This window comes from Chelonoidis abingdonii, chromosome 19, assembly GCF_003597395.2.
Source record: "Chelonoidis abingdonii isolate Lonesome George chromosome 19, CheloAbing_2.0, whole genome shotgun sequence".
Taxonomy (NCBI): domain Eukaryota; kingdom Metazoa; phylum Chordata; order Testudines; family Testudinidae; genus Chelonoidis; species Chelonoidis abingdonii.
Genome location: NC_133787.1, coordinates 15224768 through 15349703, shown reverse-complemented (window position 1 = coordinate 15349703; position 124936 = coordinate 15224768). Strand labels below are relative to the sequence as shown.

General features: G+C 40.3%; 2 protein-coding genes across 4 annotated transcripts; one reads left to right on the top strand and one right to left on the bottom strand.

The window, feature by feature from the left end:
- Positions 1-5339: 5339 nt before the first annotated feature.
- SNX20 (sorting nexin 20) lies at positions 5340-17397 on the bottom strand. The gene is made up of 4 exons (XM_032771485.2): positions 17271-17397; positions 12549-12721; positions 10864-11015; positions 5340-6411 (listed from the first exon to the last, which is right to left on the bottom strand). Exons 2-4 carry the CDS (start codon positions 12712-12714, stop codon positions 5743-5745), a joined length of 987 nt encoding a protein of 328 aa, XP_032627376.1. The 5' UTR covers positions 12715-12721; positions 17271-17397; the 3' UTR covers positions 5340-5742.
- Positions 17398-25116: 7719 nt separating this feature from the next.
- On the top strand, positions 25117-65812 carry CYLD (CYLD lysine 63 deubiquitinase). 3 transcript variants are annotated; one of them, XM_032771482.2, is made up of 17 exons: positions 25117-25337; positions 34543-35205; positions 35665-35967; positions 37636-37741; positions 40835-40933; positions 42049-42165; positions 44801-45180; positions 47261-47426; positions 48706-48847; positions 49297-49419; positions 51014-51105; positions 52072-52138; positions 55533-55665; positions 56367-56475; positions 61383-61501; positions 62679-62895; positions 64230-65812. In XM_032771482.2, exons 2-17 carry the CDS (start codon positions 34699-34701, stop codon positions 64412-64414), a joined length of 2865 nt encoding a protein of 954 aa, XP_032627373.1. In that variant the 5' UTR covers positions 25117-25337; positions 34543-34698; the 3' UTR covers positions 64415-65812. The 3 variants fall into 3 exon arrangements, with proteins under 3 accessions (XP_032627373.1, XP_032627375.1, XP_074929892.1); XM_032771484.2 differs by having other exon boundaries at positions 25168-25337; positions 35665-35832; XM_075073791.1 differs by having other exon boundaries at positions 25247-25455; positions 64230-65485.
- The last annotated feature ends 59124 nt before the right edge of the window (positions 65813-124936 follow it).

The window sequence follows — 124936 nt, the reverse complement described above, 5'->3', positions numbered from 1 at the left end:
TTTTTTTTTTTTTTTGGTTTTTTTTTTTAAGCATAGTAGGAACAAAAAAACTTCCTGACAATGTTACTGGTCCATTACCAGATGGAAATGATAGAATTGCCAATACTGGTGCAGAACAAGCAGAAGTGTTCAATAAATATTTCTGTTCTGTAATTAGGAGAAAAAAAACATGATGTAGTTATCATATAACAACACTCTTTCCATTCCACAATCATCTTAGGAGTATGTTAAACAGCTGCTATTAGACATTTTTAAATTCTGGATAACTTTCATCCAAGAGTTTTAAAAGAGCTGGTGAGGAAATTGCTGGACCATTCATGTTGATTTTTCAATAAGACTTGGAACATTGGGAAAGTTCCACAAGACTGGAAGTAGTTAATTTTTAAAATATTGGCACAAAAGGATAAACAAGATGGCCTAGGTAATTACAGGCCTGTGAGTCTGACGTTGATCCTGAGAAAAATAATGGAGCAGCTGATGCAGGACTTAACTGATCAAGAATTAAAGGAGGTAAACATAATTTAATGTCAATCAGCATGAGTTTATGGAAAATAGATCCTGTCAAATTAACTTGATATCTTTGTTTGAGATTACAAGTGTGGTTGATGAAGGTAATAGTGTTGATGTAATACACTTGGACTTCTGAGAGGTATTTGACTTGATACTTACTGCATGATGTTTTTTTAAAAAAAATAGAATGATGTAAAATTAACATGGCACACATTAAATGAATTAAAAAACGACTAACTGATATATCTAAAAATGTAATTGTAAATGGGAAATCATCATCAAGTGGATGTGTTTCTTAGGGGGGTCCTGCAGGGATCTGTTCTTGGTCCTACACTGGAAGAAAACATAAAATAATCACAGATAAAGTTTGTAGATGACTGAAAAACTGGGGGAACGGTAAATAATGAAGAAGATAGACCACTAATACACAGAGATTGTTAAACTGGGCACAAGGAAACAATGAATGTTTTAATATGGCTAAATGTAAATGCCTACATCTAGGGCCAAAGAATGTAGGCAATACTTACAGGCTGGAGGACACTATTCTGGGAAGCCATGACTCTGAAAAGGATTTGGGGGAGGGGGTGAATAATCAGCTGAACATGAGCTCCCAGTGTGACACTGTGGCCAAAAGGGTTAATGTGATCATTGGCTGCATAAACAGGGGAATCTTGAGAAGGCAAAGAAGGAGAGGTTATTTTTGCTCTTTATTTGGCACTTATATGACCGCCTGGAATATGGTCTCCAGTGCTGGTGTCAGCAATTGAATAAGGATGTTGATAAATTGCAGAAGTTCAGAGAAGAGTCATGAGAATGATTAAAGGATTTGAAAACATGCCTTATGGTAATAGACTCAAGAAGCTCAATCTGTTTAGCTTTACAAAGGAAAGGTAAAGGGTGACTTGATTAGTCTGTAGGTATCTACACGAGGGAACAAATATTTGATAACAGGCTCTTCAGACTACCAGAGAATATGACCAGTGCCTGGAAGTTGAAGCAAGACTAATTCAGACTGGAAATAAGATTTACATTTTTAGCAGTGAGGGTAATTAACCATTGCAACAATTTACCAATATCATGGTGGATTCTCCATCACTGGCAATTTTTAAATCAAACTGGTCTGTGTTTATACAATGGGTCAGAATAGGTGATCATAATAATCCCATCTAGCCTTGCTATCTATGACCCTGGGAGTACATAGCACTGAAATTAGGAAGAGCTTATTTTGTATAGGCCTGATTCAGCATCAGGGACTAATCCAGTCCAATGCCATAAATAAATAGTCTGTAACTTTTGTAAGTGTAGAAACAGAAATGTCCAGTTCTAAAATAAGACGGTACTGGTAATAAATTATTAATCATACAGTCAAGAATAGGCTTCTAGACTGGTGACTTACTGCCTGCGAATATCTTCTTTTCCTGTTTAAGAAAATACTAAAAGAAGTGAAAAAGGCCTGTACAGGTTTCAACTATCTTCTCCTTAACGCTCATTTCTAGATTAAAGGTTGGAGTTATTTTACTGTATATTTTATAAGCTTTGTATAGCATTCATTGCCATAATATCTCTCAACCCATTAATGAACTTAGCCTCATTTAAAAAAAACTATGAGATGAAATATTTTCCATTTTTTTTAACTAGTAGTACAGAGACACAGAGGTTGAGTAACTTGTGAAAAATTATGCACATAAAGTGTGTAATAGACCTGGAAATAGAATCCAGGTCCCTTGATTTCCCTCATCCAGTGCCCAAGCTGCAATAACTTCCTTTCTTTTTCAAGTATTTCTTTTTTAACATCCACCTTGAACTTGTTAATAAGCAACATCTGCTGTCCTCAGAGGTCTATAGTCTCAGCATTTCTGGAGAGGAAAGCTATTTGTATTTCTTTAGTTTGTGGGGAGTGGTTGGTTGCTTTGTTTGTGCTACTGGAAGTGAGATCGTAAACTGATCTGAAGCCTTATATGGGCTCATAACTGACCCTGTGCCAATTGTGCACAGTTGGTTTTGCCGATTCAATATGAGAAGCTCCTTGACTGCAAATGTCAAAGAAGCAGAAAATAAAATCAGTGCTTTAAATTAGACAGTTGATACATTCTCTCTGAATAGCACTCGAGATGAATGACTTTTGCTCTAGGGAATGATAAAAGTCCTGGCCAATCAGTTAGCACATAGGCAACATTAAAATGCCTTTCATGTAAAGCAGTTCGCAATGGGAGAGCTACACAAGGAACAGATTGCCCTTTCTTCTGCCTGTGCCCTGAATTCAGTTAGTAATTAGCTCACAGGTTTTCCATAAGGCAGGGAAACTGGTGTCTCTTTTGTAAGACACTTGATGATGGATGGGACCGGGTCTAGACCAGGAACACTTTGCTCCTACTACAAGTATCAGCAAAGCATTCCTAGTGTGAATGACCTTTGCCAGGATAGCTTATTCTCTCCTTTTCCCCTCAACCCCTAAGTGCAGGGGCTTCTGCCAGCATAGTTATCTTGGCCAGGGATCACACCCCGACTGACGTTCTTATACTGGTAAAAGTTTGCAATGTAGACCTGGCTTCTATCTGCATGATCAACTGTGCACCCTTTCAGGAGATGGAAGCTATGACATGACAACAGGGGTGTGGACAGAATAGCTGTTAATGGAGGTCTGTTCTTTCTTTTCTCCAGCAAGACATTTTTTTTTTTTTGCAATGTTCATTAGTATACAACATGTACTCCCACATATAGTCAATTGCGGGATTGGAGACAGAAGGGTCCATTATGCTAGGCAGGCACATCCCCAAGTTATCTCTGGGGAAGGTCGAGTGGGAGGGGGGTGGAATTCCACTGGACTCTGGAATATTCTAATGTGGGTTTTCCTCAGTCTCTCCTGTTGAAGATGTTCCATTCTATGTACCTAATTATGTATTGGGCCAGAGAGCCAGCGAGAGTGATTTTGTAGTCTAGTGGTTAGGGCACTCATCTGAGAGTGAAGAAACCCATCTTCAAATCCTTTCTCCCCATCAGATAGAGCAGAGAATTGAGAGGATGTTTCCAGTGTGCTGGGTGAGTTCCCTTATAACTGCCATACAGGTTGTAAGGGGAGAATCCACCTCCCTTCTGTGTGGAGTTAGATGTGCTCTGATAACACCTACCACAGCAGACATAAGCAAGGGAATGGCTTGAGGCTGGTGCGGGAGCTTGAGCATGAGATGGCGCTGAGGCATTGTGTGCATGCCCAGTGGCAGAAACATAGGCACCTGGCGGACTTTTATTGTGAAAATGTAGGCACCTCCAAAGTTAGGTGGCAGCTGAGCATGGGATTTTGGGGATCTCAGCGGTGCCTATGTTTTTTAATTTCTAATTTAGGCATCAAAGTGCTTTTGTGGATTTGAGACTCAGTGTCTAGAACTCAATATTCAGAAGTGCTGGGATGTGAACTCTTTATTGCTTGATTCCCCATTCTGTGTTCAGTGCAACAGACCACACCACTCCCACCCAATATTGATCTACGTGTTGTAAACATCCATGAACACATAGGAACTTCATGTATGCCATGATGATTCACAGAATGGTCACCATGTGGTTAAGGGAGACAGCAAGGATAGAGTTCAGTTCCTTCAGTTCCAAAAGTACAGGTCCCTCCCCAGAGTCTGCTCAAGATAATCTGTTACCTGAAGCAAGACTACAGTGTGCCACCTGCTCCTATTTGCTAGAACAGGGGTTCTCAACAGGGTGCATATCAGACTTTCTGGGCATCGGGGAGTGCATGGGGAGCCTTCTGATAGTTTGGTGGTCATGACAGAGGGGTGGCCAGGCCAAATTTGTATGAGTGCATTGTGCCCTTGCCACCCTAGACAGAATCTGCCTCTCTAGGCAGCTGCCTAGTTTGCCTATAGGTAGAACAGCCCCTGTCCCTCCCAAAAGAATCTGTCAGCAGCATAGGCGCTATGAGACACAGCTGAACAGTTCTGAGTGTGTTCAGTACACAGCAGTGGTTCACCCTGTTTGTCATAACATGAAGACCAATTGTTTACGTAATAAAATAATAGCATTTGTACTGGGGAAATAAATAAAGGAGTAGAACGGTGGGGGAATGCTCTGCTTTTTACATTTTCATCTATCCCAACCACTGTGCCACTTCCATTTGAGAAGCTTTCACAGAAACGCCAGGACCAGGGCGAACTCAACATCCTCCCCTGTGGGAAGGGCTCCTGAAAGAAAGAGCAATGTCATTTCAATGCCAGCATTGTTGTGTCAGTGCTAAGTCGTGACATTTCCCTAGGTCATACCAGGCTCTAAAATGAATCATTATAACTTTAAACAAAATCCTAACCATGTGTATTGCAGCTAGATCAGAATTAAAGGCTTCCATTGTATTAGCCAGATGTTACCTCTACAGCATTCTTTTGAGGTTCTTTTTCATTAGGTGTATGTTGCATGGGGCATGAATTTTCCTCTCAAGTAAGAGCTCTGTTAAAAATTGCCAATAACAGGAATGTGGTTTCAATGCAAGTCATGAAATCATATCAGCTTTAAAAAGGAAATTAAAAGTAAACCCCATCCCCAGTGAAATGATGACCACTGGTAGCTGCTGCTCCCATTGAAGTAAATTGTAAACTATCCATTGACTTCAATGGGAGCATACCCCATGGTATTAAAAGTCAAAAAATTATTGGGAATTTCTGAGCAGTTTTTGACAATGCTTTGATCATAGTTATAGAAAAAAATAACTAATTTCTGATAGTGTGTCCTTTAAATAATAGGTCCTGAAAATTTCTTTTTAAAACATTTTCTCCTTCCTTCTTTGTTCGTAAGGGTTTTTTTCAGTAACAATGTCCATGATCCTGTAAATATGTGAACACTTGCATAGCTTTATTTATATGAGTGGTTCCATTTTAACTGACTGTACAGATGAAACCATGAAACTGGCTATAAACAAAGTACTGTCAAAAATAAACAAACGGAAAAAAGAGGTTCCTCCCTCCCACAAATTACTTCCCATTTTAGTAAGCATAGATATTACTTGTAACTATGCAGTAAGTACAGCATTATCTTACAGATAGAGTCCCTTGTATATTTTATCATACTTTGTTAGATTGAAAACTCAGAATCTTAACTTTTGCTGTCTGTATTTGTAAGCTGCAGTCTCCATTCACAACTGCTTTAAAAACACATTTTGAAATCCATGTTCTTCAATGGGAGCATGATCACGTTTTTGCTATTCAGTGAAATATGATCAGTGATCTTTTCTTGCACTCATTGTATATACTCTCGAACTGCAAGTTCTTTTAGAGTAAACACTTTTATTTGGTTTCTTTTTGCCTTGCTCTCTTCCAGTTTCTCTTGCAAGGATAGAAAGTCTTTGCCAAGTTCATAGGCCAAAGTGATCATTGTTTCTAGCAATGGAACATAATACCTGTGCCCACCATGCATCTGTAGGTGAAGTAAAGCCTTTTCTCCATATTCATAGGCACTTGCTAGGTTCTCCAGGTCTTTGTGACACACAACTAAAGCACAGAGTGTAGGGACTATTAAAACGGGGCTGTGTTTGGTTAATTTTTCCTGCAGAGCGATGACTTGCACAAATATTTCCAAAGCTTTGGTATATTGGCCTCCTCTCAGACAGCCGTAAGCTTCCTCCATCTCTGGTCTTATTAAGAAGTCGATAAATTTTTTGGATCTCTGGACACATTTAATAGAATACAAAAATCCCAGATAGTCCCTGAAGGCTAATTTTCTCTCATTGATCATTTCCTCTGTGAAATTTCCAGTTAGGCACTTTTTGGGAAAGGTCAAATCTTCCATTTCTTCATCAAAGTCCTTCAAAAGATTTTTGTGCAGTTTTTCAAAATCTGAATATCGACGCTCAATTACAGTTTTTTTGCCATCAAAACTGCCTGTCTGGATGATGATGATTTTATACAACTAGAAGGAAAAAAAAAAACAAGTAGCAAGAAATATTCAGTCTTGTTACATAAAACTATAGGCTTGCTGAACGTTGACAAACATATTTTAAACTTTACTTTGGTTTTGTCTGCTTTGAGATTTTGCCCTGATAGGATTGACACTGGGGCAATGTAAACACAGAAAGCCACGATTTGCACCAATGGAGTTTGTCCCTGCTTGAAAAAGCCTCTCCCGCAAAAAACAATTTGTATCAATTTACATCTAATTGTGCTGATCTGCATTGTAGATGACTCTGTGCAACACTGGTTTTGCTACATCAGTGACTAGCCATCAGTTGCAAGAAATAGAGCATATTCCCAAGATAAACAAGGTCTTTGAGATAGGTGGCCATTGAGTCAGTAATTCCTAACCACTACTGTTTCAGACTGTTGTCACTAATACTCGGGGCTGGTCTACACTACAGGAGAAAATTGATCTTAGATACACAACTTCAGCTACGTGAATAACGTAGATGAAGTCGAAGTATCTAAGATCAAATTACTCACCGTCCTCACAGTGCGGGATCGAAGTCCGCAGCTCCCCCTGTCGATTCCGCAACTCCGTTCGGGTTGGGGGAGTTCCGGAGTCGATATAAGCGCGTTCGGGGATGGATATATCACGTCTAGATAAGATGCGATATATCGATCCCCGAGCAATCGATTGCTACCTGCTGATACGGTGGGTAGTGAAGACATAGCCTTAGTGTTTGCATGTATTTGTGCTTGTATATAGGGCACCTTAGGGGCTTCATTTCAATAAGAAGGCACTCAGCACCTGGAGTCCTTAATCTGGTAAATTAGCAAATTGCTTGTAAAGGTTTAGAAGGAGTGCTTTAAATAATTTATGGTTCATTCATGTAACTGTACTCCTTAATAACACATATGGTTACTACAAAAAATCATCCATAGCAAACTGAATGGATTTCCCAGAACTAATATTGAATTTAATATATTTTTCATTGGTTATAACTGTTAAAAATATTTCTATCAGATATTTCTGTGGATTTCTGGGCATTATTAATGCTCTGAAGGAGGAGGAGAGAGCTGGAGGGGACATTTGGTATATGCAAAAATGCTATGGAGCAACTTCAGAGAGATTTTTTTTCTAAATTCATTGTCCTATTATGCAAAGCCTACCACTTTATATAAATACTGAAAAAGTGAATGCCACATTTCTAAAACAATCTGTTTGCTATCGAAGTTCCTTCAGCAACCTCTAGCAGAAACATTTTAATACAATAATTCGCAATTTAACAATACTCAAGAATAAATTTCTCTGAATTTTGCACTGACCTTGATACCAAAACGAATTTAGTAAATGTGACATTAAAAGAAAAAAAAACTCACAAAGCTGCAAAACAGATTTTTGATGCTACATATTCTTCAAATAGATTTCCACCCAGGGCTTAATCCACAGCCCATTAAAGCTGAAGAAATCTCCAATTAGGCTAGATCCTTGCCCTGTATAAATCAATGTACTTCCACTGAAGTCAATTGGGCTATCTCAATTACACCAGCTGAGGAGACAGCCTGTGGACCTGGATGGGTTTTGGACTGGGTCAAGATGTTACTCACTTACAATCTCATCCTGTTCCCAGTGAATTAAATGGATTTAGGCCCACAGTTTGCTTAAGTCAAACTGCTTCTTTGTGGAAATGGGCATTAGGTGTTACAAACCAATACTAGCATAAGCAACTCCCTCATTCTGATATAAAAGACATTCTCTGTCCTTTGATTTTAAGCCTGATAAATCATCATTTTAGCAAGCTTCTCTCTAGCTGCCTAAAACTGAGATGCCACTGCTCTGATCTCTCCTCATTCATTAACACTGTGATGTTTCCTATACTCTGCCCTGCTGATAATAAAGTACCTACTGGTTATGCAGATTCATAACAACATTGCAAGAGAGCAAGAAAATTGCATAGAAGGTAAAACGATGATTTAAGAAATCTGACTACCAAGGGCAGCTGAGTCAATAATTCACAACAATCTGTTAGATGAATTTATCCCTTATCCCTTCATCCCCCTCCCCCCTGCCTTTTCCCTGGTTTGTGGAATGTTCATGAGCAAAAGAGGTGATTTCTTCTAAGACATTATTCAAATTTGCTCAGCATTTTTTTTAAGGTGAAACATCTTTAAGTCGTTATTGATTTTGGAGCTAAGTTCTACCACCCTCACACACACTACGTGGTACCTTTATTCCTTGAGCACTTTTAATGAAATCAGTGGGACTATTCAGGAAGTCAGATATTGTTCAACCTGTGCAAGGGTAACAGAATCTAACTAGAACATGTATAGCATGTGAATCTCCTTTGAAAATATAAGATCATACTAGGCCAGACTCTGAAACCTTTACTCACTTGCTAAATAGCACCTTATTCCAAGAGGAGTCCCACTGGGATCAATACACTAGTATGAATAATAATAATACCGTACATAGTTCTCAGCACTTTTCATCTGTTTACCTCACTTTACAGAGGAGGTAAATAGCATCATTCCAGTTTCACTGCTGGGGAAACTGAGGCACAGAGTAACTCACCCACAGTCATCCAGCAGGTCAGCAGCAGAGTTGGGAATAGAATCCAGGTCTCCTGAGGGCTCAGGACAGTGAGTAAGAATATCAGAATCTGGCCCATTGTGTTGGTTTTCCCCTTTTGACATTCCAATGTTAGATAAAAGAGCAAATTTTTTACACTAATTGGAAAAATGTGATTAAACCATGGGTTTTTTAGATATGATCAATAGGGGATTTTTTCCCCCTTAATGTTGATAAATAGATCTGAAATGTCACAACAGTGGAAATGTATAATCACAATTGCATAGTGTCAGGAAATGTCTAATCCTTTTCACTTACTATTTATTGTCCCTGTCCCTCTCCCTCAGGCTTTTTTGTTTGTTTTTTTAATGACTCTACTGCAGGACTATGTGTGCAAGAGGATACAGTCCAAAGTTGGTCTAGTTGTAAGACTGGAGCCTTAGGGTTTGTCTGCATATGGAAATGTGTACTTACACCAGTGCAGACTTCAAATTACAGGTATGTTATACTGCCACAATGTGGGGCTTACCCCAGTGTAGCTTTGATGTGCTTGCAGCAGTATGAATTTCCTACTGTCTGTCTTGTCTTACTCTTAAATTATAAACTCTTTGAGGGCAGGAACTGTCTCTTTGTTTTGTTTGTACAGTGCCTGGAGCGATGGAACCCTGGTCCATTACTAGGGCTGCTGCGTGCTACAATCATACAAATAACAATTAACACAGGGCCTACAAAATTAGCCCCGTTACTGTGTTTTTTCCCCCATTGGCACAGTCTTTATTATGAACTGTTTGTTGAAGGGCTTTTTTAGGGCAAGATTCTGCCACCCATGCTTGCTTTAAGTATTACCTTACTCTAAGAGTAGGTTCTACCCAATGTGAACAACGGTTGCAAACAGGGTTGCGAACTTTCTAGTCACACAAATCGAACACTGTAGCCCTGCCCCTTCCTTGAGGCCCCACCCCCCACTCACTACATTTCCCTTCCCTCGGTGGCTCACTCTCCCCCACCCTCACTCACTTTCACTGGGCTGGGGCAGTGGGTTGGGGTGTGGGAGGGGGTGAGGGCTCTGGGCTGGAGATGTTGGCTCTGGGGTGGGGCTGGAGATGAGGGGTTTGGGGTGCAGGAGCGGGATCCAGTCTGGGTGGTGGGGCCGATGGATTGGGAGTGTGTGAGGGGGCTGTGGGCTGAGGCGGTGGTTGGGGTGCAGGAGGGGGTGAGGGCTCTGCGGTAAGGCCAGGGATGAGGGTTTCAGGGTGTGGGAGGGAGCTCTGGGCTGGGGCAGGGTGTTGGGGTGTGGGGGGGTATGGGCTCTTGGGTGAGACTAGGGATGAGGGGTTTTCGGTGCAGGAGGGTGCTCTGGGTTTGGGGGGGGGCTCAGGGCTGGGGCAGGGGTTCGGGCTCAGGATAGGGGCATGGGTTTACCTCGGGTGGCTCCTGGGCAGTGGTGCAGTGTGGAGGCTAAGGCAGGCTGCCTGCCTGTCAGGAGGCTCCACACGCTGCTCTCACCTGCAGGGAACTGGCCAATGGGAGTGCGGAGCCAGTGGTCAGGGTGGAGGCAACAAGTGGAGCCCTATGCCCCTCCCCCCCCCCGCAGCCTCCCTGCCTAGGAGTTGGACCTGCTGGCCAATTCCGGGGTGCAGCACAGTGCCAGGACAGGTAGGGACTAGCCTGCCTGAGTGGCGCAGCACTGCCGACTGGATTTTTACAGTCCAGTTGGTGGTGCTGATTGGAGCCGCTAGGGTCCCTTTTTGACCTGGCGTTCCGGTCGAAAGCCGGACACCTAGTCACCCTAGTTGCAAAATCTGGTCCTGAGTGAGGTTTTCAGGTAACAATGCATGCTGTGCAGACATCTGCAGAGTGAATGAAATTATGTTACATATTCATTTGTTAGCTTACCACATATTTAGATAAGTACTGTTCTACAATTCTGGTTGATGGGATTTCAAAAAGGAGTTTGACTTGTCTACAGCGGCGTTTCTCATTCCTCCAGTAGTCCTGAAGCTGCTTAGTTGTCATTGATGAGCTGGGACTTGGGGAGTTACTGGTACCTAAAACAATATATTTAATATCTCAAGTTGTAGCCAGTGCATCTGGGAAGAAAATCCGTGTACATTCACCAGGAAAGTGGATAATTGAATTTCTGACACTATATTGCATGAATAATCTGTATATCACTACCTTTAAGACTGATAAAATAAGATCGTTCACAGCTAATAGGAACAGCTTTAGGTCATCTAATTGTGAACACTGTGTTGCTCTGAAATTTGAAAGAAAATAAACTGATTACACAAAATTAAACTCATCTAGTCCACTGTAAAATATGAAGGCTTGTTAGTAAAGCTTGCTAGTAAAATCCTGATGACAACAACTTTGCCCAGAAAAAACATGGTGAAAAAAGTATCCTACAAGCATATTGTAGAGCTAGGTTGTGAGTTCACTATAGGTGAACAGGATGCACTCTCCCAGAAGTAGCCACAGGGCGGTCATGATTCACTCATGCCTCTGAATTCACACTGTCCTTCTGTTTACATTTTGCTGGGGCAGTGGAGTGTCGGGGGTGGGGGGAGAAAGGTAAGGGGTAGTATATGCATGGCTCATATCTGCAGCAAATTCTGAAACCCCCTGCACATGCTCATGTGCTCTGAGTTGATGACTAGGGTGGGGTGAAGCCAAGACTCCATCCATACGCTACACTTTCTATTGGCTCCAGCTAGTTAGTGCAGGAGCAAAAAGGGAGTTACTGCTCCAACTCCTTTTTGTGTACACATGGTCCAGGCTACAATCCAGAGCACAGGTCATAACCAAAGCCAGAATATTATTTGTTGTAAATGTAAAAATGGGGTATAAGAGGCTGGGAAGTTAACTTACAGGGAAATTGGGACTAGATTTTAGCAATGAAGGATACTTCTCTGTCTTTGGAATCCAGTCCTGATAATTTTGTTCAGGTGAACTATGGCACAGCAATGTGGATAATGTGGCACATCACTACAATTGCTGTTTCATATGGGTATATCTGGACTTTGAATCACTGAAATTATTTGTCTAGACAACCTAAATCATTATGAGCAAATTATTCAGCATTGCAAACAATGTAAAAGCATGATCACAATGGATAAGAAGGAGATCACTAAACACTTATATTTTTCACATTCAAATTGTAGGTGCCCAGAAAGTCCCTTAAATAGCTGGATTTTTTTAACCTGCTGTTTAGGTTAAAATACCATTAAAATGAGTTTCTCTTCCTCAGGGTTTGACCCAGCCTTTCCTAAATGTATGGTTTTAAGAAAGGAGCGCTGTTCCTGACAGCATTACAGAAAGAAACATGAATCGACAGTTTTCTTTTAAATAAAATCCATACCTTTAAAAAATTACCAATAAATGTATTTGCACAGTTGACAGCATTGGAGTTCTTAGTCATTGTACAAGTTCAATGCAAACCTCCCCACAGCATGTCTTCACCCTGGCCTGAAGAAACTACCACTGGAGTGGAAGTGGTCATTCCTGTTCTCTGTTTGTAACTCATGAGACATGTAGCACTGATAGCGCCATGAAAAAAAGTAGAATAAATGGTGGGTCCTAACCTGAGAAAGCAGCAGTTTCTGGGTTGTCATTGTTCACTTGAAATGAAATTTCAGCTTCGGTTTCATTTTGTTCTTCATCTAACTGAGAGGCTGCACGACGCGTAGTTATGGCAGTTACAGGCTCCCACTGATCTCCTCCTGCTGTGTGGTGCTGGTCTCTGTCCATTGCAAAGCTGTTGCAGAAGGAATACAAAATCGTGCACTTCTCATCATCAGACACATTAAGAGCTTTAGAAGTCTTCCAAAGTCCATTCTAGGTAATTGTTTATTTTATTGAGTTAGGGCTTGATCTGACTCCCACTGAGATAAATGAAAAGATTCCCATTGATGTCAGTGGGCTGAAGTTTACAGAGCTGCTAATTCCTCAATACCTATGTGCTTAGATACAAAGTTAAACAAACAGACATTGTATACAAATATCCACAAGGGATAGCAGTAAAGGAATGCTGCACCTGCCAATAAGAGTGCTGGGACCTATATGGGCATTTTGTCAGCAAGAACTTATGCCAAATAATATGTGTATTTAAGGTGAAACCTTGAATCCACCGATGTCAATGGGATGTTTGCCGTTGCCTTCAGTGGGGCCAGGATTTCACCTCTTGCATTGTGCCTCAAAGTTTTCTGGACTTGGCCACAGATCAGTTGTTGAGGGGAACAAATTCTGGAAACCCTTAAGGAAAACAGCCAGACTGCTGGAGAGTTTACCCCCCAAGATTTAACCGTCTAGCTGTAGCAGCATACGCAGTAGCTCAGGCTAGCTGCCCGAGTACATTCAATCACATTTGAGATCCTAGGTATCTGGGCTGCCTGTGCCACCGCAGCAACACAGCTGTTTTTTAGTATGCTAGCTCAGTCAGTCTATGTGAATGTCTACCCAAACTGGAAGTTACACCTACTGCTGCATTGCAGATGAACCCCTGAATCTGTCAATGGCTAGGCAGGTGAATTACTAAATTTTCTATTTATTATGTAACAGCATGTTCCTCCTGTCCCCCTTGCTTGTCTGTTTCAGCTACTTGCTGTGTCTTGTCACAATCTAAATTTGTAAACACTCCGGGGCGGGGCTTGGTGGGGGTTTTTTTGTGCATGTGTGTGTGTATGTGTGTTTTAAACTATACATTTGTACAGAGCTTATTATAATAGGGACCTAGCACCTATATGGCAGTACTCAAATATAGCTCCCTAATAGGGACCAATAGGCACTACTATAATATAAATAACTATTTATAATATCATTGTGAGGAAAGGGTATTAAAAATGTGTAACAACTTTGTCAGTGATTTGTGTTTGATCAGTTATGTGAGATGAACTTTTTTACTCACAGTTTGGCTAAAAAAGAAGGAAAGACAAATAATATAGGTTACTTTAAAAAGTCACAGCTCCCATTCCTGCAGTAAAACAAAAGATTAGAGAAAGATGTTATTGAGAGTGAACTGCTGCGGTATGTTTAGCAAGTGGGAGCTAGTCAAGACTGCTTAGTTCTCATTTCTGCATAATTTAAGGATCTTTGTGTACAGTCATGCAGTGCTGTACTTAGAGCTGGGGGAATTCCTTCATGGACTCTCTTGCAGTCTATTGTATCAGTAGACATTTACAAGGTTGCAAAAGCACTCACTTTAATCCCTCCCTGACAGTAAGGTGGAGCAGAATTGAGGAGAATGCAGCTTCGCCAGCTCTACTGAAAGTGCTGAGGAAGCAGCATTCCACAAAACTCTCCCTTTCTCCTTGACAGGGACCTGATTCAAAGTCCTTTGGCTTCAAAAGGTTTTGGCTCAAGCCCCTGATGCAGTGAGAGGTGCAGTCACAGAAGTGAAATAGCTGCAAGCTGCATGGAAACACCATAACAGAGGCTCAAACTAAATGTATACCCCAATTTAAAAAACATAGTAAGAGGACCAAAAAAGTGCCAGCAGCACTAAATAACAAAGTATAAAAGAAGTGGTTAGAGGCAAAAAGGCATCTTTTAAAAACTGTAAGTAAAATCCTACTGAGAAAAAAAGAAAGGAAGCATAAACTCTGGCAAGTCAAGGGTAAAAGTATAATTAGACATGTCAAAAAGAATTTGAAGAGCAACTAGCCAACGACTCAAAAACTAACAGCAAATGTTTTTTAAGTACATCAGAAGCAGGAAGCCTTAAACAACCAGTGGGGCACTGGATGATTGAAGTGCTAAAGCAGCACCCAAGGAAGATAAGGCCATTGTGGAGAAGCTAAATTAATTCTTTGCATTGGTCTTCACAGCAGAGGGCGTAAGGAATATTCCCACAATGAAGCCATTCTTTTTAAGTGATAAATCTGAGGAACTGTCCCAGATTGAGATGTTAACAGAGGAGACTTTGGAACAAACTTATACATTAAACAGTAGTAAGTCACCAGCACCAGATGGTATTCACTCAAGAGTTCTAAAGTTTAAATATGAAATTGCAGAACTACTAACTGTAGTATGTAACCTATCATTTAAATCAGCTTCTGTACCAGATGACTGGAGGATAGCTAATGTGACACCAACTTTTTAAAAAGTGTCTAGAGGGGATACTGGCAATTAGAGGTTGGTAAGTCTGACTTCAGTATTGGGCAAAACTGTTTGGAAGTATAGTAAAGAATAGAATTATCAGACACATAGATGAACATGATTTGTTTGGGAACAGTCTACATGGCTTTTGTAAAGGGAAATCATGCCTCACCAATCTATTAGAATTCTTTGACGGGGTCAACAAACATGGACAAGGATGATCGAGGGATAGCATGCTTGGATTTTCAGAAAACTTTTGACAAGGTCCCTCACCAAAGGCTGTTAACCAAAGTAAGCAGATCAGAGGGAAGGTACTCTCATGGATCAGTAACTGGTTAAAACATAGAAAACAAAGGGAAGGAATAAATGGCCAGTTTTCAGAATGGAGAGAGGTAAATAGTGTTGTCCCTGTCCCCCAGGGTTCTGTATGAGGACCAGTGCTGTTCAAGATATTCATAAATGATTTGAAAAAAGGGATAAGCAGTGAGGTGACAAAATATGCAGATGACACAAAATTACTCATTATAGTCAAGTCCAAAGCAAACTGAGAAGAGTTACAAAGAGATCTCACAAAACTGGGTGACAGGGCAACAAAATGGCAGACGAAATTCAATGTTGATAAATGCAAAGTAACACACATTGGAAAACATAATCCCAACTGTACATACAAAATTATGGGGTCTAAATTAGCTGTTACCACTCAAGAAAGAGATCTTGGAGTCATTGTGGACAGTACACTGAAAACATCTGCTTAATGTACAGCAGCAATCAAAAAAGCTAATTGAATGTTAGAAACCAGTAGGAAAGGAAAGATAGAAATATCATAATGCCACTACATAAATCCATGGTATGTCCACACCTTGAACACTGAATTAAGTTCTCACCATCCTCTCTCAAAAAAGATATATTAGAATTGGAAAAGGGACAGAGAAGGGCAACAAAAATGATTAAGGGTGTGGAGCATCTTCCATATGAGGAGAGATTAAAAAGACTGCAACTTTTCAGCTTGGAAAAGATATGACTAAGAGGGGATATGATAGATGACTATAAAGTCATGAATGGTGTGGAGAAAGTGAATATAGAAAAATTATTTACCCCTTCACATAATACAAGAACCAGGACTCACCCAATTAAATCAATAGACAGCAGGTTTAAAACAAACAAAAGCAAGTTCTTCTTCATACAATGCACAATCAACCTGTGGAACTCCTTGCCAGGGGATGTTGTGAAGGCCAAAACTATGACAGAGTTCAAAAAATAACTAAATTCATGAAGTTGGCTATTACCCAAGATGGGCAGGGATGCAACCTCATGCTCTGAGTGTCCCTAGACTTTGATTGCCAAAAGTTGGGACTGGATGACAGGGGATGCATCACTTGATGTCTGCCTATTCTGCTCATTCCCTCTGAAGCACCTGGCATTGGCCACTGTTGGAAGACAGAATATTGGGCTAGGTGGATCAATGGTCTGATCAGTATGGCCATTCTTATGTTTCTATGAATGTTTTCACTGCTCCTTCAGTCTTTGCTCATTGCCCATTCAAAATAGTCAGTTGTTTAACGTTCAGTCAGTCAACCAGTTTGATTTATTACACTGAAATCCCAGAGAAACAAATTCATTTTATAGACTATATACTTGAAAAACCTTACTTTTTAAAATTGGGAATGTGACAATAAGAATCTCAAAAAAGCAGATTAAATGATAAAATTTACCTTAAACACCTGTAAACTAAAAATGGCTGACCACATTTAAACTAGATTTTCCTCCTGAGTTGCAAGTTTATATGATGAGATACATCGGAGTGATATTTATGTTCAAGACATAAACCTCTGAAAACAAAATTGTATAATGGAAATACTGACATGCCCATAAATACAACGGTTCTAAAGGTGCCATTATGGTGATGAAATAGGCCCAAACTTCATTGTTCATTGGGTTCAAAAATATAGTACTAATATATATATATGAATGAATATTCTGTCATTGTAACATACAAAAATTAATCTAAACTATTTAAACTAATCATTAAACTACTGTTTACCTTAACATCTAAAACCACAATAAAGTGAAATCTGCACTACTATTCACAAAGACAGTCTGTTGCTTTAAACAGGTTGTTTCATGGTAATATTTATACTGAAAAATACCATTCAAAGTTATTTAATTGAATGCTTATTAATATTACAAAATATAACACATAAAATGCTGACCTTTGAGCGTCTGAAGAGTTTTCAACGGTGACGAGATTGCAACGTGAGCCTTGCTTTTTATTTTCAAAACACAGAAAAACATGTCTGTTGTCTTGTAGCAGACAGGTTCTTTATTTTTGCAAAAAGGAAGGAGGAAGTTTTGCTTAAATCTGACTTCCTCATCCAGCTGGTTTGTTGCTTTAGTGGGTAGTTACTTCAAAATGAAAGTGGCTTTCTACCTTGAGTCATTTTTCATATAGTTTACAAGCAGGATAAACCTAATCCCGTCTCCATTGTTATACTTTTTTTTTTAAAAACAACACTGCAAGTTACAGACAATGCCAACTTTAACCTGGATTATCTTGGTTTCTGTCACAAGTCCACTTATTTTTAAAGTGAGATGTATGATTTGCTTACATTGTGAACAGACAATCATGGGTGAAATTCTTGACTTCAATGGAGACAGGATTTCACCCATGATGATAATGTATAGCTATATGAGAATTTCAGATTTTAAATCTGCCCGTTTATGTGTAGCCATATTATTTTACGGTTCTCAAGGGTCTGAATACTCTTTGGTCTTGCTAAAGGAAAGTGGCAAAGAATCTCTTTCAGTGTTTTAAGACCTATATACTCAGTTATTTCAAAAGAAGGAACTCCTAATTAAATACCCTGCAGAAATATAAACACGTTGTTATTACCAGCATTGTTCACTATCAAAATAATTTTTCAGACCTTGACTTGATTACTAAAACCTGTCAAAATGGTAATTAGCAATGTCAAAAATTAACAATAAAATAAGCATATCAATGAAATTCTGAATATCAACAGAATAAAAATGTGATAATATATGTCTCCTTATATCCCCAGTTTCATCAAATAATCAAATGAAGCATGAAAAATGGATTTAAGAGCACAAAAGTGTATTATACAGGTTCTGCCTGAATGTGTTTTTTTAAAGTTTAAGCAAAAAGTTTAGCTGTTTGGGAATACAAGGAGAGTGGGAGGGGAACCTTTTCTTATTGTTAAAAATATATATATATATTTGCAACCCGTAATGAACAGTATGTTTGAGTGTTCTGGTGAAAAATTGGTTTTGATTTTCACATGCACAACAGTAGTGCAATTTTAGTAGTGGTAGCACACATTCTGAGGGAAGAAAAGATTTTCTAAAAGGTTAATTTAGCTGACTACTTACAAATTATGGAAAGTTAGTAGTGATTGATGCCTGGATCCACATGCACTGGCTCATTCATTATGCATTTTGTATGAAATACTTCCATTCACTTCATTTGTCCGCCAGATTAGTGCACACTAGTAAAATACAGATTAGTGCACACTAGTAAAAGATGATACATGTGTACCTAGGGATATAGAAATAATCGTTATATTGTATTATTGGACAAATGGTATGTTTATAGTCCTATGTCCATATGATTTCACCACATAAAAATAGCATTCCTGGGAGATGTCAGGACTACATCACACAGGTCGGCTTGCTGGTAGGAATGTGGTATTCATTTTAGGGAGAAAAACCTGACAGTTCCAGTGAGGGAGGCTTGGAGGTATCAGCTGCTATGTTGGCTGCTGTATTCAAGGATGTGCACATCACAGATTGTATTAGTCATATATTAATAGATTATAAGGCCCAAAGGACCACTGCGGTCATGTAGTCTTGTGTAACACAGGCCACGGGACTTCCCTGAACTAATCCTGAACTAATCCTGTTTGAATTAAAGATTTAGAAAAAATCTAGTCTTGATTTAAACTTTCCAGTGACGGAGAATCCATCCCAACCCTTGGTAAGTTGTTTCAATTGAAAATTGCCTTCTCTGTTAAAACATCTGTTCCATATTTTGCTATTGCCCACTTGGGATAGTAATAACAAAAATTTTATTTGGCCATCTGACTACATTTGTCCATTCAGATTCAAACAGATAAAAATATTTAAATATAGAATACACAGCACAGTGGGTACCAGACAAGGAGCTTGTACATTTTGTGAACACACTAGTTTTCTGAAAACCTTATCTTCCTGTAATGAGCATAGCAAGTTAACATTATGCTAATATTTTGAGGATACCAACATGCTAATTATCCTGTTTACTGGAGCCACTCCCATGTCTCAGTCAATTTGTGGCTGTGATATTTGTATTACCAAATGGTACTCTATTTTCTTTCTTAACAAACATGACTTCGAGTGTCCTGATATGCCCATTGCTTTTTTCCCTTTTATGGCTCAAACTGTGCAACTAATCCTTGTATATCAACATCATGATTCATTAGACACTGAATGACAGAAGAATCAAGATGAGGCAGAAATGCCTAACACATTTATCTGAAGCCCTTTTTAAAATCACATTACTGATATCTAAATAGTGGGTACTGTCACCTTACATGTTTCCACCAGAAATCTGCCTTTTATTTTTATTTTTATTTTTTTTAATGCAGCGGGATATCTAATGAAACAGAAAAGTTCAGCTGCTGTACATTGATGAAATTGTGAAAAGTGTGTGTCAAACTACAGTGCCAGTACAGCAGATGGGCATTTTTCAGTTCATAACTTTTACCATAGTTATATTCAGGAGCCCTGATTCTGACTGCAGCTGAGCTTTTTGTTGCTTGTTTGCTAACTTCATATTCATTTGTATAATGTTTAAATGTATAATATTGTTTAATTTGACACAGATTTGTTTTGCCTCAGTCACTATTGTAAAAGAAACAGTGTAGTCGGCTTCCTTTGATCAAGAATGTAATTACTGAAATGTATTTACACACCTTAATGGAAAATGTTCTTGCGTTAAGGCCCTTCAGGTGGGATTAATTTAATAATTCACTCACTTTAAGGCCCACTTACACTGCTAGAGTGATATAAAGGGGCCTTAATGTTCTGTAAAATCACAGTCAGGCACTTTGTTCCTTCTGTGATTTTTTTTCATAAAAGTATAGCTAAAATTCATGATCTTTAAATCCGTGTGATAGAAGTAATTAAATTTAGCTTGAGTAGTGAGGCTATTCTATATACAGAAAGTAGATTTACTAAATGAAATAATGTAGTCATTTTCCTCCCGAAATACCTGAAAGAATCAGTCCATAATGTAGGTGCACTACAAATGTATTTTCAAAATATTCAATTTGTTTTTGAATTACTGAAGTACAGATAGGAGATGCAATCACTCCTAATGTTTTAGATGTTTCATTCTTATAACTTTAACAAACAATCCAGTTTTATTTTCAAATGTGATTAAGATATTCTCAGATTAAGATTTATATGCCAAATTCCCAGTATAATGTATTTATTGGCAAGTTATAAACCCCATGAAATTTGGGATAATAGGATTTATAATTGGACATATTGATGCATTCTATAGCATCACAAAGGGAGCCCTAATAATGAAGGAAAATGCTGCTGCTTTGTATAGATAGCCATCTTGAGCATTAACAGAGTATAACTTGGTGTTATTATGTGCTTTTAGCTTGCAAAATGAAGGAAATGTAGTGCACAAATCTTATTATTTTTTCAGCACTATTTTTGATAAAGTAAATATGAATTTAAAATGCAATTTTACTCTAAAAAGTGACTGTGTAAAATGATACTGTGCTGAGATTGCATATTCATTGTGTCTCACTAATTACATAACAAATGTAATCCATTTGTAAGGAAAACATATTTTTCCTTACAAGCAGTTAGGGTGACCAGACAGCAAGTGTAAAAAATCGGGATGGGCGTGGTGGGTAATAGGAGCCTATATAAGAAAAAGATCCAAAAATCGAGACTGTCCCTATAAAATCAGGACATCTGGTCACCCTACAAGCAGTCAACCCAACTCACCTTGGATTCTGATATTCAGACTGAATGGAGTCCATCTCACACATCATCACAATAACAGAGGGTCTTTATTTGTGACCTCTCTCCATTTTACCGAAAGGTGGGCATTTTTCAGTTCATAACTTTTACCATAGTTATATTCAGGAGCCCTGATTCTGGCTGCAGCTGAGCTTTTTGTTGCTTGTTTGCTAACTTTGCATCTTCGGGGTTCTGGAGATCTCTGGAGACCAGAACAGTAAATACCCCGTCTAAACCAGGACAGCCCCAAGGATTGTTTAAAATAATGCCGGGTTGCAACAATTACTAAATTACATTAAAAAAACCACATTAAAAGAACATTAAGGATGCAAAGTCAAGCTCTGAAAAATTAGGAAATACAAGATGTAAGGTTGCCTGTGAAATCTTAATTTGGACTCGTTCTGCATGTACATTATGATACAGTCTTTAATTACATGATCTCATACTATTTTTTCACAGCTTTCTATGCTTATTGGGAGCTCATTGCTGGAAGCACAAGCTTCAGAGAGGGCAAATGTTTTATATGATTTAAAATAAAACAATTTTTTAAGTCACCAGTTAAAAACAAACTTGTATGGCTAAAAGGATGAACCATAAATTTGCCTAAAAATAAATGCCATGGGCCAGAAACCCAAAATAAATAATGAACAAGAAAAAATATTTGCTTATACATATATACATAAATAAAAAGTTAAGCAGCTGCTAAGTTTGCATTTTAATACAGTCATATATATGGTAATCTTATTTTATAATATTACTTTGCACTTTCCTAAGAGTCTGAAGCATTTTTAAACTGGATATTAAGATTAGAGGACATTTAATATTCACACAAAGATGTGTGTAAGTATCTTTGCCATAAAGTCTTCATTACTGAGTATCCCGTGAAGCACTATTTAAAATAATTATCCTATGAGTTCTAACTGACAATGCTATAGATTGGGGAAAAGTTGATGCAGGAGTAGCTGTGAATTTACTTACTAGAGGAAAAAATTACAAGATATCAAGTGGATTTATTTAACTAATGTACAGGTGCCAAATAATGTATTGACCACACATATGCTGTATAATTAAAGTGTTATCCTGCCAAAATATTTTGTCAGGGCCAATTCAAAGCCCATTGAATTCAACAGGAGTCTTTCCAATGATTTCAATGATCTTCGATTCAGGCCCTTAAGTCCCCAGTTATGCTGACTGTAAGCAATCTAGCATACAATATTAATTGGATTCTTCACAAGGATAACAAATGATTTAACAATACACCCTTAGCTTTCTCCTATTACATAAAACTCATGTAGCAACTGATATTTTGTGCATTGCAACATATTGTCTAGTTAATTAATAAAAATAAACTTCCTTCCTCTTCTATCAAGGTGTAATTGAACATTTTTCATCTAAATGCGCACCATCCCCGATTTGGATGAATGCAGTGTAACGGGTCTGTGAATGTGCAAATAACGTAAGTGAATGTCTGATGCAGCAGCATTCATGGATATAAGGTAAGCATACAGAAATATATTAGATTTGCACTTACTGTTTCTTTTATGTGGAATTGGATGCTTTCACATTTAAAGAAGTGTGGTAATCAAATTGGGTATTTGCACATCTAACAGTTAATGATTGTATCTGCATCACTGATTGGGCCATATGTGCACTGCACACAAGTTCATTACACATTTAAGGTGTGGGGTGTCAGACTTTGGGCATGCTGAGTAAATGCACATCTGAGGAAGGGTGAATATATAAGCATGATGGGCTATTCCATATCTAATGGACCATGTTTTGGACAGACATGTCAGGTCATTATACATCTAAAGGGTATGTACTTGTACAAGAAAGGTCACTGCAGGTTATCTGCATAGCTACAGCTCACTGCATATCTATATTGCAATATTTGGTGTTTCTCTTCAATCCTCAGGTTCCTGTAATTTAGTGAGAATCTCTGAATTATAAAAAAAATCCAGAAATATAAAAAACCCAAAAATATAAAATAATCTCCAAACTATGTTGTGTTTAAAAAAAATCCAAACCAAAACAGCTATTATTGTTAAGCCAATCTCATGATTTTTATAACACTTAGTGTTGGCAATGCTGGTGGTATCATATTAAGTAAACTGGGGCTGGCCGTGCTTGGGGGCACATTATGTCATGCATATCTAAGGGAAGAGTGAGTTTGCGAGTGTCATGTTCGTTTAGGCATGAATGCAAGGGTACATCAGGTCATTGGATATCTGATGGATACGTCTCAAGTTATTAGCAGTGTGTACAGATGCATATGGGGTCCTTGTAGAGCTAAGCAGCCCTGTGTAGTGGTTTGTGGGTTGACATTGGGTTACTGCATGTTTCAGGGCCCCGGTGCAGAGGTTGCTGTTGCCAAGGGCACATAGGCTCAGTGTGCACATCTAGGGGACGTTGTGATAATTGGGCCTACAAATTTACCTATATTGTAAGCTCAACTGTGAAAAATGAATGACCGTTCATAAAGTGCCACAATAACCTATAACAATAATGATGATGGTAAAAGATGCGAAAGGGAGATAGATTGATTAGTACAAGCAAAAAGCCCTACTGATAAAATTCAAAGATTGTGCCTGATAAACAAGAAAAATGTGGTACCAAAATTTGTGTATTGGAAATTAGGTCTAAGCAATAGATAAAATAAGAGGATTGGCTATTTGTCCCATCACTCCCTTTTAGGGTCCTTAAAAGACTGTGGAAAGAAAGCCAGCATTTTCTATCCTTGCTGTACTTTTCATTCCTCTTTCATATGACAGGTTTTACCCATGGGTGGCAGGTATCATAGGCTGGGGGATGCTATGCCTCCCCAAACAGCCAATGGTGGTCCTACCCACACCCTCCCCCCTCGCTGGCGGCTCCAGTCCCCCTGTGCAGTGGCCCTGTCTCAGGCTGGAGCCATGCCACTTGTCCTCCCTGCACTCCAGGTAGGGTGACCAGATCCTGATTTTATAGGGACAGTCCCAATTTTTGGGTCTTTTCTTTTGTAGGATCCTATTATCCCCCACCTCCTGTCCTGATTTTTCACACTTGCTGTCTGGTCACCCTAGCTCTAGGGCTAGCCTACGGTGGGGGCTGGTGGCTGTGGCTCTGGTGGGGGGAGCCTTGAGTGGAAGGGGCAAAGCTGGAAACTAGCCTCCCCTAGCTGGTGGTTCATGGGCTGCCCATGGTTTTACCATCTAAGAGACTGTCCAAGAAGGGGATGGGTGTGTGTGTGTATGTTCTTTCTTCAAACAAACAAAAAGAAACCTCTCTAGCTACAAGGAAAGGGAACAAGGGTGTTAAAATGAAAGCCCTATTTGATACTTTACATTTCAAATGCTTTAACTGCCCCCCTCCCCCATCTTTAATACAAAATGTAAAGGTTTGCCATGGCGCTAAGTTGCCTGAGCCCTCTGTACACCAAACATTGTTCAACACTGGCAACTGTTACAGGGTCACATTAAATCCTGGGGGCTTGGGTGCCCATTTCTTTTGCCTGACTGAATGCAACAGGGACAGGTGCAGCCTCAGAGCCCAAGGAAGGGAGGTGCTACTGGGCGGGTGTCAGGGCAGACCCCAGGGTTGCCCTCACTGCATGAGGAGTACGGTTGGGTCTGAGCACCTGACCCCCTGCCCTCCCCACCCCACCCCACCTACTGCCACTGCACTTTCCCCTTAAGGCAGGGCCACAGCCTGCTCCTGATTTAACCTGCACCTGGTTAATCTCTACCAATCGCTAGATAGCGACTCAGGTGATTCAACCAATCAAACCGAAGCGTTCCTCTGCTCCTCTTATATTCCCTCCACCCCTCTCTGTAGCCAATCTGCAGGCCAGCCGGGATTAAAGGCTTTAGCCAATCAATCCCATCGGTTTGACTCCTCCCACACTTCAGTTCCCGCCTTCATCTGCGGCTCTGCCAAGCATGCTGGAGTGGAAATCCCCTAATAGGCGCAGGCTCTGCGTGTGTCGGACCAATAGGAGGGAGGGTGGCCGGCTCTGGGCCTTGTGGTTGGCTCCGACTGCTGGCAGGGGCGGTGCTGTTTGCATAGCAGGGTACGTTTCACGGGCCGGGCCACCTGCCTGCTGTACTGAATGTGAGAGAGCGAGGTACAGGCTGCGTCGCTCTGATGAGGCCCGCGGGGTTGTGAGCGGGCTGGGAAAGTCCCCTCGCTGGCGGCTCCGGGCCTGTCAGGAAGAGCTGCCTGGGCAGCAGCAACGCAGTGGCTCGCTGGGCCGAGGATGAGAAGTGAGTGAGGGGCCCGGGGCGGTGGCGCCGCCGCGTTTCGGGGCTGCCTCCGCTGCCCTGGCCGTGGGTCCGGGGCTGGCTCCCCGGTGGAGATCGGCGGCGGCTGCGGACCGTGCCGGTCTGTATGTGCAGTGACAATACGTGTGTGCCCCCCGTGGGGGGCCGCGCTCGGAGGGCTACCGACGGACCGGCACAGGGTGCGCGGTGTCAGCCCCCCTCGTCCCGGGCGCGTACAGCACGGTGCGGTTCAGTCGCCTCAGCTGGCCTAGCTACAGGTTGGCTATAGAGCAGCGTAGTGGGACTTGGGTTCTAGTTCTGCGCGTGTGTGTGCGAGACATTTCCTCTGTTAGGGCTTCTCACAGTGAGTTGCTTTGTTTCGTCTTTTTCACCAACGTGCAGCTTGAAGGTAGGTAGGCAGGCTGGGTTGTGTTGTGCTGTGCTGCATACCTGAGGTAGGCCCTTATCCTGCAGCTGGCACTGGTAGCTCATGCAGAACATTGAAGTCAGTTGGGTAAGAGGTTCACACTGTCAGATCTGATTGTAGACTTAAGGATTTAGCAATATAATGATCCCTGCATTTTGTCAGGTGCACACTGAAATAGGTAAGGGCTGTCTGTGCAGGCAGCACTGATTTTGGCCAGTGCAGCTCCCAGGTTTAATGTAATGATCTGGTCATTAGTCATCCCGTTTAAACTGTGTTTTCATTTACACATGTGCACAAAAAATAAGAAAAAAGTCTAGGCTAATGTAAAATAAAAATCTGTGTTAAAAAAAAAAGTAAGCGTTTAAAGCAAGGAAATGTTTAAGCATATTTTATGCTGCTCAGAAAATAAACATTTACAAGTATAAAGAAGTATATATTAACTTATAAAGCAAGAACATTAAATCTGACTGAAAATAGTGTTTTCATCTTTCATCTCAAAATATGAACAATTCCTCTGACTTAGAGACAAATGGCACATACTGACATACAAGAGTCATCCCCAAATCAAGTTCATGTACACGTTATACCAAACAGCTACAGTGTAGTGCTTTTTGTTTTAAAAAAAAGTTAAGTAGTAAAATCCAAATAGTAAAAATATGTTTAAAAGCTCCAGTAATCCATTGGTATGTGTTAAGTTGTATGTTTTCACTTAGCAACTAAGCATTCTTTAAAATGCACATTTTTTATTTTTATTTAGTATTGCAAATATGCAGCTTTGGCCTCCCTTGGATGCTATTACGTTTGCCCACTCAGCTACTGTGGGTTCTTCCACTTAAAACATTTTTCAGGCTGACAGTCTTCGTGGTTTGCCCTGTACATGGGGTTATTCAAAACATGACATTTAAACTCGGGAATTTACAAGAGACAATTTGAAACAGGTTAATCCAGTTTTCTCCACTTGTTCTATAGTCTGAATCAAGGCAATATACTTGTATATATTCATGCTGAAACCTGATAGGAGATACACTGCTTACTCCAAGTAATGCTATCCCAAGCCAGAAACAAAGTTCTCAAATTTCAGAACAAACCTTTTTCTCAGTGAGATGATTCTCTGTAACAGTATATGCTAGTGACTCAGAGGGTGAGGTGGGGGGAGAGGAATTTAGGGAACTTCTGACTGGCTGACTACAGTGGCTTAAACATGTGCAAAGTTTCACCCTCTTAGCTACACTTACAAAGTTTCAGTCACTTGCTCCTGTTAGGTCTTTGCTCCTGTTCAGAAGATGTTTTCTCTCTTACCCCTCAGCCCATTTTGGTACTAAGATAGGCTCAGATATCACAAAGATGGCCATGGCATGAGAACCTAGATGGATAGAAAAAGTTCCTAAGTATGTTACATACTGTCATACATGGGTTAATATTCATCACTGCACTGCTGTGCACTGTAGTAAATTACACATGCAAATAATCATGGGATGTGTGTGGAAGAGTGGATGGCAAAAGGGAGAGAGGGGGTTGTGCTTCAAGGAAGGGGAGGATCAATTATGGGGGTAGGTAGGAGAGGGGTTAGGTATGGGTCAGTGATAGGGAGTGGGAGGGGAGGAATGGGACAATGGGAAGGAACACACAGGAATAAGTTCCAGGCTGGAGGAGAATAGGGGCAGTGGCACCTGTCAGCCCTACATTTCCCTCTCATGTGATTGCTGGCATCTATGGGAGGCTGCCTATCTTAGGGGAGAGGAGGTCTAAGCCTCTTCCCCTACCTTTGTGTTTGTGCCAGATCTGAGCACCCCATCCTCGTGTACCCCTTCATGTGAGCCAGATATGGGGTACTCGCCCTTCTGGGGGTGTCTGAGTCCCTGCCTCCTATACAGGGTGACACCAGGCACCAGCGCACCAAGCACATGCCTGGGGCAGCAAGCTGCGGAGTGCAGCCTGCTGGTCGCTGTGAGGGCGACAGGCAGGCGCTCTTGGCGGCGTGCCTGTGGGAGGTCCACCTGCAGTTTTGGCATCAATTTGGCGGAGGATACGCCAAATCTGCATTACCAGTGGACCTCCCGGAGGCTCACTGCATAAAGCTGCCTGACTGCTGTGCTTGGGGCAGCAAAATACATAGAACCGCCCCTGCGTCTGTATGTGTGCCAGGGTCTGGGGGCGGGGGGGCCTCTCTGTGCTTCTGTGGGGATCTAATCCCCCCCTCCCAATCCCCATGTGATATCTAGAGTTCTGTGGCATTCTGAAAATGTCCGAGCCCCGCTCCTTACCCTTCTTTATATAATGTGGGATCTTAGAGGGCTTTGTCTCTCTAGGAGGATCTGAGCCCGCTTCCCTATTTTGCCCCCTGCATATGAGCCAAGATTTGGGGAAGCCTTGCCCCTCTGGTTCGGGAGCTTGGAACAGGTACGTTTAGCACATGCATTAAGAACACACTGCTGAGACAGGGTGAGAATTTGCATGCATGTATATTACAGGCTCTCTAGCACTAGGGAAGGGGGATGAGACACCCACTGACATGAATGGAACAGGTCACAAAGGAGTTATTGTTTCAGGCTATATTTATATCCGGGGGTATGGTCTTTCAGCTGAGAACATCTCATTGAGATGAATAGGTCATTTCATACCCCTCTAGGCCTGCCGTGTTGCAGATGGATATGTAGAGTCCTTTTCTTCTATCCTCCTTCTGATTTCATATAATTATAGTTGTGCATCAGCATGCTTACAGGGACTGTCTTGAAATTTGCATTGTTTCATGGGAGTGTAGGACAGGGTTTGTAATGCAAATACGGGTTAATTTGAGTAAAGGATTCCTGAGATACAGCCCCAACTCCCTGGAAAAAATTCACTATTTCATAAAGTTCACAGATTCTAGCAGCTTGTAAGTTTGAAACCCACGGATCCTTGTCAGAAATCTGAGAATGAGCTGTGTAAACATTGGGGTAAAACCACCTCTGTCAAGGTGTAGGTAGGGTTTGAGAGAGAGAATCGGAGTATGGAAGATAATTCAGAGAACGCTTCAACTGTGTTTGAAAAGAAAATAAATTTGAGGGAGGGTGATTGGGATGGAAGAGTGGATGGGGAGTCAGGGGAAGAGATTTGAATCTACTTTGGAGGATGGGAACGTAATGGAGAGAGGGATAAATGGCAATGGGTGGTAAGAAAAGGAAGAGAGGGTTGGGGCTTAAGTACAGAGGGGGAAATAGGGATTGGTGGGGTGAGAGGCGAGAGGATGGGAGGGTTTGTATAGAAAGTTGGAGGTATAGGGGTGGGTGAGCTTGTTAGCCCAAAATTCTACCCTACCATGGTTGTGCTGGGATCTGGGTCAGTCCTACCTGTGCTGTGTGGTCTGGGATCAGGGAGAGCTTGCTCCTCTTGGTCTGCTGAGCCCCTCTCCTTGCTCTGCCATGTGAGCTGCAAAATAGGGATGATAATGTAAAGTTCTTTGAGCACTACTGATGAAAAGCACTATATAAAAGCTAGGTACTTCAGTAGTACATCCACTGTAAAGATAGGTGAGAACCACAGCTGTTTCAGTGACCACAGTCTCCTACCAGCTAACATCTCTCTCTTTTTAGAAAAAAAACCAAACCAATAACCCAAAACAAACAAACAAACCACAGAAGGAAATTTAATGGCAAAAACTTTAACTTGGACTTAAGGTTGCCCAGAGATAACTCATGACCTTTCAAAATGTCAAGTTCAGCAAAATTTAAGCTCTTGGAAACAGAAATACAGGAAATAGAGAGTTACGGTAAATGTCTGCTTAGGCTTAATTCTGCCCTTCTCAAATGATGCCCCAAAACACCCATAACACACATGCTTGAAATCTGCCTTTTCATTGCAGTGCACAGGCACTACTGGCACCTGTCCTACACTGACAACACTGAGCGTACTCCCCTCATAGATTACAACTTCTCACAGTTTTCTAAACTCTTTTTCTTTGCACACAGGATATCACCTAAACTTATGCTTTCTCCTACCTATCATTAAATCCGCAGACTGCTTTCAGTACTGACAATACTCATAGCTAGGGCCCTACCAAATTCACGGCCATGAAAAATGCATCACGGAGTGTGAAATCTGGTCTCTCCCTGTGTAAAATCTGGCCTTTGGTGTGCTTTTACCCTATACTATTCAGATTTCATGGGGGGGACCAGTGTTTCTCAAATTAGGGGTCCTGACCCAAAAGAAAGTTGCAGGGGGTTTGCAAGGTTATTTTAGGGGGGGTCACAGTATTGCCACCCTTACTTCTGTGCTGCCTTTAGAGCTGGGTGGTCAGAGAGCGGCGGCTGTTGTCCGGGTGCCCAGCTCTAAAGACAGCAACCCATCAGCAACAGCACAGAAATAAGGGTGGAAATCTCATACCTTGCTACTCTTACCTCTACGCTGCTGCTTTTAGAGCTGGGCAGCCAGAGAGCAGCAGCTGCTGACTGAGGGCCCAGCTCTGCAGGCAGCAGCGCAGAAGTATGGGTGGCAATACCATACCATGCCATCCTTACTTCTGTGCTGCTGCTGGCAGTGGCTCTGCATTCAGAGCTGGGCTCCTGGCCAACAGCTGCTGCTCTGCAGCTGCCCAGCTCTGAATGCAGAAGTAAGGTAGAAGTATTGCAGCTCTCCTTCTCAATAACCTTACAACCCCTCACCCCAACTCCTTTTTGGGTCAGAATCTCTACCATGACAACACCATGAAATTTCAGATTTAAATAGCTGAAATCATGAAATTTGCAATTTTTAAAATCCTTGGACCATTAAATTGACCAAAATGGACCATGAATTTTGTAGGGCCCTACTCATAGCTAAGGCTAAGATTTTGTCATGGTGGTCACGGAAGTCACAGAATCTGTGATTTCCAGAGATCTCTGTGCCATTTTCCACTTCAGTCCCAGCTGCCGTGGCTCCCCCTACCCTCCGTGGCTCCAGGTTGCTGTGGGCAGTGCAAGGGGACCCTGTGAATTTTTGCTTACCGCTTGTGACCAGTCCCTGACTTTTTACTAAAAATAACTGTGACAAAATCTTAGCCTTTCTCATAGTAAGAAACCACCAGTGCTCTGCTGTTGACATAACCTACACAATTCTGTATTGAAATGATGCAGAGTGGAATCTCAGAGTACCCAGACATCTCTTTCCTTTGATCACAGCCATTGAGGGACTCAGACTGACATCTCCTCATATCACAGCCAGAGCTGTGATGTTTCTCATATCACAAACAGATCTACCAACCTGTCCCATCTACTGCCTCCATTCAGTATTGATATACCTAAAACACTGAATGCAACTGGAGTGCATGCAGACAAATCCCAGTGGCTCTTGCCAGCTCCAGTGGGACTGAGTTAAGGTTGAGCGGGTATTTAGCTTAACTCTGTATTTCCTGGTTTTCAGAAGTTTGAGATTTGCAGAACTCTGTTCTGGATAGGCACAAGTCATCAGTGGGTATAGTTATTTGAACTAATTATGTTTTTTTGCCATTTAATAATTTTAAAAAAAAATTGCTTGGTATAGTGAATAGAACTTTGTAAGGCTTTGTAAATGCTGAGTGACTGACCATAGATTGTATTAAGGATACCATTATATAATCTAATGAAAACTGTTACACATTTCCAGTTGAATTAAATGTTCTTGATTAAATCAGATTATAACATCATAGACCTTGCCCAGTTAGCAAGCTATAGTTCATGTAATAGTTACAAAGGAACCCTAATTAGAGATTCATCTTTCCTTCTGAACATTTGTGCAGACTGCTTTATAAATTTCTGTTTACACATTTTCTTTTTCATGTGTTTTCATATTTAAGTGAAGTATAAGTTTTAGATATATATTTGAAATGGTTAAGACCCCAATCCTACAACAACTGATGTTTGTGGTTAACTTTACACAATGTGGGTAGCTCACTGACTTCAGTGCAGTCACTCAGTTTGGAAAGTTAAGCATGCGCATTAGTCTTTGCAGGGTCAGAACATAAGATTGAATGATGAAGAATGGGGCTTCTGACTCTGAGTTGCAAATAAAAATTTTTGTGGCATCAGTGCATAGAAATAAGTTATGACATTAACTATGAATACATCAAAATTCAGATTTTCATGTCTGGGGTTACTTGTAGTAATTTGTACTTGATCTAATGTGTCACATGTACAAACTCTATGAGTGTATCCTGTCAGTTCTTGATCAGCTTCAGTAAAAAAGGTTACTGGTGTTTGGCAAGAAAAACAGCAAATAGACGTTTGATTCTTTTTTCCCATTGGCTAATTTAAAAAAAAAAAAAAAGTTGAAAACAGATTGACAGCCTCTACCAGACTTCAGCTCAATGAGATCTGAAACTGCCCAGATGTTGTACTTCAACTATGTGACTTATTCTGGAAATGCAAACAGACTTTGAAAATGCATTGGTGCTACCAGTTGCTGCAGTGATACAGAATGTTAATAACATTGATATTCATGTGCCCTATTAATAAAGATGAAACAAATAGTGTATTCAGTAGCTGAATGGCTGTATTATTGTAAAAGAGCATTGGAAGAAGGTATTGTTTTTAGTGCAGAAATCTGTGAAAGCCTTGTGATTAGAAAATGTTTGATTGCTTTAGATATTTCCATTAACCCTCTACTGCTATGTCATAGCATAACTTTTGGTTTGTTCTGAAGCATGCAAAAAGGTACCTTTGTGTTTGAGGTGGAGGGGAAATCAGCACGCGTGTTAGTTACAAATGAATAGCTATAGCCATTTCATTGGCTTCTGGATAGGTTCCAAATTTGGAATCAAACTGAATGACAGGAGTATTAATAGATTGGGGGAGAGCCTGGCTGAATGCAATAGGAGAAAAGATATGAACAACAACAAAATCACCAGAATAAGAAGGTAGATTAGTAAATCATCAGTGAAATATTCATCAACTAACTAAAATCCAGCAAAGTTATAGACATCAAAAATTTCAGCTGGAGAATATATATTTAGCCTATGTGGTAACTTTTACTTTCTGAATATAAATAAATTGTGATGTATTTCAGATGAGTGTTTTTTTTTTCTTTAAATAATCTAAGTAGTATAGTACAATTTGTAGATAGCTCTTTTACTTAATCTCCTGATAGATAATCTGCAGTTAAGTGTTTTGGAACATGACTTATTAAAGTTTAATTTTATACATCCTATGGATTCCAGTTTACTACAGTATTTAAATGAGATGACCTCTTCTTTCAAGCCTGCTCTCTCTGGCACTTCTGTATTGTTAAAATATAAGCAAAAAAGTTAAATGTTTTGTTACATTTACTACATTTTAAGGATAGCTTTTAAATAGAATGGATAGAATCAGATATTGCAATGAGTTCTGTCTGATGTGGTGTCTGTTATGGCAGATCCCATTATAAAACATCTGTGTCTCACATTTCATTAGCTATTCATTAGTGAGCTAGCTCAAATAACTTAACTAAACTTTCAGGTTCTTGCTTCTTGGAGAAGACCTGACCTTCTTTCCAGTGTAAGTCTTCATTGTTGTAAGACATCTTCTCTTCATTACTCCTACTTCTTTTGCGCATCCCAGGAAATTGAATCTTAAACCTTGTGTCTTGGAGACAGATTGAATTTGTTTCCTCATTCCCCTAAAATACTTTTTTGTGTGCCTAGTATGACAGTGAAACAGTTCTTCTAGCAAGTGCACCCCTTCTTATATGGGGACTGTACTATAGTAGGCTTCCCTAACTATAAGCAAGAAATAGGTCTCTTTCAGAGGATTGCTTTGCATCTAAATCAGCCACAACAAATGGATGAATTACTTCCATATTGCCTTTCCAACCCCCTGTATCTGAGAGGGATGCCTCTGTTCTGCTGGCATGGGAGATGAGATACCACCAAGATAAATATTTCATTCTGGATCACTAAACAGCAGTACAGTGCAATTTTGGGCTCCAGGATGGCCTTTTCTAGATATTTGTTGCGGAAAAGTACGATCTACCTGTTGGTTAGTCCTCATGATCCTCAGATTTGTTGTTCAAGTGTTGATCTTGAGAACCCCAAAACATGGTTATACAATAAAAAGTAAGGTATGTTTCTGTAACCTTTCTCTGTAGTCAGTTTCATTCCATCCCGTAGGGTGTTGAGTCTGATATATTTTAAATATAATGTTAAAAAAAAATAAGACAATACGCTGTTGAATACTAAATTGATCTAGTTCATAAACATTAGCTTGGATTAAAAAAAATTGGTATTAGACATAGTACCCTTCACAAATTGTACTTTTCAAATTCTGGTTTTGTTCATTTCATGAAAATACTACTTAGCTTTGTGTCTCGGAAATAGCATTACATAGTAATAAATACTTTACAAATTTCTAAACATAGTAGGTTCAGAAAAAGTTGCATACGTGTTCAGTAGCATACTTAATATAACACAAAAATACTTTTGCTGTATCAGAAATGGACAGTCACTAAAATGCATAAAGGATCATTTGTTGTGGAGAGAGTCTTCTCAGAAGCTCACTCACTATACGTTTGGTTTGGCCTTTATCTGGTCACTTAAAATTAAAGACTCCTTTTCCTTTTAACTTACGTGGTTGTTGCATGTCATTTGAATTTTAATTTTGTAGTTCCTTTATTCAAAACACTAGAGAAGGGTAACTGAAATAGAATCACAAGCTTGTTCTGCAAAAACATTTGTCTGTTTTAAGTTACCTTTAACATCACCCAGCTACTTTTGTTTTACTGTATATGAAAAATGTTTGCATTTTAAAATGAATTCCTATTGTGCTTAATTTTAACTGTGATTCTCTTAAACTTTGTGTTTATTTTTGTTTATCCTAGGCTTTCTGTTCTGGATTTAGCCCTTGACAGCGTTGACACAGAATCGTTAAACAAATGTTGGATCCTCTAGGAATTTTCCCTTGTAACTGCTGTACGACTATGTCACCAGATCATCTTTCTTGAATATAACTGCTTATTTATAAAGTTTTCATCACAATGAATTCAGGCTTATGGAGTCAAGAAAAAGCCAGTTCATCCTATTGGGAAGAGCGTATCTTTTATTTGCTTCTCCAGGAATGCAGTGTTTTAGACAAACAAAATCAAAAGCTTTTGAAAGTACCCAAGGGTAGCCTAAGCCAGTTTATTCAAGATCGTTCTTCTGTGGGACACGGCAGAAATATCCCTTCTAAAGGCAAGAAAATGCAGATTTGTTTAAAGGTTCTGGAACAGCCGCATCCAGTCCTGTTTGTGGATGAGAAAGATGTAATAGAAATAAATGAGAAACTAGCTGAGTTGCTTTTGGCTATTACCAACTGTGAGGAAAGATACAGCCTGTTTAAAAGCAAAAGCCGATTAAGTAAAGGCCTGCACATAGATGTTGGTTCCCCTGTGAGAGTACAGCTCAGGTCAGGAGATGATAAATTTCCTGGAGTTGTTCGCTTCCGGGGACCCTTGTTACAAGACAGACTATTATCCGGGATATTTTTTGGAGTAGAACTACTGGTAAGTTTTTTTGCATGCTTGATACATGAGCTCAAACAAACTTTGTCACATTGCCATTTTTTACAAATTGAACTTCTATCCAGAAGATCTGGATGCTCTGCAATTATTTCAAATTGAATACAGAATTATACAAAGCATATATTTTCAGCTTTGCTACTTTTAGTACATTAAAGTAAGATAGCAGCAAGGACAACTTATGGGTATTTTTTTATTATTTTTATTAAATGAGGCTCCAATTCAGCTAAGTATTTAAGCACATAGGTAACTTCTTTAAGCATGTGAATAGCCCTGGTGCTTAAGCCAATATGACTGCTCAGGTGCTTTTAGTTACTCACCTGTGAAAATATCTTGCTGAATCAGGTCCCAATTGTTTACTGGAATTTCTGTAAAATGATGCATTATAATCCCTGCAAAAATATTAGTATTTTTAATATTTTGGTTTCTCTTTCCAAAATCCAGGAAGAAGGTCGTGGCCAAGGCTTTACTGATGGACAGTACCAAGGAAAACAGTTTTTCAGATGTGATGAGGATTGTGGAGTTTTTGTTGCCTTGGACAAACTAGAGTTGGTGGAAGATGATGACAATGAACTGGAAAGTGATTATGCAGCTCCAGTTGACACGATGCAGGTAGAACTTCCGCCTTTGGAGATCAACTCCAGGGTTTCTCTGAAGATAGGAGAAGGTATAGAGTATGGGACAGTTATATTCTGTGATGTCTTACCAGGAAACGAAAGTTTAGGATACGTTGTTGGAGTGGACATGGTAAGAAAATCTGATTTTTTTAACAACTTTTGCATGCGTGTGTTAGTGAAAGTACATGCAATTAGAAGATAAACAGGTATCTATAAGTTACTTTGGTAGAGGCTGATGACATGAAAGTGAGAAATCAACACCGACATATAAAGATGGCATTCAGCAGCTAATTTGGCATGAGGTAACAATATAGTATTTGACTCAACAGTTTTTAGGCAGAATAGTCTGATTTAAGTTGCCTCCACTAGTTACTTGCTTTGGTAGAAATCACGTGAGGCTTGGTATTATTGAACTAATGGTTTGACTTGTGAGTATGATTTTTACATTTATTTTGCTTTTAGGAGAAATGCACTGAATTACTTTTTCCTCTTTTTGTTTTGGATTTTATTTTGGTAAACCAGTTTGTCTGCATCACAGTATTTTTTTTTTTTTTCATCTAAATTTGCAAGAACACTGAGGTTTTGAAGAATAATACTTTACCTACCTATAAAACACTAAATCTTTTCTCTAAATTTCGTTGTCATGTTCATCTTGTGTTTTTGGTATTTTTTAAACTTACTCTTAGCAATTTCTGAAAAGTTTACTTAAAATAAACAGTACCCGTGCTTTTGATGGAACCTGCAAAATGTTTTGGCCTATGCTTCCTTTCCTGATTGCAACAGCAGTTTGAACAGCCCCAGTGCTGGTTAGCTAACCTAATTATTAGTACAGAAACAGAGCTTAGCAGATAGCACATTCATGCAAACAGGAAATAATTGAGGTAGACTGGAAGAAGTAATTTTTTTTTATTTTAAGCCCATACATATAATAAATAAGTGGAATATTTTAACTCTTAATAAAAGAAGCATAAGAGTCTTCCATAGTACAAAAACCTATTATGCCACTGCATAAAGAATTGCGTTAATTGTGGCATTTCTATATTGATGACCACCAGTATTAAATCAAGAATGATAGTTTTTTAAAATTTTAATCATCTTTAGGGCACTTCTGTTAATTTTATTACTGATCACATGTCTTTTTTTCATGTTAAAATATTATAGCAGAACATTATCTATTGCCAACATTTATGGATTCTTAGAATGATGTATGTAATGAGGGCCTCCTTTTCACCATTGCTCTATGGGACTCCTGCATCCACAAATCAGCCAGAGACTTCTTCTGGGTGCAATCACCAAAGCCTTTTATTTACAGTGTCAGCTCCCATTGCCTTCTATTTACAGACCACTCCAAACCAGCAACCTGAGGGACAGCTAGCTTCTCCAGCAAGCAGGGACGCACATCCCTTGGCTCCTTCCTTTCCTTCCCCCTCCTCACTTCCTTCCTGCAAGCCTTATATCGCCCCTTGGCTAATAAGGCCGTCAGGTTCTTCCCTTCTGTCAGTTAGGCATGGCAGACCCAGCCAGCCCCAATTAATGCTTCTTAATTGGAGCTGGGCTAATGACTGGCTCAGGACCTCCTGGCCAGCACCCTGTTACAGTGTACTATGGATTTTTTAAAAAATTCTGTACTCAAAATTTTGTTGCTAAGCAAGAATTTATTTTTCAAACCTTGCATTTTTCCACTTGTGCCACATATGGCCAAACCTGCATCTAAACCCACAAAGGTGTATGGTTTTCTTAAAATTCTGTAAATACTTCTTTTGGATAATACTTTGAGATGTAAATTTTTTATTTTTAGGATAATCCTATAGGGAACTGGGATGGAAGATACAATGGAATACAACTCTGCAGTTTTGCAAGTGTAGAAAGTACACTTCTCTTGCATATCAATGATGTTATCCCAGGTATGTTTTGTGAATTTGAAAAACACTTGGCTAGTTAATATATAAATAGTGCAATGTATATAAATAATTGCAAAATAAGTTCATTAACATTTTTAAATATAGCCCACTGATTAGCTTTCCTGATATCTGCAACCCTTCTGTTTATGCAGTAAACATTCAAGTGGAGAGGAATTTTGATGGGAAACAGATAGTGTTATGAATACTTGTGGATAAATATTTGAGTTCTGGTGGTGGCAGTGCACTCATTCTTGAAAAGATTCTTATTAATCATCAGCTTGTGGTGAGCAATTTGTGAATATCTGGAACAAGAAAGTATTTCTTGTGTGACTGAAGCTTAGGTCATCCAGTAGAATGCAAATAATACTGTGTGATTTACCATTATCACACAAGGCAAATAACAGATACCCGTAGCAATCATTTCTGAAAAATACAAGTTAAAACTGTGTGGAATGCATGCAGTTTATTGTTCACATCAGTTCAACGAACTAACCTATAATAACTGCAACCCTTTTGTGTGGATACTTCACAAATGGTGTACTAAACCTCACTTTTCAAATTATGATTTTTTCTTGCTCTGGTCAAAATACTGTGCTCTGTGATGATCAAAATCCTGAGCTAGAATATGTAACCACCTAACGAAAATTTGTTACCGTTAGTAATATTTATAAAAAATATTTTTTGGGGATGGGGTCTAGCATAGTTGCGGAATTACCCACCTGTGGTCTGTAACTACAACCTTCTCCCCACACTAACTATTAACCTTTCTTCAAGAGTACATTCATACTGAGAAGTGGTGTGAAATGGCACATATACATAAATGCTTCCATGAGTGGCATTATGTGCATCTCCTACTCAGTTGTTTAGTTTGCAGTACATAGGGTGCATGAGATTCTGTTCTGTTTTTCCTCCAGAAAATAGGTTTCTTAATGACTCCCACATATTATCAGTAAAGAATGTTTATTGCAGCAATTTTTGATAAAATCATAAGTATTCAAAGTTGCTGGTCTGTCTTAGTTGTCCACTAGTGGCATTCCTATTTTATTCATTTGAATAGGAATTTTAATATAGCAAAATCTGAACTCAGTGAATCTAGTTTTTCTGCTTTTAAAATGTAGACTTCAAAGTACAGCAATAATTTGTGGTCTTTTACTTAATAAATACAACTGAGTATACCTTTTAGTCATCCAAAAGTTAGGTTTTGTGCTGCTCAGTTTTACTCAGTTGCTGGGTAATGCCCAAATACAGCAAGGTATTTAAGCATATGACCGCCTGTCTTTAAGCAGGTGTGTAGTCTAGTTTATTTTAATGAAGTTACTTGCATGCTTAAAGTTAAGCATATGTTTAAATGCCTTGGTGACTTGGGGGCTTAACAGTTCATGAGAATGACTATAGGCTTTTTATGTTTTAAATACAGTTTTATTGTCAACTGTCATGGTAAATTGATGGAACTTAAGAGGCACAATGCACTTTATCATGTTAAAATGGTAAATTTTCCCAAAAAAATCCCAAGTATCTTCAGGGGATGTTGTTTTGGATGGCTGGGCAGAGATAAGCTAATATACTCCAGCAGAAGTGACGGAAGTGTGTTAAATGTACTACTTCTAAGGGGTTATGCTGCTAAAATGCAAATAAACCACTATACTGATTCAGAAACATGAGGATTTTTTCATTTAAACTCTTCCAAAAGATACGTTGCATGTTCCAAATCTTCTGATGTTATGCAGAAGAAATAATTTTTCTGCTTGCATGATAACTTGTTGTTTTAAAAGAACTACGTTTAGCTTATTGTGCATAAAATAGGAGGAAATGCAACCAACATATTTAAATTGTTGCATGACCCGTGTTTTAAATTTCTTCACTTTTTGTCAATTCTTTCTGTAAAGTGGGGGAAAGATCATCTTATACGTGGTGGTGAGAGAAGGAAGAGTTCGTCATTGGCTTGCAATTAATAATTGTTTTTTTGACCACATGCAGAATATGAGATAAATTAAAGCAAAGCACAGCCTAACAAATGTAATAATTAATATAACTTTTTGGGGCAGCTAGATTGTGGCATAAGTTCATTTAAAGTTATGCCTGTTTTGGGGTCTTGTGTCTTCTATATTGCCTTCTTGCAAGATTCTATTATTGTTTCATTTTGCAGTGTACATTGTAGATTTTTCCAGTAGCAGTGAACTATTTCTTAAAATCTCATTCATAATCTCATGAAAAATCTCATGGATAGTTCTGAAATACATTTTGGTTCTTCATGCTTCAATTTCTTGCAGTAAAAATTAAATTGGCGTGTCACCAAATGCAAGTTTTTTTTTTTTTTTTATCGTGTTGCTTGACTGAAATGTTAAGGATGTCTCATGGAACAGTGCATAAAATATAGCTAATGAAATGGGGGGGGGGGAAAACCCCTCACAATGAAATTAAAGCGTTTCTTACACCTTCATCATAACATCAGACTTATTCCAAGATGTAGTCATTATGAAAGGCCTGATATTAAAAAACAAATAACCAAAAAAAATTATAGGTCTGCTTCCTCAGGACTCTATTTATGTGGAACATTTGTAAATGCCCTTTTTGAAAAGGTACCATTGACTTGAAATCTGGTCCACTTCAAAAACTAAGTGGGGAATACTTTCAGGTACCCGCCTCAAAATCCCTTCCAGGTTTTCTGAGAACTGATAGGCCAAAACTTTCAAATCTGGGTGCCTAAGTTTAGGCTAAAGTCATACTCAGGTAACTCATCATGAGAGCATTTTGATTTTCCCCTCACCTAACTCCCCCTTCTGTAAGGTGATGGTTACCCACAGATACTATTTAAATCAATAGGAGCTATATGTGCCAGTATTCTCAAAAATTGGGCCACCTGTTAAGACTCTGACCTTGTATACCCAGGCTTGAAATCTTTGGCCTTAGTTTTTTAATAAGAGAAATGTTGATGGAATATTTTATTTTACTGATTCTTTGTAGCGGTAGTAGAGGGACATTATTGTGCTTTATTGTACTATGGTTTTAAAGGTTTTATATTTACTTATTTTTTGCCTTTGTTATGCTTGCACCTATATGAAAAAACTAAAATTCTACCTCCTATACCTATTCTAGAGACTGCATCACAGGAGAGGAGAGTTCCCAAACTTACCTTTGCCTCAAGAGGTAGTGGTGACAAAAGCTTATTCAATCATAGTAAGCAAAAGGTCACAGGTACTTGAGAGTAGTTTTATTTCTTAAAAATATAGTCCATCTTACTTTATTTTTGGGGATGTTTGTATGAAAAGGGAGCTTTTTATTTGTATTTTTTTGTTCATCTGCTCTTCCTTGACACTTGAAGTCAGTCCTTTGTGAAATCATAATAAAGACTTCAGGTGAGGAATAGCAGCAAATCTGCTTCCATGAAAATGTCCATAGGAAAAAACACTTGCAGGGAAATGCAAAAAATATATTTCATGGAAGCAGAATACAAAGCTGAATGTGTTTTTCAGTTTTCCTTGCGGTTCAATTGGTTGGTTGTAAATAGGTTTGGAAAGTTTAGACTTTTCGGCAAATGTTGGTAAACAACAATTTCTCACCCCACCACCCCCACAACAAAAAATAGACCACCTATTGATAACTGGAGATTGCAGATAGGCAAAGCAAGAAAAATGCTATTTGAGAACTTATTAATTTGGTTAAGAATATTTACTATGTATATTTTGACACATTAACATTGTTAAAACACGATGTCTGCTTTCATTAAATAAATCTGAACCATCTCCATAATTTTGCACAACTGTAAAAATTCAAAGTGCCTAAAAACAAGCATTTATATTAGCCGTCAAAATTATAGTAGTTTTTTAATAAAATCAGTTTTTTTTTTGCTGATCGTAGTTGTAAATTACCATCCACAAAGTGAATATTTTGCAAAAAAATAACTCCACCCCCACTCCCCAGCTCCAGTCATACATTAAGTGGATGTCCATTGAGGTCAGTGTAACTCTGTGTTGGCACAGGGATCTTCCTGCGTGGAGTTCAGTGTGGAATTGAACCTTAGTTTGCTCTTCTGCTCTGAACTAGTTAATTGAATAGTTTTTATTTAAAGGGTAACCAGTTATATATAATATAATATAAAATTTCAGCTTGGACAATTAAAATAGTTTTAGGAGCTATGTTACTTCAGTGCAGGCTTTGAACTATGTTGTCTTTGCTGCAGGAGTGTTCGCTTCCCCTGGAAAGTGGGAGGCAGGATTGCCCTTGTACAAGATATGTAATGAAATGAGCACAAAGCAGGATTTTTATTAATAAAATTCTGTATTTTTAATAAAACATGCTATTTCTTCTAGGATCTACCTCCGAGCCTGGAAATAGAAACAGATCAGAATTTTTTTATACATTAAATGGCTCTTCAGTTGATTCTCAACCACAAACTAAATCAAAAAACACATGGTACATTGACGAAGGTAATGAGGGATAAGTTACCCTTTTATACAAATGCATGCTGTTTCACATAAGTCTATACTTTAAATATGATCATTAGCACAGTGGAAAGTGAGTGTTACGGGGGGGGAATTAAAATGTTTTGAAATAGATGTTCTGTGTTAATGAGTGTGTTGATCATGTCAAAACATTGGTGAGTGCCCCTTTAAACAGTGGTGGACAACCTGCGACTCATGGGCTGCACCCGGCCCATCAGGCTAATCCGCTGGTGGGCTGCAAAAGAGTTTTTAACATTGACGGTCCACAGGCACAGCTGCCCATAGCTCCCAGTGGCCGCAGTTTGCGATTTCCAGCCAATGGGAGCTGTGGGAAGCAACAGCAAGCATGTCCCTGCGGCCCGTGTTGCTTCCTGTAGCTCTCATTGGCTGGGAACAGCGAACTGTGGGTATGGGCAGCTGCAGACGGCCGTACAAATGTAAACAATCCGTCTGGCGGCCCGCCAGCAGATCACCCTGACAGACTGTAGGTTGCCCACTACTGCCTTGGAGGTATTATATACACTTGAAGATGGTAGCTCTTCAGCTCTGTTGTCGGTAGGTCTGTAACAAACTCATTGTATGTAAGTGGGGATGGGTTGTACACATAATATTGTTGAGGCACGTCTCTGAATGTGGATGATACTTTCAAACCTCCTTCTGGTACATAAAGGAGTTTAATCTGACTTCTTCTGAAGTTAAATTAACTCCTCCAGTTTTAAGTGGATCATAATATTTTTGTATATTCAGGACACCAGTTATTCAGATTTACAACAAAATCAGCTACTTGTTTGATAAAACAAAAATGCTTGTATCATTTTTGTTTTATCTTTTAAAGTTTTTATTCTTGAAACTGCACACTTGATTTTAAGGAAATACCTAAAACCTGTAGAATCAGGAAATATTGACTGTTTTTGCTCTTAGCTAATAGAAGATGGAGAGGTTTATACTATCCCCAGAAATTGTTTCTAGGGTCATAACAGATGTTTCATCTGGCAAGGAGTTCTTATGGCTGAAACTGGGGAGGGGGACTGCTGAAAACATGGGTTTACAATGAAAGCACATACAGCAGTAACAGGCACTGAAGTCCATAAACTGTTAAAAATGAAACTGAGTTACGATCATTCCTGGCTGCCTAGTAAATAATAAATGCATTATTTCAGTGTAAAATTGGTTTATTTGAGAGATGATTCGTCTGATTTAAAGTGAATAAGAACTAATTTCCTGGAAAGTAACAAGCATGAAGGAGTTAATTTTGTTTTTTGGAATTTTTAAATATTGTCACATAACAATTAGGCTGACAAGAAAAGGATAAGTTGCTACTTGGTCTATAAATGCCAACTGTGAATTGTAGACCAGCTAGGAAGTTGAGACAAGATGTAAGATGCTTATAAATAGTATCGTACTAGTACATCTGCTTGTGACTTCATTTATCTAGCACTGAATTGCTCATGATTTATTTACGTTTTTTCAGGTAGCAAGTCAGTTACTTTATCCTGTCTGAGCACTAGATGACAGATCCTATCTCTGCGTGAACCAAAATGTACTCTTATGCTATGCCCAGGGGATAAGTGATGTCCCAGAGCAGATATTTATAACCTATAGTTAATCACAAGCAAATGTGAAACATACTACACTAGTTACTAACTGCCAGCTATGAAGTCATTCCATGATTCCTGCTGAGGTGTGTATTAAGACAACTGGGGTTTTTTTGGCTTTGGCTATTCCCTGTAGCATATATCTTTAAATTTGTGATACTTGGACACAACTATAAAGATTGGCAGTGTAAGAAAATTATATTCTATATTTATCTTCAGGCTAAGCCTTCCTATAGTTGCCTGCTGGTGTACCGTACCCTGACCTAGAAAATCTGTGCTCTTTGTGCTGTGGAATCTCTTCAGCAAACACTGCAAATATTATGCCTAATTTAGGGTGATAACTTTGTGAAATGGATTATTGTCCATTAGGGAGAGATGTGAGGTTATAAACTAATTTTACATAGTTTGGCAAACTTACATATAAATACAGGAAAAATCAAGGGGCAAAAGGAACAATGTTTTGTGATGTCAGGAAATGTTGCTCTACAGGCATAATAGCATATTAGCTGTCCTTTTCATTTTAAATGCAGTAATTTAGGCCTTCAGCAAAGTATGTAACTTTGAGTACTAGCTCATACAGGCAGAAGGGGGATAGACACTCTTCCCCAGCAGAAGACATGCATCTGGGACTCACAATTCTTAGAGCTTTTTGGCATACTGGGGAAGTGCTCTTAAAGCACCATATACAGTAGTACAACATGGCATATTCCCTGCTCTATGCCCAGCCAGTTGTGTTGATTGCTGTGGAAGTGAGTACAGGTCTAGCCCTGCCTACTCACCTGGATGTCTCATACTTCCAGTAGTGTTTGAAGGCAGTGATTCCTGGTATATCTACAATTTGTGACTAGTTTCTGCTTGCAGTGGTAGGGAATACCTTCTGGTGCACCTGCAGAGTGACCAGTCATAACTAGGCTCAACATTTCCCATCCACAGCTACATTAAGACATTTGTTTTTGACCTATAAAGCTTTTCTTTGGGAAGGAAGAGCGAGCTACTTAATTTGTCCCTTGTTTCTTTCTTAACAGTTGCTGAAGACCCTGCAAAATCACTTGCCGACTCATCTTCTGGATTTGGTCATTCTTCACCACCACTACAGCCGCCTCCAACAAACTGTTTATCTAATGAAAATAGATTTCACTCTCTGCCTTTTAGCCTGACAAAAACATCTAATACTAATGGTACTATTGGACATAGTCCCCTCTCTCTGTCTGTTCAATCAGTTATTGGGGATTTGAACACTCCTGCCACCCAGGAAAGTCCATCAACAGTAATACCTGTCAATAACTTGCATGGTCTTGAAGCAGGTTCACTGGCTGAAGTTAAAGAGAATCCTCCTTTCTATGGAGTAATCCGCTGGATTGGTCAGCCACCAGGCGTAAATGACGTATTGGCTGGATTGGAACTGGTAAGTAATACAAACTGCACAATTTTACTGTTTACAGTTTTATTTGCTGTCTATCTTGCAATTTAAATATGTTTTGTAGTTGAAGACCAGAGCCTATGTACCCTACAAAAGTAATTTGGCTTGGCTGAAATATAGTTGTCACATGATCTGAGTGCAGTGTAGTTTAAATTTGTGAATAGGACTTAATCATTTTATAACTCCATTAAAGCCTTGTTTCATCACCAAGTTGTGAGATAGTTGGGGCCTGTTCTGTACTACAGATAAAACTGTTGTAGCCTGCTCAGTGAGCAACCGCTGTGTTTTTTTTAGTTAGACATTTCTGTAGTGTAGAAGAGTCTGGAATTCCTTTTATTTGTTTCTTAGTTTATATAGGCTGCTGCATCAGAACTTGTGAATTACTGGACATCCATCATTTTCTGTTTAAAAAGACAGGGAATACAACCTATATAAAATATTGTCTGTAATAGTCTTCAGAATGTGAAGGCTTTTATCAGATGGTAGAATATTAGCAGAATGATTGCCACCATAGTTCCACGGTAGCTATAGTTCTATTCAAAGACTTGAATTTGGCAGTGGATTTAAAAATCATACTTACAGGTGGAGCAGAGCAGGAAATGGCTTTCCGAGTCCTGTTCTGCTCTGGAACAAAACTGAGATTTTCCAAATATTTTTCTTGGTGGGAGGGAGTGGGGAGGAAGGGAGAGAAAAGAGAGACACCAACCCAAGAATAGCCCTAATCACCAGGTACTGGCATTCACCTGGTATATGGGAGACCCAAGATCAAATCCTTGCTCTGCCAAATGAAGAATGCTCTAACTACAAGGCAGCTGGCTGTTTTGGGGTGGGTTTCTCTCTCTGCTGAAGCGGCTTCACTTCATATGAAGAATAATTATTAGGCTAGAGAGAGAGAGACACTATAGCTAAGTGATTAGAACATTTGCTGGGATGTGGGAGCCCAGGTTCCAGTCCATGAGTCTTTCACGTCCCATTTGAGTGTCCCAAAAAATCTTTCATGACAAAAGTTCCTGAGAAAGGTGGTTTTGTTTTTGTTGTTTTGTTTTGTCATCCCCCCCAGCCCCTTATAATGCTGATTCATCAAAATTGACCTTGACAAACCATTTTGCCAGAAAATTCCCAACCAGTTCTACTTACAAGGCCAATTACACAAATTTCAAATAAAGCCACAGCTGCAGCAAAATTATGCAGATTTGTGTTACGTTTTTGATATTTTTATGGTATTCGTAGATCTGGTTGTGGCTGTGCAGCAACTAAATTATTTTCTGTGCATGTAATATGATGCCTCTCAAGAATAATTTTCTATTTTACACAAGTATACATCAAAATCATAGCAGTATACATATGGTAAGCATGTTTTCTCTTTGAGGCAGATGAGTACATGTGTGCATTTTGAGTTGTCATCAAAAAAACCAGTGCAGCTGATTAGCTTTGTCCTTTATCCTGTATTTTCAGTCACAGATGATCTGCAGGCTGTGTTTTATGACTCCATGGGCTAAACTTGGCCCTTGGACTTGCACATAGTACACTTCTGCGATAGGTCTAACCTCTGTTTAATATCCGTTAATACTTTTGACAGCATCCTTGAAATAGCTATCTTCCAATCTTAATCATTTTGTTCTCTGTTATAATTATACTGCAAACATTCGAACTTCCTTCATGCTCACACTATTACAGAGGCTGCACTGGTACATTTCCTCCCAGCCTACAATGAAAAAATTCAAATGATAATTATTTATGGTGGAGAAAAATACCGCATAGAGAATACCATAAATTTATCTGATTGCAGAGGGGTTAAAGGGCAGAGAAATGTAGCTTTGCTGCTCTTATCACTAAACTAAAAATCAATCACTCATGAACTGAAGCCATATATACCAACTTGTAGCCCTAAATCAATCTTGCATCGCAGAGTGGAAAACTTGAATAGAGGTGTCTTTATCATAGATATCTTGTCAAACACCTAAATCACCAGAATCCTAGGAACTGGAGTTCTAGGACAGTAGTTCTGCATGCACCTTTTTCAATTTAAAAAAAAAGTGGTAAACCCCCTCTGTTTCATTTTCAGGAAGATGAATGCGCAAGCTGTACAGATGGAACATTTAAAGGAACTAGATACTTCACCTGTGCCCCCAAAAAGGCTCTCTTTGTTAAACTCAAGAGCTGCAGGCCAGATTCTAGGTTTGCGTCACTGCAGCCTGTTCCCAACCAGATTGAACGCTGCAACTCTCTAGGTATTGAATGTGTCCTTTTCAATTATTTACTAATGTGGAAGTAATATTGTTTCTGAATTTGGTTCTTCATTCAGTAGTCAGCTAGAAATAGGTAGCATTTAAAAGTCTGTACAAGCATTATTTAATCTGATTAGTCAATGGTGAGAGCACTATGCATAGAACATAATTTAACATTTTTCTGTGAATTATTCTGTCAGTGACTTTAAAGCAAGAAAATGGTCAACTTTCTTAAAAGTAGAAGTTTTTTCTTATCATTGCAGTCTTGTATATCATGTGACAAAGATCAGTGTGTAAATTGTGAAATGTATTGGAAATTGAAGTTTTTAATTACACTTGGCATTTCTTACTTTACTGATGGCAGCAGCAATGTTGTTGAGAGTTTTATAGAAATGTAGAGTTGGAAGGGATGTCAAGTGGTTATTTAGTCCAGTCCCTTGTGCTGAGGCAGGACACCCTGACAAGTGTTTGTCTAATCTGTTCTTAAAAACCTTCAATTATGGGGATTCCATAACATCTGTTGGAAGCCTGTTTCGGTGCTTAATTCTCTCTATAGCTAGAACATTTTTCCTAAATCTCCCTTGGTGCAGGTTAAGCAAATTACATTTGCAACTCCAGCAATATATGATCTCAGTTTCAAATACTGTAAGCCCGCCTCCATTCTCCTTCGATATGGCTCATTTTGAGAGGGGGAAAAATCAGCATGTTAATACTAACAATTCATTAAAATGGAAAAGAGTGCTTGTTTACATATTGGAGGCATATTCTCTGGATGCAGAATATTCAGACTGTCTTGATCTTGTGCTAGATGTGTTTTGGCAAAGAGAAATAGAGTTTCTAAACATTTATACCTTTTAAGATGATTTAAATGAAACATGTAAAAATGAGGGAGAAATTCATTTATGCTCACTAGGTGAAACTCTATTCCAGTGTAGTGGCCCCAACCCGAGTGTGGTTATGGAACATCAGTGAGGCTTTAAGGACTTGTGCACCATCGCTGCAGAATGTGTTTCACTCACTGAGAGTAAATAGTAGAATAAATGCTGCGCTGCTTCCTTCCCAGACCTGAAGAGCAGCTCTATGTCGCTCGAAAGCTTTTTTCCTTCCACCAACACAAATTGATTCAGTAGAATGTTACATCACCAACCTTGTCTCCCTTTCTAGTATAGGGAAATAATGGTTTCAATGTAAGCAATATGTTGTCTACAAAACGCGTTAGGAAAATCTTGATGGAGGTGAAATTTTGAAGCTTTTAAGTGACTTGTAAAAAAAATATTTTCAGCCTTTGGAGGATACTTAAGTGAAGTGGTAGAAGAAAACACTCCTCCAAAAACAGGAAAAGAAGGTTTAGAGACCATGATTGGAAAGAAGAAAGGTATCCAGGGTCATTACAATTCCTGTTACTTAGACTCCACCCTATTCTGGTAAGTGTTTTTTTGTTTTGTTTTTTAATTTGTGCAACTGAATCCAAAGATGTGGGTGAGAGGGAGAAATGTTACAAATGGAATAGAGTAGCTGATTACTAATTTGTATTGAATGTTTTGCTTTCTTGCTGTGCAACTAACAGTGACATAGTGTACATGTAATGCCTACTGTGGGATAACATTATTTTCAATTGAATTGGTCCACCGGGACTGGATTGGCTCCTGAGTGTACATTGTGATTTTCACTGAGCGGGTTAAATAACTTCCTAACATGAAATGTTTAATTTGAATTCTTGACTGGTATCCAGTCATTATTCTTGTCTTCTACATTTATTTTTGCTTGATTTGTTCTTTACTTCCTCCTCTGGTCTTCATTGGTTTGTTCTGAGACTTAGCTATGCTCCTCAGCATTTTACAGAATGAAAATAATTTTTTTTTTCCTCTTTCAGCCTGTTTTCTTTTAGCTCTGTTTTGGACACTGTTTTACTTAGACCTAAAGAAAAGAATGATGTAGAATATTATAGTGAAACTCAAGAGCTGCTAAGGACAGAGATTGTAAACCCTCTGCGGATGTAAGTAGATGTGTAGAAAACATTGTACCAGAACTAGCCAATGAGTCTCCAGTCTAGTATAAATACCTAGCCGTCTGTGCAATACCATGTCACGGGAATGAAAAGTTCCTTCCTGAGGACCGCTGTTGTAAGGTGGTGAGGACAAACAGCTCTGGTGATTTTTTTTTTTTTTTAATTTAGTTGGTTTTAATCTAATCTGCAGATGATTTTACAGAAAATGTAAGAAGGCATAGTCATATCAGCATTTCCTCGAACTAGAAACAAATATGTCTCTAGCTTTAGATGAATCATGTATGTTGGCACAAACATAAGTGGTAATAAGCACCAGTGGTGACTTGGACAGACATGGATAGTTAGAACAACCTAACATCTGGATACTTATGGCATGAAAAACAGTTGTTGTGCCTCAGTTTCTCTTCTGTTTAGGATTATGGGATTCATTCTGACTCTTCCCTTTAGTCATTAGTAACAATCACAACTGCTTTTAAAAAGTTTCAGAAAATTCTGCTTTGTGGGCATATCGTACTCTGAAATCACTTAGCAAATTATATTAAGAGGCATTCAAAGGTAATGATGAGTAGAGACGAGAAATTTGAGGCTCACAGAACAAAGGAAATGTTACAGTATGACATATATAGCAATATGCAGTGGGGATTATAGATTATTCCTCTTTAATTCAAAAAAAGACCACTAGGGTCTATGAAAACATAATTAATTAGTAGTGGTTATAGTTCTAAAGCTGTACTTTGGTTTTACCATTAATAGCTTATTTGTAAAGATTTTAGCTTTCTTCCTTTGAAGAAAAATGCTGGATTTTGAACCTTTTAGAAGTGAGGACATGCACACCACTGGTTTATTCTGTGATTCCATGGCCACAGAATGGATTGCAGAATCTGTCTCCAGCCAAAGAAATACCAAATGATTGCTGGCACAGAAAATCAAAAGCTGTTTGTTTGTTTGTTTGGGGGTAGGAGGGAGACAAACAAACAAACAATGTTTCAAGGCTTTTCACTACACCTTCCCACAGTATAGAAAGAGGAGACACATCTCCTCTCTAATTCACAAAACTTCAACCACCTCCATGTGTCAAACACAGTTTTTAGCATTCAGGAAAAAGTGAAATGCTCTTAATTGGAACAATTTCTTCAATGCTGTTGTGTACTGTCATTATAAAATTTGAAAACTGAATGTGGTGGGATAGTTGTCAATTTAACTTGCACTATTCCAAAACTAAAATTTGGGTAACATTTAGTATTCAGATAATTAACACAAGGAGGATTAGTTTCATGTTTAATAAAACTCTGAAATTACTTGAAGCTATCACAAATATGTCAGTGCACCTCAGAATTCAGCAGTGCTCTGTCACAAAAAACTAGACCATGACAAAGAACTTGGTTCATTGTGCTGCAGAATACAAGAGGTCTGGCATTTAGGTTTATACGGGGAATGCCAGATACTATAAAAATCAGTAAAGGAAATAAAGTTTTTTTTGAGCAAATAGTCTGTATTCTAGCCTCTGGTTATTAAGTCTCTCTTCTACTGACTCGATGAAAAGGTTTGGCTAATACATTATTAAACCAATTTCTTAATGTAGTTACGGATATGTGTGCGCCACAAAAATAATGAAATTGAGGAAAATACTTGAAAAAGTTGAAGCTGCATCAGGATTCACTTCTGAGGAAAAAGGTAATTGTAGAGTTTTTCGCTTCTAGATATGTAGTTGTTACTGTAAGAAGGGACTGAAAACATATATTCATTACATAGTATACATTAAGATATACAAATATTTTTCTGTAGCATCCATCACTATAGTATCAAAGCTTTGATTAGGGATGAGGATTGAAGAATTTACCTTCATCATGGAATGACCTTGAGCTGATCCATAAGGCCCTTCCCCTTTCTGCATTCAGATCTTTCCTGAAGACTCACCTATGTTGTGATGCTAATGGGGAAACTAGCTGACCTTTCCTTACAGGTTTGAGAATAATTGGGCTTGTTGTTTTTGTTTTTAAATATATTTTATAATCAATCTTTCTTTTATTACCAAGCTGTGACCAGTCACTGCTCAACTACTTAGCTAATTTCCTTCTTTTCTGTTGGGAAAGTAGCATGCACTTTGCAGGTACTGCTAGAAGCAAATTAATAATCTCTTCAATTAGGAGTGAGAAGAAAACACCATTGCTCTTTCTTTGATATTGAGATCTGGATAGCAGATGTCTGTTCATGTGATCAATATTAAATTGGAGGTGTGACCCTCCAACAAAGTAAAAGTGGTTACCACTGTAGATATTTCTTGCATCGATCAGCAGATATTGTACGTACTTTTCTATTTCCTCTGCTTTCTTCCCTCTTCTCAGGATAAAATTTCACAGGGTCAAATAATTCCCTTTGGAGTAGGATAGCTTTGTTCATCTGTAAGCCTTGTTATCCAAAGTTTAGCCTTCATCTGTTTATAGTTCTGTTTGGTGCTTAGTAGATAAAGTTTAGGATTGTGTGGTCCCAAATTGGCAGTTGATAAGTTGACAACTACTGTGCTACTAAAATTTGAATGGTTTTTTTTTCCAATTAGAATAAAGTTGCTTAATTTTATTTTAAAAACAGTCTTGGAGATTGTGTGCTTTAACATGCTGCTACTATTTTATTTTTGTCCAGATCCAGAAGAATTCTTGAATATTTTATTTCATCATATTTTAAGAGTAGAACCACTGTTAAAAATAAGGTAAAATGCTCTTTTGACTAAGCAATTAAAATGAATGTGTTGAACTCTTACAGCCAGATTTATCCTGGCAATGATGCTAGGGTCAATGCAGGAGTTGAAGAAAGGTTGTCTGCACTGGGGGGGAATAGCGTAACTGAAGTCGACATATCTTATTTCGACTTACCTCCCTTCCTCACGGCACAGGATTGACGGCTGCAGCTCCCCCGTCGACTCTGCTTCCGCCTCTCTCCCTGATGGAGTTCCAGAGTTGACAGGAGCGTGTTCGGGGATTGGTTTATCGCATCTAGATAAGATGCGATAGATCGATTCTCTGCCCGCCGATCCGGCAGGTAGTGTGGATGTACCCCTAGAGGTGGTCTGAGTTATGCCTCTTGCTAATATTGCCTCAATCCTTATTTGGGGATGTGACAGGGTGCTGAGTAAAGAGGGCTTAATCAGCCGCTTGCCACTCCAGCCCCAATCAAGGGGGATGGATTGGGGCTGGTTGAAGAGCCCTGGGCCTGCCTGGCAACAAGAAACAGCTGCCAGCCTAATTAGCCAGGGGCTATAAAAGGAAGCCAGGGGAGAAGAAAGGCCAGGCACAGGGAGGGGTGGGGCCCGGCTGGGCTGGGCCCAGGTCCTCTGGTCTGCTGATGGCAAAGTTTGGCTGTGAAAAACCTGTACATAGATGTATAGTAAGGTGGCAGTGTGAAACAGCTATAAATAAAGAGCATTGGTGTCTGCATCAACCTGAGGTGTTCCTGGCTGATTTGCAAGGGAAGCAGAGGCAGAAACCAGAGGGGCCTAGCTTGCGTCTCACTACAGGGGGATATCAGCAAAGCATATTAGTTCTTCGGCTGTGCCTACTGCTGCCTCTGGCTTGCTCCTAAAAGCCCTTTTGTCAAGGTTTTTGCTTCCCGGGGGATAGTGTAAAGGTCTCCTCTCCCTGTTTGTTGTACATGTTGTCCTTATGTGCCTGACTTTTCTGGCCCATCTGTACCAGCATAGCTAACCCACAAGGTCCATAGAGCAATTCTGAATCTAGCCCTCGGTGTGTAGCCAGTTACTTTTGGAACAACTTTTTGAAGCAATCTTAAGCAGTAGAATCTGACATAAAATATTTTGGCTTTTCAGGAAAGATATTATAATTTGCTTTAGAGGAGGCATAAAGATTTTGATTTCTTAATTCTTTTAAAGTTAAACACATGCAGTCCTTATTAAAAATAATTCTTTGTAAAGCTTCATTCTCCCCTATGCAAGTTATTCTTTCTAAGGCAGGAGGAAAGAACTCTGCAAACCTAACTCATGGAGTTTTATATTCATTCTTTGGGAATAGGATGTTGGGGTTTATTCACCTCCACACCCACGTAGGATTGGCAGAGATTTAGCCCCCTAAATCTACATGTGTTTGGGCTTGCAATGGAAGTAAGGTCTGTTACATGGAGGCCTACTGCTTCCATGCTGTTGCCTAGCCTTTGCCTTTCTGTGGCCCCTTGACAATACATTTCTTGCAGCAGCCTTGTTGCCAGGAGTTTCCCAAGGGCTTCTTTCATTGGGAATCCCTTGCTCCAGATAGGCTCTGCAATAAACTTCCCTGAATTGCTCTGTAGATTTGAGTTGAGATTACTAAACCTGTTGTGATCAGCTCTTAGCAAGTTGTGGGGAAAGATAGCGGAAGCCTGCTGTGGGGCTGGCACACTCTACTTTCCTCCTCTTTCTACCCTAGCCCAGATTCATGGGCTTTTGTCTCTCCTCCTCTCTCAAAAAATAAGGAAAAACTGAGTTCATATGGAGAATATTTTCAGAATATAACTTGCAATATCCTGGCCCACTATATTGCAGTATTTCAGCACTGTGAAACTGTGACAATTTGCCTAATCAGTCTCTAGAAATTGTGATGTTCTAGATGTAACAGTTTGGGAATTTTGGATATTCAAATTAAAATAGATGTAATATAGTTTTATAGTTGAACAAAATGTTAAGAATGCTTTAAGCTCAAGGATTCTCAATGCTGTACTTTCTTAAAGGGATACTGAAGAGACAAAAACCATGCTTCCAAAGGAGATACTCTTTATTAGAGTTCTTAGTGACAGACTTTAGCATGTTTTGCACTTTAATAATTTGGAGCTCAGTATTCCCGCCTCCCCCCCCACCTGAAATTATTAAAGCAGATGGGTGGGCTAGAGCATTAAATGAAAGTGAGGAAGAGTGCCTCTGGTTTATGCCTGCCTCTTACTTATCTTTTCTGGAGAACCTCACAGATGCCTTTGCTCCCTGTTCCATAAAGATGGAACACTAAGGCAGTTTGTGTAAGGGGTAGGGCAAGGCTGGATAGCAGCAACTTTGAGTTTTGTGCTCTGAGGATCCTCCCTTATATCCAGGCAGAAGTTAATGCTGCTTATTACAGCATTGATCTGTGCTCTAAGGTGGCAGTTATTGCACAGACAAAAGTTGAATGACAGTGTGTCCTCAGGAATACATGCTGGCTAGGCAGAAAGTTCAGCAGTGTGGTGAAGTAGCTCCTCTATAATGTCCTTTCCCTGTGATCTGTGGGGTTAGAGGCCAATGATGGACTCTCACATACCCCTTTTCCCTGTTGGGAGCGTTAGTCAGTCTTTCCAACATGAAGATTTAATTTACTAAGGTCCTTTTGCAGACTTACTGCAGGAGGGTATGATATGACTTATGATGTAATTTTTCAGTCTTTCTGCTATCTTACTACTTGAACCTTCACTCAGCTTTCAGAGTGAAAATGGTCTTGGTGAATTTTGTTTTCTTATATTCATGCATTTGAAAGTGTTTCTGTTGGTGTTTCCAATAATGCATATGGCTGCATTTTTAAAACATTAATCAAAATGTTTCTATTCCTTCAAATGTTTTATAAAAACCACCCTTTACCTGTGCTTATCTGCTACTTGACCATGTCCCTTTAAGCTTTTATTTGTGGCAACCTGAAAAGTGCCTAGCATTATAAAGTTTTTGTTATAAAAATGAAAATACACTTAACCATTTCACACCATTCCCTTTACTTTTTTCTTCAAGTATTTGTACATATGAATCCCACTCATGGTCCACATGCATTGTATGTGTAGGAGTTCAGAATGTTTATTTCCAGCAGTATCTATTATGGGTCATTTGTGAGTCTTGCATGTCTCACGCACTACCTCTCTCAAGGGCATAAAAGACCATGTAACTTCAACCTCCACGCAGTTCCTTTAGACTCTCTGCCAAAGGGCAGTCAGAAGAACTTCCATATTCCTTGCTTAATCTTAGATAGTTTTTTACTTTGTGTTTACTGTAGCTTTTTTTATAGTTTATTTGTGTTTCCTTTAGCCTACTGGCTATATGTAAGTATGTTATCCGTTGTTTAAAAAATTCCATTTATTTTGAAGATCTATTTTGTCTGTATTGTTAGATCAGCAGGTCAAAAGGTACAAGACTGTTATTTCTATCAAATTTTTATGGAGAAAAATGAGAAAGTTGGAGTCCCGACAATTCAGCAGTTACTGGAATGGTCTTTTATCAACAGTAGCCTGAAGTTTGCAGAGGTTGGTGACAGTTGTTAGTTTGTTTATACAGAGTTGACCTTTTATACAGTGGAAAATATTCTGCTTATAAAATAGGAGGAATGTGTATTTTGTGGTATCTTAATCAGTGGGTGAACATTCAATATTTATGAGAAGAGTGGTCTACTAATACTAGTAGAAAAAATGTTTGATATTACCTTTTATAAAATCTCTTTGAGATGGTTTCGTGTGTCTCTGTCATTTGGCCAAAGTGATTGGAAATAAGGCTAATGTTTTTGGTATATTTTAAAAACAAAGTTTTTGACATTTTAAAAAGTTAACTTTCTTTTGTTAATCATTTAATTTTACAGAGGAATAAGATTTGTAGTCTCTGCATATGTTAAAATTGTGCAAAGACTGGCTGTTCAGGGGAAGGGCATTAGTATATGCTTTAATATACCATTTAAACACGGCCAGTACCTAGAGCACATAAAGAATTAGGTTAACGTCCTTTTGTCTTATGTTTTTAGAATTTTTATGAGATTACAGTGATATATTTGTAAACAATAAATTTATTGTTTCATTTGTTATTTTGGTTAATGATATATAGGCATGTGGCCTATTAGCTTTAAAACGTTAGTATGATTTAGCAACTATAAACAAATATAATATTAGGTGAAAATTATAAAATAGATGTATATTTTGAAGAGCTAAATTGGATTCTGTTTTGGGATTTTTGGTAGGCACCCTCATGTCTGATTATTCAGATGCCTCGATTTGGAAAAGACTTCAAAATGTTCAACAAAATATTTCCATCTCTGGAATTAAATATAACAGACTTACTTGAAGACAGTAAGTATAAACTGTTGCTAGGTATAGTAAAAGTAAGTAGCCTGGTAGCCATATGCAAGACTATATTAAAAATTTAGAAGTCTGCAAAATAGACTCAGCTTGGAATGAAATTTTGATCATCTCATACTTAGGGAAACTATCATAACCAATAAACTTTTTCTTTGAGCAGTGTCCCCACACCCCACCTTTAAGTGGGGCAACTATTGTCTGGCTTGCCGAGGGAAAGGGAACAGTGCTTTACGGGTAGAGTGTGGGACGAGAGGTCAGAAGCTGCTGCAAAAGGAGGCGTGGATCAATGTTGTGGCGATGACTCATCCCTGGGACCAGAAGGGTGGAGAGGGGTGAAAGAGAGCAAGGTCTGCTGTAGGATAGACCTGCCCTTAGTCCCTGACACAGAAATTGACAGAGACCTCAAGTCCCAAGGGGAGTTCAGGGCAGACTCTGAGTGATGCCAATACTGAAAAGGTGAAGAGGAGTCAGTCTTCTAAGACAGGCTCAATACTGGGTTTGAGTATGCATACCCAGAATGGCAGAGACCCTGGTGAAAGTTCTAAGGCTGTCCCTGGCTTCTGGTAGCATGAAAATCAACTGTACCAAATATTGTTGTCCACCTGTGGTACCAATGGAATTGAAGTCAACTCACTTCTATGCCAAATGTTTGGTACCAGATGCATTGATACTGAACCCATCTTCCACAAGTTTTTCTTGATTCCTTCTTTGATAACACTCATATCACAAGAATTTAGGTATCCTAAGGACTTGCTAATATCTTTGGAGCCAGAGTCTCCTCTGTTAACAAGTTGGGGGTTGGTGGGGGGGGGTGTCAGCATCAAGACTTAGTTACTGACTCCTCTGTTATCTACAGTTCCATACTCACCTTCCTATACTTGAACAGGCTGAATGGAGGAGGGAGGGGGAGCAGAATAGTTGAAGTGTGTATGGAAGAGGATTCTTCAGATTCCCAAATATCCATGCAGGGTTCCCTTGTTTATTGTGGGACATACTGCGCTCTCTCCTACATTGACATTATACAGGAGGATAGACCTCAAGTGACACCCACATGACTGGAACACAGATGAATACCTCTATCTATGCCATTTCTCCCTCCTCATTCGCCTTTCTGGGACTTGTGTGCATTCTGTTGTCAACAATTTACAATGAAATTGTCACACCATAGGAGGGGGCAGAAAAGGGCCCATTTTCCAAACCACCTATGTCAGGAAGAGACCTTCAAGGAGCAGGAAGCTAAGGCAGATAAGGAGGTGACTCCTCTCACTAAAATTTCTGCCTCATTACCTGATGCAGCCGTAATGTTTCCACTATGCTCCTATGGCGTATGACTTCAGGCAGTTCCAAGAATTGCTGAATTGAATCACAGACACAGTTCGGATTCACTTAGAGATGCAGGAGCTCCATCATAAACTCCTAGATCAGTGGTTTGAGCATTAGCCTGCTAAACCCAGGGTTGTGAGTTCAGTCCTTGAGGGGGCTATTTGGGGACTGGTCCTGCTTTGAGCAGGGGTTTGGACTAGATGATCTCCTGAGGTCCCTTCCAACCTTAATAATCTATAATTCTGTGATTCTATGAATACTTTGACATCTATAAGGATTGCCATTCTGGTCAATGAAACTGTTATGGAGCCCACTAACACTGTTTGTTTGGCAAATCCTAGCTTCCACACCACCTACCTGTAAGAGGGCAGATAAAATATTAGATCCCTGCAAAGGAATCAGAATTTCTATTTTCTTACCCAGCTCTGAATTCCCTAGTAGTGGAGGCTGTTCATGAACAAGGCAGGCAGCATAGCTCGAAGTACACCCTGTATTGTAAGAACTACAAGAAACTAGATCTTTTGTCACAAATTTTATTCTTCAGCAAAATTTCAGAATAGCAAACTATCAGGCACTCCTGGTCAAATACGACTATTTGAATTATAACAGATTTAAGTAGTTTATTGAGCACTTGCCAGAGGAGCATCTTCTACAAGGGTCTTAAATTGTTCATGAGGGTCAACTGCTGGTGAAGACATCACTCCAGGCCTGCTTTTGATAGTGCTGATACATCAGCATGGTATATATCCACTGCATTGGTTATGGAAGAGCATGTTGGCTGCTGCTGTTGGTCTTCCCAAGAGAGAGGTCCAGATGACATTGAAGACTTTCCCTTTGATGGTCGCACATTCTTTGCAGACTCGACAGATATATTTTTTCACAGTTCAAGGGTTGCAGAATGGTTCTTGAGTCCTTTAGAAATTTATGCTCCTGGTAATAAGAGGAGATTTAGTGCAAGGGTAGGCAAACCTACGGGCTGCGTCCGGCCCATCAGACCTTTTAATCTTGCCCTCAAGCTCCCACCGGGGAGCAGGGCCAGGGGCTTGCCCTGCTCTGTGCGGCTCCCGGAAGCTGCAGCGTGACTGTTCCCAACCCCCCATCCAAGCTCCTACTTGTAGGGGCAGTCCCCGCCCCAAACGCTGGCTCTGCAGCTCCCATTGGCTGGGAACCATGGCCAGTGGGAGATGCAGGGAGCAGCGCCTGCAGATGGGACAGCACACATTGCTGCCTGGTCCTCCATTGCACCTCCACATAAGGAGACGAAAGGGGTCATACCGCTGCTTCCGGGAGCTGCTTGAGGGAAACGCCACCTGGAGCCTGCATTCTTGACCTCCTCCCACATCCTAACCGCCTTCCCCAGCCCTGATTCCCCTCCCATCCTCTGAACCTCTCGGTCCGAGCCTGGAGCCACCCTCCTACACCCCAAACCCCTCGTCCCAAGCCCCACCCCAGAACCCACACCCCCAGCCCAGAGCACCCTCCTGCACTCCAAATGCCCCAGCCCAGAGTCCCTTCCCGCACCCTGAAACTCTGATTTCTGGCCCCACCCTGGAACCGCACCTCCATCCCAGAGCCCATACCCTAACCCCCTGCCTCTGCCTAGAGCCCATCCCATACTCTGAACCCCTCTACTCCACTTCCTGTACCCTGAACCCTTCATCTGTGGCCCCACCTCAGAGCCCACACCCTCAGCCGGAGCTCTCACCCTTTCTGCGCTCCAACCCCCAATTTCATAAACATTCATGGTCCGCCATACAATTTCCATACCCAGATGTGGCCCTCAGGCTAAAAAAGTTTGTCCACCCCTGCCCTAGTGGGACTTTCCAATGGAGAAGGAACTGAGGGCAGTTTTCCTGCGCAGCTCCATATAACCTTGGTGTGAGACACAAGGATGTGTGGGTCACGAGCATGGGAAAAGGGGCATTACTACCAAAATGTCAGCTCAAAGGTGCAGGATGTCAGTGTACCTGGAATGGAGCACCCACAGGGGGCACATCTCAAAGAGCTCCAGTTACTGCACAAGGTGAGTAATCACTCCTCTTCACAATAATTCAAAGCTCCATCTTGAAGACGTCGTAGAATGTAGATTTGTGTCGGGATATACTCCTTTCCTCTCTCTTTAAAAACAAACAAACAAAAAAAAAAAAACAGGGATAGAATTAAATCTTAATTCTAGTCATTGTCAGGTCGTGTGTGAATTTGTTTTTCTAGTTCTAAGGAATAATTAGATGTTAGCAGCTGTAAGAGGTGTTATAGCACAAATATGATGCGTATCAGAATTGTGGGCGAATAGTGGTCATCTAGAGACAAGTAGCTCTGAGATCAGGTAAGTGAAAGACTTTGAACAGCCAATGACAGTCATGTTTCACCTGCCAGTGCTCCGGCTCCACCAGAGTAGTGCCTAAAACACCTAGGGCAGGTCTACGCTACCACTCAAGTCCATTTAAGTTACATCACTCAGGGGTATGAAAAAGACCCCGTCCCCCTGCCAAACAATGCAAGTTAATAGTGACTTAAGCGCTGTCCACACCGGTGCTATGTTGGCGGCAGGTGCTCTTCCTCCTCTCGTGGAGGTGGAGTAATTATGCCAATCAGAGAGCTCTCTCTCCCATCAGCATGGAGCATCTTCACCAAACGCAGTACAACAGCACAGCTGCATCAGTGCAACTGCACTGATGTAGTGTTTCTAGCGTAGACTAGTTCGTAGTCTTCTCTTTCTGTAGCTTGCCTTGCTGGTGTCTGTTCACCAAACTGGGCCAAAAATCAGTTCAATTTTTTATTAGACAAAAGTAAAAATATTTTCAATTTTTTTATGTAATTGAAAAGAGGAAAGGAAAAAAAACAGGAAATTTTAGTATTTTTAACTGTAATTTGTGATGTAGTGTTTTATATTGGAAAGGCTGGGATGACCTTAATTTCTGGGACTGCTAGTCACCTCTTGAACAAAAACATATATAATACCTACTTATCTGTTTCAGTACAATACCTGTAGGTAAATCTCTAGTTTAAAATTGCTTGAAATTACTTCAAATATCTAACACTAGCTACTTTTTATTAAGTTCTATTCTTCTGGAATGTGGCTTTAGATGACCCACCATGGCTTTTCAGTTAGTTGAGTTAAGGGTTTGTTTGTGGTTCTTTCCTTAGGTTCTGCTTAAATGCTAAGCTATTTTAACGAGTGTAACACTCACTAGATTAAGAAAATACATTTTTGACAGCAGGAATAACGTGTGGGGTATGCTTTTAAAAAAAAAAAAAAGCCTGTGTGCTGTTACATCCAGTAAACCAGTACTGAAACACTTTCTACATCAGCTGTATTTGTGAGGTTAAGGCTTATTACTTAAGTGTGTGTGTGTGTGTGTCGCTCTCTTGTCCTCTCTCCCTAGCTGTAGACTAGTAAAAGAGCAAAAGTTAAGATCACAGAAAATGATGATGGACTTTATTTTCATTTTTGTCTTTTTAATTGGCGGCAGTGATGTTAACTGGCTTAATGTAGGTTATATTTTTGGATCAAAACAGATCTTTTGTACAAAAATCTGAGACAAAGCATTTTTATTTTTTTTACCATAATGTAGCTCCTAGGCAGTGCCGTATATGTGGAGGACTTGCAATGTATGAGTGCAGAGAATGTTATGAAGATACTGACATTTCTGCTGGAAAAATCAAGCAGTTTTGTAAAACCTGCAACACACAAGTAAGTGTACTTTTTTAAAAAAAATTCTGTGGTCCTTTAACCAGTATGTACTCGCAACTTGATGTAGTATAATAGTATCAGAAGGCACAGATTGACATACGGAAGCAGGGATATTGGCAATTGGGCACAACATGAAGGTGCAGTCCTCATTAACAAGATAAGACTCTTGATTTAATTCATTAACGCACCCTTGATGACTACATCTATTGAGCGGCATTTTTAGTAGCCTTTGGCAACTACATAGTCCAACGTTGTAAACCAATGAGAAGAATGCAGTAATTCCAGTTTACAGGGGCTTGGAATCCAGGAGAGCACCCAATAGTAAAAGCAGAAGAATAATGCTTCTCACTTCCTGTGTTGCTGGTTCAAATTCAATTCCGGGTAGTAGTGACTGAGTCTGGTTACTGTTACTGTTTGACTGTCTAGTTTACTGTTTGACAAGTTAAATTATTATGGTGTTGATTTGGTTCCCAGTGGGCAGATGTCCATTTCCAATAAGGGTGTCAATAGTGATGATGACTTTTGTAAATCTGGGCGAGGAGGGGCACAAAGACTTGAATAGGTTTGGAGACTGAACTCCTCATCTCTAGAGTGGGCTTCTCCATGGCAGGTTGGAGCTACATTTGGTATAGGGGAACTTGCACTGCTGTTGTCCATGTCAGACCTGTTCTTTTGGTTAAGTAATATTTCGTTCTCTGGTGCTGTCAGTCTGCCCTTTTAAAAATACTAAAATCCACACAGCCTTTTAAAGAGCCCCCCTCCCCCCCCAACACAGTTGCCGACTTTCACATGGTAAATAAGCACCCCGACGCTCACAATAAGACAAAAATCAAGCTAATCCCATTTCAGAACAAGGCCAAAACAAGCCAATCCCTAAGAACCCCAACACTCTCTCTGTGACTAGATCCCTGCGGTGTGCAGTCTGGGACTGTGCTGCGCCCCTGACTCTCTTCCCCTCCCTTCCCCCCAGCTCCTGCTTGCTGGGAGATGATTTAAAAAAAAAGCTACAAGCCAAACAAGCAAGAAATTACAAGCCAGAAACTAGCCAATAAGCAACTCATAAGCCAATTAAGCCCAATTTCTGCATTGTTTTCATGGGTCTGCCTCCCAAGTGTGTTGGTGTGTTTTTGTTTTGTTTTGTTTTTTTTCTCTTTCTGAAATATTGATCTAATTCTAGGTTCACCTACATCCCAAGAGACAGAGTCATAAATTCAATCCAGTGTCACTTCCTAAAGATCTACCAGACTGGGACTGGAGACATGGATGTATCCCTTGCCAGAAGATGGAGTTATTTGCTGTTCTCTGCATAGAAACAAGCCATTATGTAGCTTTTGTTAAATATGGGAAGGATGACTCCGCCTGGCTCTTCTTTGACAGCATGGCAGATCGGGATGGTATATTTTTACTTAATTTTTTCTGTTAGACTGTCACATTAAATAATGTTAGCTCTTAAATACTATGACTATATAAACGTGTTCTGGTACTGGAAAACATACCTTTTTATATGTCATGAGGTTTGAAAAGTAATTTATTTTTAAATGCCAAGACACAGAAATCTGTTTTTGTTTAGTTTAAGTCCACTGGAATGTAGCTATTTAATAACTACGCAGTGTGCAACTGTCATTCTCACTTCTCCAAAATAGTAAGCTTGAACAATTCAAACAGTAGCTGTCTTTGGCATAATAGAAATTAAAATCTCTATATTGCAAAATCAGTGCCCTCTGGTTTGGTAGCAGTGGGTCATTATAATTGACATTCTCTGAATTAACAGTAGTGAATTGAGGTGGACAGTACATACAGTACTTGTGGCTAGTGCCTTAGAAAAGCTTATAGTAATAGATACCACAGGCATTTGACTAAGGGGAACAGTTGTTTTCTTTGTGGCTTGCATGTTATGATAGTTAATACAATACCAACTGCAGAATGTTTCTAAGCAGCTTCGATAGACTCCAGCTCTCTCTCCTATAGCTGTATTGGTTCTGCAGTGCTAGCAGGAATAAAAAGTTGTAAAAGTCCAATAAAATACACAAATCTGACTGGTGCACGCTGCAGATCTGCTGATTTAAGATGTAATTTTTCTGACTATATCTGCACTTTCCTATTGAATTCTTCAGCATACCTGATAGCACCCCAGTAGTTAGGCAAGTAGTTAAAATTGGGGTGATAATGGCTTTGTGTGGTACAGCAATGCTATTTGACTGACACATTGTCAAGTCCTCATGCTAGCTATGGGATACTAATATTCACTAATCGTGTTTCATTTAAACAGTTAAGACCAAAATAATTTATATTTGTTCATGAGGTTCCCCTAAGCTTACAAATGGTTCCCAGTGGGTTACAAAAGCCTGTTGTGGCAGTTTCAATCATTGGGGGTGTTAATACTTACTACGGAAGTTCACCATGGAATAGCCCACAATGACAGCTTTGGATTTGAGATCTCCATTTTCAGGGGGAGGGATAGCTCAGTGGTTTGACCATTGGCCTGCCAAACCCCGGGGTTGAGAGTTCAATCCTTGAGCGAGCCATTTAGGGATCTGGGGCAAAAATCTGTCTGGGGATTGGCCATGCTTTGAGTAGGGGGTTGGACTAGATGACCTCCTGAGGTCCCTTCAAACCTGATATTCTGGGATTCCAAGACGTGTTTCAAAGATGTACGCATTAAAGAGGAAGTAGGGATGTTTAAGATGGTGGCCTAATCCTGTTGCTCTCCTTGCTTCCCTCACAAAAGGAGGCCAGAATGGTTTTAACATTCCACAAGTTACACCATGCCCAGAAGTTGGAGAGTACCTAAAAATGTCTCTAGAAGAACTACATTCACTGGATTCCAGAAAAATTCAAGGATGCACACGAAGACTACTTTGTGATGCTTACATGTGCATGTATCAGAGCCCAACCATGAGCTTGTACAAATGAACATTATACTCTGGAGAGGAGAAAAAACTGTACGCAGATTTCTACTGTTGCATTCACTATACATCTTAGTCAGTTTTGATGCAACTGTTGCCAGCAATGGATGCTATTATAGAGGGAAAGCTGACTGCTGGAGCAAAAAGATGGATGTTTTAAAAACTACATGTAGAGTTCTATTGTTGCAATATTTAATAAGCATTTTGCACTCTAGGGTGTGTGTGTGTGTGTGTGTGTGTGTGTTTGTTTCATAAACAAAGTCTAACTGAAGTTGCTAAAAACTAAAGCTTTAAGTTAAGTGCATTGATAATATGTTGATTTTTGAAATGAGAAAATCCTCCTTAGTCCATTGAAAATGTAAACACATGCTGTATACTTGCTCAGTGTATTTCTGTGGACCAAGGATGATTTCTTTCTTTTTTTTTTTTTTTTTTTTTTTTTTTTTTTTTTCTCTGTAGCAACAGTTGCCTTCAGGAAGGAATAATTTTGGTTTTAATAAGATTGGCTGATTTTAAACCGATCATTACAATTTACTTCTGTGGTCTTGTTAACCCTTAGCAGTCTACTAATATCATGCATGTCTACTTCTATAGAATTTCAGGTCTTCACAACACCCATAATCTCAAAACTGCTCTATTCCTTGAGTTTTATTTTATTCCTGTTTTATTTGGGAAAGTCAAACATACCTTCCTTTCGTATGTGATGCTTTTCTTCAGGGACTGGGGCAATACTGTCCAAGCATAACCGTAGATACATAAACTATTTTGTGGAACATAAAATTTAAATATATACAAATGTTTGGATGGCAAGCTAAACAATGTGGCTTATTGCCTCAGGGAGTGTTAATAAAGTAGAATCTGTAGTCCTTAGTAAAACAAAGTTGACACTTTGACTATCCTACAACATACTGAGCTGCTATATGTAATAGGTCTAAATTTTTCATTGTTTGGCATCGGTAATGTTAAAAATATAACATCAGGAAAGATAAAATTATAAATTGAAAAAATAGCATTTTAAACATATTACTTGGTACCTGGTACGTAAGAACAAAAAATAAATTACACTATTTTAAAAAAATCACTGTAAAGTATTATTGATACAATTGGAAGTTGATTCTTATTTGCAATGGAATTCTACTGTATTAATTGCCTTTCAGCTACTTCTGTCTAAACTATTTTAAAAAATTGTTTAGAAATGTCATGTGTACAGCAAAATTTGGATGTTGTAGAAATTATAGGTCATAAACTGCATTATTGTGGGTTGTAGCACATATTTTCAGATTTTTAGGAGCTATTTTACATGAGTAACTGCCTCTCTGGGATCTACTCTATGTAGAAAGGATGAAGAACAGATAAACACACTATGATTTAAAACAAAAACAAATAAAAAAACCTAATTCCAAAAGACTTTGCCTTCAGAATATTGTAAAAACTTGGTTAGTTTTGCACTTTTGTGCCAGCAAATGTAGAATATTTTTCTCTGGCTGTTTTGTCTGATTGTTAGATACATGCTAGGGCAGATTTGAGAATTGCATTGGAGTAGCTGGCAGACTAAAAGCTGCCAGCTACAGGTAGATACCAAAGTTAGGAGTTAGGTAAGGAAATGGTTGGAGTTAGTGAGATGCAGGGGAAAAATTGGTATTAATTCCAGATCATAGCTAATGGGAACATAGGGAGAGAACTTAATCTCCTCATTCTCTGGAGCTGCCTGATTGTTGAGGGGAAGATACTGACACTCCAAGAGCCTCCTGGCTTGAAAGATCTGAGGAGGAAACAGGCCTTTGTTTCTTAGTCTTTGCTACCTCAGGTAGATGGTTGGTTCTTTGTGCAACTCCTGGGCCTGCCTCCTGATTAGAACTCTGGGTGGCCGTGAAACTAACAACCATGAAACTGTTCATTTGTGGTGGCTGCAAAACTACTGGAGAAAGCACGCACCACATACACACAGAGTTATCTTTCTACAGATTAAGAAAGTCAACACTGCGTTGACTTAAACTCGTAACGGAACTGAATGTATTTTAAGCACAAAGGCTAGTGATAATTTACTTTAAACAAAAGGTTAAATTTAACAAATTGTTTAGGCCCTCACACTAGCAATGGCTTTCAGCTCAGGAGTGATGAGTGGATTTTTCAAGCCATGTGCTAGACTCATATGCATTCTTTCATTTGTTCTGTTAATAAGTCTGATATTCAGCCAGCTCCAGGGAAAAGTGAGCAACCTTCTAACACCTGAGAACCTCAGACTTATTTGAAGTGCATATAGGGGAAAGGCAGGAACATTTGAAGAACAAAAAGGGAAGAAGCTTCTTCTTAGAAATAGCCAAGTCCACTAACTGTAAAGTGATGGTGTTTTTTTTTGTTATTGTCCTTGATTTCTGTGGCCCTCGTCAGCCTAGTATCTGAGTGCATCTCTCAAATTTTACAATTATGGTGATGCACAGATTTGTTTTTCCTTTCCAACAAGAAATAGCCTTAGGGATTTTGGGTGGCTTTTTCTGGGTGAAGAGGTGGATGATGATCCTGCTTTGAGGTTACTTTACTTCTGTAAGGAAGAGTCAGTTGGGTATGTTTTGGGGTTTTGTTTATTTGTGTGGTTTTTTTTTAAACTGCTGACATGGCACATATCCTTTCCAGCTGGAGTTATTTTCTGTAGTTTCCACAAAAAAATTTGGTGTGAGAAGAATGAAACCTTCAGCATCTCCTTGTCACCTGACATCTCCCCCCACCCCTCCATCCCAATATCTGTGGGCCTTTTTTTAATATACTGATAGAGTACCATGTTCTGCTTTGAAAAATTGTAGGAAAAACTTATCTGTTCCTACCATGTCAACAGGCAAGACACTGGAAAGGCTATCTCTAGCTTTTCAAATGACCATCACAGTGGTGGGAAGAGTTGGGGGGAAATTTTCAGCTGGAAAAATGCAGATTGGGATTGAGCAAAATATTTTGCAAATACGTATTGAATGTGTGGAATTGTCAGTCAGAAAAAAAAAATCAGTGTTTCAAGAGTTTCAAAACAAAACTTCTTGATTTTTTTTCTATTCAAATTGACTCTTTTTAAGAAAATTACTTAATATTTCCAAACAAAAACAGTGGCAGGCTTGTGTGGCCATTTCAGCTTAAAGTATTTTAATAAACTGTTTTTTCTAAGCTCGCTCTCAATCAGAGCTGAGTATTTCCACTGACCCTAATGTTTCAGAGAACAGAAATGCCTGCTGACCAATGTGAATTATAAGGGCAAGTATAAAAGGCCTCTTGGCTTCTCCCTCTCAAATCACTGAACTTCTTTCCAAAGAGAGTGATTTCAAATATACTTTTTTCACTATGTTATACGTAGAGAATTTGTATAAAGAATTGATGTAACGTCAGTGTGTTGCTTTTTTGGTGATTGTCTAATATTGTTTTAATATACAGGTTGTGCAGTATGCATTTGTTGGTTAATTATGAACTACTCACCACTTTGGGGATTGTATGTTGGTGTGGTGGTTCACTATAGTTCATAGTCCAGTCTTGAGGAGTTAAAATAGGTGGGAGAGATGGTTGTTGTAGTTTGGAAACACTTTTTCCTCAAAAAAGAACTATTTTTCTAATCTCAATCTCTGTGTTATTCTATGACATAGTTTTGCATCAGATTTGAGAAACGCATACATACTCTGACATAGTACAGTGTGTTTTAAAGCGTATGGAAGTTGATCATTCTGCTTCTCTTTACTGAAAGCATTATGTAAATATATAAAACTGACTTCAATGAGAGGAGAAGTTTAAACTGCGAAGAATAACTTTTAAACAATGTACATGATATTTACCAGAGTGATGTAAATCCTAGGCAGTTACCTCATCTTATTTATGAGGAAACTAAAAAATGAAGGAAATTGCGATTCTGTAGGGAATAAGACACATTTTTTTTTTTTTTTTTTTTTTTTTTTTAATACTCCATTATTTCCTGGAGAGGGAGCTTACAGAAAGATGGCTTTTTTTTAAGCAGTTGCCACTGTTGTTTTATACAATGCCAACAAGCATTTGGGGGCACCTTTTTTTAAGTACCAGAGGACAATTAGTTGCCCAACTCCCTGACATTCAGTGGGAATTGGACGTTTATCACCCTTTATTTTGAAAATCTCCCTTTCAGTTCTCAGGCACTTTATTACAATGGTGTATCTTCTTCTAAAATAATTGTTTACTTTGGAGGATAGGATTTTATTATTTAAACTAAGATTTCGCTTCTGCAAGTGTGGTTAAGAGAGGCTTTAAACAACTAAAATTGATGTGAAAATAATGTGGTTCACCATCATGAATCTTAACTTCTAAATACCTTTAAATTGGATAGATGGCCTGAGAACAGCACATAACACACCTATATATTCATTTTAGTTCAATGAACAAACTTGGAAATTAAGTGTCGGAGTCAATGGAAACATGAGCAAGTCACACCAATGGTCATACCCTCAGGCTGGGGTTGTGAGGTCAGAGAAGGGTCACTAAAGCAATTGTCTTGCACATAAATCAATGCACAAGCAGTATAGACTTGTGCATTACACACAGCTACTTCTGGCTTTTCAGTTTGGAGATGATGGAAGAAAAATGTAAGAAGACGTATGTTCAGGTCAAGTCTTTTCAGCGACTTGTTTTCTGTGCAACGAATTTCTAATGTATTTGATGTTTGTTCTGATACTGTGCCCTTAAAAATGTAATTGTGTTTTTATTATATGGGGTGAGAATTTTCCTTTTAAGGAACAGTAGCTGTAACAATTATTCATGGTCATAAGCAGTCAGTTACTTCAGTTCAATGCATTTCTTTTTATTATGCACTTTACACTCCTTTGGAATGGATGAGCTTGTCACCTCAGTCCTTGATGATAGTCTGCTCATAGTAGTAAACCACAATGAAAGATTGAGTTGGCAAGAAGGTTGAATTAAGCTTTACCTTTATTAAGGCTGCCTATTTTAAGGTGTGAGTCAATTGTTCTGCCATTGTCATGAAGCATGTTTTTGCATTTGCTCTATATTTTTGGTATTTTGTTAAATAAACATCCCAAGTTTTTGTGCATACATAGTTCTTTAAATTTACAAAAACTGTCTCCAAGGGTGGTTAGTCAGGAAAAAAAAAAGTCATATCAGGTTGCCCTGATTTAGCCTTAATACTTTTCAACAACTTTAGAGAAGAATGAATTTCTACTGGAAAGGACTGTACTATATGCTATTTCTGTATTAATATTTTATTATTAAACTTAAAATTTGTATGGCTCTACTTTCTTCAGAGGCTTATAGGTCATCTGGGTAAGTTGGAAATAGAAATGTTGAATTCATGGTGTGAACAAGCTTATTTTTTATGGACTTTCTATAATATCTCTACGAGAGGGCTCCTAACTGAATTTTGCACAGGAAACAGGAATTGCTATATCTGATTACATCAGGGGTCCCATCTAATACTATATTCTGTCTTGGACAGTGCCTAGTACCCAGTGTGACAATAGAAGGTGCAAGAAATCCTACAGTAGATGAATGTGGACTTAGCTTCCTCTAGGGAAAACTTCTTCCTGACTTCTATTAGTTACAGATTGGCTTGTCCTTAAGCATGAGGTTAACAAAACTGCCTCTTGTGCCTGGAAGGAAAAGCACAAGGATACTGCTAGGACGAAATTATCTGACAGCAGGTGGATGAGTGCATGTGAAACCTGACATTGGGACACATTAGGAATAACACATCTCAAAAAACCAATAGTTAATACAAGGTGAGTAACCTCTCCATATAAGTATAATATTGCTATAATGTGAATTTTGTTTAATTCCTGTTAGCTGAGAGCCACTCTCATGTGTAAGAACATGACTTTTCTAAAAAAAAAAATTATAGTGTAGGACTTCACAATCACCACTACAAATGTATTCAGAACAGCCCCCACACATAATACCAGAGTACTTCTGCCTACACTGAACCAAGTAGTTTTGCCAAAAGTTGAGACATATAAAAATGACTGACTACTGGAAACTGGGCTGCATATTTCCAATATCTTGACACAAGAAGACACTGACTTGTAACAGCTGAAAAACCTGATCCTGAACTATTGTCCTCTGTGGTGTTTGGCAAGAGGAGTTTAACTCTGAAGTGCTTTTGGGTGTTTAAAACTGGACTTGGATTTATAATTTGTAAGTATCTGAAACTGACACATGTTCTTTAAGATTACTAGGTTTAGCTCATTTACAAAACTTGTATTTAAGAAGCCTTTCCTTATTTTTCTTAGTCTTTGAAAATTTGTAATCTAGAGAGTTCTGTCTGCAAGTGTTTCCTGGAGGAAAACTGAATTTGCTTAATTTGCAGTAGCAAAATCGCAGGTGCCAGGGATGAGGAAAAAGATTTAAATCCCTCCAATGACTCCGACCTTCACAGTAATGTCCTGATTTAAGTACTTGGTCATAGTATCGGTTTAATCCTAGCTGTAGACTTGAAATCAAGACTGTTGCCACAGACAGCCCCAATTGTCTGCTAGTAATCTGCGAAACCTGTCGCCTTCTCCATCAGCTATGCCCTAGTCATCCATGCCAGAAACACAAAGGGCTGGATTGCTGACAAGAATCCAATCAAAACCAATAAATATACTTTGAAATATATAACTCAAACTAATTGCAAGCTACTGTCTAAAGATTAGTGGTAGAACTTACTGGGTAAAAATTACAATATGCTAAGCTGTCTGTAGACAAGTAAAAGAAGGGGGAATTCCCTGTTCTATACTTGGCTATACCTAACTCTATGGCATTTGGTACAATAGTTTTCTAATGGCTTGTCTACCCAACTGAGCTGCTGACAGAAGACATTGTGCTGGCATAGCAAAACCACTTTATATTTATTTTTTATTACAAATGTTTGCGCTGTAAAAAAAAAAAAAAAAAAAAAATCCAATTCACCTAATACAAGTACTGTAGTATAATCTCTTAATCATGAAAGTTGAATTTACAAATGTAGAATTTTATGTAAAAAACATTCTCATTCAAAACTAAAACAATGTTAAACTTTAGAGCCTACAAGTCCACCCAGTCTTACTTCTTGTTCAGCCAATCACTCAGCCAGACAAGTTTGTTTACATTTGCAGGAGATAATGCTGCCTCCCTCTTGTTTACAAGGTCACTTGAAAATGAAAACAGGCGTTCATATGACACTATTGTAGTCGGCGTTGCAAGGTATTTATGTACCAGAGGTGCTAAAGATTCATATGTCCCTTTCTGCTTCAACCACCATTCCAGAGGACATGCATCCATGCTGATGATGCTTGTTTTAAAAATGTGTTAATTAAATTTGTGACTGAACTCCTTAGAGGAGAATTCTGTATCTCCTGCTCCATGATTTTACCTGCATTCTGCCATATATTTTGTGTTATGGTAGTCTAGGATGATGATGCAGTACATGTTTGATTTATGAACATATTCACTGCAGAGCTAACAAACACGAAGGTTCCAATACCAGATTTGAATTGAAATATACTATTTCTTTTTTACTGTGCAAATATTTGTAATCCAAAGTAATCTAAAGTGAGTACTGTACACTTTGTATTCTGTGTTGTAATTGAAATCAATATACTTGAAAATATAGAAAAAGTATCTACAATATTAAATAAATTTCAGTTGGTATTTTATTGTTTAACAATGCAATTAACAAAAAAATTAATCACAACCACAGGTTTAATCACATCAGTTAACTGTGATTAATGGACAGCCCTAGCAGGAATTGAATGCACATCTCTGTCCAGTGTTAACTGCACCTGACCATCCTCTTATCTACAAACCAAAACTAGGCTAATATTTGAGTCTCCACCTTAGTATCTGGGTTTTGAATTCCCTCAGTCTTCAGAGGTGTGTGGATCTAAATGGTAGGTAGACCCCCTGTCACATTCCAAATCTACTTCTGATTCTGCCCATCCACCCCTTCCAAAATCAAGGGTATTTGGATGCAGAGTTGGAGGTCAGATTTCTCCTTGAAATCTTTCAAATGTAGCTAAAATTATTAATTCACCCTGAAGAACTCCTTAATACTCCTCAGGCCCAGGCTTTTGCTCTTTCCGTGGCTGTCTGTAAACTTCTCTCTCTGAGCTGATATGTGCAAGGGATCCCAGCACGAACACCACCATCCAGCGGCATCCCTCTTCTCTGAAAAGAAAGTAAATAGAACTGTTGTCAAATGAATTTGGCTCTTTGTTCACACACACCTCTAACCTGCTTAGATTGCACTTTTTGGAGTGCCTCACCCAGTACCACCTTTACTTTGTAACGTACTGTTCCACTGCAGTAATGTTGTCCAGTGTTTACACTAGGAGCTGTTCAGTATGCCTGTTTCACCAATTCTGGAAAAGGCCAGCTACAGCTTATTTGCATGACCATCTGAATATATGTCTAGGTTTCTAAATAGTTGCTTTGTAATAGCCTTGATTCTCACTGATGTAAAATGATGACACGCTACTGCCCCTAAGGGAACTAGATTGATAATAAATGTAACCCTTCTGCCAGATGGAGCCAATAGAACCTACTATGAATAAGTTTCAGGGTCCTCTCCATTCCTAAATGTCCAAAGTCATCATGCAGGGCCCTCAGGGCCAGGGCTTTGTACTCTTTTGGTAGCACTAGTTGCATTTGTTGCTTTTGTAAAGGATCAGTGGTAATTCAGTGAAGCACCCCTTGTATCAGTTTTAGTTTGTTCCATTCCCTCAATAGTAGTTTACTCTCAGGGTTAGGTGGGATAATGACAGGGGGCTTCACCTATCCCTTTTGAAAAGTAGTATATCACAAATTTCAATATCTTGCAGCTGGGCTTCTTGCCAGGCAGACGCATTGAGTATGGGCAATGGAGATTAGTCCAACACAATATAATTCACTGAGGCTGATGGCACATTTCCAGGAGCAGACCCAGAGCTTCTGCAACACACTCACGAAGGCTCTCATGGGCCTCTGGCTCTTGACAACTCACACGGCAAATAACTCTCACTCCGTCCATAGGTATCACAGCAACTTTCAATGCCTGCAGATGCCGGGATAATGTGTCTGCACCTACATTGCTTCTCCCTGATAGGTACTGAATACTGAACTCCTAGCTTGCCAATGTGGCCACTCATCTCTGCCTATATCATCCAGCCTAGCACTTGATAACACATAAGTCAGTGGATTGTTGTCTGTCCACACTTGAAACTGAGCACTATACAATAGTCTCGAAATTTCTCAGTGATGGCCTATTTCAAGGCCAAGAACTCCAGCTTGTGGATAGGATAGTGAGTTTCACTATCAGATAGCCTGTGGTTGGCAAAGGCTACAGGTTTACAGTTGCCTTCTACTTCCTGGTACAGGACTGCTCCCAGATCCTCCCAACTGGTATCAGTATGCAGGATAAATGGCTTGCTTGGGTCAGCAAAGACTAGGACTGGAGCATGAGTTAGGCAATTAATGATTTCCCAAAAAAGCCCTTTCATATCTCTCATCCCACCATGGTCCAAATGGTTCTAAGGGGCCATCGTGTCTCTGCTCAGGAGGCTTTGTGGACCTCCCCTTATTCTTGGTCTTAGATTTGTTCTTGCTGGACTGGTACCCCCGGGTAAGATCTTTCAGGGATTTTACAATGGTAGCATAGCTCTTTACAAATCTGGGTTAGTAGCCACTAAATCCAAGAAAGGTCTTGAGTGCTTTGTAATTACTTGGACGTGGCCATGTAGTGAGGGCATCTATTTTGTCAGGATCAGTACTCTCACCCTCTTCAGACACAATGTGACTCTCATACTTTACCGAGGTTCTGCAGAACTGGCATTTGTCAATTGAAAGCTTCAAACCATAATCCTCCAGCCTATCAAGCACTTTAAGAAGTCTTTCTTCATGCTCCTCCAAGGTTCTTCCAAAAACAGCCACGTCATCCAAATAAACACAGTAAATTCATGTCTCCCACAACTTTGTCCGTAAGACCCTGAAACATAGCAGGTGCTGCAGAAATGCCTTGGGGTATGCACTCAAATTGATAAAACCCTAATGGACAGATCAAGGCCATCTTCTCCTTATCCTTTTTCTCCCAGAAGGATCTGGTAGTATCCCCTTTGAAGATCCAACACAGAGAACCACTGGCTCCCCAACAAACAGTCCAAGACATCTTGTACCCAAGGCATGTTGTATTGGTCAGCTACAGTGCACCTGTTTAGGGTGTCATAGTCAATACACATGGATTTTCCCGCTCTTCTTATGGACCACCACAATGGGAGAGGCATATGGGCTGTGGGACTCTGTAATGATACCATTCACAATAAGCTCTTGAAGACGATGCCACATGTCTTCCATCTCCGAGAGAGCCATCTTCCTAGATCTCTCCCTGAAAGGTCAGGAGTCTTGTACCCAGATGTGGTGTTCCACTCCTTTTGCACATCCCATGTCCCACTCATGCACTGAAAATACCTTGAATCTTTTGCAAAGCTGCTTCCTCAGGTGATCCTTCCACTCCACAGACAGAGGTGAGTCTCCAAAGTGAAACTTTGCCAGATCTATCACTGGAACTTCAGCTTCACATTGGGTTCTCATGGTTTCAGGCTCAAAGAGGTCTGCTATCTTCTGCCCTTGTCTCACAACAACATCATAGTTTGTTTCGTTAGCAATCAGTATAATCACTGTTTTCTGGGCTTCAGCAGTAGTATCATGACTCCACTGGGAACCAGCACTCCTTCAGGAAGCCCTCCCTCAGCCGGCTGCTCTATGGTTGCTAATGTTCCTTTACTGCCTTTTAGCCTTAGCCTTTTATGGCTGTTAGCTAAGGCTGTAGAGCAGAGTCATTAATCTCTCTCCAAGTGGTCTCGATGCCAGTAGATGGGACAGAGCAACACACCCAGGACATGTGTGGGTTACATAAAAATCAGGTAAAACTTTCTGGCCCTGTCTTTTTTTTCCTGTCTTACTCACAGAATTTGAAAGGAAACCTCTGCAAAATTTAATTAAATATTTCCCTGTGATGCAGCCAGCAATCCCCAACTGCTCTCTTCCACACTTCTCACTGCAAGTCTAAACACAAATGTATTTCAATTACGCTCTTGCTGTATTAAAACAAAGGGTTGCTCATCGTTAGTCTGAGGATGTTAACCTTCCTGTGACTGAATGCATAAAGTGCCATCTTGTGGCAAAAGGGCATTGCTGCATTCACCAGAAGCCTTGCTAAATTCTTCCCCTCTTCAAATTGATTTTGATATCAGCATCTCAGCACAAGGTATTGATGTAGAAGAAGCAATTATATACTTTACACTTAATTGCAAAGCCTTAACCTCAGGAATATAAATAAGTCATTGGATTGTTTTAATTTTGAAATACATGTGGAAATGAATTTTTTTCTGAGAATTTAAAAATAGTTGTTAATTCTAAGCAGGGGAAGTTGGTTTCTGCTGCTGCTTTAGTTTTCATTAGGGCTGTGAAGCAATTCCAAAAATGTATTGCAATTAATCACATATTAAAAAAATTAATCGCACTGTTAAACACATACAATATCATTCATTTAAATATTTTTGGATGTTTTCCACATTTTCAAATAAGTTGCTTTTAATTACAACACAGACTACAAAGTACACAATGCTCACTTATATTTGTTAGCACTGTGCATTTAGTATTCTATGCTGTAATTGAAATCAATATATTTAAAAATGTAGAAAAACATCCCAAAAAAACTGATAAATTTCAATTGTTACTCTATTTAACAGTGCAGTTTAAGACTGCAATTAATCGCAATTAATGTCTTTAATCATCATTTTTTTAGTTAATCGTATGAATTTAACTACAATTAATTGATAGGCCCAGTTTACACATTTGAATAGGACAGAAGCAAGCGAAGGAGTGGGAGCAATTAGTGTGTGTATGCATAAGCTTAAAAAAAAAAAAAAAAAGATACTGTACCTATACTAAGGATTTCAGCCAGCAGTTTAGAAGTTTTATATCACACAGCTAAATCTTTGTGCAAGCATGACTTTTTTTGTATTTAGTTGCAAAGTTGAGATGGGGGGGGGAAATAGGTTGCTAGATCTGAAAGTTTGATGGCTATAGTAAAATAAACACCCCCCCATCCTCTTTTTTTTTAAACCCATCTTTACTAGATTCTGGTAACTGATCCTCTACAGAAGAGCAAAAAATCTTTCTCCATGTTTGTTTTTTTTAAAACATCTTTTCTCCTTCCCTGTCTTTTGTGGATGTGACCTATACATTTACTTACTATTTTTGCGTTCTAGAGGTATATGTGCTGTGTGTGTGCTTAAGTGAAGTTAAATGCTATCTAAGGCCTGGTCCACATTTCAGGGGGGGAGGGATCGATCTAAGTTACACAACTTCAGCTTCGTGAATAACTTAGTTGAAGTCGACGTACTTAAATCTACTCACCACGGTGTCTTCACTGCGTTGAGTCGACTGCTGCCTCTCCCGCATCAACTCTGCCTGAACTCTTGTGGCAGTGGAGTACAGGAGTCGATGGGAGAGTGCTAGGGGGTCGATTTATCTCATTTAGATTAAACGCGAGAAATGAACCTCTGCTGGATTGATGGCTGCCTGCCGATTCAGCAGGTAGTACGAACATACCCTAAGAGTGAATAAGGAAAACATTTCGGTTTAAAAACAAAAGCAACAAAAAAGCCACCATTAAGATGAATCAAGTTGGTCAAGAATGTAATATAATAAAGCATAGCTTCTTAGGCATTTATAATTGGTTTATAACTTTCTGATTACTTCAAATACATGTACCTCTTTAAAAATTGGCCTACAGAGGCAAGCAGTTAACTGAGCACTCGCTGTAGCACCTTGCTGTGAATTCAGACTGAGCATTGTTTAGCTTTGTCTTATTTCAAGACAGAAAAAAAAGGCACGGTAGTGACTATATGTTGTGCTTGCTTTAAAAGGAAGAAAAAATTAAACTGTTGGTTTATAAAAAATCCTCCTTGTTAATGGCGTAGATGGTCATATTTGCATTTTACGGTGCCAATATCAATTAGCACCTGGTGGCTATGAGCATGAGCAGTGATTATCGCTTAGATGCCGCTTTTTATACGCGACTGGATAGCATAGTGGTTAAGCGCGCTGCCCTTTGATACGGGAGACTGCCCTTTGATACAAGAGACCGGGGTTCAAATCCCAGTTGGTACCCAACTTTCCAGTAGGGGTTCTTGGGCAAAAGACCTCCTAATGCTTCACCTGCCTACCTCAAATATGAGAGTGACAACGAACTTAAGAAGATCATGCCGGCTCGGACGTCGCTGGATTAACTAAAGGTCCGTGCCCAGATGTTGAGGAACCAAGGACAAACTTGACGATAAGTGGGCTACTGAACAACCATCATAGGACGAGAACAAGAGAACCTGGAATTGATTGGAATGCTACTATAACAGTTAGACCTAATGAGAGGGGATATTATGAATGTATGAGGGGACTGTGGATGGACAAAAAGACCTACATCCACACTTACTGAGAACAGCTAGTTACCCAATGCTTCAACATGTATAAAGAGAAAAAGCTGCTCTCACAGAATTGAGATAGACCAAACTCCACATTTGCATCCCAGATGTCAGAGAAGACCTGGAAGAACAAGTGGATGTGCAGTCCCACACCTGAAGCTGAAACTTCAGTGCCACCCCTCCAATCACAGAGCTACAGCAGCTGATATGAGGCATAAGATCATGGAGAAACTAGCTAACAATCAATCCTCGAGACCGATTACCAAAGGCTCAGTGGAGAAGTACCATCAGATACTATGTTAAAGAAGATGCCCAACAGAGCCCTCATGACAATCCCTACTACACACCATAACTCGAACCAATGAACTGGTATATTCGCTACAGCCTCTGTAATCCTGGAGATGCTTGGCTACACGATCAAAGAAGAACAAGAAGTATGTACCCACCCTGAGAAAAGAGGTTGGAGGATAAATCAAGGCGACTCGGAGAGAAGTTTAGTCAGCTGTGGAACTACAGAAGGGTGTAGAGATTAAGGATAACTGAAGACTCGGCTACTGAAAAAATACAAGGGCCTGACTCCATCTGAAGCCCAAAGAGACTGCTAAACAAAGGCTCACAGCACTGGCTACCAAAGGCTAAGGAGATACCTTTTTTGGCCTCCCTGCTCCTCTAGTGTAAATATGCCCTGTTCACCAAATGAACCATCCAAGGTGTACTCCCAACTGCAGGGTACAAACACAATGCCAGCCAGCAGCAGAAACTGAAACAGTACTGGAAGAACATATGGGAGAAAGAGAAGACTCATAACACCAGTGCAAAGTGGCTGCAGGACCTGAGAACAGAGCACAGCAATTCTCCAGAACAGAAACAGTCACCATCACAAGTAGAAGACATCCAGCAGCGGGTCAAGAAACATGAAGAGCTGGACAGCACCTGGACCAGACAATGATCCACACCTACTGGCTAAAGAAACTAACAGCAGTGCATGAACGCCCTAGCAGCATAGTTTGAACCAGCTGCTAGCAGCAGGCTCCCACCACAACTGGCTAACACAAGGAAAGACAGTGCTGATCATGAAAGACCCTGCAAGGGAACAGAACTGTCCACTACTTCGGCCAATTAACCTGCCTCCCCACAACATGGAAAGTCCTATCAGGCATCATAGCCGCCAAGCTACAGGACCACATGGCCAGTACATGAGCACAGCTCAGAAGGGCATTGGGAACAAAACACCAGTTGCTCATAGATGAGCATCAGTCCCAACGACTCAAGGTCCTAGACAGACCAATCTGAGCACAGCCTGGAATTGACAAGACAGGAAGCCTACGACTCAATGCCGCACGCCTGGATCTATGAATGTCTGGCGCTAATACAAAGTCAACAGACCACAAGGACCTTCCTCAAGAACTCAATGGGACTATGGAAGACAACACTAGAAGTCAACTCAAGGCAGCTTGCACAAGTGGCCATCGAGTGCAGGCATATACTAAGGTGATGCACTGTCCCCGCTGCTGTTCTGCATAGGCTTAAACCCCTCAGCCAGATAATTCACAAGGACTGGATACGGGTACAGGTTTCAGAAGCAGAACTACCATCAGCCACCTGCTCTACATGGATGACATCAGCTGTATGCTAAGAATGTACGAGATATCGACTGACGCGGGATCTACAGTGAGGAATATTGGGATGTTATTCGGACTGGAGAAGTGTGGCTGATGGTAGCGAAGAGAGGGAAGGTAGTCAAGACTGATGGGTGGAACTACCAAGCGGGGCCACATAGACAGACATACAGACCAGCTACAAGTACCCAGTTGGTGCGTCTCAGTCACATGGAAACACATGAGGAGGCAAGGAAGACAGCAACATCCAAGTATCACCAAAGGATAAGACAGGTCCTGAAGAGCCAACTCAGGGAAGAACAAGATCCACGCCATCAACGATACGCCCTGCCGGTCATCAGATACCTGCCGGTATAGTGAGCTGGCCAAAGGAGGACATGGAGGCTGCCGATGTGAAGACCTGAAGCTCCTCACAATGCCGGAGGTTTCCACCCCAAGTCAACACCCAGAGGACTGTATACACATCTGAAAGAAGGCGGTTGGGCCTTGGTGAGCGTCAAAAAGCCACCTGTCCTGGACTGAAACGCCAGAACATCCAGGAATACATCAGTAAGATGCCCCAAGATGAGCTGCTGAGAGAATGACTGAGGCAGCTAACAGACATGGGGGAAGATCTTCAGCAGAAGAAGTGCATGGCAAGACAAGACCCTGGCATGGCTGTAGCATCGACAGTACTAGTCTGAGGTGGCTGACACTGGGAAATCCTAGCCAGTGGCTGCATTAGGGCTCTGGACTAAAAGAGCACCACTGAGCACTGATCCTCGCAGCCACAGGAACAGGCACTGAGCTTACCAGATCCATTGAAGCAGGGTCTACCACACAGAAGGACCAAGGTGCAGACTGTGCAGAGAAGGCCTCGAGAACAGTCAACATCTAGTGGCAGATGTAGATGCAGCAGGATACAAGCATACACTGAACGAATCACAACGTCAGGTGCTGCATGTAACAGGAATGCGATGCACAGCGTATGGGCTAGAGCCCTTCAAGCCAGATGGGAGATTCCCACAGAAGGTTGTGGGAATAACATGGCCTAGATTCTTAGTTGGACTTCCCAATCCTGACGGACAGGCCAGGTACTGGCCATATCAACCAAGACATCGGGTTATAGACCATGCAGAAGACAGCGGGGAAGATAGTAGCATCACCTTGACATGCAACACAGGAAGAGGAATATGAGCCAGCTGGAGAAGGACCAGGCCTGAAAGAGTAACTAGATGAGGATGTGAAATGAAGGCAAAGTGTCCCAGTGGTGGTAGGAGCACTCGGGGCTGTGACTCCTAAGCTGGAGTGGCTCCAACAGATCCCAGGAACAACATCAGAGCTCTCTGTCCAGAAGAGTGCAGTGCTAGGAACAGCTAAGATACTGCGCAGAACTCTCAAACTCCCAGGCCTCTGGTAGAGGACCCGAGGTTGAGGAAGACACATACCACCCATAGGGGTGAGAGAGGAATTTTTTTTTTTTTATTTTATATAAGTTGTAATGTAAGCAGGGTCTGACATCTAGTGATGAACTGTGGGAAAAGACTTCAGGAGCAGCCGTATTTGCATGGACACACTCTGCCTACGTAGTCAGCAGACAGAGCTGCATTGTCAAAGTGATCAATTTTGCCTGTTTTTTGGGTTACAATTCATTGTATTGAATGCAGCGGTAATGAAACACTGTTATCCTGATTGCATGAGTAGCAGCAGAACTATACTTAGCTGCTCTGATGGGAGAGTTGGGGGCAGTCCTAAACTGGACAGCACTTGGAGGGTAGGGAGGCTAACATCCACTGAAAATGTGAAAGGGTAGAAGTAGGGGTACCTATCTGATGGTGTAAACTCTGCCTGACAAGTCCTAGACTTCATTTGATCCTTCCCCTCTCCAATGTTTAAAGACCAGCTGGCTGGATTCTATTGAGAGTCTTTGTTTCTGTTCCCTGATTACTAGAGCTGAAATCACTGATGAACAGGTCTAGGGACTAATCCTTAGACCTGGTCTGAGGACAGGGTTGCAGTGAAAGAAAATGCAGCAGCAGCAGACGGGTTCCCCACCACGTGGTGAACTCACCAACAGCTGGGCTAAGGTGACACCTCAGAAGGGGGCATCACAGAAGTGGCAATGAGTGGCCAGCAGCAGTGAGAATAGTGGCAGAGTACAGCGGTAAGTGGCAGCAGTGACTCCTCTTAAGAGTGGATGGTGAACCCATGTAAATGAACCTCTGAACTCTGAGTCTTTGCTGACCAAGGACAACCAACTGTGAGTGAAGTGCAGAAGAAAAAAAGGGGCGTGACATGTTAAAGGGACATTTGTTTGTTGACCTTTCATACTCCAAAGTGGGAAACTGAGGCAAAAGCCACTGCTTACATACCGTGCTGTGGGTTTATGGTTGCATGCTTTTCAGTCATAGTTGTGGTGTTTTCCCAAGTTAATGCTTGGGTCCCTTTTCTTAAGTTGTCTTCTATTGCACGCAGATTCAGTGCTAGAATGTGGGGAAGTACTGCCTCTTAGAGGTGACCAGGGGTGGTGTTTAGTTTTCTCAGTTTAGGGGGTGTGCGCTCAATCTGGTTCTGTTTTGTATTGTTAAGTTGAATTCCAGATACTGAATCCAGCCCCAGGAGGGTTACTTAGTCAAAGTGCTTGTTTTAGACATCTAATAAAGTAAAGGTGCTTTGCTTCATTCAAAACTTCACACTTTCCAATAGAGATTCTCCTTTTTTCTAAGATTAATGATGAGAAATGTCTGGTTGAAAGAGAATTTTGGTGGTTTCTTGAAGGGGGGAGCAGACAGAGTTGGTTTGAGAAACCTGGGAAGATGATTAAAAGTAGTTTCCATTCTAAATGCTTTATTAAGAAATAGAGCTAGTCAACATTTTTTCAGTCAAACCATTTTCTCACAGAAAAAAGGGGCTTCATTGAAAAACCTAATCAAAACACACTTTTTTAATTCTCTGTGAATTTTTTTGGTTTATTTCATTTCAAAATTTCCTCTGAAAAAACAAACATCTTTCAAAAGAATTTTTTTTTTTTTTTTTTTTACAGTAGGAAAAAAGTTTTTGGTTTTTCTTTCTGACCATGTTTATTATGGAGTCCTCATCATGGCTCCCTGCCACAGAAATTACCTCAGAAGTGAGCAGCAAGAGATGAGTAGAGAGATGTCTTTTCAAGGGTTGCATGTGAAGTAAAAGTACCCCTCAAAATTAGTTATTGAAAAACCAAACCCTAGATATCAACACACTGTTTGATTTTTAAGGACCTCTCACTTTTAATGCCTAATATAACCTATGCTAGAGTTTCCTGAAAGCAGGAAAGTAATGTTACATTTTAATTCTTCACATGTTAGTGAAAAATACAAAACATTTAAAAAGAGATTCACAAAGAATGATCCTGGACTCAGGGTTCAAGGCTGACTCATAAGACATCAAAGGCATTTTTAAAACAAGCCTTTTTAAACAATCAGACTGTTCAAAAGCAAAGGGAACTGCTTTTTCTAAATGGTCACTACATCCAGCTGAGGAATTTAAAAAGAGAGAGCAGGGGTGGGGAAAATAACCAGAGAGAAGGCACAGTTTGACTTAGAAAATATAACCAAGCATCAGGAGCTGAGCCAGACAATGATATTTGAAGAGGTCAAAACCAGAATGTATTTTGGCCCCCTACCCCTGTGATTGAAGTCCCAATGTCCTGCAGCAGTGGGGGAATGCATGCCTTGTTGCTTTGATGTCTGTTAAAAGTACTGTTTAGTTATCCAAGGTGCTCATAATAATCTTGTGCTTTAACAAAAACACACAAACACAGGCCACTTATGCTCTGTCTCAGTTTTAAATGGCTACAGCTGTAAGATTTTAAGTAAGCACTGTATAGTAGTTTTCACTGTTAGAAATCACTGAGGTTTATAGCCCTCATTTAATGCCTGTGTCTGATATTAAATTTATTTTGTAGAAAATTAAATGTAGGTTGAACTTAAGTAAAGTGGACCTATAATTAGACAGATAGAAATTTAATTTGAATAAAACAATGGCTCCTATCATCACCCCTTCCCCTAAACCTTTTAGAACTGAACTCAATCCAAACAGAGTTGGAGGTTTTCTCGTTTTTGTCAACAAATAGGAACATGATGAAAAAGAGAGAACTTTCAGTGAAAATGTTTTAAAACAAAAAAAAATTAACTAGCTTTACTTGCAAGTTGAGAATGTCTCCAAGAAATGAAAAACAAAGTAGTAACTCCTGTAGCTAACCAGGAAAACAAGAATGATAAATCCCTGGACTAAATCTCGGGGCCCTTTGAAACACTGAATAGTGTGCATGTGGGTGAGTTGTTAGAAATTGGTTGACTAACATACCACTGAATGTACATTACCTACAGCCCACAAGTTTCTTGTACAGAAGACAAGTTTGGAAATGAGAAAGCAGCTAGAGGACTGCCTGCTTATTACTGGAAGGGAATCTTGTAACCAGTGACCATGAATGACTTGAATACACCATAGCAAGAAATGGACTCTTAGAGCATCTTAGAGTACATCAGCACAAGGATATGTATTACAAGAAAGCAAATCCTGGAAATAAGAAGTTTACAGAAGAAAGCTAATAAACCCTAAAATACAATAGGTTGGATTCTGCCAGTCCAATTCACAATAAGTAGTTGTTTGACTTCAACAGAATTAATAACAACATGTGCCAAGTAAAGTACTATTCAGTGTGAACACAGGTATCTAGATCGGGCCCAGTATAAGTAAGGCATAGATTAAAGTTCCCATGGGAAAAGAAAAATGCAGTGAATAAGGACTGGCCAATATGGCTTCATGAAGAATGCCTGGGCGATTTTAAAAAGGAATGACTTGAAACAGAAAAAAAGAGGAGGTAACCCACTAACTATCCTTGTCTTAAGCACCTGGATAAAGGCAGCCAAAAGCGGAATCAATTAATACTAGTTAAAAAGAAGGATGGGGGGAGGGGGATTTGTAGTACTGATTTTCAGTCAATGGATTGAAGAACAATCATAGGCGCTGACTCTGTAGGTGCTCTGGGGCTCAAGCACCCACTGAAAAAAAACTGGGGGTGCTCAGCACCCACAGGGCTGGATTAATCTTTTGTGGGCCCCTGCTCCAGCCGTGCTCTGCCTTGAGGCCCTGCCTCTGCTTGGCCTCTCCCCCACCCCGAGACTCTGCCCGCTGCTCAAATGGTGGGGAGAGGGAGGAGAGGCGAGTGCAGGAGGTGGGGGGAATGGAGAGGAGTAAGTAGCGGGCAGGGCTTTGGGGGAAAGAGGGCAAGTGGGGGGTCAGGGCCTCAGGGTGGCGCATGGGTGGGGCCTTGGTATGCCACATGGCTGGAGTGGGGGGTTGGGGCTGTGGTCCGAGCACAGTGGCCCCTTTTGCATGGAGGTCTAATGTCATGGCGCCATTGTAAACCCAGTACCGAGCAACCACGAGCCACTGAGTGCTTCTGAGAGTTTCATCCAGACAGCTACAGTGAGACATCATGTTTTTAAACTGGCATGTTAGTGAAGACAACTTGTAGGTGATTGTACTATACTGTAATTCATGCTCTCGCACACGCGCACCCCCTCTTCAAAAGCAAATGTCAGCACCTGGGAGAACAATCCTGGCATGTTAGTTTGTATATGTAGTAAAACAGTAGTAAATGAGATTTGGGGGAAGTCACTGGGCAGCTACTGAGTGATAGAAAATGAGTAATAAGTAGTGTGGGTTTGTGTGAAATAAAACTTGCCAGACAAACACAATTACTTAGGATGAGGAGAAAAAAATCACAAAATGAGGTAACAAGAAGAATAGACATTATCATTTGTATTCTGGTAGTGCCTAGGGGCCAGTGCCTGTTTGTGATTCGCTTGGCTTGTAGTCAAGCAATTGAAATAGTCTCACCCAAAATATTACTTAAAAATGAGTTCAGATTGGCTTAAATAGGGACACTGTCATCATGGACTAAGAAAATGGCCAAAAGCCATAAAACTACCTTGTGGGATGAATCCTTAAGGGATGAAAGTCCTTCTTAGCTGGTTAAAAGCAGTGGAGGCTGTGTGCGCATGCTATACTCATTAAACTAGCGCTCAGTAGAGAGAAGGACTAGGATAAAAGCCAACTGGTCCATCCACATAAGACACAAATCATGCTAATTAGCAAAAGAAAGTACTTTTGCAAAAACTAGGTCTGATTCCACAGCTGAGGGTGTCTCCCAATTAACAATCAAAGAGAGTTGCTATGGGGAAGTATTACCAGATGCCTCATTTTTTCTGATAGCTACAGGGGCCAGGACCACAGGTAACTTTTCAAAGGGATTTAGGCCCATAAAGTTGCAGATAGAAGCCTAACTTCCATGCATGCTTTTTACAATTCTACTAGGCCCCCAGCAAGTCCCATTGACTTATCACACTGGGCACCTATCTGCATCTTTAGGCATCTAACTACATTTGTGAATCTGGCCCCAGACTTCTATTTCATCCCCAGCTGGGCAAAGGATTGTGACTGAATGCAGACCTCACCACATTAACCACCCTTTTGTTCCCTCCAGGCAAGAGTGTTTTTGCTACATGTGGAGTTAACCTTGGAGGTTACGTTGAAGCACCTGCTGATACATCACAACTGCTTGCCTTTGAGTAGATAGACAGGTGATATCATACCATACTTGTGCTCCATTGGTTGCCAGTTCATTTCTCAGTGTGTTCAGCTCCTTTCATAAGAATCTATGAAGCCTTTAAGAGCTGAGCTGATTATCCAGACTTATTTAGTATCTCTGAGGGCATTCAGATATGTGGAGTCATAGCTAATAAAAGACACACCCCACTAATATAGCTGTGTGGCTTTTTTTCATTTGCAAAGTATAAACAACTTTTTTTCCCAAGCAGATCTGAATGACTGAGTGTAATGCATATTGAATGTCCAGTTACATTAATTAAATCTCATTTAATGTACAAAATAATGTAAATTCATAACCAATTCTAAAGTTGAGAGGGTATTAGTCCACAGCGAAAGGAAAATCTTTATTGAAATGTTAGTGAAAAACCTGAATATGCACAATTGATTATGAAACAAACAAACAAAAACCTGTAGCAAAGTTCCACTAGGGACAGTGTGTCAATTTATTATGAATCTACTTTTTGCTCATTATAATAGCATTGATCACAGGGAAATCATTTGGTAGGCTCTTCATGTAGACATCCCTCTGACATTCCATTATAATTCATCATTAGTTAAACACAAGTTAGCAGGCTCTTTAGGATTGCACTCTCCATCTTTGTGCTTACATGTTTATAATTTACCATTCCTTTCCCCCTGGAGCTTCTCTGAGGTAGGACAGGTGCACTAGGCACTTGGTATACAGGAAAAAACAGCTACCAGCATCTACAGGTCCACTATACCTCTCTAATAGGCACTGAGAGGGAAACACATTTTTGACTTGTTAAGGCCAAAGGACTCAGATGACGTGCAGCATTTTCACTCTCTGCTGTTTCATAGCATTAAAGAAATAAAGGCTGGAAGGGAGCTCGAGGAAGTCATCAAGTCCAGCCCTCTGTGCAGGATCAAGTAAATTGAAACCATCCCAGACAGATGCCACTTGTTCTTACAAATGATGTCGAATGAAGGGGATTCCACAACCTTCTTTGGAAACCTATTCCAGAACTTAACTATTCTTACAGCTCGAAAGCTTTTCCTAATATCTGACCTAAACCTCCCTTCCTCCAGATTAAGCCCAACCTTCAGGGCAGTCGGTGAACAACTGATCACAGTACTCGTTGTAACAGCCCTTAACATAAGTGAAGACTTAACATAAGTATCAGGTCCTCCCTCAGTCATCTTCTCTCAAGACTAAACAGCACCAGTTTTTAAATCTTTCCTCATTGGTCAGGTTTGCTATAACATTAATTAATTGTATTGCTCTCCTCTAGCCTTTCTTCAATTTGTCTTCCCAGAATTGGACACAGTACTCCAACAGTGCCAAGTAGACTGGGACAATTAGCTCCTGTGTCTTCCATGCAGCACCCTGGTTAATATATCGTTTTAGCAACTGCATCACATTGTCTACTCACATTGAAGTTGTGATCTACTATACCCCGCAGCTTCTTTTCAGCAGCACTGCTCTCTAGCCAGTTATTCCCAATGTTATAGCTGTGCCTTTTGAGTTTTCCCTCCTGAGTGAAATACTTTGTACTTATTGTTATTGACTCATTCATTGGGCCGATTTCAGACCAATTCTCCAATTTGTCAAGGTCACTTTGAATTCTAATCCTGTCTTCCAAGGTGCTTGTAACACTGTCCAGCTTCAGTCATGTGCAAAGGTTATAAGTGCACACTCTACTCCATTATCCAAATAATTAATGAAAGTATTGAATGGTACCAGTTCCAGGACTGATCCTTCTGGGACTCCACTAGATGGCCCCTCCCCCCTGCCCTGCCACCAGTTTCAAATGCATTTAAACATACTTTGGAGCTGAGGAAGAAATCAGAGCCTATTATCATAAGCAGCAATGGGAGAAGCCAGCAGGCATTTAAGCTTCACAAAATCTCTAGCATGTTAATGGTAAAATTTTGGCAAATGGTTGTGTCACAAAACATTTTCCCTTCTTCATTTAAATTGTTGTTTTTCAAGTGAAATGTACTTAAAACAATCAGATGTGAATGGAAACCAGTGCTATGCAGACAATAAAGATTTGTGTTTGAACTTTACCCATGACATTGGAGTGAGTCGTGAATGTTGAAAGCAAATGCATCGACACCTGTTTCTCTTGTTTAGAGGGGCTGAACTGCTTCCACTGAGCTACCTGCTATTGCCATTGTGCCAGTTACTGTGGTCCTTTTAAGTTAATGTATTGTGGTCAGTTCCTCTGTTGCTATACAGACCGACAGGAAGGATACCCAAGACCACACTTTGAGTCACTTAACAGGACAAGCAAGGAGTAAGTTTACTTCACAAAGGAAACTGAGTTCAAGACACTTAGAACACTGGAATGAAAGTATGGTGAGCTACTCAGCAGGACCAAAGGACCAGCACTGATGTTTGCCAATGCTCCAGAAGAGCCAGATGGAGGGCATAGGCTGATGAAAAGACAGAAGTTTGGTGAACATAAACAGGAACCTTCAGATCCAAATATATACCAAGATCTTATCTCTGTATCACATTCAGACAACTATCTTCTGCCAGGTCTGCTGTCGTTTCGATTCTGAAAAATATCTGGAGTGACAGGTACCTTTTAATATTCATCAGCAATATCTTTTTGCATGTGGGTGATCTACACTATTTATGTTCCACATTCCTATCACTTTTTGCCATAGTAACAACTGTTGCCAGGCCCACAGATATAAACAAATGCAGTTCAGTCAATAACTCTCACACATTAATATAATGGTGGAAATACAAATTAAAATGAAAGGGAAATTCAGATTCATTTTTAGTAGTCAATTAATAGCAGTTAACTCATGCGATTAACTCAAAAAAATTAATTGCAATTATAATTGCATTGTTAAATAATAGAATACTAATTGAAATTCATTACATATTTTTGGATGTTTTTCAATATTTTCAAATATGTTGATTTCAGTTGCAGCACAGACTGCTCACTTTATTATTTTTTATTACAAATATTTGCACTGTAAAAATGATAAACAAAGGACACTTTTTTTTAATTCACCTCATACAAGTGCTGTAGTGCAATCTCTTTATCTTGAAAGTCCAACTTACAATGGAGATTTTTTTGATACATAACTGCACTCAAAAACAAAACAAGTCCACTCAGTCCTACTTCTCATTCAGCCAATCACTAAGACAAACAAGTTTGTTTACTTTTACAGGAGATAATGCTGCCCTTCTTTTATTTACAATGTCACCAGAACAGACATTCACATGGGACTTTTGTAGCTGGCATTGCAAGCTATTTACAGCCAGATATGCTAAACATTCCAGAGGACATGCTTCTGTTGTAGGAGCAGCAGTGATCTGTATACTCTATATGACTATGCTATGTATAACCTGTATGCTCAAAAGGTCTGTTACACTTCCCCCCTCCATTTGTCTCCTCTCCCTCTTTGAATACCTGTGAAGTGGCTTCTCCCCTCCCCCTCCCTCCTAGAATGCTTGTGGGATGAATGGTCTGGTTGAACAGCTGGAAGATCAGTAGAACTCCCAGGTAGACAAGGTGTCTAGGACTCTAATTAGGCAGCACTAACACACCCAATGCATGGACACTGCATGGACACTGCCCAAGGTGGAGTGTGACCAACCAGACATGGCCAAGTCATGTTGGATGATGACCCAGCACGTTGTTCGTTTTAAGAACACTTTCACTGCAGATTTGACAAAACACAAAGAAGGTACTAATGTGAGATTTCTAAAGATAGCTACAGCACTCGACCCAAGATTTAAGAATATGATGTGCCTTCCAAAACCTGACAGGGATGAGGTACGGAGCATGCTTTAAGAAGTCTTAAAAGAGCAACACTCTGATGCGGAAACTACAGAACCCGAATCACCAAAAAAGAAAAATCAACTGAAAGAAATTCTGCTGGTGGCATCTGACTCAGATGATGAAAATGCATGTGTGTTGGTCCACACTGCTTTGTTATTGAGCAGAACCCGTCATCAGCATGGAAGCATGTCCTCTGGATTGGTGTTGAAGCATGAAGGGACATATGAATCTTTAGCGCATCTGGCATGCAAATATCTTGCAACGCCGGCTACAACAGCACCATGAGAACACCTGTTCTCTCTTTCAGGTGACATTTCGAAAAAACAAACAAACAGAGCTTGTTTGTCTGAGCGATTGGCTGAACAAGAAATAGGACTGGGCAGACTTATAGGCTCTAAAGTTTTACATTGTTTTATTTTTGAATGCAGTTATTTTTTATATATAATAATGCATTTGTAAGTTCAACTTTCATGATAAAGAAATTGCACTACAATACTTGTATTAGGTGAATTGAAAAATACTATTTCTGTTTTTTACAGTAGATTTATTTTTATTACAAATATTTGCAAAGTAAGCACTTTACACTTTGCATTCTGTGTTATAATTGAAATGCAGAAAACATACAAAATATTTAAATAAATGGTATTCTATTATTGTTTAACAGTGCAATTAATCATGATTAATTTTTTTAATCGCCTGACAGCCCTAGTAACCACTAAACAAAGCTGATCAACTAGTGCAGAAATAGTGTTCAGGAGCATTCATTCAAATTACAAATCACTGTTCAGTTTGACCATCTCTGTTTTCAGTCACTACATTTGTACAAATGTGCTTTTGTTCTCCCATTTGTTTGGGGGAAATGGCTGTTTTTTCTGAGCATGCCGACCTCCAGTCAAGCAAGGATGCTCATGTGCAAACAAGAGTATTGCTATTTGCTAATGATCATCAGCATTCCTTATCTGCAGCCCTCATCTGAGAAGCAAAGCAGTCTATTGGGCAATCATTCAATTACTAGATGATAAAAAACTGAGGATTCTCCTAGTCTAAATGGCTTATTTAAAAGTCATTAACTTATCAGTGTTTGTATTTCTCACTGGTTTTCAAGAAAGAGGGATATTGTTGAACCAATATGTTCATTATCCAGCAAAGGTTTGAAATGTCCTTGGAGATCGACAAATGGAAGGGGTAACAGAAGTGCAAATCTATCGCTATTTTCTTTTTAAAGTTTGTCATAAACTCAGGAAGCACAAACAATACCATGTGTCCAGTCTCAGCCCGTGATAAGCAAATAGCTGAACTGAACTGTTCAGGAACAGCCAGGAAGCTGAAGCTTGTTCATCCAAGCTAGGCAGTGGTTACACATGATTGACTGATGTTGTGCCACAAACCAGGATTAGTTCACAAAAAGAAAAACGGGCTCAAGTTATGCCATTTATTTGCAGTGCTTAATTAGCCCAGCTCCGTTTCTGAATTGGCCAGTGCCAGGTCTGTTTCTTTTGATAATTCTTTCTCTTGGCAGAAGAATAAACTTTGGGCCTCAGGCTGCTTTTGGAGCCTGTTCAGCAAGCTCATTCCACTCAAAAGGCACTGGTGAGACCTTATCTGGAAGTTCTGTGTGCAGTACTGGTCTCCTATGTTTAAGAATACTGAACTCAAACTGGAACAGGTGAAGAGAAGGATATTAGGATAAGCTGATGAACAGAAAACCTACCTTATGGGAGAAGACTCAAAGACCTTGGTTTGTTTAGCCTAAGGGGAGCCATAATTGCTGGCAATAAATACATCAGAGGGATACATCAGGGGAGGAATTATTTAAGTTAAGTGCCAATGTGGACACAAGACCAAATGGATTTAAACTGGCCATCAACAAGTTTAGACCTGAAATTAGGCAAATGTTTCTAATCATCAGAGGAGAAAAGTTCTGGAACAGCCTCCCAAGGGTAGTAGTCAGGGGCAAGCAAACCCAACTGGCTTCAAGACTGCACTTGATAAGTTTATGGAGGGGATGGTAGGGTGAGACTGCCTACAGTGGCATGTAGCAGATCTGTGACTGCTAGCCACAAATATCTCCAATGCCAGGAACGGGACACAAGATGGGGATGTTCTGAGTTACTCTAGTGAATTCTTTCCCAGGTGTCTGGCTGTTGGATCTTGCCCACATGCTCAGGGTCCAACTGATCATCATATTTGGAATCAGGAAGAAATTCCCCTGTGGGTCAGATTGGCAGAGACCCTGGGTTTTTTTTTGCCTTTTGCCTTCCTCTGCAGTTCACTTGCAGGTGTAAAGTAGTGTAAATGGTGGATTCTCTGTAACTGGAAGTCTTTAAACCATGATGTGAGGACTTCAGTAACTCAGCCAGAGGTTAGGGGTCTATTATGAGAGTGAGTGGGTGAGGTTCTGTGGCCTGCAATTTGCAGGAGGTCAGCCTAGACAGTCATGATGGTTCCTTTTGGCTTTAAAGTCTATGAGAAAAGACTGATGGCATCACTCTGATGGATGAAATGCTGGTTCCATTGACATCAAAAGGAGTTTAGCCATTAAGTTCAATAGGCCAGGACGTAGATGCAAAGTTAGAGACTGGATCAGTCCCTGAGACTGTATGAAAGAAAAAGAGACAGAAGAAAAACAGAACCGTCCTCCTGCTGGCAGCCCTTCTACCTTACTGCAGCCTATATGTTTAGCTCTAGTAGGGCCTTATCTACAATCTACTGAAGTTAATGATGCCTTTACATGGACTTCGGCTCAGGCTGCTACAGCTCACACATACCTACTCAGTCCCAGCTTTACAGAATCGTTTGATCTGCTTTGCAGCGCAGTGAAGAGAGAGGCAGTATTCCCGTCCCATGTTACATCTGCAAGGTAGTGAAGGCCAGTAAATTATGAATATAAATGCAGACCTTGTATGTGTGAAAGCTGGCTGGAAATGCACTAAGAGAAGGACAGCCCTAACTTACTCAAATGCTTTGCAAACTTCCCACTTCTGTGGTGCTGATGCGCAACTCCTTCTACCTTTCTATCACTCCTTTACAACATTCTGCCCTCCTCCCTATTTCCACAATGAGAAATTGAGGAACACGAGTATAAAATACCCCTAAGTTAGATCATCACAAACACCAGTGATCCACAAATTGGCAGTTTACATGTCAGAGCTGATGCTATAAAACAAGATGCCATGTACTAGATGATAACTTGTGAGCTATACAGATTGCACTTGGATTCTCCACACTGCATGTTATTTACTCTCCAGGTTTCCCACCTATCAAAGCAATTTGCAAAGATAATTCTATTTGCAGCCAGCTATTGCAATAAATCAATGAATAAATAGGTTATAATGTAGCATTTAAATGTATAATAAGATGGGCAACAGCTATTAATGAATGCAGCGATAGATATTTGCCCAAAGGTGAGCAGACTTCCCACTCGTCTTTCAGACCAGGTGTTGATCGTTGTATGATAGAGAAACAAGCAGCTGTTAAATATGTAAATGAAACCAAGAGCTATATGGATTCATTCCACAATACTCCTCTTCAACCTCATTACTGTCATCACATTATTAACTCTTCTGTGAGTTTTCCCTTGAATATTTAAAGACGAGGAATGTGTAATTATCTTTAAACAAGCATTTGCCCAATGATTGATTCAGTGATTCTGCCTTGAGTCTGTAGGACTTATCATGTTGGTAACACAAACTACTGTCCATGGACTTCAGTCTTCTACCCAACTGAGATAGCTGGAGAACAGAAATTCCATTCAATGATAAATTCTTACATTTTTAAATTTTGTTTTCATGCTGCATTGGAATGAAAAGCAGAAACTTTGAGATTTCTCACAGAACAGAAATTCTGAAAAATTTTGATTCAGAACTGTCAAAAATGAAATGTTTAAATGTCAAAACATAATCTATATTAAATATCACATACAAATATCACTTTGAAATTAACATTTTAATGTAATATAAATGGCTGAACAAAACATTTCAACGTTATCAAATCCAAATGAGAAAAGTAAAACAATTAATTTGACTTTTTCCCTATCAAAATTAGCATGTTTCCATAAAATATTTCCATGTTGATAAAACTGCATTTTCCAATGGAAAACTGTTCCACCAGAAAAAAAAATTGTGCAGCTTTATTAGTGAGTACAGTAAAGTATAGTTAGTCAAACTTGCATGAGCCCATCCTTATTCGTCCTTAACCCCTGTTTTAAAGCTGTCACAAAGGATTCCCTAGGCACGTCACATAGCTTTGGTCCCTTTTTAGAAAACCATATCTAGTGGTGATGCCTTTAATGATTGCATCACTGTATATACCTCGTATTTCTGTAGCACCACTGAGAACCAATAATTTAGAGACTATTTTTATAATGGAATGAATGAAATACTTACTTTTTTGCACATTTCAGCATACTCGAGCAATGCCGGCACAGTAGTATGAGAGGCACAGTGCTAGCCTAGAACACTGCTTGGGGTTTGTTTCAAATCCTCTGACTTGCACAAGCTGCTGAATAAAGGTTTGAGGTGTTTTATACAGTAAAAGAAATAAAGCTGGATCATTAGCTGCTATAGACGTCAACCGGAGCAACAGTGATCTATTTATTCATTCATTTAGTGTAATGGATGGTAAGAAACAGAATTATCTTAACAAATTAGTTGGATTGGTGGGACATCTTGGTAAATAACAGTCATTGTGGAGGCCTGAAGTGCATACATTAGTGAAGTCAATGGATTTATGTCAATTCACAGCAGCTGAGGATCTGGCCCCACCTCTTTAGGTGACAGTTCCACTTTAAGGAAAAACATGGACATGGACTCTAAGGTGCTACCACAGGTGTCTTGCTCTGAGGCTGTCCTACTTTATTGGCGTTTTCTGCTGAAGTGAGCAATACTAGTGGATTTACATGTGCTTTTTATACTGTTCAAACATGCAATAGGCAGCAGTTTCAGGCAAGGGTTTTCCAGCTTGCGCCTTCCATTCAGAGCAGAACACTGAGCTGAATGAATAGGTTTGATGAAAAATCCACACCTAGTTTTCTTGGCTACTTTTATTGCTGCCTTCAAACTCCAGCAGCAGCTGAATCACTTGGGCCTGTTGCAAGCATTCCTGGAACTGTGCCCCATATATATTTCGAAGGAGCTTTTATTGAGCTAGAGCTAAAACCTCTTTTAAAAAAGCCTCTGCAACTGATCTTTGTGACTGTATAAGCCCAGTCTTCCTTCCCCAGAAGTTAATGTAAAAATGTTTCTCTTACTACAGGACACAGTTCTAAATCACATTGTTAACCAGTGAAATGCAGCCACTGCTGGGTGGAACATAGCAGCTCTTTAACAGCATATAGCAAAACTAGCAGGGGTTAAGGCTAGGTATTAGAGGACCCTACTGTTTCCAATTGAAAATGCAGGGGAATTTAGTTTGGCAAATGTAATTTACCTACACTGGAACTTTTTATTCATGGGTGGGTGGAGGTCAAATGACAATAAAGGAACTGAAGGGACCACACCCTGTTAAATATCACTTAGTTTCCTCTGGCTGACTCCTGTAACTTGCCTGCAGACCTGTCAGGATCCTTTTCTCGATGGCTGAATATTAACAGCTAAAATGAATGTATTTCTAAGGCCCGGTGGTCATATGATTAAATTGGGCTGAATCAGAGGAATCACTGATCACTGAACTCAGAGAATGACTCCAACATAGACCCCACCCCCACCCCATGCAGAAACGCACATAGGCATGTGACTTAATGAGTGGGGGCCTAACACAGGTGTAAGTGAGATTTCAAGCTGGCCCAGAGCTGCTCCACTTGAGAAGGGGAAAGCAATGATAGGACGCTGGGAAATATACATGAAATATAATAACCTCTGCTTGTAGAAATGCGATTTGGGAGCACTAACCTCTCTCCTGTGAGTCCACAGACTCCACCGAGGGGCCCAGCGTCCACCTCTCTTGGAATTTCCAGTTAGTGCCTCAAGTGCCTAGAAACAAAATGATAACATTAGGGGGAGGGGGTTGGAGGGGAACCAGGCCTTCTTTGCAAGGTAAAAGCTCAATGCTAAATAGATCTGTGCATATTTTCCAGCTTCATTCCTCACTTGCCAAGTCTGATATTATTTTCGTTAGGTCATGTTCCCATACATGTCATTTTATACAAAGGTGCAGTATATCACAACTGGAGGTTGAGGTGCTTGTAGTGAACACAAATGAGCTTGTAATGGTCCATCTGCTTTGATTTTATTTAGTGATCCCTCAAGGGCTGGAAGCTAGAGTGAGAATAACAATGCTTCAACCCATCTGCTATTGTAGTATCAGCTCCAGTTGAATTATCACATGTTCTGAGTGGTTGGCATATGCTGTGACATAAAGCTACAAGGAAGTGTTGCTCTCCAGCTGTTGTGTCGACAAATACTTTTCAGCCAGTCATTAACTTCAGCTCGATAACCAGGCGGAAACTGCAGCTAAAGGTTGATTATTATTCTGTTTTATTTTAAGCATTAATGATAACAAGTGCAATATATTTTGTGGCAAAAAATGTCACTAAAGGCACACACTGTACATGAGATTTAACATAGCAATTTCCTTGTAATGTATGCAGATGTTTGTGTCATAGACCTAACACTGACAATGTAAATCTGCTTAGTGAACCAATGGCTCACACTAAGTTTAAGAAGCTGCACATGGGAGCTCAATTGTGTACGTAAAGACTTGCTGACTGAGTAGTGCTATAGACCTTTTCCATGCTTAACTACGGGAGGAGACACTTGGAAATGGACTTGAGAGCTGAGGCCACACCGCTTGGCTAGCTACGAGCTTGTATCTGAAATGATGCGCAGCTGAAGCACAAAGGGGCAGGCACAAAGATATACACCCACTGGCTGCAATAGCTTCAGAAAATCACCTCCATTCATAGGGCCTGACTGAGACGTGCTGGGCGCAGGACTACCACTTCACACTGTCTGAGAAAAACAGAGTTTTTACTTTTTTTTTAGGTGCAGCAAAGTCAGATACGTTATTTTTAAGCAATTGCATAGAGGGGAAAGAGTGCACTAGGACACAGGGTTTCCCCCTCCTAGGCCAGTCTTGCTGCAGGTAAACAATCCCAGCAAGCATTTATACCTTTTGTTACATAGAATAATGAGTAACAGCTGAATTTTGTTTATACGTAGGTTATTTTGATATTTTATTTTTTATGTTTATTTAGTTTAGTTTATATTTTACACTTATTTATACATGGCCCCAACAACTTTTTATACAGTTTTTTTCCCATTTGCCTTACTCAATTTTTGCTTCTACAAATTTTGTGTTATTAGGCTAAGAGCTAGCCTGACTCGTGCTCCCAGAAGAGACTGTTTGCATTGAAAGCCCCTTCAAATCCCTGTCAGTTCTTGCTCTACTTTTATACACCCCCCCCCTTTTGTACTTCTGGTACAACTAACATCCTTAAACATTTGTTTGCATTAAGCCTTGGATTTTAGATGTTACATTAAACACTTTAACCTTAGGAGTTTTGATTGGATGCAATGACAATGCATGATTAGCGTGGACATGAAAGGTATTACTATTATGTTTTTTTACAACAACAATAACATAATTTTAAACTAAATAACAACAATACAAGCAGTAACGTTCCCATGGTAACAATATAATGGAGTTGTTGTACAATTTTAGTCATAAAGCACAGTACGTCATACTTAGTACATAAAGTAAACACGTTATAAGCTGTCTGAAAGGCATTCTTTTTAACTTGATATATATTTTGAAGCATGTGAATTTGCTCCTCCACTTCTGGAGAAGAAGGGAGCTGGGAGCCCCCAGCACAACTCTAGGCTGCTCTAATGTATTCCTAACTGCAATGACTCCCTCCAAGTCAGATAGGAATCTGTGGAGTTTGGCAATATGTGTCTCCTCTGCCAGGTTTACATAGGAGAACCTCCACTGCCACTTACCTTCAAGTTTGCTGGAACAGAGCAAAGTAGAGTTAAGTGGGGCTGAGGAACTGGCCCATAAAGTTAAATAATTAGGATGTTGGGCAAAGAACTACATGGGATGGGATGGGGCGTAGAGGGTAATGGTGGAGACAAACAAAATTACGACGACAGATTTCTGTGCTTGCAGATCAGATTAATCACTGATCATTTGTTTTCAAAGTATCATCAGAGTCTCTCTTCTTTATTTTTTTGTCCCAGTGCTCCCGATCTGATCTGCACCACACTGCAGAAGCCCCAAAAATGCATCCTTGAGGCTGTATGTATGTGTTTTAAGCATAGCACACTGGGTCCTGTGTGTAATGCAGTTATGTGACCAGGGAAACAGCTCTTTACCGTACCTGTTTAAGTGCCACATAAATCTCTGTGCTGCATGTACCTTTATTAAAGGTATTTTCTGGCTACCCTCCAGCTCCTCGACTCGTTTAGTAGTCCACTGGAGGGCACTGTGGCTGAGTGGAGAGTGTGTGAAGAGAGGAGATGTGGCAGCATGAAAGCATAAGCACTGTCTTGGTGGGAGGAGGAGGAGGGTTGGAGAGAGATGCCTGCCATCCCAGAACTTATGCAGCAGTGAAGCGCCACGTCTGCATGGCTAAAGAGCTCCTAAGTCATGCAGCTGTGGCTCATTGATATTGCATGGCTTAGAAACCCACAAATGGAAGGTTGATCCTACAGCTCCAGACAGTGCTTGATACCCTTATGGCTTTGTGTGACGCCTGCCCTGGAGCCATGAAACTTATCAAAAGACACTTTGCAATCAATTCATCTGACATGTCATAGCTGACATATTGCCTGACACCCTGGAGAATGAACTGGAAGCTGCCAGAGCTGAATGCATGAGTGTCTACAGCTTGAGCTAAAGTCAAGAGAAGGCTTGAGTAGACTCATTCTTCTGCATGGGGACCTGTAATACGCTGACCAGTTGCTTACATTAAAATTCTATAGACTACCACAGCATTTAGTACAGCTTTGCTTCAGAAAGCAGGAGCTCTTGCTGCTTAATTAAGGTGCCAGATATACAACACGTTCATATTCAAAGCACTTTATACACATTGAGTAAACAATTCTCATAAGCAGGGCAGGGTGGCGCCTAGATTGGTATATTTATAGGCCCATCACTGTACTCTCTAAATGTTTTGTTCACAATTTCGCAGATGAAAAATGGAGGCAGAAAGATTAAGTGGCTTGTCCCCAGTCACAGAAGGAGTCAGTGTCATAATTCAGTAGTCCCCAATGCTGGGCTCAGATAACTGGGACCACATTTAATCTCCTCACAAGTATTCATTGTATTTGAAAATTCCTCAGAAATAATTGGGGTTGTTTTCAGGCTTTAAGGCACATTATACTCTGTCTGTTAAACATTTGTTTGGCCTTATTTCTTGCCTAACCGATTAATGATATGCTGACATACAAGTGTCACGTATAGCAGGGGCTTGACTTGTACCTTACATTCTTATGCTCAGCTCATTCTGTTGAGACGTGCACCTGGCTAGAGCAAATGCATGTTTGGTACTGTTCTCATCTGAGCAGAAAACCTTCCTGTGACATTACCCCAGCTTAAACTCAGGCTTTTGCTATGTGAAAACTTTCTCTAGAGTTCTCTGGCTAATGCCAATAGGATTTAATGCTACAAGTAACCAAGAGTTTTCCTGGAGCTCTATAACTGTATCCCAGAGCATGTTACAAAGCTGTAATGAATTCTTAGAATTGCTACAGTACAATTATAGTAAAGACTCAGGACAGAGGCTACGGAGAGATGGCTCTTGCTGAATTCCCATTAGCTATTGGATTCAGGCTTCAATTCTTAAATATTACTTCTGCTTGTATTTGTATTGGAAAACAACGGGGACACTTCATGTTGAAGCATTGCAGTTCAAGAGGTTTATATTTCTTATTGTATCCAAAGACTTGTTGTGGGTGCCAGCTGTCACTGGGACTGCGGCTGTATTATGATCCCCCCGCTAACGTATGAATTGCTGATTAGATTGCCTTTTGAATCAGTTGATTGCCATTAATAATAGGGCAAAAAGGCTGTCAGCATTTTGACTTTAACTATAACTGTTACAATTAATTATGGGTTTAATTAGCATACATGTCTGGCTGCGAGAATATAATACTTCTTGGTTAACAGATGACCCTGCAGCTGTAATAAAGTGTGATACAGGTTCAGGATACAGATAGTTATTAATAAATTGTTTCTATTGTTTGAGGTCCTAATTTATACAAATTAGCAGGCACTACATAATCAACTTAAACTGTATAATTTATAATAATTGATTTGGTTTTGACTGACCACCAGTAGGCTTACCAAATGCCCTCAGAAGAAAAATAGCCCTATTAGGATAAGTTTAATCCTAAACATAGCTAATGAATCCTATTACTTTAAGGTCATATTTGAAGCTTTTGTTAATTGTCAGAACCATTTTAAATTGATTAGAGTTAAATTAAATCAATGTAATGTTTAGAAAAACAATATTTCTAATGGATGAGGCTGAGCTGACCTCGAATAAACATATTTATCAACCGATTTCAGTGAATGAGAAGGCTAACAGCTGGGCTCATAATTCACAATTGTCTATAATATGGGAAATGTCACTATCTAGGCAATTAATTATGCTAGGTAATAAATCTGTTGTTCACAGTTAACCATTTGCGATTTGGGGTGACAATCCCCTTAGCAAACTTATGATGCATGTAGACCCCCTCCCCCCTCCCAAAGTATACAATAGCAAAGTTAATAACACAATTTTAGAATAAAGATCCTGGGAGCTGCATTGTATTTTCATAACTGGTAATCACCAGAAGGACATGACTAATTGTGATGTTTTAGGCTTGTATTACCAGTAATTTCTATCCCTTAGTGCAGGGTTTCTCAAACAGGGGTCGCCTCTTGTGTAGGGAAAGCCCCTGGCAGGTCGGACTGGTTTGTTTACTTGCCAGGTCTGCAGGTCCGGCTGATGGCTGCTCCGGGCCAATGGGAGCTGCTGGAAGTGGCGCGGGCCAAGGGATGTGCTGGCAGCCACTTCCATAAGCTCCCATTGACCCAGAGCAGTGATCCGCGGCCAGTGGAGCCACGATCGGCCGGACCTATGGATGGGGCAGGTAAACAAACCTGCCTGGCCCACCAGGGCTTTCCCTACACAAGTGGCGACCCCTGTTTGAGAAACCGTGCCTTAGTAGTTCTGAAGGAACCAGTTACTATCTTGAAAGAAATAGCACAACGGCACTTTTCTGTACAAGCAAGGTCAGCAGCTACTCTGTCCTGCACATCTATTAGCTGACTCTAAGAGGGCTGGAACTAGGACCAATATTGTTCAAAATGACCTGGAAGAGGCGGTGAAGTGTGAAATTGCAAAATGTTATGATGATGTAAAATGATTGTTTTGATTAAAACTAAGCAGGATTGTGGGCAATTCAGGAACGATTTGACAACTGGTTAATATTAACTGAGAAATAGGACACTTTATTTGATGGCAGATACAATTTAATGCAGACAGGTCAGGTGTAAAGGATTGGAAGGAACAATTTAAACTACACATACACTCAGATCAGTCTTAAATTGGCTTCAACAGATCAGGAGACGATCATTGTGGATGCTTCAATAGAAACAGGGCCAGCTCCAGCTTTGTTGCCACCCCAAGTGGTGAAGAAAAAAAAAAAGAAAAAGAAAAACCTGATTGAGCTGCTGCCAAAGTGCCACGGAAGAAGAAGAAGGGGAGTGAAGTACCCACGGCCGAATTGCCACCAAAGAGACCCGGACGTGCCGCCCCAATCACGGACAGAGTGCCGCCCCAGGCACCTGCTTCCTTCGCTGGTGCCTGGAGCTGGCCCTGAATAGAAACATCTGCTGTGGTCGAGAAAGCAAATACAAAGGAAGTTTGCATTAAGAAAGGGTTAAAAAATAACAGAAAACATAATGACATTATAGAAATTAGTGATAAATTCTCTCCTTGAATACCAGGCCATGTTCAGGTTGGGTCACCTTATCTCAAACAGATCAGAAGAGAAGTAGAAGAGATCCAAGAAACATAATTAGAGGCAACCAGATGCTTCCATATAAAGACCAATTAAAGGAAAGGACTAAAGAACTGATCCAAGTCAAAAGACACTGGAATAGGCTTTAAAGACTCACACTTTTATCTGAGGTGCCCTTCAATTTAGACTCATCCACTTTACATGTCGATTACTGAGTAAGTTCTATTGTGGATTCGAAATTTGAGAGTATTTGCATCAAAACATACATTGGAATCATTCCTTAAGTATATAAATATGTTCCTAAACGAAAATAGCTATGAAGTAGGTCGTACTTCATAAATACCAGGTTATGAGTTCATAATAAAAACAGCAGGTGAATAAAGGTCTTTTGTGAAGAATAAGTAAAAACAGCACATACTAATATGGAAAGCAAAATACAGGAAAGTATCCAAGGTACTCAATCATGGTAGAACATTTTCAGAATGGGTCCTCTCCTGTAGTACTAGCTTCTTTGGACAGGTCACAATAGCGCATGGTCCATCTAGTCCTGTGTCCTGTCTGTGACAGTGGCCAGTACAGAGTTTCAGAGGAAGATGAAAGAACGTCACAGTAGCCAGATGTGGGATAATCTGATCTCTCCATGAAGTCTCATCCTGATCTCTAATAGTTAGAAATTGGCGGAGGGCCTGGAGCATGAGTTTTAAGTTTAACAAGCTTCAGACCAAGATGACTATGGAGCTTTCGCTGAACTTATATAAGGCAAAGAAAAGCATTCAGTGACAAATGACAGATTGCATTGTAATGACAACAATTTAATTTGTTCATCTCCATGGAAATTATTTATCACTATTGCAATTATCTGAATTCAGCAATCTGAGGCCCTAGATGCTACGGTGATGGATATAATGCAAAAATGTGCTGAAAGAATCTATGAGCACATATAACCCACACTACATTTGAACACCTACAATACATTTGAAAACTGAGCACTCTTATCCTGCAGGTCAATACAAGGTGGAATAACAGCTCCTTGACAGCCTCAGCTGGAGAGGGGAAAACCAGCTAAAAATCATCTAAGTCCATCTAGGCCTAACTGTGAGCCAACATGAGCCAGGTTACAGTTTGTGTCAAGATCATGGGCAATTTGGGGTTTGTTGAAGCTTTCTCATCGAAATCAAGATAAGAGTTACAGAGCTTTGCTTTGGGATTTTGGCTTAGTTCAAAAGCAAAACTCACAGTGCAAATTAGAGGTTGGACAAATGTACCAAAACACAGTGAAAGCAGTGCACGCATATTACTACAACACACAACTGAAGGGTCTCACACAGCTTATCTCAGTGCCAGTCAGCAAGGTATAGCTGTCACACAGACTAGCAGCTGGGAAAATGCTGAGCAATCAGGTTTCTAGCCTTCTGTGTGGAACCAGAGAAAGCCATGCATGCTGCAGTTGTACAAATACTGCAAACGTAAAATAAACAAACTAGCAACAAGTTAATTGCGGTTCTAGTTACTGTCCATTAGGAGTCTTGTGTGCCATAAAACCCCCCAGAGTAGGTTCATCCTCCTTTATTTATCTCTTTGTTTAATTCTATGGAGCTTCAGGTAACCTGGAGGATATCTGTGGGTAACAAATCTAAGAGATGAGCTTATAGGTACATACACAGAATTTAAGTGCTACTCACCCAGATCCTTCAGGAATCCTACAAATACTCACAGGTCCACCTCAGTCATGCTTCGTCCCATTGCTTCACTCATTTGCTATCTGAATGTTATGGCTCTTGTCATAAACAGATAGTAGGAGTTATAGAACAGAAGTACTTTATATCTCTTTTGACTGTAAAGGGTTAACCAGTTCGGTGAGCCTGGCTGTCACCTGATCAGAGAACCAATCAGGGGACAGGATACTTTCAAATCTTGAGGGAGGGAAGTTTCTGTGTGTGCTGTTAGAATTTGGTTGTTGTTCTCTCTGGGTTCTGAGAGTGACCAGACGTGCAACCAGGTTTCTCTCCAATCTCTCCAATTCAGGCTCTTATAAGTTCAAAATAGTGAGTACTAGGTAGATAAGGCGAGTTAGGCTTATGTTTGTTTTCTTTATTTGCAAATGTGCATTTGGCTGGAAGGAGTTCAAATTTGTATTTTGGCGAAAGGATTTTAATTTGTACTTGTATACTTAGGCTGGGAGGGTATTCCCAGTGTCTATAGCTGAAAAACCCTGTACCTAATCCATCTTAAATTTACAAAGATAATTTTTACTGTTTTTCTCTCTTTAATTAAAAGCTTTTCTTGTTTAAGAACCTGATTGTTTTTTTATTCTGGTGAGACCCCAGGGGACTGGGTCTGGATTCACCAGGGAATTGGTGGGGAGAAAGGAGGGAGAAGGGAGAGAAAAGTTAATTTCTCTCTGTGTTAGGATTACTGTCTCTCTCAGGGAGAGTCTGGGAGGGGGAGAGAGAAGGAGGGGGGAAGGTGAATTTTCCTCTCTGTTTAAGATTCAAGGAGTTTGAATCACAGTGATCTTCCAGGGGAACCCAGGGAGGGGAAGCCTGGGAGAGGCAACGGTGGGGGAAAGGGTTTACTTTCCTTGTGTTAAGATCCAGAGGATCTGGATCTTGGAGGTCCCGGGCAAGGTTTTGAGGGGACCAGAGTGTACCAGGCACTAGAATTCCTGGTTGGTGGCAGCGCTACAAGTACTAAGCTGGTAATTGAGCTTAGAGGAATTCATGCTGGTACCCCATCTTTTGGACGCTAAGGTTCAGAGTGCAGAATTATACCATGACAGCTCTATTTGTCATCATTGTAATAATTCAAATAATGAAGTGATATATTGTTATATAAGGGACCATACTAAGTATTCTAGATTAAGGCTAATAACTGCATGTGCATGGGTATGTTCATCAAGGAAACACACAATAGCAGTCTTGGGGCCAAGTTTTCAAACAGTGTCTATAACAGAGAGGTAGGTTGTACCTTACAGGGCCCTCCCATTAATCCATCCTGCTGATAGGTGTTAGGATCTAACACAAAGCTGCTGAGCACAGCTAGCCAGAACATGGTGTTCCCATTCCATGGGAAATTCAGGGGGAAAAATTGTTCCAAAGCTAAATGAAAAATGAGATTTTTGAAATTTCTTGCAGGATGGAATTCCAAAAATTTCATTTGGAAAAAGTCACAACATTTCATTTCAACCCCCTTAAAAAAAATGTTTCTGAGGCAGCTGGAGCTGCAGTAGCCCGCTGAGTCTAGGAGCCTGGGACCCTGGAAGCCCTGGCCCTGAGGCAGCCCAACTGGTGGGTAAGTGAGCTGGCAGGAAACTCTCTGATAGGTAGAACTCGTGGAATGATTTGATTTTGATGAGTCAGCATTTTCTAATGGAAATCTTTCAACCAGCCTTACCAATTTGCTGACTTCTGGAGGTAAGTGTGCCAGGATGTCAAAGGAGCACACAATCTTCTGATCAGAGGGAACTAAGGACAGCGAGGTCCTACAGGAAGCTTTAGGAACAGTCAGTCTTGGCTTGAAAGCGTAGCCTGAGCTTTAAAGTTCTGTTGTTAATTTTGTTACCGAAAAAGCCAAACCCCAAGAAGGAGGTAAGTCTAATCTTACACAGTCCATGAGGACTTTATTCAGCGCTGGATGAGAATGCCATCTGACCCTGTTTGGAGCAGATGTGAGAGACCCCCCAGAAAGCCCCTGCAGTTAACTGGCATTACAAGTGGAAAACAGGTACATCTGCACACATTTACCATTTTGGTTGTGCAAATACCGGCTTTTGCATACACACCTTGGTGTGACACATATATTGGAGAGTTAAGAAACACTTTGGGAATTTGCCATGTTCCATGTTTATATTATAGATATAAAATTACTGTTTCATTTCATGAATAAATCCCACCCGCTACCCCCCGGTGAGGAAAATTGCTCTTCTAACCTCTCTTCAAAATGTAATAACTTTACTCACAACCAACCACTGTAAGCCCTGACTGGACTCTGAATTATTACTGTGAGATGAAACATTTCTTTAACAAAACTGAGTCCTTTAATATCCTCCATCTCTGTTATTAGATGGACAAATGAATTTTGCTTTGAACATAACATGCTGCATTGTCTGAAAATTGCTAGTATGAACTGAAGTTGGCAGGTATTTTCTTGCTCTCCTCATCAGTGATTGCCATTTATTATATGTTGCACCTTTATCTGTCAAATGTTGCAGAGCGCTATATTGATTTGTGTCTGCTGCAAAGCAAAGGTCACTTTGATCAACATACTACAAAACCAGAAAAAGTAGGGTTCTGACATTTCATTACCTGGGGAAAAAAGGACTAAAATAAATAAGAATATGTTTGAGAACAGAGCACTTCAATATCACAGTGTGCAGTAACTGTAATCAACAAAAGAACCGCTCTATTGAGGTTAAAGAGAAAAAAGAGCAGCAGGTTTTCTTACAGGGACCGTTCTTTACATGAGTGATGTTGTAACGTTACAGCTGTGATCTTACCGAAGGCTTATATTCATTACAAATCAAATACATTGGCTTCTCAGATGCAGGCTTTTAATGATCGATATAACTCTGGAAGCTCTTTAGCAAATCAAGGAAGATTTTATAAAATTAATTATTATTATTTTATTACTGGAGAACCTAGAGAACACAGATAAGATCAGGGAGACATGCTAGACACTGTAGAGACACGCAGTCCCTGCTCGTAGGAAATTTCCATCTAAATAAACAAGACAAAGATAGCAAAAAGGAAATATCATTGTCCCTATTTTACAGACAGGGAATGGAGGCACAGAGATTAAATGACTTGCCCACGGTCACACAAGGCGTCTATGGCAGAGATGGGAATTTAAGCCAGATGCCTCGACTCCCAGTACAGTGCCTTAATTGAAAACCTCTTTCTCTCTCTCAATATTAACACCAACTTTTATACAAAAAGCCCCTTTCCTAGATAATCTTACGATACCTTTCTGTCCAGTTTTCCTTCCTTGCATCTTCTAGATTCGTAGCAGAATGACACAGAAGAGCTTGCCTCTCGCTAGTCAGTATCCTAGGCCAAACTATGGAATGTTTTGTTACTGTTTTTTAGAGATTGTCTAGGCAGAGGGCAAGAGGAGCCAGGAGATTCTGTCCCATGCTTATCTGAGCTCGGAGGTGGAGAACTAGGAATCTTCTAATTCAAGAAAATCTGCAGAAATGCTATGAGAAAGGACATTGCTCAAGCCACCATCAACTCTTGCATTCACAGGTGTCAGTATTTACTATCTCTTAAGGATTGCACATCTCAGTTCGTATTATTTGCACAGAGAAAATACAAAAAATGAGTGACTAAAGATCAGAAGATCAACCCAACCAACCGATGCACACACAGACAGCAGCACTTAAAGAGCTGGGGGGCAGGGTATGTTTGCTACATGAAATGTAAATTTAGCCTTGCACATCTAAAAGCAGCATGCATTTTTCTAAAGTTTACCTTTTGACTCAACTTCAGACAGGGTACAGGTTCCTGCTGAAGTTCTCAATAAGCAATCTCTCTAAATGACCTGGCTATTAGGACAATAGAGATATGTTGGAAAGCCCCTTGGATAGTTGCATGTAGAGATGGTGCAAAAGAAAATAAATTTTGCTTTTTAAAAAATTGCCAGATTTTCACAAAAGTGTTGATTTGCGGTTGTTTGGTGGCTCAATTTTTTTTTTTTTTTGGTCTGCTGTCAGTATAGAAAGGAAAGCATAAAAACCTCAACCTCATTGTGACCCAATGCACCCTTGTATTCACACCCTTTGTATGTCTTGTGAGGTATCATTTGAAAACTTACAACTCACTGGTCAATACTATCATGGCACAATCTATGTAGCATTACTATATGTAAAGTTATGAATTCTCCCATATGATGTTCACACATATTCAAATCCACATAGCCTTGGCATAAGTTGTTAAACAGCTCTATCTGAAACAAAGAAATGTGTGTTTACCTCAATTTACATATAAGTAGGAAATGGGGACCTTGGGACAGGAAGTGGAGGTAAACCAGTTCCTCAAAGGCAAAAGACAAGCTGATGCCTTTAGCCAGGTGTCGTCAAAGTTGATTTGCAATCACCAGTCAAGTGAATATTCTTTGGCAACAAAGGGGTAGGATGGGGGGCAGGAACTGATCAATCTCCCTTTTAACAAGGAACAACATGAAACCTCTTTTACCGGGAGACTCCATGTCTCAGTCCTCACAACTGGAAGGAACTTTCTCTAGGGGTAACCATCAGGAAAATGCTTTTCACAGAGTGACTAAACTATAAAAGTGAGGGCAAAATCATCCCAGGTTCTCACTCTCTCTCTTTCTTTCACCTAAGATGACAGACGAATCAGCCCTTGACTTTGCAGGAGTTCCAGACCTCAGAATTTGGTCAGCAATGTTGCCGGGAACATGTGGTAAGGTTTTGCCTTGAACCATATCTAGTGTGTTAAGTTTTAGCTACTAGTAAGTGCTTTATCTTTATTTCTCTTTTAACAAATTCTGACTTTAAAACCTTATATTTGTACTCACTTAAAAGTGCTACTCTCTTTGTAGTTTCTTGTTTTAATCAGTGCTAATCCAGTATTGTGTCTAAACTGAACTGTTTGGGTAACGTGTTGTTACTGGTAAAGTAACATGTTGACCTCTGACACGGGGAACAGAGCTCTAGTATCTGAACTGCCCAGGAGAGGCTGGACGGTGCGGAACACACTTTTTCATGAAAATTCTGGACTGGGAGTGTGTTGGGGTTACCCTGCAAGTAATAACCATGGCTGGTGGAAGACATGTTTGCCTAGCGTGCTGCTAACAGACTGCTGAGTCAGAGCTGTATCTTAGGGTTGCTAACCCTCCAGGATTGGCCTGGAGTCTCCAGAAATTAAAGATTATTCTTTAATTAAAGATTGTGTCATGTGATGAAACCTCCAGGAATAGGTCCAACCAAAATTGGCAACCCTACCGTAGCTACACACAGACACTCAGGGTGTGACTGGCATGCGATTTGGCTATTTGTGAAACAGCAGCAAAGCATAGTGAGACACCCAGGATTACAGGGCAGGTGGTGACACAGCCCCTCAGTGGTCTGGATGGCACCTCAGAATGTGAAACACTCATCAAATCATTTCTACAGCTACAGAAGTGGAGATAAAAAGAAGTGCCATTCAGGCTTCCAAGGCCAATAATGAGACTTGGTCTTCTCCAAGCACTGCTCTCCCTGATCTCTCTGTTGCAGAATTACCCCTTTCTAACTATCTCCTGGTCTCTTTCAGCATCAATCATCTGCCCCGTCTCATCCTGCTTTTGTGTGACTTGCACTCCATCAGTGATGATGACTTCTCTTAGGCCAGTGTTTCTCAAACTGGGGTCGCCGCTTGTGAAGGGAAAGCCCCTGGTGGCCCAGGCTGGTTTGTTTACCTGCCCCGTCCGCAAGTCTGGCCGATCGCGGCTCCCACTGGCCACGGTTTGCCGCTGCAGGTGAATGGGAGCTGCTGGAAGCGGCGGCCAGTAAGTCCCTCGGACCACACCACTTCCAGCAGCTCCCATTCGCCTGGCGCAGCGAACCACGGCTTAGGAGCCACAATCGGCGGGACCTGCAGATGGGACAGGTAAACAAACCAGCTCAGCCCGCCAGGGGCTTTCCCTACACAAGCGGCAACCCCAGTTTGAGAAACACTGTCTTTGGTCCTTCTCACCTAGCACAATAAGGCCTATGACTGGGGTTCCTAAGCACAACTGCAAGACACGTAAAGAAATAATAATATTTCTTAATTAATTAATTTGGCACCAGCATGTAGAGCTGATAGTGAATCTTTTCCTTCCTGTTTAAAGAAAAAAAATAAATGAAAATGATTTTTTTCATTTTTCTATAAATGTCCCCCCTCCTAATTTTTTAGCTAAAACCCAGACACTTATTGTTTCAATTTTCTGGACAAAAACATTTAACATTTTCAACCAGAAGAGACATTTTTCACAAAAATGTTCATTTTGTCCATAGAAAAAGAATGTTTTGACAGACAATTTTCAACCTCCTTCCCCAGCAGCTTGCCTTTCGCATACCGTCCTGTGTTACTAGTAGGGCTCTGCCTGGCCAGCCTCTCCCCTTGGATACTAGAACCACGTAAAGGCTCACTTCAGACTTTTCTCCTGGTGAACAGAACTTTAGGAGTGCAAACTGATCATTAGCATTAAAAGGTTTTCACTATGACTATCCTTAAAGATCTCTGTTTACTCATGATCCCTTGCTAAAACTGCCCAGCGCTGACCTTTGGACCCTGCTTTTCCTCATTTTTCGGGGAACCCAGAAGCTTGTGCCTCCGGGCTGTATATGAATGTTGTTAAGACCACTGAAAATTTCCTAATAGTGGGCTATCTGCAGCGGAGGCAGCTTTGGATATGTGGCACGGTGTTTCTCCAGAGCCCTTTGTGCAATAGCAAGAGAAAGGCACCTCTCATGCTTTCTATCTGAACAATCCTATCCAGAAATGTTATTCTGCAGATTCATGAATAAAACTTTCACTATTGCCATCGTTGGGTGACATCATAAAAATATAAAATAATATACAGTGCCTATTCCTGAGTCTGGTCAAGTCAATTTTTACTGAAATACAGAAAGAAATGGGCATCTCATTATACCCGCCATCACCAGGGTGCATGTCACAGCTTGCATGGCATATGGCAGTGCTTATAATGGTAATAGCAAAGGGAAATAATGAAATTCTTCATTGCAGTTATCTTTTATAAACATCACCACCACAGGTCATTCCTGGACTCTTTATCCTTCCATCTCAAGAAGAATTTTGACTTTCTTTATTAATTAAATAGACAGCCTGTTTGAATGAGCCAATAAACTCTGCCTGAAGGGATCAGCATTGATCAAAGTGAAGGCCCTGATCCTGCAAGTCCCCTGGAGTCAATGAGCCTTCTGCGTGCTCCAGAATCAGGCTGACAGCATGTTGCCTCTCAGCATTTTGATCTGATTATTAAATCTGTTTGAAAATTTCCCCAAAGAACATTTTTCCTATCAGAAAATGCTGAATGTATTACTTTTGACTAATTTCATTAACACCCCAGTCCCCTCAGAATGAAGCAACTTTTTGTTGAAATGTTCTGTTACGACACAATCAGAACAGAATATTTTGACTTTTCAGTTTAAAACAAATTTTTGTTTCAAATTCACTTTATGTTATTTTTCAAATTAATTTTAGTTTTTGAAAATCTTATTGGAACAACATGCTCTGAGTTTATCGAAATGGAACATTACAATCTATCTGAAACATTTTTGAAAATTCAATTTCACAGAAATGTTGAAGGTTTTTGTTTTTGTTCTTATTAGGAATGAAAACAAATGTTAAAATCTTGGAAATCTTTTACAGACCAGAAATTTCAGTTCTTACACTGATTCTATGGAGGATCAACCGAATTAGTGGCTGAATTAAACGGATGGCATTGTACATTTAAAAAAAAAACTAACAAATTGGTACTGTATCATTTTTAAGGCTTTGGATCTTTATATTTGTGTTGTTTCCCCTGCATGTTCTCTTCTGGTATTTGAGAGGCAGCATAGGCCAGTGGTTCCATTACCAGCTGTGTCCCTGACTTTCTAAGTGACCCGGGATAAAACACTTTTTCCCTCTGTCTTCATTTTTCTTATTTGGATTGAAAGCTCTTTGGGACTCTCTCTTCCTACGTGTTTGTACAGTGCCTAACGCTCTGGGGCCATGGTCTCAGTTGGATCTCTAGGTACCATTTTAATACAAAGAGTAAGATTTATAAAGGACTTTTGTTTTCTGTTTGTTTAAGAACTCCAGCTACCCATGGTACAGGACAGGGTGATATAACTATTATTTGTACTGAGACTGGGGCCCATTGTGCTGACACTAAACACAAATATAACAAAGAGACACTCCCAGCACCAAAGAGTTTACAGTACAGAGCAATTTAAAATTCTAGAAATAGCCAGCAAATAATGTGGCCCTGTGTTGAGACAGCTGCAAGTCCTGTGAGTGGGCAGCATTCTCGAATTGTAGGAAGGGGACAGGTATTTCTGCGAAAACAGCTGGGGACTCATTGGTGGGTTGGCCTATATCTAGCTCTCTTTAGGCCCAACCCAAAGCCCACGGAAGTCAAAGGAACGACTTCCAGAGGATTCAATGGACTTTGGCTCAAACCCTCCATTTCAAATGATGATATTGAGATCAAAGTGTGTGAAACTGGGCTGGAAGCTTTGAGAGCTACTTCACAGTGGTGAAACATGGCTTGAAACAATAGTGAAAGCCTGAATTTCAGTCAGGTAATGCAGCAGTTGTTTCCCTAATTCACCACAGTGGTTATACATGTGTTGTATGTATCAGTTGCAATTTGCAATAAAGCACAACTCTCTGTGTATAACCTGCTTTTTAACTAGACAGTAACACATTTATTCATAAATGACTCATCACATGATTTCAGTGGGCCTGAGCCTCAGCTCCTCATCCATCTGCACAGTGCAAAGCAGTGTGGGCAAAGGAAGAATCCCTTGTATAAGGAATTCTCTGGTACCTTAAAGCTAGACTGGCTCTGCACCACTCATTTAAAGTCCCTACACTGGAACATGACAGTATCAGGGCAGGCCAGGAGGAGTAGAGGGGGTGTAGCCAACACACACACTGCTCTGGTGATTTGGGGATAATGAAGCAGCTCATCAGTTAAATTATGCCAGAGCCAAATCAGCCCCTGCCAGCCCCAGGCTCTTAGAGGGGGAGAGGTGATATAAGAGCCACCTCTGCCTCCCACCCGTGGGTCTTGCACCATGTGCAGTTTGGCCATCTCTGAGGATTTGGGCCAAAGATTTTATTAAAATGTGACTATTAATCTGGCTATATAGAATTCTCCAATCAATCAGCTCTCAGCTCACATAGAACCATGAAAGTGTAGGTTTGGAAGGGACCTCAAATGCTCATCCACTCCAGTCCCCTGCACTCAAAGCAGGACCACATAGTAACTAGACCATTCCTGACAGGTGTTTTCTACACTACAAGAGTAAAACATTTTACAAAAAGTCATGCAATAAGAGTTTGATTCTGTCTTAAACAGTTAACTCAGCTGGACAATGTATATCCCACTAAACCTTAATGCTCAGGTCCTGCAAATACTGATGCAACTTGCTTAACTTAAATCATATGGCTATTTCCATTGAATTCAGTGGTACTACTCATGCACTTATGGTTAAGTATGTACGTAACAGTTTGCAGGATCAGGGCCCAAATAACTTCTTGGATATGTATATAAATCCAATCTGTGCCTATCATGAGTAATTCTCCATCCTCTCTTCCCCCTTTTCTCAACATAGTTACCCTTTCTTCTACATTGTGGTCCACTGAATAGCAGATCAAACTTCAAAGAAACGTATAGCTTGAACTTTGTTTCTAAGCTCCTAAACTATTCTTTTTCTGACAGCCCTGGATAAGAAATTGTCGCTACCAATGGTGACATGTCATTGGAAGATACAGAAAACAACAGATGGACAGCAGTAAGATATCAGGAAGTAACTTCTTTGAAAGGCTGTGTTGACATCACAAATTATGAGAGCAGAGGTAGAATGACCCCCAGTAGGGAATTCAATTCATTCAGCTCATTCTTGTCCACAGGTGGCTTGGTTATTCTTTTAGTTTCCTAGATAATACCTGTATCTAAGACTGTGTGAAGTTTCAAAATAATTATGTTACAAATTATGGAAGCTATTAATAAATTTCAAGAGAAGAGTGAAGGGATTTAGTCCTCAAGTCAGTGTTTTAATGACATAATTGAAAGGATCATGTCAGGACTGCTCAAGTAACTGGTTTATCTGAATGCCTTTTCAAAAGTAATCAAAATCCATTAATCTAATGTGACATCAATGGATTATGACATTTTAATGTCAGACTGATGGGCTGGACTTCCTTATTTCAGAAGGATTGATTATGCCTTTTAAAAAGTATACCTTATGATTGGCTTATCAGAGTACAATCATACATAACACCATTAGACCGTGTCAAAAGTTATTTTGGGTGACCATAATTTTCCTACAAAATTAATTGTCCTGATTATTGCAAGATGACAAAACATCACATGAAATAACATCTTGCATTGTGGCTACCATGAAATTACCACATGAATAAAAAAACCAGTAAACTCCTGGTGTCATTTTTCACGTAAGAGATGGGTTTACAAGAAGCTGGTTCTCTCTGACAGTATTAAAAAAATAGTTAAAAACAGAAAATTGGTAATCATTCTATTCTTCGTGAAAAATCAATAAGCTGCCTTTCAGAAGTGCTTAGCGCATTGGTCTAATTCATATTCCAATTGAAACAATAGTAAAATTCTCATTGATTTCAATGGGAGCAGAAATAGGCCAGAGCTTTGAAAATACCACTTTATTTTCAACGAAGCCTTGAAAAAAGAAACCACTGAATGCACTTTCATTATTTAAATACTGCATGCTTAATGACTTACTTATGATAGTGTCTAAAGATAGTGTTTATGGAGGGTTGGAGTCCGGCTGTGCTGGGAGCTGTACAAAAACAGAGGTAGATATGGTCACTGTCCTAGAGAATTTACAAAAGGCAAAGGAGTAATGATACATACAACAATAAAATGTGACAATATAAGTCACTAAGAGTCCAGTTCAGTAAAGAATTTGGTACAAAATGCTACATTAAAAGAATATTACAACTGCAAATGGAAACACTCAAATATCAGTGAATGCAAAGTAAAGGTTGCTTGTGCAGAGTTAAGTTATGGTTGTGTGCCTCCTTCAGAGCCCCAGGGGAAATTCTGGGCCAATGTAAGGAAATCCATCAGACCAGAACCTGGTGGGAAAATGTTTTTGCTGTTTAGACCCAACAGAGTAAAGTCAAACTAGACAGGAGGAGGTAACTTTATCCCAGGAGGAAAAAGGCAGCAATTTTTGCTTGGCTAACTACACTAAAGTAATAGTTTCTGAATCACTAGGTATAGACAATGCAGGATTTCAAATAGTTCTGGAAAAAAATCCAGCACATTTTACAGTATATTAATTTGGCTTACGGGACATCATATTGTATTGACTTTCTATCTGGAAACCTGAGACACTAGACAATTAGAGGTTCAATAATATCACTAATTCTGCCAAGTCTTGCCAATTATTCTGTTTCCCAGTGGGCAAAGACTGGAGAAAAGCTTCAACCTGAGAAAATTAGTTTTTACAAAAAATTAAGGAGGAGGGGAGAAATTAATGTGAAAGAATATGCTTATAAATTGGAGAAAGGGGTTCTAATAAAATTTCCCATGGTGCTTGTTTTTGTTTGCACTTCTGCTGTAAATATATACAGGGCCGGTGCAACCATTTAGGCAACCTAGGCGGTCGCCTAGGGTGCTGGGATTTGGGGGGATGCCATTTTCTTTGGCAGCAACCGCGGCAGCCAGATCTTTGGCTGCCCTGGTCACCGCCGGCATTTAAGTGGAGGGAGCTGGGGCAGGGGAGCATGGGGCGGCATGCAGGGGAACTCCCCAGCTCACCCCTGCCCCGCCTCCTCCCTGAGCACGCTGTGGCTGCTTCACTTCTCCCGCCTCCCAGGCTTGCGGCGCCAATCAGCTTAGGCGCCGCAAGCCTGGGAGGCTGGAGAAGTGAAGCAGCGATGGCGTGCTCAGGGAGGTCGTGCTCAGGGCAGGGGTGAGTTGGGGTGGGGGGGTACCTCAGGGCAGAATGTGGGCAGCTGCCACAGGGGGGGTGCCTCAGGGCAGACGGTGGAGCTGCCGTGGGGGGGGGGGTCAGGGACAGAGAGGGCGCAAGGTCGAAGTTTCGCCTAGGGCGCGAAACATCCTTGCACCGGCCCTGAATATATACTGTATCTGATGCTGTGGATCTGTCTTTATCTTTGATAGTTCCAAAGACCATAGTCCTGTAATCTGATCTGCAGAAGTCTACCTACATAGATCTAGTTACCGTACTGGGGCTTTATTCATTTGAGAGTTGAATTTTGTTTGTTTAGGCTGTGACCAATTTTTTATTTTTTTTGGGGTGGTAAGTGTTGGCACATGCTGACCTTCTAATGGCAACCACTGCACAAGAATTTTTCAAAACTAACTCCATTCTGAAATGTTTAAAATCTCTTAAATAGACTGTGATGGCCTGGCTTGCATGGACAACTTCCCTTCTCGGGATGGAATATACCAGACCTGCTCATGGGAGTAGCAGTTCCAATACTTGCTAAGTTTCTTGAAGTGCTTCTTTAGGTCAGCGAGTATAGGTCCATGTTTCTGTGTTTTTATGAGCTCAAGCTTTGGGAGGAGGAATAGCTCAGTGGTTTGAGCATGGGTCTGCTAAACCTAGCATTGTGAGCCCAATTCTTGAGGGGGTCATTTAGGGATCTGGGGTAAAAAATCAGTACTTGGTCCTGCTAGTGAAGGCAGGAGGCTGGACCCAATGACCTTTTAAGGTCCCTTCCAGATCTATGAGATAGGTATAATCTCCATATATTATATACAGGGTTGACTGATAACCATTGGACCTACAGGACTAATTCTTCATTGTCTTGTGACCATGGAGTGCAAAGTGGGTAAAAATGCTACAGTTCTGACTTGGTAGTATTGTACACACACTCTGTCCTGGTATCAATGACTACACAAACCCCGGGGCACTGGAGAACAAGGCCCAAAATATGAATCTCTGGAGAGCTACCAAAGGCTAGAGCTTCATTGGCATAGTTCAGAGGCAGAGTGTCTAAAGATAACGATTATCTGTTATTTAGCTGGGCCCTTATGGGATCTTGAAAAATTCTTATTACATTCTTCCAGGTACATTTTAGGTAATTTTTCATCACAACTCAAACTATTAATTGAAACTGTTCATGGGAGATTTAGCTTAGACATTAGAAGAACTTCCAAACTGTCAGAGTAGTTAAGCACTGGAACAAATTAACTAGGGAGATTGTGGAGTCTCCATTACTGGAGATTTTTAAGAACAGGTTAGACAAATACCTGTCAGGGATGGAGATAATATCTAGTCTTGCCTCAGGGCACTGGACTGGATGGCATATCAAGGTCCTTTCCAGTCCTACATTTCTATGAATCGCTGAATTTAAGGCTGCCCTATCCTCCCCATTTGATCGAAAGGTCCTATAGAATTGAATGAGGATCCTACAGCAGTTTAATAGAGATCTAGAAAAATTGCTTCGAACACCCGCAGAATTCAATTTAGAATGATATCTTGACCATAGGTTTTTAGAACTATTCTAAAGCAGGGATATTGTTTCTACAGAATAGTTAAAAACAGGAACATCTTTCCTCACCGATAATAATAGCCATCCTGAGTCATTCCTGCACCAACGATGAGTCCAGTGCAGGGACTGAGCAGAAGCTGATTGTCTCTTGCCTGGGTCTGGTTTGTTCCCCATTGCAGGTTAGGGCTGCCCTAATGGTACCCTAGCTGCTGTAGCCTCTTGGGCCTTGCAGCATCTGGCCAGCCAAGATGTGAGAACACCTCAGCCATAGCTCCTCCATCCTCAGCCAGCTCTCAGATCTGGGGGCTCTTGCTGGTTGCCAACCACACACCTAACAAGAAGGTTCCCCTGCTCATGAGAAATTTCTGGGCTGAATTAGAGTTGCATTGTGTGCCCTTTACCCAAAGGGGCCATAAGGCAGTGAGAAAATCCCTCCCCCCCCCCAACACTGGATTTGATTGATATAAGCTCCTCCCTTCTGATTGTTTTACTTTATCAATAACATGGTTTTGGTCTGAATATTTTTGGGGGAGTCTTTGGGGTGGTGGTGGCTTTCTTTCAGCTGTAAAGTGCCATGAAAAATTACAAGTAAAGTAAAACATATATATATTTTTGGTCAGAAAGTAGAAATGTCAGCAGTAGGTGAAAATAACTTAAATTGTGTAAAAGTGCTATTAAAAATGTGAATTTTAAACTCTTTTCTACACAAAAATTTCCTTTCCTGACATTTAATTATTGGCCAGACATTTGGGGAACAATTGGATCTTTTTGACAATATATTTTTAGTAGATTATCTGTAATTAAATACAAATTGAAAAAAGCCATGAACTACCAACCTTATTGCATACTGTATCAAACTCTTCATAGCAAGTATTCTCAAAATTACATTTGGGTTTAACTGTTTCACAAAGCAGTATTTTACACCAGGATCCTGCAGGTGGATCCATGGCAGCACATATCTGCAGGATCCAGTTGCTGGATCAACATCTTAATTTATGAAGAATGAAAACTACATATCCATGCTCTATACAATATTTTAAATTCTCTTTATTCCTGAATTTTGTATTCAATATTTCTGAAATTGGGCCTGATCCTACTTCCCCTCCTGAAATATCTTTACTTTTACTAGTAGTTCCATGGAAACAGGGCTCTGAAATAGCCAGTACTTTGATGGAAAGGTCCTGCAGAAGGTAATGGGGATTCTACAGAAGTTTAATAGGGATCTATAGAAATTGCTTTGAACTCCTGTGGAATTCAGTATACAATTGTATCTCTTCCATAGGTAATTCTGAACCATCCTGGGTGCATTCTATGCTATGTCATCCCCCAGATTCTCAATTTTGTTAAAAAGTCTCTAGCTCTTATACTTCCAAAGAAAACTTCAAAAATGTGAAGTGAGTGTAATGGATGCAGACACGTCTACGTGCATTTGCAGAGAACCTGGAGCAATAGCTCTGAGGTGTGAATGGCTCCATTCATTTTACTGAGATGTTAACTCAGGTGTCCAGGGAAGGTAATTTAGATGTCAACATTGTTAACTACTGCAGAGGGAGGGTCACAGACCTGTATGATTTGCTGAGAGTGAAATTTTGGAGCCCCAAGTTGGTGGTATTTGAGAGCTATTTCCCGCCCCCGCAGTCAAGGAGCTGAGCCCATGGCCATGTGGAAGCCCCATTGAAGTAGCCCAGTGGAGCAGCATGATCCTATTTTCATTATCTGCACAATCTGTGAGCGGTATCTCATCTTGACAACTTCCATGGACAGAACTTATTTTGTGGGAGGCACTTAAAAGAGTACCACTACCTTTTCCCCATCCCAATCTGATGCCCACGGTCAAGTCAAAGGACTTCATGGGCCAGTTCTTTATCACTACAAAGCCAACTTCACAATGAAGAAATGATAAACAAACAAAGGGGGGAGACACATATAAAGCAGCCATTATGCACTATGTGGAATCCTGGCCGTGCTGAATTCAATGGCAGAACCCCTACTCATGGTAGTGGGATTTTACCCAGTAAGTCACAAGAAGTACTTACAGGCATAATGCCAAGCATGTGTGAAAGTCTTTGCAGAAATGGGATTCAATTTCAGTTTTAGGTCATCATAATATTTTTTGCTCCCTGAAGTTTTCTTAGTGGCACAGTCGTTCTCGGCATTTGCTTATAACCATTGTTCAGCCTGATAAAGGATCAAATAAAGGATATATAGATAATTATTCAAACCATGACCAAAATGTTTCCAGGCTATAACTTATAGATGTGAATTTTTTTTCTCCCCCCAACAGAAAACTTGTGATTTGATGTGCTTTTCTATGCATGTATTAAACAAATGGCACAGCTGAATAGCTTTTCTTAAAAACTGGACATTCACCAAAAAGAAGTTTGCCAGCATAGACAATTAGGCTTTCTTCTTTAACAATAGATTGACTGACTGGCACATTTGAAATGCAAGCGTATTTTTTATTCTTCTGTTCACCCTTTGAGCTGATAAACATGAACAATGGGAAACAGCTGGGACAGGAAAACATTTTAGTTTGTATTTTCAAAGCAAGCGAGAAATAAACCCGTCAGTGGAAGCCAGATCACATCTCCTGCCTTAGGGGTAGTCAGCAATTGGGGGAAAAATACTATCCATATTTTTAATCAAACATTACATATTTATTAATGTGCAGCTGGCCCATTGTGTGCATGATTTTTTTTCTTTAATGTTGTGCTACGTCCGTCAGCTTGACATTGTTCTGTAACTGACATTACTCTATAAGAATCTAGAAATGCACAGATTTAATAGAAATCATTGAGACAATTGCTTTCTGTATTATTAGGTCTGTGTGACGTAGGTACCATCTGAAATTCAATTTCAGAAGAAAAATATGGTATTGTTCTGTTGAGACAATTTTGTGCACCTGTTATAGTAGGAATATAAAGACTCCCCTCCAGCTTGGTGGACATCTAATGATACATGCCACTCTTTTGTTGAAACATTTGGGCAAATTTATTTTGATCCTTATTGAGATTAAACTTTCAGTACATTTCACTGGTAGCAAAGGTTGGGCTGTTCATTAGTTGGGGGTTTGGCCTTGTCAATTTCCATTGAGTGTTGGCTAAAAGGATCACTTTATCATCATTTGTCTGCTACCGAGACAGTCTTTGTTCAGCCTTGATTCCTCTTGGGTCACAGCTGTCATAACTTCATTGGCTTTATAGTGCAGAGTCTAGTTTCACGGTCCCTTTAGGTAATTGTCTAATAGATCTAGTTTACCTTAATATTGGTAATATGTTACATCTAAAATAATACACTGGAAAGGAAGAAACAAAATTGGTTAAAACACTGAAAACCTATCCCACCAACTTACTCCTTGGTATCAATCTTTGGAAAATGGTGTTAAACCAGATAAATATAAAATTTCCCTTTTGAGTTTACAATGAGATCTGAGACTTCCTCATTCTCTAAGCTTTCATCTGAAAATCTCTGCACAGTATCCTAAGGGCCAGATTCTCAGCTTGTGCAAATCAACATAGTTCTATGGACTTCACTGGAGCTATGGCACTTTATAGCAGCTGAGGATTTGACCCATAGAGAGTACGCGGGCACCTCATTCAGGGCCAGCATTTAGAAGAGCTTGCTTTGTTTTTCCTGGTTTAATTTGTTATGACACTAGGGAGGTAGGGGCAAAGAGTGGGAGAAGTGACACGGGGAGCTACATCACAATCATCATTTTTAATATATCAATTCTGTTTTCTTGCAGCAGGTTTTAAATACAGGGTTTCCACAGAAACGTTCCACCTCAGTGAGTGATGCATGTGATGTTTTCTGGGTAGCTTTCAATGGCAATTGACAAGAACAATGAAATACTTCACAGAAAGTAACATGCATTCACCTGTGGCTGGAGACCTCTGCCATGTCACCCACTCCTCACGCAGTCCACCACTGTCCCTGTCCTTCCAGCACTTGCTCGATGCAACTTTCCTCAGCTTCTGGACAGGAGTGCCGGCAGCCTTTGTGGTGCCGTAGGCAGCAGAAGGCCTCGCCCCTGAAATACTGCCAACAACCGCGGCGGCCGGATGTTTGGCCACCGACCCCAAATGTCAGTGCCCTAGGCGACCGCCTAGGTCACCTAATGGTTATGTCGGCCCTGCTTCTGGAGCTGCCAGCCGTACTTTTCAACAGCAGCTGGGGTTGTCCTGTAGCTTTTGCTGGCACTAGCTCCCACTCCTACGGGTGCCACTAGCATGCAGAAGCTGGTCTACCAATGTCTGGTTCCTCTTGTCAGGGGTGGCTCCAGGCACCAGCGCGCCAAGTGCGTGCCTGGGATGGCAAGCCACAGAGGGGGGGACTGCTGGTCACCATGAGGGCAGCAGTCAGGCTGCCTTCGGCAGCATGCCTGCGGGAGGTCCGCCGGTCCCGTGTTACCAGCGGACCTCCCTCAGGTGCACCATTGAAAGCTGCCTGCCTGCCTACCTTGCTTGGGGCGGCAAAATATAGAGCCACCCCTGCCTCTTGTAAAAGCTCTGGCAGCCCTCACAAGAGTAGGTGAATGAGTGGCTCCTTTGGCCACACCCCACATCGGGAAAAAAACAATCTGAGGCCTGGAAACTTCAACCAGGGGCTTGTGTGAGACCCAGAGGCCCTCTCGAGCTCAATCAAGTGTTGCTCGGATTTTATAAAGGTCAGCCTGCCGCTGCTCTTATACCAGTCAAGGGAGCTTTGCCATTGGCTTCAATAGCTGCACAATTGGACCTGGTATGTTTTTTAAGCAGTTACCAAATGTCAACTTAATTCTTCACTGAAAAATTGAGCGTATTGTATATGAGAGAGAATTTGGCAGCAAACATTAATGTCATATTAATTAGGAATTCCCTGACCCTTGTTATAAAACCCTAGGGCCAGATCCACAGATAGAAGAACTTGGCATAGTTTCATGGGGCTTAATGGAACTACACTGACTAACACCAGGAAAGGATCCAGCCCATTGGGTATTTGATCTTCCTTAAAGTTCCCATGAAAGAGCAAGGAAGAGGAAGAGTTTCAGTTGCACACTGATATTACCTCATAGAATCATAGAATATCAGGGTTGGAAGGGACCTCAGGAGGTCATCTAGTCCCACCCCTGCTCAAAGCAGGACCAGTTCCCAACTAAATCATCGCAACCAGGGCTTTGTCAAGCCTGACCTTAAAAACCTCTAAGGAAGGAGATTCTACCACCCTCCTAGTGAAAAAGTTTTTCCCAATATCCAATCTAAACCTCCTCCACTGCAACTTAGATCATTACTCCTTGTTCTGTCATCTGGTACCACTGAGAACAGTCTACATCCATTCTCTTTGGAACTCCCTTTTCAGGCAGTTGAAAGCAGCTATCAAATCCCCCTCATTTTTCTCTTCTGCAGAGTAAACAATCCCAGTTCCCTCAGCCTCTCCTCATAAGTCATGTGCGCCAGCCCCCTAATCATTTTTGTTGCCCTCCTCTGGACTCTTTCCAATTTTTCCACAACTTTCTTATCGTGTGGAGCCCAAAACTGGACACAGTACTTCAGATGAAGCCTCACCAATGTCGAATAGAGGGGAATGATCACGTCCCTCAATCTGCTGGCAATGCACACTTATACAGCCCAAAATGCATTAGCCTTCTTGGCAACAAGGGCACACTGTTGACTCATATCCAGCTTCTTGTCCACTGTAACCCCTAGGTCCTTTTCTGCAGAACTGCTGCCTAGCCACTTGGTCCCTAGTCTGTAGCAGTGCATGGGATTCTTTCCGTCCTAAGTGCAGGACTCTGCACTTGTCCTTGTTGAACCTCATCAGATTTCTTTTGGCCCAATCCTCTAATTTGTCTAGGTCCCTCTCTGTATCCTATCCCTACCCTCCAGCATATCTACCACTCCTCCCAGTTTAGTGTCATCTGCAAACTTGCTGAGAGTGCAGTCCATGCCATCCTCCAGATCATTAATGAAGATATTGAACAAAACCAGCCCCAGGACCGACCCTTGGGGCACTCTGCTTGATACACGGCTGCCAACTAGACATGGAGCCATTGATCACTACCCATTGAGCCCAATGATCTAGCCAGCTTTCTATCCACCTTATAGTCCATTCATCCAGCCCATACTTCTTTAACTTGCCTGCAAGAATACTGTGGGAGACCGTATCAAAAGCTTTGCTAAAGTCAAGAATAACACATCCACTGCTTTCCCCTCATCCACAGAGCCAGTTATCTCATCATAGAAGGCAATTAGGTTAGTCAGGCATGACTTGCCCTTGGTGAATCCATGCTGACTGTTCCTGATCACTTTCCTCTCCTCTAAGTGCTTCAGAATTGATTCCTTGAGGACCTGCTCCATGATTTTTCCAGGGACTGAGGTGAGGCTGACTGGTCTGTAGTTCCCTGGATCCTCCTCCTTCCCTTGTTTAAAGATGGGTACTACATTAGCCTTTTCCCAGTCATCCGGGACCTATCCCGATCGCCATGAGTTTCCAAAGATAATGGCCAATGGCTCTGCATCCACATCTGCCAACTCCCTTAGCACCCTCAGATACAGCACATCCGGCCCCATGGGCTTGTGCTTGTCCATCTTTTCTAAATAGTTCTGAACCACTTCTTTCTCCACAGAGGCTGGTCACCTGCCCCCGATGCTGTGCTGCTCAATGCAGCAATCTGGGAGATGATCTTGTTCATGAAGACGGAGGCAAAAAAAGTGTTGAGTACATTAGCTTTTTCCACATCCTCTGTCACTAGTTGCCTCCCTCATTTGGTAAGGGGCCCATGCTTTCCTTGACTTTCTTCTTGTTGCTAATATACCTGAAGAAACCCTTCTTGTTACTCTTAACGTCTCTTGCTAACTGCAACTCCAAGTGTGATTTGACCTTCCTGATTTCACTCCTGCGTGCCTGAGCAGTATTTTTATACTCCTCCCTGGTCATTTGTCCAAGCTTCCACTTCTTGTAAGCTACTTTTTTGTGTTTAAGATCAGCAAGGATTTCACTGTTCAGCCAAGCAGGTTACCTGCCATATTTACTATTCTTTCTACACATCAGGATGGTTTGTTCGTGCAACCTTAATAAGGCTTCTTTAAAATACAGCCAGGAACAGAATACAACAGAATAAGAATTCTTTAAAATATCTCGCTTGTAAATCATTCCTAAGATTTGCTGCAGCATCAGTTACCATAGACAAGATTAACACATTTCTCCCAAGCCATATTTACAGCCTTTAAGGATGATACGAAAGCAATTGCAGGCTTCATACGACGCAGTCCACATGCTATGTTTTTAGTGGCCATACCAAAGAAGCCTCAGTTTGTATCATTTTTGTTTTCATTATAATATGCTGTTGCTGAAATATGTATAAGTAGAGACAGCTCTGAATGGAAAGCCTAATGTTATATTGATCTACACAGAATCATCTTTTCAGAGAACTACTTAAAAGGAAACATTTTTACAGCCAGATGATCTGTTATAAAAATTCTCTATTAAAATAAGATTGGGGTCTAAGGAAAACCTACAATAAAAAGAGAATAACCTGTGATGAAAGCCTAGTCTTCAAGCAGGGATATTGTCAGGCAGAGGGGGTGGTATCACAAAGTTGTAGCCTAAGTTATGTGGCTGACTGCCACACAGGTACAAAAATATTAACTGAAGAATTACTGCACATGAAAAGGGCAAGCTCCTAAGGGACTGCAACTATTCTTAATGAAAAGCAGAGCTGTCTGCAATCTGTACTTGTGTTTTGGGGGCTTGTTGATTTTTCCCCACATTTCTATATGAACTTAAAAATGAGCCCATTTCCATGAAAAGACTTGCTAGGGCAAACTACTGAGGGATTGAGAAGATGTGTTCTGTTTGGGTCAGAAATGTCTGAACAGTAGAAATGTTGAAATGCATTTTGTTTTTGCATGCTTTTGACATGAACATAGCTGTTTTGCT

Coding starts and splice junctions, on each gene's coding strand:
- CYLD (XM_032771482.2), top strand. CDS start 34,699: ATGAATTCAGGCTTATGGAGTCAAGAAAAAGCCAGTTCATCCTATTGG. Junction 37,742..40,834: donor TATCAATGATGTTATCCCAG/GTATGTTTTGTG, acceptor TACCTATTCTAG/AGACTGCATCACAGGAGAGG. Junction 45,181..47,260: donor TATTGGCTGGATTGGAACTG/GTAAGTAATACA, acceptor TTTCATTTTCAG/GAAGATGAATGCGCAAGCTG.
- SNX20 (XM_032771485.2), bottom strand. CDS start 12,714: ATGGACAGAGACCAGCACCACACAGCAGGAGGAGATCAGTGGGAGCCT. Junction 11,016..12,548: donor AGAAACTGCTGCTTTCTCAG/GTTAGGACCCAC, acceptor ATATTGTTTTAG/GTACCAGTAACTCCCCAAGT. Junction 6,412..10,863: donor AGTACTTATCTAAATATGTG/GTAAGCTAACAA, acceptor TTTTCCTTCTAG/TTGTATAAAATCATCATCAT.